Source organism: Sabethes cyaneus, chromosome 3 (genome assembly GCF_943734655.1).
Source record: "Sabethes cyaneus chromosome 3, idSabCyanKW18_F2, whole genome shotgun sequence".
NCBI classification, from domain to species: Eukaryota; Metazoa; Arthropoda; class Insecta; order Diptera; family Culicidae; genus Sabethes; species Sabethes cyaneus.
The window spans coordinates 250,821,268-250,955,425 of NC_071355.1; the positions used below are offsets into that span (position 1 = coordinate 250,821,268).

Sequence of the window (134,158 nt, forward strand, 5' to 3'; positions counted from 1 at the left end):
AAGCGAAGCTTTACCTTCGGTGCCATAAAAACAGGAAAACACGTAAACAAAATCAGCTTATAGCAAAGCTTTTGGTTTAGTTGTTAGCTTTCGTTACTGCACCACCCCGCCGCGGGCGGACGGGCTGGGTGGCTGTAAGCTTCTTCGAGGGAAACTGCATTTGCGCAATTGTATCAAACATCTATGCCGAGTGAAAGTCATTAAATATAGCAGAAGACAGAAGACACGTTCGATTTAATTGCCATTGTGAATGATGATGACTGACAGTAATAAAATCAATTATGAATAATTCTCAGTCAAATAGGCAACGCGATTTCCACTAGTTTTAATTAGTAGAAAAAGAAGATATCACAAAATCCTTCGTAAATTATGTTGAGTTATTGGTTTATTGTTAGTTTATTAATTATACCAGCGAAATTATTACAAATTAACGATTTAATTCAATCTAATCTTGGGGTCATGGTGGGGTCGAAAGTATTTTAATCAATAGTAAATTATGAACTATTCTGAATAGCAAATTGGGCGCACTTTTTTCGCACAATTTGTTTTATTGTGCATACATAAAAATGACCTCATAAAGTTAAGGCATAATATATACTACTGTCTAATAAGAAAATAGGTTAAGGAAAATTGAGTACAAAAAACGCTATCGTGGATTGTTATCACTGGAAGACTGTGATTTGAGTCAAATCATTTGACAAACATGAAAATTCGCCATGAGAAAGAATAGTTTTTCTGACTGCCTTTCGTAGTTTTTCATGGTTGCGAAAAATTTTGTTTAATTTTGATTTTTCTTTAATTTCAGGTTTCGTATTCTACTAAGACTCTCCAAAAACGTCAAAAAAATTTTGTGCTAAACATTTTCCGGATAATTTTTTTTCTGAATTACTAGGAAAATATACAGGGTATTTTTTGAAACGATGGTTCTACAATTGATGAAGGGACGGTAGGGAAAGAAATGAAAATTTTTGGTGAAGGGGGGAAGAGCGGAAAGGAAGGGGGGGGGGGGGTATTGGTAGCTATGCTTGACAAGTAGTCATTTTGACTCCTACCTTTTGTCCAATACTGGAAGGTGCATGAGTCGAACCAAGCTGTAATCCGAGATTACAACCGGATTCGAACCATCGTTTCAAAAAATATTAATATATATGTATGACCGCATTTCAAGGTCAAGACTAAAAACTTGAGATTAGTCTAATATACTGGGTGTTAGGCACCTTGGTGCTATTATTTCAAGGGGTGATAGAAGACCACGACGAAAAAAGCCTTGTACGCATATGGTCGAATCGGAATTGTTACAGAGTTATTAAACAACTTTAGTTTTCGGTTCTGTATGTACAAAAAGTATGCTAGTTGGCTCAATTCTGTTACTTTCTTTTGAAAACTGGAAAAATTTTGTACTAAAAACTGCCCTTAATCTTTCTACTACATAAAAATTAGCAACTACTCAGAAGCAAAATGCTTTGAAATAAGTGTTTCTCGGGGTGTGATAAGGTTGATTGCTTTTATCTACCAATTTGAAACTCTGGTACCATTCTACAATTCGTTCTTTAACGTGAAACGGTCTCGGTCTTTCAGTTTCATTGCAATTTAATTTTAAACGTATCGTTTTAGGTGTTGAATTAGTACCTGAAAACTGCACGAATTCATACATTACGCATAGCACACTAGATTTCCGAATGCGACCTACGCGGTTTGACACGTATGAAAAACATCAACAGCAACAATAATGTTTTTTTTTATAAATTGAGGGTACGCCACCACTTTCGCTTGCATAATCGTGCAAACCTCAAGTCGCTTAGGTTTATCCGCAGGCAGCAGCTCTTAAAACTGTAGTGAGAAAAACATGCATTTTTACCCGGTTGAAAACAACATTTCTTCTCGGAAGCAACTTTGCGTTGTCTCAAAAAGTCCTGAAGTAAATCGTTATGTAACAAAATGAACACAAGTTTACATATAGGTAGACGATGGTCGAAAAATCTAAGACCAAACTCCTGCTGGACTGTCGTTGCTACACAATTAGCAAAGCTACATCAAAGGTGAATGTCCGCGTGGTCTGCCCGAGAATACATTTTGATGCGGCAACCGTTTTCAGGCACGTCCCAGAAAGACCCAAGAAATCTGTTTCGTTGTTGTTGTCAGACAATGTCCGTTGCACGCGGTGATCTTGTATGCTATGCGTAATGTATAAATTAGTGCAGTTTTCCGAAACTAATCCAACACTCAACACGATACGTTTTACATTAACAACAAAACATGCAACAAAACTAAAAGATAAGCCTTTCACGTCGAAGAATGAATTGTAGAACGGTACCAGAGCTTCAAATTGGTAGACAAAATAATCAATTTGATCACGCTATTTTAGGAGAAATTCGATGAAAACGTTTTGAGAAACACTCATTTCAAAGCTTTTTGCTTCTTCTTATCTTATCGGATCTCACACTAACGCAGCCAATACTTGAAAGCATCCGGGAAAATGACAGTTGCTTGAATCAATCATTTTTCTTGTTAACGGCCAGGTCAATTGCGCAGCATGTACCGCAGAGAGAATTCCAAAGAATCAATTAGTAATGATACTTAATGCCACTCAATTCTTTGAAATCGAGGAGAAGAAGAAAGCGTGGACCTCCCGTACCAAACGTTTCTCTTGAGAATATTGATTAATTTACAGTTTACATTGAGTGATTCTCGCTGAAACGGGGCCACTACTGACACGAGGTCTTCAAAAATTGGAACTTTTGCGGTTAATTGGTTGAAAATGGTTAAAAAATAAGAATTGATACCTGATTTGATACCTCGAAATAGTGGATCTCTCGTTTGCCAAGGGGCCTAACAGGTTCCAAAAAAGTTGAATTTTGAGCAAACCTTGAGATCTATATCTTGTGATATTTCATAAATATCAAATCAAATGGCCCGGTTCTGTAAAGAACTAGAACAGGGCTTTCAAATGGAGTAAAAAAAATTTAGCGGCCATCTTGGATTTGGTCGCCATATTGGATTTTATAAAAAAATCGCCGTTTTCACCATGAGCCCCCAACCGATTTTCATTTTAAGACAACCAGTGGAAAGCTGAGAAAAAATGCTACAAGGAATATTCATCAAATTACATGTGTAGTGCATTAAATAAACGAAACAATTAATTATCTGTATCAAGGTTAACAACTCTCATATAATGGAATATCTTGCTACAGAAAATTAATTGTTTTATTTAGTTAATGCCATTGCACACCTAGCTTGATAAATGTTTCTTATAGCATTTTTTCTCAGCTTTCCGATGGTGGCCTTGAAATTAAAATCGGGTAGGGGGATCATGACGAAAACGGCTATTTTTTGATAAAATCCAAATCCAAGATGGCTGAATTTTTTCCACTTTGTTTATAAGCCCTATCTTTCCTCTCTACATTATCATGTCGTTTGTAGTTTGTTTCATAGCAAATTTTGGAAATACCACAATATTTATATGAAAAATGTGAACCTTGCTACAAATAACTGGTTGTTTTATTCAGTTAATGACGTTGCATACCTAATTTTATGAATGTTTCTTGTAGAATTATTTCCAATTTTTATAGCTTTCCAATGGTGGTCTTAAAATGAAAATCGGTTGGGGGGCTCATGGCGAAAACGGCGATTTTTGATAAAATCCAATATGGCGACCAAATCCAAGATGGCCGCTAAACTTTTTTTACTCCATTTGAAAGCCCTGTTCTTCTTTACAGAACCGGGCCATTTGTTGGTTGTTTCATGGCAAATTTATGAAATATCACAAGATATAAGATCATCTCATAATCATAAGATATCTCAAGGTTTGCTCAAAATTTAACTTTTTTGAACCTGTTAGAGCCCTTGGCGCACGAGGGGTCCACTATTTCGAGGTATTAAAAGTGTAATTCTTATTTTTTAACCATTTTCAACTAATTAAGCGCAAAAGTACGAATATTTGAAGACCTCATGTCAGCAGTGGCCCCGTTTCAGCGAGAATTGCTCATGGCAAATATTTTACGATCCACAATTGCCACAAACGATTAGCTGGAAAATATGAAGACTTATGCCTGTCCCGGAGTATTTCCGTTGTATTTGTTTGATACAAAAATGGATTGTGGCATTTCCCGGTAACACCATGGCAGAAATGGTCGGTGTTAAGTCAGACCGAAATCACAAAACTCTGATTTTGAGAAAAACGCGTTCAGAGTTTGCTGTTCTGTATGCTTTATACCTACCTATCAATCGTTCGAAATCATCTCATAACTCTGGCTGCGACATTTATGTAGTCTGATTAGAGTAAAATGTAGCTTAGAAAATTCTTGATCGTTTGCTGTCATTAACTCTTTTTTTTTAATTTTACGACTAGCTCCGGTCTGATTTAATACCGACCAAATGATCGCGTGTCAACGGCTCATTCGCATTTTGTTTGCCACCAACGACCAGGAATTGATGAAGTAGGTTGCTTTTGCCAAGATTGTCAAAAATCCATCATCCATCATTCGTCAATCATTCACCGTTGAGGGCTGTTAAAGTTACTTCGACAGTACGTACCAGGCACTCCCATATTCCGCCATGTGCGCCCTGGCGTCCATTCTGGGTCCAAGTGGGTCCATTCTGGAAAAAGGCGGTCAAAAGTCTCTTATCGCTTTTCCTGACGTTTTTGACCTTAGGTGTCTTCAGAGAAGTTCCTTAAAAAAGTATTCTGCATCTGTTGACATTTTCATATAATTAGTTATTAGGGGAAAACACATTTGAAAAAATTAACATTTTATAGGAACTAGATAACATGTTCATGTGTTCGGCAAAGTTGTAGATCTTTAAATTTCATTAAACTTTGCCAAAGTTACTAAGTATCTGCATCATATGGTTTGCGAGATATAATTGACTTTCTGTCGTAATCCCCTTAAAATCAGTTTAAAAAACTTTTTGTACACAAAACCTCATCTAACGGGTTTGACATGTTCTATAAACTTTTTGATACTATTAAAATACGTAACTTTCTAGAAGGTTTAAATATCGTATGTTACTTTATTTGCTTTAAAAATTGATTTGAAGCATAAATTTTACCGTTTTTACAAGGAAAAAAATCTGTAAATAGGCACCTACTGGCAGCTAAAGTTAGCATCGCTTGAACCGTCATAGAATATAGTATAAGTGTGCCAAAAATCCAAAAATGGCAGTCAGTTTAAACGAAAATTGCAAAAAAATAACGTCACCCGAAAAGTAACGTCGCGAATTTATTTTGCGCAAGCACCTGGAAAATTCTCAAGTATCTTATCGGGACATCGAAAAACAACTGTCAGTCGTATGATTAAACGTTCCTACGAAACTCTGAGCATCGAACGGAAGGAGAAATGCGGTCAGAATGGATGTTCTATTAGTGATCAGGAGCGCAAGCGTGTCGTGGAAGCGTTTAAGGAGAATCCCAATGCTTCGGTCAGGTATGTGGCCAAAAAGTTGAAATCTGTTCAAGTCCAAGGACCAAGGGCGTTCAAAGAGCCAAGGAACAGGAGGGACTGCATACGTACAAAGTGCAGAAGGCTCCAAATCGTGACGATCGGCAAAATACGGTGGGAAAGTCACGGGCCCGGAAACTGTATTCCTAGATGCTGACGAATGTGAATATCTGTGATTTTTTCCATCAGCTTGAGAAGCGTTGATGACAGACTAATTGATCTGAAAGCTTTTGCCAAGGTTTTGTCTTTTTTACCTGCCTTAGGCATGAACACCTCCCTGACTTTTCGCCAGCTTGCCGGGACATATCCCAACGTAAAGCTGGCACGAAAGAGGTCGTTTTTTGTAAGAAGATGGGAGAAACGTGTTGCTCGAGCCAAAGATGCTGAAGAAGTATGGTTAGTATGCCCTCCGGACCTGGAGACTTAATTGGTTCAAAGGCAAAAAAAGTGCCCAATTGATTGAAGCGTCCGTAAATAGTCGGCGTGCAAACAGAAACGAGTCATTTCACATATTACGTGATGACTCAACGTGCTGCTGCCCGTCGACGTCGCTCCCAGTGGCCAAGGCCACTGTCGAACCAGGAAAATGCGTGTTCATAAGAATATAGTCCCTAGTAGTAAAAATGAGATTGCCAAAGTCTCAGGCAAAGTTTGGATGCCCTCGCAAAACTTGACTCTGGCTTCCTTGACTTCCTTTTGGATTTGCGAAGCTCCGTGTTGTATTTGGTGATGCTCCATAGGCCTCCCAATTGAACGTGATCTTAAGCCCTTTAGCTCTTTAGCTGTTGAATAAACGCCTAGCCTCCCGACGAAAGGCTGTTGAGCGACTCATTCCACCAGGGCACGTAACGGCAGACTGTAGGCGTGATTAACGGATTAGGGGCAAAAGAATCAATGGTCCTACTCTGTACGTCATTGGCTGCAACATCCAGCTCAGCTGATGTCCAATATATTAATATGACAGAAATTCCGAGAGCTACCCAGATGTTCTCTGAACGAACGCCAGTTGGTTTTCTTCGGGTTTCTGTATTGTTCTCTCCTGAGAGAGTTTGCCTCAATATCAAAGACGATATGCCTATGGTCTGATAAACTAGGTTCATCAGAGACATGCCAATTTTTGACCTTCTCAGCTATAGAAGCGCTGCACACAGTGAGGTCTAAGACCTCATCTCTGATAGCATTTACCAAAGTGAGAACATTCCCTACATTGCACACATTGACATTGTTAGCAGTTAAGTATTCAAGTAGGTACTCACCCCTGTGATTTACATCCGTGCTGCCCCAAATCGTGTGGTGGGCATTGGCACCGCAGCCGATCAGTAACAGCACACGTTGATGGCCCTGCAGTACCGCACGAGTGCGGCAACCTCGTCCTTGTCACCCGGGTAGTAAGCGCGGACGCCACGACCAGGTCCTGATTTCCCGTAGTCGTTGGCACTTCCAGTTTGACAGTGACGACATCGCGTTGAATGAATTCTGTAATAGGAGAATGTTGTATTTCCTCCGTTAGCAGAATTGCGGTCCTCGGTTTGAACTGCGTGTTACAGTAAATCAACTTACCGTATAGTAGATTAACAAAATTTCATCGGTCATTCGACGTCCGTGTTTGAGTGCTGTCTAAATTGCTTCGACAGAACGCTCTAGGCGCTCCCACACTCCGCCCAAGTACAGCGCGGAAGATGGGTTGAAGTTCCTTGGCTTCTTGCACGCGTTGAGGCATCTTCACAGTCAATCTCGATTTGTTTCTTAATCTCTTTGCTGGTAAAATCCATTGCAATATCATAAATGTATACCAAAGAGTATAGGCGGTTTGGAGATCTCCTAGCAGAATTGAAATTTGAAGCTGGTTTCTTATAATATCATATAATCTTATTTTCACGTTTCTTGGCTGCTATGTCCCACTGGACACATTCCAGCGTTTCGGAACACATTGAGCAAACAGTTTTGCTATGTGCATTGGCTCCTGTTTTACTAAATTTTTGGCTATTAATTGGAAAAATACACGTTCTATTCGTCCATGATTGGAAACCACATTGTTGGTAAATAAATCTGGATTTTTCTACCAATCGATGATTTTCTTGCACGTTCTAGAGGGAATACTTCAACAGCTACTGTTTTCTCAAAAAAATCTTCAGTGCGTTGATAGTTGTCAATGGTTTTGAGCCACTTATCAACGCACTACCGAAGCAACAATGTGAGTTTTATTGTACTCTTGTGCTGGTCTTCAAGACCAATTTTGGTCTTAAATGCCATCATAAAAGTGCAATAAAACCCAAATTGTTACTAGGGTATAAAGTGCCTGCTTGTTCAATTGCTTTCCAACACGAAATCGTAGTGGACGGATCCCATGAGTAAAATAGGCTGATACAGCGGATGGTCGCAACTCTCCTCCGGCAGTTTGGTTGAAATTCGTGTTTGAATCAGCCATAAATCACGCGATCGACACAAGAAACGTGGGACTTGGCATTTAGGATCGTCAGAATCCAGGTTGTGTCATCGGTTCCATTCATCTAAGACTAAGAATTTACCCGATTCGGAAAGCAACAAATTGCTGAATTGATGATGGAAATGTATTCCGGAAAGCTTTCCGACCTAACCGCTCAAATCAACCGAGTGGATCTTGATTATGGAATTCAAAACTATTAACTTCAATAAGAATTGATAGAACAATTAGTAAGTAGGGACCTGGAATAGCGAGGAGTGTTGAGTCAGGTCATTCAGTGAGCAGTGGGATGCCCAGCCTACTGTGGGGTTGTTCTGAGTTACTCGCTCGTCTCTTCCATGACAACTGATCTAGATCAGTTGGTCTTGCTTTCTTGTACCACACGTCATCAAGTACATAATCTCAAAGGATTGGCAGAACGCAAGGAAGGAGACACCTTCCTGGATGTCGAAAGGACTCTGGAGCATAAGGTCTTATGGAGGAGGATAATCTAGAATCTAGAATTAGAGGAGGCCCTCAACGACGGTGGCTGTTCGTTAAGCGGAGCACCTCTGCGTACTGTCTAATGTTAACTTCGCCAAAAGGAATGTACAGAAGCGTTTGGACATTCTTTTCGGCGCAAGATAAGCACGTTGAGAAACCAGTTCCCGTCGGTACAAACATGAAAAACGGACATTCGTGTGAGGAACCTTTCAATATAATCCCGAATCAAGAGCGAGGAATGTGTAGGTGTATTGTCATAACGCAGGTGCTAATTTCCTTTTGAAATCGCTACATATAGAAACACGACTGCGACGGCGGATATTCTAGTAGTATTCTTTAATGATTGTTGTATTCTGTGACGCATAAATTCGTTGTTTGATCACGAATTGGCACGAAAACGAAGAGTTTTCATGAGAAACGTTGGGTGACAACTAATTCAGGTTTGGCAAAAATAAAATCTATACTGAAACAATTCAATAGAAAAATAATAACCAAATAAAAACACAACAGAGTGGGAAATATACAAACGCTTCTAGAAACGTGCAATATTCAGCGGCCGAAAGGTTTCTCGCGATGATGGTGATGGTTTTTTCGGCAATGGAACTCCCTGAACTAGCAAATATAGTGCATACTGTACATAGAATCCCGGATTTCGGGGCAGGCCGGTAACGAAACGTCTCACCCGGTAGCTATAGGTTGAGTGATAGCTTTCCTTGATCTGGGCCAAATCGGCCGCCAGTCGGACGTTCCACTCCTTCAACAGCTGGCAGTCGGTTTCATATACCTCTAGTTGACTGGAAAAATTAATAAATAAATCATTCAATTAAAATTAACAAACTAGTTAATGTTCACACCTGTTAACTTCGTCCAGCATTTTCTGGTTTCTGCCGAGACGCGCTTCGTAAGTGTGGCTACTGTTAACATGATCGGCCAGCATTTTTTCGTAATCTCGTTCGAAGTTTTTGAAATTGTCTTCTAGGTTGTCGATCTGGTGGGAATTACACGCTCTAATTAATAATCGACAATTAAATCAGATAACAATCGAAAACATAGAGTTGAAAGATGACTCATCACAAAAGCATTCCAGCATGGAATACAGTTGCTACAGGTTTGTTCGAAAGTACCGGCGTCGAGCGCAATTTTACAGTTTGATTACCAAACTAACCCTTAGTGCCCCACTCAGCAGTTCACTACACGTTTCGTGTTAAACATTCCAACACCAACTCGACTGTCTGGCGTGCCTCGAAAGTTGACATCATACTTGGCCGTGATTGGTCCGTAGGTCGTGGCGCGGTTGCAGTCTCAGGACGACGCATGCTTCGAGTTTATACTACCACAGCTTATCCTAACCACTACATTCGCCTCATTCAAGTTTAGATCCTGTCGTCCTGTCAGAGGCAACCGCGTTTGTGTTCGTTTCGTTTGCCGGAGACACATTTTTCGCTAGAGCAGAACTAGATTGATGATGTCCTTTGCGCCCGAGTACCGTTCGCACCGTTTCCAAGAATTTTACCATCTGACTAATGCAATGCCGCTTTGACGATTTGTGGCGCGAATGGCACCGATAACGCAGGATAGCTAGCAGGGTAGGATGGGGCCATAGATGATTCACGCCATTTCGGACCACCCACTCGGAAAATGCATGGACATGAATAACATTATTTGCTGCCTCTACTGGTACGATGGAGTTCAGGTTACATAAGCGTCATTTACATGCGAATGTAATTAAGCATGACTGTGAACGGTGTTTATTGCTGCTTGGAGAATCGATAAAAATTGACTGAAGTCAGAAATTCTCGACTTCTCAACTATCAAAGAACAATTCCAAACGCTAAAATGATGTAAATCATTGGTAGACGAACATTATAATAGAGAGACCATAATGCATAACACAACATGATTGATTGCTATCAAGATTGTATAATAGAGGGAGGTGTAAAGAGTACAGAGTTAAGTCAACCTAACAACCGAACGCATGCTGGTTTTTCCCGCAAATTCAAATTTCCGAGTACAATTTCGAGGTCGGAGCAGCTGAATTCGTGGAACCCGATCCATTCATTCAGGGAATTGTTTCCCTGCTCTGCAAATGCAGTTGCACTGCTGCAAGCTGACAGTTTTCCGAAATTCATAAGCCAGAACAAAAAACATTTTCCGACAGATAAACTATGTCCTGGATTCCGTGAACCGAACCGAATGTAAGGATAGAGAGTGAAGTATCGATTTTCCCGCAGACTCGTGCGGCATTGAACTTGACCGAGCTTTAGGAAATCGTTCCAACACCATCCGTCCAACCTTCCGGTTCGTACAAACTACATACAAACAGGAATGCACACGGACTCAACGCTTTGCCTGTTTCCTACTGGCAGGTAGCGACCGGATGTGCATGCGATTTTGTAATGGAGGGATAATTTATTCATGCCACTCAGTTGTAAGAGATAATTGAGCCTGTCGGAAGGCACAGGTACAGAAACAGGCGCTGGGAAATACGCTTTACCGCTTTATGTTGCAAGCATGAATGAAATTGACGAATCCATCAATAGTTTGCGATTTTTACTAATATTGTGTAATTGCATTTCTACCTTCACATTTTCGTGCAAAATTTCAAACCTTTTAAAGATTTGTTCCAAATTTGTCAATTTTTCAATTTTTCATTTCTCATTTCTCATTTCTCATTTCTCATTTTTCATTTTTCATTTTTCATTTTTCATTTTTCAATTTTTCAATTTTTCAATTTTTCAATTTTTCAATTTTTCAATTTTTCAATTTTTCAATTTTTCAATTTTTCAATTTTTCAATTTTTCAATTTTTCAATTTTCATTTTTCATTTTTCATTTTTCATTTTTCATTTTTCATTTTTCATTTTTCATTTTTCATTTTTCATTTTTCATTTTTCATTTTTCATTTTTCATTTTTCATTTTTCATTTTTCATTTTTCATTTTTCATTTTTCATTTTTCATTTTTCATTTTTCATTTTTCATTTTTCATTTTTCATTTTTCATTTTTCATTTTTCATTTTTCATTTTTCATTTTTCATTTTTCATTTTTCATTTTTCATTTTTCATTTTTCATTTTTCATTTTTCATTTTTCATTTTTCATTTTTCATTTTTCATTTTTCATTTTTCATTTTTCATTTTTCATTTTTCATTTTTCATTTTTCATTTTTCATTTTTCATTTTTCATTTTTCATTTTTCATTTTTCATTTTTCATTTTTCATTTTTCATTTTTCATTTTTCATTTTTCATTTTTCATTTTTCATTTTTCATTTTTCATTTTTCATTTTTCATTTTTCATTTTTCATTTTTCATTTTTCATTTTTCATTTTTCATTTTTCATTTTTCATTTTTCATTTTTCATTTTTCATTTTTCATTTTTCATTTTTCATTTTTCATTTTTCATTTTTCATTTTTCATTTTTCATTTTTCATTTTTCATTTTTCATTTTTCATTTTTCAATTTTTCAATTTTTCAATTTTTCAATTTTTCAATTTTTCAATTTTTCAATTTTTCAATTTTTCAATTTTTCAATTTTTCAATTTTTCAATTTTTCAATTTTTCAATTTTTCAATTTTTCAATTTTTCAATTTTTCAATTTTTCAATTTTTCAATTTTTCAATTTTTCAATTTTTCAATTTTTCAATTTTTCAATTTTTCAATTTTTCAATTTTTCAATTTTTCAATTTTTCAATTTTTCAATTTTTCAATTTTTCAATTTTTCAATTTTTCAATTTTTCAATTTTTCAATTTTTCAATTTTTCAATTTTTCAATTTTTTCATTTTTCATTTTTCATTTTTCATTTTTCATTTTTCATTTTTCATTTTTCATTTTTCATTTTTCATTTTTCATTTTTCATTTTTCATTTTTCATTTTTCATTTTTCATTTTTCATTTTTCATTTTTCATTTTTCATTTTTCATTTTTCATTTTTCATTTTTCATTTTTCATTTTTCATTTTTCATTTTTCATTTTTCATTTTTCATTTTTCATTTTTCATTTTTCATTTTTCATTTTTCATTTTTCATTTTTCATTTTTCATTTTTCATTTTTCATTTTTCATTTTTCATTTTTCATTTTTCATTTTTCATTTTTCATTTTTCATTTTTCATTTTTCATTTTTCATTTTTCATTTTTCATTTTTCATTTTTCATTTTTCATTTTTCATTTTTCATTTTTCATTTTTCATTTTTCATTTTTCATTTTTCATTTTTCATTTTTCATTTTTCATTTTTCATTTTTCATTTTTCATTTTTCATTTTTCATTTTTCATTTTTCATTTTTCATTTTTCACTTTTCATTTTTCTCTTTTCATTTTGACCGTTGCCTGAGAGCTAATATTCGCATAACTTTTCTGATGTATTTTTAGTTCATGTTCTGGTTCGTCTTCTTTCTGGCCTTCTTCTGGTACAGGATCTGGTCCTCCTTAAGCTCCACTATTCTTCTGCTCCATCTTCTTGTTTATGTTCCGCTTAAATTTCTGGTTCTTTGTTTGGTTCGTATTCTAGTCTATATTTTAGTCCATATTCTGGTCCATCTTCTGGTTCAACTTCTAATATATCTGCTGGTTCTTTTCCTGATTAATCTTCAGGTTCATATTTTCGTCCATCTTCTTCTGGTCCTATTTTTTATCCTTCTTCTAGTCTATCTCGTGGTACATTTTCTGGTTCATCTTCTGGTTCGTGTTCTGTTCTATCTTCTGGTTCACCTCCTGGTCTATGTTTTGGTTCATTTTCTGGTCCGTCTATCTAGTAGTACATGTGCTGGTGCATTTTCTGGTTTTTCTTTTGGCCCTTCTTCTGGCCCTTCTTCTTGTTTACTTTCTGGCGCATTTTTTGGTCTGTCTCTGGTTCATTTTCTAGTTAATCTTCTGGTCTACCTTATGGTCCATTTTCAAGTTCACTTTTTGGCCTTCTTTTGGTACTTCTTTAGCCCATCTTCAGGTCCACTTTCTAGCTCTTTTTCTGATCCATCTTATGCTCTTTCTGCTGGTCCGTCTTCTAATCTATCTTCTAGCATGTGTTGGTGCTTATTCTGCATCACTTACTGCTCCGACTGGTTCTGGTCCATTTTAGGTCCATTTTCTGGCTCTTCTTCTGTTCCTTCTTTTAGTCCTTATTGTGGGCCACCTTCTTGTCCATCTCCTGGTTCACGTTCTGCTCCGTCCTCTGGCCCATTTTCGGGTCTATCTTCTAGTCCACCTTATTGTCTACTCACTTTATTGTCCTCTTTATGGCTCACTTTATGGTCCTCTGATATAAGTTTTGGTCCCTCTTCAGGTCCAGTTTCTGGCTCGTCTTCTGCTCCATCTTCTGGTTTATGTTCTGGTTTACTTTGTAGTTCTTCGTCTGGTTTTTTTTTGTCCATCTTCTGGTTTATCTCTAGGTCGATCTTCTAGTTCTACATATAGTCCTTTTTCTGTCGCTTGTTCTGTGTCCTCCTTCTGGTTCTTATTCTGATCCTTCTTTAGGTTCATATTCTGGCCCTTCTTCTGACTGTTCACCTAGCTCTTTTTCTGGTTCATCTGGTGGTGCTTCTTCAGTTACTTCTTTTGGTCCTGGTTCTAAACCCTCTTCTGATGCTTCTACTGGTTCTTCTTCAGTGCCCCTTCTTCTGGACCATTTTCTGGTCCATCTTCTGGTAAAAAGCAAAGCCATAGGTGTAAACGACCCTCAGAAATGACTCAGAAAATTGTTAGAGTACAGGACGATTACGGGGCTAGTACTACGACCCTACTGAATCTACAGCAGCACCGCACTGCTGAGATTCTAACATATAACGTCTGGCTTGTTCTTGTCTATTATCTATTTCATCTTCTGATCCTTCGTCTAACCCTTCTTCTAGTTGTTTTTTGGCCCTTTTCTGATCGTTCTTCCTACCCTCTGCTGGTCTACACAACCTGGTTATGGTCCTACTGCTGGTCAATCCTCGGACGTTTTTCTATCTTTTTTTGGAACGTTCTTCTGCTTCTTCCCCATAACCACTTCTGGTTCTTCTTTTGGATCTTCTACTCCTTTTTCGTCTGCTTCCAATTCAACTTTTTCTTCTGCCCATTTTGATCCCGTTCCTCCCTGTTTTGCTGTTTCTTTTATTCTTTCTTCTATTTTTCTGCTCCTTCTTTAGCCGTTTCTTTGATTGTTACTTCTATTCTTTTTTACCTTCTCTTCTGGGTGTTCTCCTACCCTCTCCATTACTTCTTTTTGTTCGCACTCATTTTTTTTCATTTTTTCTGCTGTTTTCAATTCGTTCTACTTTTTCTTCAGTTTTATCTGCTGCATTGTTTTTATATTCTTACTTTTTTACAACCAACCCTTCCATTTTTCCTTATTTCTATTTTCTATTTTCTATTTTCTATTTTCTATTTTCTATTTTCTATTTTCTATTTTCTATTTTCTATTTTCTATTTTCTATTTTCTATTTTCTATTTTCTATTTTCTATTTTCTATTTTCTATTTTCTATTTTCTATTTTCTATTTTCTATTTTCTATTTTCTATTTTCTATTTTCTATTTTCTATTTTCTATTTTCTATTTTCTATTTTCTATTTTCTATTTTCTATTTTCTATCTTCTATTTTCTATTTTCTATTTTCTATTTTCTATTTTCTATTTTCTATTTTCTATTTTCTATTTTCTATTTTCTATTTTCTATTTTCTATTTTCTATTTTCTATTTTCTATTTTCTATTTTCTATTTTCTATTTTCTATTTTCTATTTTCTATTTTCTATTTTCTATTTTCTATTTTCTATTTTCTATTTTCTATTTTCTATTTTCTATTTTCTATTTTCTATTTTCTATTTTCTATTTTCTATTTTCTATTTTCTATTTTCTATTTTCTATTTTCTATTTTCTATTTTCTATTTTCTATTTTCTATTTTCTATTTTCTATTTTCTATTTTATATTTTCTATTTTCTATTTTCTATTTTCTATTTTCTATTTTCTATTTTCTATTTTCTATTTTCTATTTTCTATTTTCTATTTTCTATTTTCTATTTTCTATTTTCTATTTTCTATTTTCTATTTTCTATTTTCTATTTTCTATTTTCTATTTTCTATTTTCTATTTTCTATTTTCTATTTTCTATTTTCTACTTTCAACGTTCAACTTTCAATTTTCTTTACTGTTTCTTGTTCACCTTTTTCTCTTTACTCTTTACTGTTTATTCTTTACTCTTTTCTTAAATTTTTGCAATTGATTTGTAAATTTTAAGTTCGTTTGCATTACATCACGCAGTTTTATCGCTGCTGTGCCATTATAACCTGCACGTATCAAACAATTACTTGATGACTAACGTTCGCTCTGTTTCACCGGCTCCCACCCCAGTGCATGTTAAACGAAAAAGATACCTACCTGCTTCAGAAGCTCCCGCTTGTCCCCTTCTAGCTGCAGGCAGCGTTCCTCATGCAGCTTCGATGTGCACTCAAAGTTATGCCAGCAGATGATTGCTTTAGCCAGTTCATCCTCCGCGGATTTTAGCTGCGACTGCAGCTGGCCACGCTGAACGAGCAATTCCTCCAGCTCGGATACTTTTGCAAGGTGGGCGGTTTTTTCTTCCAGTAAATTAGCCTTCAAGCTTTCTACCTTCTGCTTCAGCAAACGGATGTCACTGCGGGCTTTCTCGTGGTTCCGACATTCGGTTTGATACAGCGACTGGATCGTTTCGAACTTTTGGCTAAATTTGGAAACCTGCAAAACTCCAAAATTAATGTTTTCTCAACACTTTTTTAAGCCCCCATCAAATTAAATCTTACATCATTCTCCTTTCGGCAGAGCCGCGTGTTCAACCGGTGGATTTCCCTCTTTTTATCACGATAGCACTTCAGCAGCAACTTGAATCCCGTTTGGTAAATCAATTTGTTGCTGTGGCTTACCATTCGATCTAATCGGCCGTCGCGAGGCAAAGCCGTAGTCGAACAAGCACGTCCTCCGGCTAGCGCCAGATCCTCTAGTGAGCCGTGCTGCGGTAGGGTTTGTTCCTGACGATCTTGCACTTCGCACGGTTCGCTTCGATTTGGTTTCCGCGAAGGCGAGCCCATCTCGATCATTGTCAGCGATTTTTCTAGCAGAAATTTTTTCGGAACTGGCACTTCTGTTGGCGGAACGGTCGGTATCGGGACAGGGAACGGCTGTTTCGGAACAGAGGTATCTCTGTTGGTTACGGGGAATTTATTGCGCGTCTTCGGGACGGCTAGTTTCGAACTGTGAAAATTGAAAAACACTATTAGTAAGTATTTTAGGAACGTTTAATTGTGAAGGCTCTTACAGGTTACAAACGGATCGGGTGGCTCTCGCCACCGCTGGAGGCTTCACGGGTTGTTTGCGACCGCCGGAACGGCTTGCTAGCATTGAATGATCGCTGCCGGAGCGATTTACTTTTTTCGTCTGTTGACAGTCCATTTTCACGGGATTTTTTTTCGCTTTGCGTCTGGGGACTTTAAGCGATGACTACTATGATCGTTCGTACTCATTGTTGTGTTTCGATGGAAACTTAGTTCAAAGCATAATGGTTAAAGGTACGATGCTAACTTCGACTCTTAATGAAGAATGGTACAGTAAATTATTCGTTTAAATGCTTGAAAGGAATACTTAATTTTAACTCAAGTAATAAGTTCAAATTTAAATATTCCATAACCGGATTGTCATACAAACATATAGTTTTAATACAAAAAGTAATTGTTCATATACCTTTGATCATCATAAACGTAAAGGTAGAGTTTGCATTAGCGGCTAACTTTGTTTAATATTTACTTCCTTATAAACAAAGCGAAGCTCGCCAATGACTGTAATCAATACTTAACCCAATATTATTCTATTGCGATTAAAAACATGATGGGAAACGGGAAAGCTCGTTCGCATGCAGCTTGTTTGCCCATTTCGACACTTATAACAAAATTATAGGTTTCGCAACTCACGATCGCTCTGACGTCAGCAATGTGAAGGATCATTAACCATGAGCCATATTCGGAACACTTTTACCTAGCTTCGGCATTACCTTCTTCGTGGATAATCATTATGCAAATATTTGCTCATTTTAAAATAAAGTTCTTTAAACGGTATCTGTCAAATCATAGGTTGTGGGTCGCAATGAATGTTTCCCCGGTTTGGTTCATTCAAGACTTTGATCGGCAGCTTGCAGACTCTGGAAAACCCCCATTATTTCCGACAGGAACACCGATACCTGCTGATATGGCACGATTGACAACATTCAACCACTTCACGCGATTGGCGTTCGCTCTTCCCAGTAGGCTGGTTTTCCCAGCCCTCCCATTTTACGTACCCGCGAGAACTTTGGATCGAAGCAATCCGAACCAGTGCGCAGTACCATTCAACTCGCCTCCTGTTGATATGCTGGACGATACAATGATACGTCTCGACGCTACTCTCACGCCGGTGCGCATCATCTAATCATCTCTCCATCCATCCACCTATCGAAGCAAGCGTGGAAACGAAAGTCGAAATCGATTACCAACACGTGCTGCTGCTGCCCGCCGAAAGCATACAATTAAAAACACTCGCAAACTGACCAGGTCGCGGTAAGTGTGTTCGAACTGTATCCGCACGTTAGAGCGCGGTTTTGTTAGTATGCGTTAGGTGAGCTCATAGACGTGTTTCTATTAGACACTGTGAAAAAAAAAGTTTTTATAAATTTCCAAATTTAATTAGAAACGAATGTAAAATATTAAAACTATTAAATTGAATTTCTGTTGTATGATGCGTCCCATACAGTAAAAAAATTTCGAATTAATTTAATTCAAATGAATTCATTTATACAAACAAAATTACTTCATCACGATGTTTAGATAAATATCGCTACCAACTCATTCGTTTCAGCTAACCCACACCATCGCGCAAAAGTCTGCGAAACCCGATAGACGGAAACAATCAACACAACCGCTAAGAATGCTTGAACGATTCAGCTCTGTAGGTATATGCATATGAGTATGTTTCATTACCAGCACAATTCGATAAGTACCCAAACTACATTCAAACAACAACCGCCGATAGGCAGGCCAGGCAGCCAAACCCCGAGTGCGAGAGTGCGATGTGTCATACCGTTTCTTTGCCTTACCGTGGATTGCAGCAGCAGCAGCACCAGCCACTCACTCGGTCCGATCCGGTCGTACGGTCGGTCATTCGGACAGTCAGTATTAGTAAGCCAGCTTAGCTAAACGCGTGCACGCGGGGGTAAATCGTTCAACAGCCGCCGTGAGCTCGGGCGCTTTTCGGTACGAATTTTCGTCCTCCCCATTCGCTTCGATCGGGTGGTGGTGTTAGTGCTCAGCAGCAGTAGGCCAAGTTTTCCTCGGTACGCTTTTCCAGCCCTGTGAGTGCTTTCGCGTTCGGAAAAGTGTCGCTTGCCGGTCAGACACTTTTCAGTGCTTGAAGTGAAAGCAGCTGAAACTGCTTTCCGATTGGAAAAACAATATTTGTACTTAAGTGTTATTGTAAAAGTATTTTGTAGAAATAAGTTGTTCCTAGAAAGAGATTTTTCACAAGTGTCTCAACAACAGTTCCAAGTGGTAATCATTTTGTCGTTAATCATCAATTGTTTTTATGATGTGAATCTGCCAGAGAATAATTACCAATCTAACAAAGTGCCTACAATAGTGCACGCACAAATTAAGGGATTTTTTCCTCAAGTGTCCAGGAACAATCCACCGAACTAGGATTTTTACGAAGCGTTTCCCACGTTTTGGGCCCTTCTTTGTTTCTTGGATTTGTTACGTGATCGAAGCAATCGTGAGAACTTTGAATTTCCCGGAGCAAATCACACTTCTAGCAATCCAATTTTCAAGTGCAGTTCCAAAGCATTCGAGCAAGTGATAACAGGTGTTTTTTTTCGGAACAATCGAAGTTCGATTTCGACTGCCACCTGCTATCAGTTCGATCGGGTTTTCGCTATCTACACCGCACCGGTCGGTATCGTTATACAGCCGAGTTGGCGAGAAAACCTTGACTGTGGCACAACATAGTGCCTACTGCGACCAGATTCACTTCATTGTAGACAGTGTTGTTTAGCAGTGTTTAAAACCAGTATACATACTTTGATTCTTGTCTTCTCAAGTGTTTTTGCCCACCGTTCTGTGACGTCAACCATCGTGGAATTGCGAACAAACAACCAGTTTTAGACATCACCGCTGTCTGGAACCGTGCGGTAAGTAACTGTTTTTGGTTTCGAACCTCGCAGAGGTTGTCATTCTTTGCTCAGTTGAAAACAGCGTTTATTTTATGCATGCAATGGATATGCACCTAGTTGTGATTGATTTATAATCACCCGTTCATTGCCACAATAATCATCATTGCCATCGTTTTTTTGAATAATCCAAAGAATAACGCACTCACAATCACTTACACCCGAACAAGTTCAGTAGTGTGTAGAGTGTGCAGTAGCTGTTTTCGGACCATCTCTCGTTCGCTGCACCATTTGTTGGCCCACAGAAGGCTGATCATTAAATTTGTCATCAAAGTAGACACTTGTCGCTAGCATGGAGTGAATCATCGCTAAACATGATTGCAGACCAGAATCGCTGGCGGGCACAACTAAGGGGGGGGTCGATGGTAGTGGCCACAGGTAGTGGAGTGGATCGTGATGACGCCTACTGCGCGTGGCTCCAGACAATTGGGGAGTCGCTGTGCTTGTGGCGGCTTTTTTACGCACTACGGGCGGGTGCAACGACCACCTTCTTGCGGTGAATTTTTGTTTTGGTGCTTTTGATTTTAACATTGGTGATTGTTTCGATCTTTAATGGCAATCATCCATCGATTAAATATTTTGTATTAGACATTTTAAACAGTATAGTTACTAAACTACACCTTGAAGCCTCGTGGGGTAATGGAAAATCCTTGATTTAACTGTTTCTTTTAAAAGGATTATAAAAGAATCAAGCTGAAATTCATTTACAAAGCTCAAAAGTTATAAAAGTCTTTGTCAAGCTCCTACCAACAAAACAAAACAAAGTTTGTTTCAATACGTTGTGTAATTTCTGAGAAAAAGGTACATAAAATTTGAAAATCGTGGTTTTTCAGGAGCGATGTTTTATTCTGTCGAGGTTGTTCCACGCCGCACTGGAATGCTTATGTGTATGATCGCTTTTCGGCCACTTTTCGTGGTCGGATCATTTCAAAATTAGTATGAAATAAATCAAACAGTTACACTAACTGTTAACGCATTTGCATTTGCAATAATTTATCGTTTGATCCGACCTGAGCTCAGAAAAAATTAATATAATTGAATGTCTTAATTCAAGTCTAATTTAATTGCAAATTCACAATTTCAAGTCTAATTTAATTCAAATTTGACCTCCGGCTTCCTTTCACATTTGAAATGCAATTTCGATCCTCATTGTGATCCACTTTCCAAACCTCTATTTCTATTTTCAAGTTGAATATGCCAAATTGAATTTCAATTTAAGCCTAATGTCTAATTTAATTCCAATTTGTCACCAATTTAAAATCAACTTTAAGCTTAAATTAGAGTGGAATTTCAATCCCCCCAGCAGAATTTCAATGGTTTTAAGTCTAATTTCAAGTTCAATTTGAAATTCAATTGAACTCCAGTTTCAAGTCAAATTTAATGCCTCTTGTAAGGTCAAATCTAATTTAATGTCAATATTAATCCAAATTGCAGCCCAATTTCATGTTTCATTTTAAGTCCAATTTCAAGTCTAAATTATACTAGTTTAAGTCAAGTTTGAAGTCTAATCTACCGCCGACTGATCGATGATCAATAAGGAATAATAATAATAATGGCGCTTGACCCTGTAGAATTTCTTCGTAGCTTATAAATTAACAGGGCTAAATCTGCATTTAGCCTGAGTTGTTTAATTTCTTTATTTCTTTAATTTTTTTTCTTTTACCATATATTTTTTCTTCTTTTTTTCATCACTTATATTATCATCTTTCCCTAATTCATCATAAATAATTAAATTTGACTTCTTGCTTCAGGCCGGGGTGGCTGTTGCCATATCAAGAATTCCACCTGGTGCCGCGCCGATGGGGTTCTTGAAGAGAACGGATTTCACTGCACAGTCGTCCGACATCCTCCCAACTGTACTGTGTCAAGTGTACGATAGGAATCTCTCCAAGCATCCTTTTGTCCTCCGCCAGAAATAGTCCGCAAACACTTTCGTTCAAATACGGCAAATGCACGTATGTTTTCCGTGAGCAAAGTTACTATCTCAAGTCTGTAGAGGACTACCAGTCTGATTAATATTTTTACGGTGGCGTAGGCTCTTCAATGGAAGCGTCTTACGGCCAAAAAAGTTGGCTCGAATTCCAGCTTAAACGCGTCGTTGAATCTCTTTACTCGTATTATTGTCGGTGGTGAGCAGATCCCAAATATACGAACTCATCAACCACTTCCAGTTCATCGCCGTCAATAATCACTAACCGTGGGGGACAAATGATGCTTTCTCTGGAGCCTATTTCTACCATATATTTGGTTTTCGACGCATTGATTTGTAACCCAATGCTCTTAGCCTTCGTTTTTAGTCTGGCGTAATTTACCTCTGCCGTTCCTAGGTTTCTGATAATGATATTGAGGTCGTCTGCGAAGGCTAGGAGTTGACAACATTGGTGAAGATCGTCCTTTTGTTTCGTTGTCTGCTCACCGGATCACACTTTCAATAGCGAAGTTGAATAACATACAGGACAGTCCATCCCCTTGGCGCAACGTTCTGCGCGATTCGAAGGGACTCGAGAGTGCCCCCGAAACCAAGCTATAATCTGAGATTATAACCGGATTCGAACCCACACCACCCGCCAGGGCATGCGGCTTGCTGGTACTAATGTACCTTTGAACCATAGAGGCACTGGACAAAAGGAGACTGCACACCCCCCTTTTTAAGCGTGCGACGTATCTTCAAACTCAACAATCTGGTGAGTTGGGTTATTTATAGACACAAATTGTGCCTCTTCCTCAATGTTACAATACACGCGTACGACGCAATAACGCGTACGTTAATTTACATTTTGGACGTAAAAAAGTAGACATTAATTCAAACTTTGGACGTAAAAAAGTGGATGTTAATTCAAACTTTGAACGTAAAACGATAGGACGTTAAACCAAATTTCGGAAGTAAAAAAGTGGAAGTAAAACAAAATCACGTAAAATGAATGGACTCCTCTCCACTCCACTCAGTCCTGGGCTACTCGTCGCCAATTCGTTGAGCGTCGACTTCAACCTGGCCTATCAACCATCTAGCACGTTGAGCCCTTCTGTTCTTGGTGCCGCGCCGGTGGGGTTCTTGAAGAAAACACATTTCACTGCACTGTCATCTGGCTCCTTACGACGTGATCGGTTCACCATAGTCTTTCAACATTCGCGAGATGACGATGGGAATAGTGATGTCCGGTAATCGCTCGATTAATCGAGTAATCGATTAGAGCAGGGAATAATCGAATAATTTCTAATCGAATACTGCCGGCACGAGTAATTCCATAGTCGAATAGTTCAAAGGAGATGTTCGGATAACTAAATATTTTGTAGCAGCACTTTTGGAGTGACTCAAAAATCAAATAGTCTCCTCCTTCCTTACGAATTTGTCCTTCCTAAACTTTTCCCACCGTTACTCCTTTCCTGCTTACTTTTCGAATTAATCACCGTAGTAGTCCACGTATCGTCGCAGTAGTATAATGGAGGGTTAGCAGTAGTGTTTCGATGGAGATCAATTGGGACCACCGAAATTTCCACCTTATCGCTCTTAACACTGTTTATAATTAATTTTAATAAATTTTTAGTAATTTATATAACCACGTTTGCACAATTTTCGATTGTTTACTTTTCTTCGCTACTTCTTCCACCTGACAGTTCGCTTCCGCTTTCTACATGGCCGAAATGTCACCCGTCACGGTATTCGCTGATTACGACGATTACACCGACCGCCTACAGTCAATGCCCGGTGATGTGAACATTCCCCTGCCCGTAACATCCGGTAGAGCCTCCAGCACTTCCGGATTTACCATCCTGGATCTCCATCACCGCCAGATTCGCCACAGCTCGTCGATACACCTTGCCATCTGCCGTCCTCACATCCGCTTGCCGGATTCTTCCATCTGCTCCCTTCACGATTTCCTGCACGCGTCCTCGTCTCCAGTACTTCCGGTTCTTTCCTTCCACCATGAACACCAGATCTCCGACCTCTAGGGGCTTCGTGTCCTCGAACCATTTCGGGCGATGGTTGAGAGTAGGCAAGTACTCCTGTGACCACCGTTCCCATAACTTGCTAGCCAGGCATCGCGATCGGTGATACATGTTGCGCAGGGTTTCGTGGTATTGGTCGAGGTTGTCCAACACTGCGTCTTCCTTAGTTACCGTTCCACGAATGAAGTGGTTCGGTGATATGGCTTCTTCCCCGGCGGACTCCTGTGGAATGTACGTTAATGGTCGATGATTAATCATATCCTCGGCTTCTGCCAAGGCCGTGACGAGAATCTCGTCTGTCAGCTTCCGCCCGTCGTCCAAAACCCGTAGTGCCTCTTTGACGGACCGCACCATCCACTCCCAGACACCGCCCATGTGTGGTGTACTGGGAGGGTTGAAATGCCACGCTGTGATGGACGAAGTAGCCCGTTCCGCACACTCTCGATGGACCTTCTCGATCTCCTTCATCATCACGGTGTTCGCTCCGTGGAAGCACGTAGCGTTGTCAGAGAATATATGATCCGGATCGCCTCGTTTGCTCACGAAACGTCTGATGGCCATCAGGCAGGACTGCGTACTAAGGCTGTAAACCACGTCCAGGTGCACGGCCCTCACAGCCATACATGTGAAGACTACCACCCATCTCTTCTCCGTTCTGCGACCTATGGTTACCTCGACTGGCCCTAGATAGTCGACTCCTACCGCACTGAACGGCCGTAGGTGAGTAGTGGTACGATGAACGGGTAGCGGCCCCATCATTGGAGCAGTTGGAACACATCGATGCACCTTGCACCACACGCAAGTCTCGGTCGCTCGTCGAATAGCTGTTCGAGCGTTCTGTATCCAAAACTTTTGACGAAGCTCGTTGAACACGGTCTCCCTGTAAGCATGTCCAAACTTTACATAGTAATGCAGGATCAGCTTCTGGGTTATCTCGTGTCTCCCCGATAGTATGATCCGGAATTTCTTGTCGAACGGAATCACTTCATTGGATTCCATTCTTCCTCGTAGTCGCAGTACGCCTTCAGCGTCTAGTATTGGAGAACATTTGTACAGGACGCTGGATTTCTCGATTCTCTTCGGAGGTTGTCCCGCTTCTAGCTTGAGATTTGCTGTAAGGACGTTCATCTCCTCCGGGAAACTGGCGAATTGCGACTGCTTCCAGAGAACGGTTTCTGCCTGCCGAAGCTCTTCTTGTTGAAGTGGCAGCTGAACCGTTGAATACCTTGCTTTGATTAGCGGACGATGATGCTCTGTAGCTTGTGATGTCACGATTGGCTCGCCGGCCTTTTTACGGCGACAGTTGATGATGAATCGCACCACCGTTGCGGTCACTCGTACCAGCTTCGTCCAACGAGAAATAGCGCTCACATCCACCACTTCATGAAACATCACTAGACCTCTCGCCTCCTCGATGGTGTCTTCGCTTGGTTCGATCACCGGCCACTGGTCGCGCAGTTGATACAGCATCGTCGGACCCTTCACCCATTCCGATTCATTCTGCAAAGGAGGTCCTCGTCCCCACTTGGTGAGAACATCCGCGACGTTCTGCTTGGTCGGTACCCATCGCCAGTCCCTCATGTTGGTTAGTTCCAGAATTTCACCAACTCTAAATGCGACGAATTGTTTATATTTATATTGATCTGACTGCAGCCACGACAGTACAGTTCGGGAATCGGTCCACAGAGTGGTGCGATCGATGTGCAGCGTAGTCGTTTCCAGAAAGGTTTGGCTCATTCGAGCACCGAGGACAGCAGCCATCAGCTCCAGTCTGGGAATTGACTGACGTTTTAACGGCGCTACCTTCGCGCGCGACATGACCAGACTACAGTTCACTTCTCCATCGACGACCGACCGAAGATATGTCACGCAGCCATAAGCGTGCTCGCTGGCGTCAGTAAAGATGTGCAGCTCGAGGGACTCTACCACCGTAGATTTAGCGCAACCAAGAAAACATCGTGGAATTCGTAGTGTCTCGACTTCCGGAAGCAAACCAACCCACTGCTGCCACAGGTTCCAGCAGCGTTCATCAATCTCTTGATCCCACTCACAACCACTACGCCAGAGATGTTGAACGAGTATCTTGCCATGGATTGTAAATGGCGACAGTAGCCCCAAAGGGTCGAAAAATCCCATAACACAGCTTAGGACATTTCGCTTTGTTGGCCGTGTTTCCCCGCACAGGTAGGCTTGCATTTCCGGTCGGGGTGTTGCGGAGAACGCAAAGACATCCGCTTCTTCCTCCCAGCTTACCCCAAGTACACGTTCGTTAGACTTCTGGGAACTGGACTTATCTAGATTGAAGACGACTGCTCCACCAGGTTTGGCGTCCCCCAATGCTGTCAAAACTTCTGACGAATTCGATACCCAGTTTCGAATATCAAACCCGGCTTTCTTATGAATGAACCTCACCTGTTTCGCTCGTTCAACCGCTTCCTGAACCGTGTCGGCACTGTCGAAGTAATCATCGACATAGTGCCTTTTGATGATGGCCACCGCTGCTTCCGGGAACTGTCCGGCATGCTCCTCCGCATTCCGGTTCTTGACGTACTGTGCGGATGCAGGCGAGCACGTTGACCCGAATGTGGCAACATCCATTACATACACTTTCGGCTTTTCTGCGCTATTGTTTCGGAACAGGAACCACTGGGCGGATTTGTCCTTGGCAACCATCTTCATTTGGTGGTACATCTCGCGGATATCCCCACCAAAGGCAACCCGCCGCTCCCGAAAGTTAAGAAGCACCGACACCAACGGCACCAGTAGGTCCGGCCCCTTCAGCAGCATCGAGTTGAGGGAGATTCCTTGGACCATCGCCGCAGCGTCCCAGATGAGCCTTACTTTGTCCGGCTTCTTCGGATTTAACACCACCTTCAGTGGAAGATACCACACCTTCTCGGGACTCGCATTGCGCAGCTCTGCTTCAGTGGCTTCATGGGCATATCCTTTCGCTTGATACTCATTGATCTGCTTCCGAACGTTTTGGTACAGCTCCGGCGACTTTTCCAGCTTTCTCTCCAACTGCTTGAGCCGTTTCAGCGCCATAGGGTAGCTGTCCGGGAAGCTCACGTCGTCCTTCATCCAGAGGAGACCCGTCTCGAAGTGATCCCCTACACGTTTCGTAGTCTGCTCTAGGATCGACCGAGCCCTCTTGTCTTCAGCCGATTCCCGTTGCACTCGGACTACCGATTCTTCGAGTGCGTGATGATTCTTGAGGAGATCATGAAGATCTTCGTTTGAGACTTCCTGATGGTAGCCTAGATAATGGCCTTGCGACTCAAGTGATGCTCGCCGTGGCCCATACACTGTCCAGCCGAGTTGGCACCGTACTGCGATTGGCTCGCTTATCGTGCCAATCTTCGCTTCTAACGGAGCAAAAGCGTGGATGTTGCTTAGCCCTATTAAAATTGCTGGTCGACCGTCATACGAACTGATCGGCAATCCCCGCATGTGGTCGTACTGCGCCGATAGTTCGTCAGCCTTGAGCGCTTGATGCGGTAGTCTTAACTTGTCGACTGTATACACCGACCGCAGCAAATTCTTCTCCGGATTCGCTTCATCGACCGCCGACATCCATAAATTCATTCGCCTGGAGTTCTTTTCCACTCGATAAACGTCCGCCGTCCAGTTGAGAACTAGTTTTTCCTTCACTCCGCCTAGCCCCAGGCGATCAGCCAATTCGGTCTCTATTAACGTAATGGAAGCTCCTTCGTCCAGGAACGCAAGGACAACCAGCGATTTTTCTCCGCAATGAACCATAACTGGAATCATACGGAACATCGTTGTACCACTGGGATTGATGTGTGCGTGCATGGCAACCGCCACCGTGGCCGGATGGATCAGCGAATTGTGAGATTCTCCGCAGCCATCCACGTCGCACCGAATTTTGAATCGACATTGCCCACTGTGCTCGTTCAGGCAGACCCTGCACAGTTTCCATTTGGTGACGATCTTCATTCTGTCTGCGAAGGACAGGTTTTTGAAATCCTGGCAGAATCTAAGCCGATGGTCGTCTCGCTGGCACGCTCTACACGGCTTCTGCTTCTGCCGATCGTTCCGACCGTTGGATCCACTCGCCTCAATGTGGCTGTATAGAGCTGCTTTCTCCTTCGGCTTGGCCTTGCCGCTGGTCCCCGCTGCTGCCTTTATGTCCGGCTTATATTCGTAGTTGACGTTCGCCTCGCAAGCGTCAGACACGATCTTGGAGATGAAATCCGTGAACGTTCGTAGAGTCACTTCCTTCTTCTTCCGTTTGTAGTGTAACCATTGTCGCTTTTCACCGTCGGGAAGTTTGCTGACCAAATCCTGAATCAGGATTGGATTCACAAGGTGAAGTGTGAGCTCGGCAGCTTCTAAATGCTCGCAGAGCTGTTCCACTGCATTTCCGAAAGGGATGAAACTGGCCAACCGGTCGGCTCTCGGAGAGTCCAGCTTCCGAACCCTCTCAAGATGGCTTTGCAGCAGTTGCTCAGGTCTCCCGTAAAGTTGTCGGAGCTTCGTGATTACCCTAGGAACCGATTTGGGGAGGAGGAGTTGTCCGCGAACTGACTCGAGTGCCGCACCCTTTAGGCTTTCTTGAAGTCGCACCAAGTTCTCTACGTCCGAGTAGCCGCACGCCTCATTAGATGCTTGGTAGGCCCCAAAGAAAAGAGGCCACTCTTCCGGCTTTCCTGTAAAGGTGGGAAGTTTCCTGGTAAGCCCATTCCTGGCGCTTAACTGGGCTCTACTCGGCCCGATACGCTGGGGCCCCTGCCCGTTTTGGGAGCTGATATGACTTTTATTTTCATCGTCGTCGTTATCTCCGTCGACCGTTTGTTCGTTGTCGCTGGCATCGGAATCATCATCGAAGTCACCATCGGAGCTCTCGTCTTCATCTTCTTCACCGCCGTTGTTCTTATCAAAGCGATCGAGAATCTCCTTCGTCAGCTTACCCGGTCTTCGTTCCTTCGGAGACTTTTTCGAAGTACTCGGTTGGATGTCCTGGGATCCAGACTTCTTATTATTCGACGGCTTTCGCTTGAAATCTACCTTCGCCATCTGCATTTCCAATTTAGACAGCTTCTCGCGATGCGCGGCCTCCATCAACTTCATTTCCTCGAAGTGCTCCTGTTTTTCTCGTAATTCCGTTTCGAACAGGATCCGCTTTTCCTCCATTTCCTTCTCGCGCAACTGCCTGGCGGATTCTAGCTGTTGTTCGCGTAGGTTACAGTCAAGGCGCATTTGCTTTTCCTTTAGCGCATTGTTAATTTCAATTTCCTTCTGCTTGATCATCCACTCGGCTTCCATTTCTTCCTCCTTACCTTTCCTTTCCGCGTCCATAGCTTTCAGCTTCTCGGCGACGGTTGGAGGGATGGGCGTAGGATTCTTCTTATCACGGTTCTTCTTCAGCTTTTCCTGGTATACAGCTTGACACGAATCATCCGGACAGAACCACTTCTTGTCTTTCTTTGGCATCGTAGTTATGCCCACACAGCGCGTGTGATACCATTGATCGCAGTTGTCACAGGCAATCATAGCCTCATTCTCCGTTGAAATCTGCTTACATTGCTCGCAGGGAGTGGTAGTCAGGTCCAGGGATTTGCTACTCATCGTGATTGAGGCCTCCGAAATCTCGTTATTTGATTTTTGAGATTGTTCGGATAACTAAATATTTTGTAGCAGCACTTTTGGAGTGACTCAAAAATCAAATAGTCTCCTCCTTCCTTACGAATTTGTCCTTCCTAAACTTTTCCCACCGTTACTCCTTTCCTGCTTACTTTTCGAATTAATCACCGTAGTAGTCCACGTATCGTCGCAGTAGTATAATGGAGGGTTAGCAGTAGTGTTTCGATGGAGATCAATTGGGACCACCGAAATTTCCACCTTATCGCTCTTAACACTGTTTATAATTAATTTTAATAAATTTTTAGTAATTTATATAACCACGTTTGCACAATTTTCGATTGTTTACTTTTCTTCGCTACTTCTTCCACCTGACAGTTCGCTTCCGCTTTCTACATGGCCGAAATGTCACCCGTCACGGTATTCGCTGATTACGACGATTACACCGACCGCCTACAGTCAATGCCCGGTGATGTGAACAGGAGATAAAAAAAATGCGAATAATCCCCATTAATCGTTCATAATCGTCCGATTAATCGAATTTTTTAAACGAATTATTCGAATATTTGTGGTCGAATACTACTAGCACGATTACTTAACTAATCAATTAGTGCATACAACGCTAACCGATTAATCGGTAATCGAATAATTTAAAATTTCGGACATCACTAGATGGGAATCTCTTCAAGTAGTGAATGCAGCTCGTGGTGGCAGGAACCTTGGCGACTCCCCGCTCTCCGTTTGGACTCCACCAAAAATAGTCCGCAGTACATGGAAGCGTCTTACGGAAGGAAAAGTAAGCTCAATTTTTTGAAAGCGTGGTTGAACCTCTTTACTCATATTATTGTCGGCGGTGACCAGAGATCCCAAATTTACGAACTGTAACCCAATCCTCCTATTCTCCGTGCTCAATTTGACGTAGATTGCCCCAATCGTCCAGGGTCCAGTTCCAGGGTAGCTTTGAACAGTCACGTCAGTTTGTCCGGGAAACCGTACTCGTGCATTATCTGCCATAGCTGTTCGCGTTCAACTGTGTCGTACGTTGCCTTGAAATCGACGACAATATGTTGCGTGGGGACGCTGCACTCCCAATATTGCTGGAGGAATTATTGCTAACTATTTTACTAATGATTCAGCAACCATTTATTAAGAACTGGCGTTGCCGACTCTCATATCCAAGCTCCTGGCTTGATTGGATCTTGACACAAAACACTTAACTGAAGTTTTTGGAGCGTCTTAGTAGAATACGAAACCTAAAAATAAAAAATAAGAAAACTTATCCAATTTAATTCTACTATGTGTATTTTATTCAATGACAGATACGTATTTCGCCTACGACTTGCAGGCTTCCTCAGTTCGAAAACAGACACTGAGGAAGCCTGCAAATCGTAGGCGAAATACGTATCTGTCATTGAATAAAATACACATAGTAGAATTAAATTGGATAAGTTTTCTTATTTTTTATTTTTAGACAAAACACTTAACCGACTGAAAGGTATGTGTAAACGTGATCAAAACACACACGATTGTAATCCAGCACTGGAACAAATTCGCATTAAAAATCACTCGACAAGCCCATTCTATTGTGAAGAACTTCATTATTAAAGACACTGAGTTGTTGAAGCGTCTACACTCGATCATCAATCGTCAATCCAAAGTGTCCACCTTCGTTGTTGTTGTTTCTAGGCCGTTTACAGTGCCAATGCGTATGGCGAGGCACGAAAGCTATCGATGCTAAATTGTCATACGAAACAACATTCAGTGTGTAAGACCGACCGGTTATATTGGACTAATCTGAATATTCGAATATTTTCCTGTGAAGCTAGTAATTACGACAACTTAAATCATTGTTTAGTCAAGTCATTGAAAGTCAACAGATTTCTCTATGGTACCGAAGGAAGGTGCTGTAATTAGTTCGCCGGTACGGTGTACGCAACAAGGAATTGTTCCGTGTTAAGCGAGGCCGTGTTAAGATGTCGAGTCTTTCTAGAATCCACGAGCAGTTAATCCGAGATGTCAGAACATCTGATACGAAGACAGCTCTCGACACGTCCCGACGTGTTTTACTAATCTGCAGCACTGTTCATATAGCTTGATAACCGAAGCGGATCATTCCATGGTAACCTACGGAAGGGAAAATGAATGAATGACCTCTATTACATCGATTCGATTCGGTTGACACCGTTTTGGTAATACGGGCTCTATACTGATGCGCAGTATTCGAGGTTAAAGCGAACCATCGCACAGAAGAGTGCTTTCATACAATAAATATCATTGAAGTTTTTGACAATATGCACAATGAATCCCAAGTTCCTGCGGGCATTGTCGACAATGAGCGAAACATCCAGTTGGAAAGCCGATTTAAAGTCGAGTAGTATCCCAAGATCGGCGAACACAAGCCGAGGATCTTTGAACATTAAGTTGATATTGTTGAAATAAATAGGAAAAGCCAACGGTCCGAGATGGCTACCTTGTGAGACTCCGGAAAAAACGGTGAAATCCGGTGAGATGAACCCATCAATAGATACATTAATAAGACGATTCGACAAATATGATGTAAACCACAGAAACAGCGGCCCTCCAATGCCCAGTTTGTCCAGTTTTGCGACGGCCATTTGATCACTAAGCTTGTCGAAAGCGGCGGAGAGGACCGTATAGCTGAAAACTGTCTGAGAACGGTCGTCAAAATAATCCGTTACGTACGCAGTGAGTGTTACTACGTTAAGCGGTTGGGAATGAAACAGTGTTGCCCGTTGGCTGTAAGTATTGCTGGACGTATGAGGAAACTGGTATGATCATAGCGAGCTCGAACAGTTTCGCCGGATTGGAACAACTAAGGCACCGATGCAGTTTTTTAGAAAGATTATAGGTACGCCATCCGGTCCACTGGAAGTTGAGCTTTTTAGAATCTTCAATAGTCAGGTTAGTGAGAGACTCGCCAAGATTTGGAACGCTATCTAGCGCCGTCGATACTTCTGTTTCGGACAGTCTTTTATCGACGAGGACGCTGGAGAATTTCTGCGAGACAGGTGACAAACCATATCCAATTTGGTCGCATTGTCGTTTCCAAGGAACATGGTAAAAATGGATTTCTGTCTGTCTGTCTATCTGTAGGTATGTACCTTATAGAATCGAAAACCACTGATCCGATCGGCGTGAAAATTAGCATGTAGGGGTTTTTGGGGCTGGGGAAGATTCTTATGATAGTTAGAGATCCCTTCCCCTTCTAAGAGGAGGGGCTCCCATACAAATGAAACACAAATTTCTGCATAACTAGAGAAATAATAAAGCAATTGGAATGATTTCATAGTTACGTAACTGCCAAAATGAATCATTAAAGGTTGAACTCCTCAGAAACTTGCAAAACTCGAGATTGTGACAAAGATCATCCGAGATTCATGATTTATGAACACCACAGTTTAATTTGTGGCAATAGGAAGTTTGCCGGGTCAGCTAGTTTTTTATAAAAACCATCTAGGTTTTATTTCGCTATCTACTCGTTAACATAGTAGCGTCATCTAAATTTCCAAAAAGATATACCAAAGTTCACTTAAACCATAAAACATTAGATTATACTTGACACTTTTGGGCCAAATTTTCGATAAGCCCACGCACATAAGTCTGGAAATTCCAGCGAACTTTGCAATTCAAACATTTATCCCAAGTTCCCCATGTTTGCTGATAAACCAACCGCACCGATCATCGCACCTTTCATCCCGGTCTTTCAATGACTTGCAATAAAAAACCCACCACATATCATCGGGGTTTGGTTCGGGTGTGACACAATAATCTCACCATTATCTCACTTTCCCGCAAGTTTGCATCGCACCTAATCTGTCTACGGCGGTTGAATTATTTTAAACCCCTAATCAACACCCAATAATAACAGCTCGACAGGTTCACCAGTCTGGAACTCGTTTCGGGTCAAACCACCTGCGCCGGAAAATCCCGGACGGATGGTACTTGCCGCGGTGAGCCTCCGCGTGTCATTTGCACACTATCATACTGCTAAGATCAAGCATCCCGATCAAAACAGACAGCACACGCTCCCGTGAGCGGTTCATCTATCAGCGCCAGCAATCTCACGATCCCCATCATCCCGCGCGCCCGTTTGTTGCTGCCGCACTTACTATCATTTGGGTAAAACCCACAGCGTAGGGATTTTCCCATTCACGAAAATTGTGAACGTCACTGTTCGCGCGGGCGCACCGCACGACTCAGTCAGTAGTAGTAGAGCACACATCCCAATCCCAGTAGCCGCTGGCCGTTGAAGCGCCTGCGCACACCCATTTGGCTGGTGTCTGCACTGAAAATTGTTTCCCCGTTGCTTTCGATTTTATTCCCACATTCTTAGTATACCTACTTTGATTAAGTTGTGTGCTACCATCGCCGCTTGGAACCAAACTGTGCTGTGTTTGTTTACTATTTTGCACCACTACATTCGGTTCGTTTCGTCGTCGTCGTCGTTGTGGTCGTCGGAGCGGCAGCGCAGATTACGTGATAGCATGTCGATCGATCGTATGTGGGAGGGGGTGGAAGAAGTGGAACCGCACATATACCATACCAGTCGGCGCTGTGTCTCTCCCGGACCATGCAAACCTGCGAAATCGACGGTCAGACGAATGGACGTGGCGGATTTGTTGTTATGTGTTGTTTTCCCACAACGTGAACGGAACGGGTAGGCCGGGTAGGCGACGGCAACGGTGATGGTCGCTGTTTCGTTCGTTTACATTCGCGTTTACGTGTGTATACGGACTTTCGTAATCCTACACAACCCGTCCGTGAGGCTGCCCCTTTCGGCCAGCCCAGCCCGGTTCGGCTCGGCCGGGTGTGCAAGTTAGTATCAATCGGAGTGTCGTTTTAAAGTGTCGTGAATTAAGCAGAGAACGTACGGATTAAATTCGAACGCGCACAAAATCCCACGATCGTCGTTCTGCGAGGGTCAGTTCGCGGTTTCGAGTTGTACCGAGCGTCGGGCACAGCAGCCGGATCAATCGGTCGGTTTAAGTTTTCAGACAAATTGTTGTAGAAAATCACAAGAAAGTAGAAATAAATAAATAAGTGAATTGAAAAAAAAACACACGCGCAACATAGCGAAAACAGAAAGGATTGCAGTGGCAGTGATTTTTGCGGAGTGTTTTTAATAAACCTTTAGGTGCGAAAATTTCCGAAGAAGATCGTTTACTTTTGTAGTGTAGCAAATATCTAAAATAAAAACACTAAGCTATTAACGCTTTGCTTTTATTTTTGAAATCATTCGCGCAAAACGTGATCGTTGGCTTCGACTCCAAGCAAGGCTGGACGCTCGTTCGCATCGCAGCTATTACCGATTGAATTACACATATAAAGAAACTCAGAAAGATATCTTACTGGAAGTTGCTATCGAACTCGAACCGGGTTGCCAGGGCAAATATGAAAATAAGAAAAAAAAACATCTTTCAAAGATAAACCCAACAAGCGAATATTTTATCGCCTACTTATTTATTTTCATTTAATACATTCACATTTGCTCCCCTCACTTCGGTCGCTCCGATCAACCAATTGCACACTTTTTGCACAGAACTAACTCGCTGTAGATCCTCGGCTGCTCTTCGTGTCGATCGATCTGCTTATCACCCATAAAAACCGGTCGATCTAGCCTTGTTGACCCGGCAATCACATTTCCAGGCAAACTGGAATATACACGCAGTGTCAGCAGTCGGCACCAGCACCAGCACCAGCAGCAGTGAAGCTTGTTTTGATGAAGCGCTTCGCTCGTTGCTCGACGTCACATCATCGTGTTCCCTTTTGTTGTTATTTTCATTTTTACTGGCATTTTAGAGTCTCTAATGCGACACGGAATCTCACGTCTGGCTCTGACTGGTACCTACGCCCACCTGCGGGCCCCGGTTACCTACCTCCCGTGTTCCCTGGCAACCTGAACCGAACGATACTTAACATATCATGCATGCATTAAAACCAGTTTGGTAACTCGAGGAAACCGGCACCGATCGAGCCAGATCTCGAGGTAGCGCACGATATTGGAGAATCTCAGCCAGTTCAGTACGGTAGAAGACTTTGCTTTGACGTATGTTTTTTTTTGTTTTCTTACTGTTTGTGTTGCTTGAGCTCATTCAGTACAGCTTCGCTTACCGTTCGTTTGATTAGAATACAATTATTAGTGGAGTAATCGTTTCTCTAATACCGAATAATAATTGATGTTCGTGCAACATTTCTTGCAGAATCTACGTAAAGCCTTCCGAAAAAGCAAACATGAAGAGCAACCATTTGGTGGTGGTTAACAGCAATTATCAAAACATACAAACAAATGATTAACCAAAAGCAGGCAGTCAGTGTTGGAAAGCTTTAATGCAAATTGTTAGTGAAGCTAATTGAAGCACCCGCGAAAGAGAGGAAAACCCAGAGCAATTATTCGACTCATTTTATACCAAGCGATCGTTTTGGTGGTGCGTTTAAGTGTTTTTGTTGTTGTTGTTGTTTTATTCTGGTGCTGATTGTTCGGAAGTAACAGTATTGAAACCGAGAAGAACTGCGGTAGTACCAGCAAGACTGAGAAGCGCAAACAGCAGGGCGAACCGATCAATTAATCGATCTACGTCAGAGCTTTGAATAGCTCAGGAAAAGCAGGTGGTGCAGCGGATAGAAAGATAACTAGATCGTCCGATCGACCGATCGATCGGTCTGCCGACGCATCATGGGACCCACCAGCAACGCAGTGGAAGGTACGTGAGGACTGAGTAGTGCCATACCGTGCACTCTAGTTTCTAAAACTCGCACCCGCTCTATCTTGATTTGTTTTTGGTTTTGCTTCCCCATAGAGTTTTCGCTTCCGGCAGAACAATTTGTTTCAGTGTTGGCACAGTGTCAACGTGTGTTGGTCAAATATTATAGGCACTCAGTAGGCATAGTCGGCGATGGCGCTTGCTTGCTGGAGCTGCTTCCAGCGAAGCGTGATACGTAAACAAACCTAGAGCGTGGCCTTGATCTTTGGAGCGAATCTCATATCTCGAAACCGCTGAACATGCAAGTGTCACCGGCTTCTGTACTGCTTTTTTCGTTTGTTTATTTGTACAATAACTAAAATCTCGTTCGATTTATTTCACCACTAGAAAAAAATAGTATTTCTTCTTTTTCAATAAATTAAATAAATAGATTAAAAAGTATCAGTCCGGATAAACTATTTAACAAATTCATGATAAATAACAACTGAGCGCAGATAGGTAAAATTTCCTTTCCCGAAATGGAATGCAAACGGATCAAAACCGTTAATCGCAGAGATGTGGCGTAGTGTCTTGTTTGCCATCTAAAGTTGTTTACAATTTCGTTGATTTGTGAAATTAAATCAGCGATTACCGCTGACATCCTCTGATCCTTTGTATCCTTTGTTTATTTTCTTTCCCTTTTTCGTTGTAAAGCTGACTGCTGATTGATGCAAACATTCCTAATCTTGTGTGTAAAATTCCCTAGTATGGTATAGGAAAACGTCATAATAAATGATCGACGGATCGGATCGGGTAAAGTCCGTTCCGAAGTCCGACTGTTCAACGAAAGTTGAACGTCCGACTGGAACGAAGCTTTCCGGACCGGACTGCTTTCGAAGGTTTATAAACACGAAACACAAACAAGTTGTTGATCCTTTCTGAATATTCCTGAAACACAATGAGGTGGTTTGCCACTATACAAATAGTAAACATTTCTCGTGATTTTTTAGCATCATTTGATAGTATTTACTGTGCAGCGAGGTAATGAGATCGGAATCACAACATTTGCAGTGATAGTTTTTGAAGCTGTTTGTAAATTGAAACTGTTTTGTATCACGCATCCGACTGCTGAAGACATGTTTGAATGTTTTAAAATTGTGTTAATGCCAATGCCAGCCGTTTAATGGACGTTGAACTTTCATTTTTCCAGTTTTTAAGAATGATGACAAGCGTAACATATAAAGCTGTCGCGGAATAAATTCTCTGAGTACTCTTTGAAAAGTTTTGGAAACAATTGTTTATATCTAACAACTCTTTTACCTGAATGCTACATGTCCACCTCACAACATGGATTTTTTCTCGGTTACCTTTTTGTACTTACGGACAATCGGAGAACTTTGACCACTCGGCTAGCCACTTATCTACAAGATTACAGAAGTCGTAATGAAATTAGGCTCAGCTGTATCTGTATCTCAGAGTAGAACTTTAGGACCTCTACTGTTCTCGATGATCATAAAACCGACTGCCGTCACTTACTTGGCACAAGATTTTTTTTTATACTGGCGACCCTAAATCATCTGTGTCAGAACGAAGCTGATCAACAGTTTTGCAGAGAGATGATGATTAGAATCCCAAAATGTACAGTTAGGTACATTAGCTTTTCATACAAAAAGTAAATGTTGACTTATGACTACTGTACCTGTAGTCTCATTTGCGTCATGGTAAAATTGTAACTGATCTGAGTGTTGCACTAGACGATCAATTACACAACCTTATTGTATAATGATCAGAAAATTGAATCGATAGTTACGGCTCATCGTAAAAATAAGAACAGAGTTTCAGGGCATGGGTTAATTGCAAACCCTTTTGAAAGTTGATTTTTTTTTCAATTTTAGGCTTAGTATTGGGCGTAAATTTCGGTATTATAATTTAAACACCACGAACTTGCATAGTCAGCCAATGTGAATAAACGATAAACTTTGCTTTAATTTCACTTTTTGATTTATTATAGCTTATAGTGTGACCGGTTGCTAGTGTACTCAAAGCGGATCAAACATGAGATCGATATCTTTATTGATCTATTAAGGGCGATATTATCGTCGCTCTTACCTATGCATTTTTGTCTAAGTGAATCTAATTTAAATTTCGAAAGTGATCTAAACCTAACATAGACCGGCCACCGAAATGAATACTTCATAATTACAAACCGGTACTAGAAATGCTGTAGTTTCTGTTGAAACAACTGATATCTGCTCAAACGGTTGATAGGAAGGTTGATCCAGAAGCGCCTGTGGTGATAAGCCCACCAAAAAGTGTCCTAGAGTAAGAGCTTGTACCTAAGTCGTCTGATAGAATGCGAGTTCATATACCCTTCGATTTGCACCAACACCATTTCTAGGTCCTCTTCACACAAAGTAGGTGTTTTTTTTGCCATCTTGACAGCGGCCTCCCAAAGCCCCCCAAAGTTTGGGTCTTGAAGAGGAATCATCTGCCATTGAATTCTCATCGTTGCGAGATTCGTAGCGATACTGTTCTGTTTGGATGGTTACATCGTTTGATTTTGGTAGAGTGTTAGAAGTTTGGCGTTAGCAAAATTCGTTGCCTTATCCGAAAAAAAAAATTCAGGTTAGTTCCTGAGATATGGAAATTTGAAGTAAATATATGTTTAGAAAAATCGGGTTGTATCTTGTATATTTTTTTGCCTCCCGATTTTTAAAGTCAATTTTGGAACGGGGGGGACAAAAATTTTAAAAATAACTTGCAATGGAGAAGAACAAAATATTTTAATATTTCTCAAGAATTAAAGCATTGTTTTTCATACTTTTCCGCCGTCATGGATAATTTTGTGAAAACTTCCCAATTAATATTTTTTCTAGATTAATGAGAAAATTTCCTTGCATCTTTAGAAAAAAATTTCTTTCTGCGATGCTCGGTTCAAGAGTTTTTAAAATGGGCGATGTCTGAGAAGCCTGGAAATTTTTCTGAAAGTCAATAATAAGTCTATAAACTATTCTCGTATGCAAAATTCGTAAATTTCTGAGATCCTTCGGCCCATTTTTACGATTAATTTGAAAAATCTTTTATTTTGAAGCTGAAAAATTGTACATTAGACATTGTCTAATAGATAACACGGTGTTACACGGAAAAAATACTTCTGAAATGACCTAGTGTACGTTGTTAGTAACACCTAGTACATCATAAAAACACATTTGAAATCTTCCTAACACCCCCAAAATTTCAAGTTATTGCAAAAAAACGTTTTTTGGCTAGGTGTATACATACTATCATGAATAACTCAATAATTTTCCAAGCAATTTTAAATTTTTTATACATTTTTGGAAAGCTTAGAGGATAAGCTTTCAGGATATATATACATTTACTATGATTCTACGAAATTTAGACGAGATTTTTTCAATTAAATATAAAATTTAACTAAAAAATTAAAAATTTTCTCACTTTAGGTTAAGGACCCCTAAAAAAAAGGCAAGATGAAACTGTGATAAGTCCTGATAAATTTCTAAACATATAGTACACGTGTTTATTAAGAGATAAAAAATCTTTTATTATGGAGTAACTAAACGATTTCGAAATTTCATTTAGCTCTTTAAGAGTGTATAGAAACGCTGCAGGCGTCTGTTGTTAGAATAAGTTTATTATAGGTTTTACAGTTACTACATTTATTCCGTCCGGCATATTGTCTAAATGAACAAAAATATTTCTATCTAAACATGGCCTTAGTCCGTTTCCTTAGTTGCTTTAAAGTTTCCATCCCAATCAACTCGCATCAATCGTCGATCGAAATCCATGACAAGTTTTTCAGTGTGAATCTCACGAATCTTTTTTGAATGACTTCGAATTCATTGGTTGAATTCTCTGATAACTTTGCGAATAAATCTAAGTTGACGGCGGACTTTTTCAATAATACCATCTTTCTTAACGTTAAAGCCTGGTCTAGGGTCAATCTAAGATCTCCAATAGTTTGCACTGAATGTAACTGTTCTCTATTAATTATATAGTGAAATGATAAAAAATTCTTTTTGTGATGAAAACTACTCGTGCAGCACTCGGCATTTGCATACCATTGACTTTACTGACTTTATAATGACTACGTCGTTAATAAATAGTGAAAACAGGAGTGGGCCTAAGTTGCTACCTTGTGGTACACCTAAACTATTAATAAACTAGCGCAAAATGGGTCCAATGATGCTTTCTAACTGGTTGGGAAAGTTGCTGTTCTGTGAGACAGAAACAACTGAACATCTTGTACACGATGTAAGATTAGGCGGGTGATATATGAGAAGCAACCAATTCTACAAGTCTTAAAAATGGTCTCAAATTTGCAAATATTGACCGATTTGGCTGAAATTTTGACCAAAGTCTTAGAATTGAATACAAAACAAGTGATGTTGAGCTTAGGAATGTGGGTCATTTTTAAGGTCACTTTAAGGACCCCTAAAGTGAGAAAAATTTTAATTTTTTAGTTAAATTTCATATTTAATTGAAAAGATCTCGTCTAACTTTTGTAGAACCATAGTGAATGTATATATATATCCTGAAAGCTTATCCTCTAAGCTTTCCAAAAATGTATAAAAAACTTAAAATTGCTTGAAAAATTATTGATTTATTCATGATAGTATGTGTACACCTAGCCGAAAACCGTTTTTTTGCCATAACTTGAAATTTTGGGGGTGTTAGGATGATGTCGTATGTGTTTTTATGATGTACTAGGTGTGACTAACAACGTACACTAGGTCACTTGCAAAGTATATTAAAAAAAACTTTTTTTGTCACACCGTGCAATAGACGAACTTGCAGTAAACGAGTACAGATAATATTTCAAAAAAAAAACTTATAAATCGATTCGATTTGAATTTAACTGACACAAAAAATTGGCACACGCATAGTTCACGGCTCAACCGCGTACGGTCAGATACAAGTAAAAAAGAAAAAAACATCCGGTAGTGGTAGAATCATAAAAATGCCGAAGAGACGCCCGGCAACAGACTGTCTGTTTCTATTGCCTGACCGAGTAAATAGTAAAGAGCAATCATACGAAAATAACTATTGTCGCCGAGGCGAGTGTGTGGCGCATATGTGAAATGATAGAATTGGGAGAATAAAACCAAAACAAGGCATTAGACCACCGATTGAAAGGGTGTAGCAGTAGTTTAGTCAGTAAAACATTCGAGTACCAACCAAAAGAGCGTGGGTGCGAGCCACTGTGGCAGCCCATCTGCCACTGAATGACACAATATCTGTTAGCTTTTATAACGAAAGTTTACAGTTTATCCAGTTTATATTGTAACGCATCAGACACTTCCTCATTTTCCAAAAAACACATGCACTACAATTTTAATAAACACACACACTTTTTCCTCTCTTCCTACACCGAAACTTAGGATTTCTCAGAGGTTATTTTCTAGCCCTATATTTCTCCTACATATTTCGAGATCTTCCCAAACTACTAAAACATGTCGGACCGACGGACGGTGTTGTTACGCAGATTTCACATTTTGGTTGCTCATCTTGTTTAATTAGCCATTCGTGGGTCATTCTGGTGTGCCCAATGCGTAAACGGGTAATAATTACCTGTTGCCTCCGATTTGCTTTCCAAGCCATGGTCGATGGCTTCAAATTTTGAAGTTTTAATTCCCTATCTCGGTACCGTCTCGCTTCCCAAGTTGATTGAAGAGATTTCTTACACCAGAAAATCCGGTCCCATTTCATTTCATGTTCGTTTGGCGAATTTTCCCTCTGTTTGCGAAGACATCGGTCTTATCAATTTTTCCCGAAAATACCTGTGTGTCGTAGCCGAGTAAAATTTGTTTCTTGTCCAACTCCATCTGCGCCTTTGTGATCTAAGGATGAATTGCTTGGCAGAGTGCATTGCCGAAACACAGTTTGCGGAATCAATGAATAAGACCCGCTTATCATCATTACCAACGGTCTCGTGGCCACACTAATTGCTTTTGCTGCTGCGGAGAAAATAGAGCATCCAGTGGGTAATTAAGCACATTTCTCAATCCGTCACCTCACTGCCTGTGGATCCATCCGTAAAAATCCTGTTGTAGTTCACGTATTTTAACTGTAGGTACCAGCTTGTTGAAGAGGGTTCTGGCGTTGCTCGAGGAGTCACCAACTTTAAATCTACCTTTAATAGTTGGTGCATCTGGTGCATCTGATGAGTGTCAGCTCCTTCTAGTAGGTAGTGAACATGGTTCAATCGGTGGAAGTATTAGGCCGGTAAAACTTTCGAAGGATACATTTGCCCGTCCGGTGATGAGCCATGCATCTTTAAAGTTCGCAAGCACTTTTTTCTCTTCGAGCTTTGACGATTTGGATATCTGTATAAGGTATGCCGGGAATTCAAAGGGTGGCCCTCCTGACTCGGCACACAGTGCTATCACCGGATTGGTCCGGAAGGCTTCGGAAGTTATTCGCAGGATGTACTTGTAAACTGGTTCTAATATTTTACGGACACCTTTCTCGCTTCTGCTGATAATGCTTCATCAAAGGAAGATCACCGGAAAGATAGTAACCTTGGCAATGTATATCAAAGTCTTCCTTCAAAGGAGCCAGAGATGCCAGATCTTTGAATTTACGGACCTACGGATCCTACGGAGTGCTCGTATCTATGGATTTTCTTAAACTATACGGAAACTTAAACTTCAAGATTTACGGTAATGCGGTAAGATTTGCGGTAATCAATGATCAACGTCAGTAAATTGTCAATGTATTCTTCACTGTCAAACTTTCACTCTCTGATCGTAGTAAATTCACATTAATAGTAATACTGAAATTTTCCCTGTTGAACTACGGAAAAAGAGGTAGACGTAAATACGATAAAAAGATCATGAAAAAATGGCAGAAATTTGACGGAAAAACGATGAAAATCGACAAAAATACGGTGAAAATAACATGAAAATGCAATGACATAAAAAAAAGTAACAAAAACACAATAAAAAATGTTTGGAAGGCCGACGAAGCACGTTAAGAAAAAACGTCGAATATACTAACGAAATATGACAAGAGAACAACGAAAATATAGTAAAAAGACAAAAAAGCCAGCAAAAAGTTAACGATAGGCCGACAAAAGACGATTAAATACAAAGCGAAGAAAAGGCGACACTGAAAAGATGCCAAACCAGCAACAAGAAGATGATAAAAATGACGAAAGGTCAAAATAAGGGTGACAAACGATACCAAAAACAGATGTCAAATAACGTTGAACAGACGACAATATTACGATGAAAAGATGGCAAGAGGACGAAACCACAACAAAACTATAACAGAGAGGTGACAAAAAGACGATAAATACGAAGAAAAGACAAGTAAGAGATGACAAAAAGACCGTGAATCGGCATCGAAATGACAGCAATTGGATGACGAAAAGACTGCAAAAAACGACAAAAAAATGATGAGCAGGTGGCGAAAAGACAGCGAAAAAGTTATCACAGGCAGGCGAAAAGTCAATAAAAGGAACGAAAAAAAAAGAAATACGACAAAAATGCGATAAAAAAGACGCTGAAAAAACGTCAAAAAAGCTTCAAAAATCCCAAACCAAGACAATAAAATGCGACGTAAAGAGTAAATAGATGCAGAAAAGGCCCATAACGATAAAAATTACCAAAAAGGATTATAAATGATGACAAAAACACGCCATCAAGAGCTGCTGTTTGCGCCACGACAAACAGATGACAAAAATAACTACAAATCGTCGTAAAGGGACGAAAAGAAAAGAGCAAAATACGACAAGAAAACGACCGCAAAAGGCAACAGTCGAAAAAAACGGAAAATTTAAGACAAAGACGGAAAAAACAATCAGAACCTTCATATACAGTTTAGAAGAGTACCTGAAACAAATGCAATAAACAGTGATCACACGTCTGAGTTGAATTAAATGGGGTTCATCCGTGACACTAGTATGCTAGAAAACAGTACACATTAATTAATATTAATTAACACTATTCAGTAAAACTAACAAACACTTAATACTAAGAAACCTTCAAATGAATGTTAAATGCCGGGTAAACTTTCTTATTATCCAAAATTTGCCTAAAATTTGGTTTCTCTCTTAATTTTGAAACAAAATTGTAACTCTGATAAAAACACATGATAAAACTACGGATTTATCTTCAGCAAAGTCTAACATCGATGCTGCAGCTCCGATGATAACAAGACAAACTTCAAAACTTCAACTTCAATGGTAGTTTGGTCAAACGGAATAAACTACCAGCTTTCAAGTAAATTTCCCCTTCACGTCTTGTCATGCCCAGGCTATACTGTAAAACAGCTATGTGTCATCAATTTCTTCTACTGTTTCCTTCGTATATGTTTGAAAGACTATCATTTTAAATTATTACAGTCTCTTTAAGCGTCTTAAAAATATAAAGTAGAGAAAGATGAAATTATTCCCATTGATTCCACCATCCATTTGTCATTCTGACGGACGGGCAGGCCTTGTCAGTATCGCTACAGACAACGCACAGTAGTCCAAAAGGGCGAAAAGTGGAACTTTTAACGTAGGACTACGTCTTTGTTTACTATACTGGGACTGGGTATCACTTTGTGAAAACGAAAATAGAAGTGTAACGTTTGAATGAAAGATTTCAAATGCTACTGACTACTGAACTACTGAACGAAACTGAACAATTTATATGACGTTGGATAGATAAAAAGACCAGCAATTTTATAAGGGGCGTAAGAGGAGGGGGGGGGGGGCTCCTATAGAAATGAAATACAAATTTCCTCAAAACTCGAGAACTAATTAAGCAAATGGAACCAAATTTGGCATGTGGAGATTATTGGAGGCATGAATTTATCTTATGATGGTTTGAGACCTCTCACACCTGTGGTACAAAGATAAGGACTCTCATACAAATTAAACAGAAATGTTTGCGTATGTGCCAAAGTAAACTAGTAAAATCTTCTCGGAGCAAAAGACGGTGAATCGACGCCGCTAACTTACGTGCCTGTTGCCATTCATGTCAAAAGAGAACGACGTTCGAATGGCACGTCAAATTTGCGATGAACGTGCTTTGGTTTAAATGTTATTTGTAACCAAAGGTCCTGTCAAAGGCCTCAAGCGAGTTAAAGTAAGATTTTTGAAAAATGTCAAGCTAAGCATAATCATATTTAATACAATAGTCTGTGGGCCGGTAATTCATTACCATTTCAACATTTATGATGCACACAAGTGATTTTTAAAAGAAATCTCTATGACTCAATGGTTACAGGCGTTGTACTTATGAACCCCCGTCCACGGATTTTTAAAGCCACCATTGCATTCAATGAAGAATTGAATCTGAATATTTCGCTCTTCACTTTTAAACATTGCACAATGACAGCCACAGATTCTTATAAACATACATATGCCAGAAATGCAGTTTACATTAGTCTTTGATCTAATGATCTTATATAGTCCTACGTCACCCCTTCGTACAACCCTTGTTTTCATTTTATCATTTATGGTCTTCAGCACTTTTGTTCGTATGAATATCTTCCTTAATATAAAACTGTCAAAAGTTAGTCATCGCTTACTATAATGAAAATAAAAAAATAACTTCTTTGTGTTAGGAAATATAGACATAGTTATTTCGGCAAAGTTGTAAATATTGTAAAAACAAGCAACTTTGCTGAAGAAATAAAATTTCTATCTTTATCGAGTGCTGAACTATAGGGCATATTCTTTAAAACTTCCTTCAAAGTTGGTTTTTCAGACTTAGCTTTTGTTAGTTGCATTTTACAAGAATGTAATGTTCAAAATAAATATCGAAGCTCTCAAAATACACGTTTTTGCAGAAGATCGCAAATCTCTTGGACCTTTACCTGCTGAGTTATCGCATATTCAAGCTTTAAATTTCCATAGCTTCACGAGCCCTTGGGGTAAAATGGGGCAAGCGGATTTATGATTTATGTCTATCAGTTCCGAAATTTGTTGTACGCAGCAGATCTCGTCCAAATAAACAACTTTGCCAAAGATAGCAACCTTTTATCTTTTCTCAGTCTCGAGATATTAGAGATTCTAGTATCGAGATTCTAGAATAATTTAATTTGGTCGCCATTTGCGCCATCTAGCGAATCAGTTCCCAAACTTTATTTTTCGTTTCTAGATGCGTCTTAACTAGATAAACAACTTTGTCGAAAACCGCAACCTTCTATCTCATGCCTGTCCTGAGATGTAGGTAGTATTATACGCCGTGTACTTAGTACACGACGCGACCGCTTACGTAACATTTTTTTAGCGCGACCGCTCTAGGGTTTAGCGTCTTAGAAAAATATAAAATAGAGAAAGATGAAATGATTCCCATTAATTCCACTATTTATTTGTCATTCTGACGGGCTGGCAGAGGCCTTGTCAGTATCGCTACAGACAACGCTGGCTTCACCGATCACTGTTTGCGCCGGCTTATCGTGATTTGACCATGACTATTTTACTCAAATACAACTAGTCAGCAAAAGGGGTCGATTTTGTTGCGATTCGCAGAAGCAAATTTGGTAGGACATCGAACGTTCTGTTTATCCGTAGGGTTTCAAACTCTACAGAGGATTGGCAATAGAAAATTATGTAAAGACTCTTTTAAGTTTAGTTATCTAGTTAGACTATTATTTTATTCTTGGATATTTACCAACGGCTCCAACATAATAATTATGTCCTCACAATCTAATGTAGGAAATTCTGGATTTGTTTGAAAATCCAGAAGCTACGGAATAGTACTCAATCTATAGTTTAAAGATTTTAGTGCGAGTCGTTCGCACTGTTAAAGTGGTTTTGACCCACACTTTATGAGTAATAAAGAAGTATCATTTTAGACAAGCGAACATAAATCATACTATGTAATTAAGAGCATTGGATAAAAAAAATAATACGAATGTTTCACTGACCGCTGGAAACCCCTTACGAGTGAGTTAAATGAAGCAATTATATGAATAATAATAATTCTATCCGAGAATGCATCCTCGAACCAGCTCGGAAATCGACTGTCGTCCATGAGTGAGTAGTGGAATCATGCGCGAACGAAACCTACCGACAGCACATCACATTATCATTTTACAATTCACTCTTTCTTGTATATTGCCGTGCTGTCGAGTCGAGTCGAGCGAGCGGTAGGTAATTGCGGATGGCGCAGTATGAATATTAATCACGCGACACCAGCCAGCAGCACCTGGGACCTGGGGATTAAGCGTACGAGTAGCGGAGGAAAGCCGGTGAATTCCCGCGAAACCGAAATTTACCCGATTAACCGGAACGGGGTTCACCCAGGACTAGCTCAATTACAGTCCTTGTGATCGAAAGCAAAAACCACACCCTCAGCAGACTCAGAGGGTGCTCTGTTACATTCCAAACCGGTGTGCTCCGGTGACCTTGAGATAAAAACTACAACGTGCAATCAAAGCAGACAAAAGGCCCATCTTCCCCGGACCCGCTCTGGCCTTTAGTACCCCGTCCCCCCCGGTCGGTACTGGGGCCGGTAGCAGTGGCACCGGCACCGGCTTCGACTCCGGCCATTGTTTTCTCCCGGTTGCTGCTCGTGTTCGCGGCCAGGTCAGTGCGATGATGGCGAGCACGCGATTAATTTCTAACTGATTGAGCCCCCCCGGCCTGATGGATAGTGATGAGTATTTCCATTCTGATCTCGCCAGGGTGGTTTTGATTTGTTCGACAATTTCAGTCAAATTCTAGTCTAATATTTTTTTTGAGTGTAGTTTAGACTGTCACGTTGGTCGCATGATGCCGGGTAATTTGCCGTTTTCAAACAAAATGATTGCTTATTAAATATTTCAGTACAACCCTCGCTTTCGGTAGTGAACCGAATGAAGGGTTGGTTGCACACTGGAAGCATCCATCGGGTTGCAAGTGTTGATGTAGCGATTAGTGAATTTACCGCTGTGTCCCACACCCTGGAGCACCTCGAACGTGTACCTACCTAAGGTAATCATTTTTATTTTAAATTTCAACAATGACCGTACATTTACGATAGCCAGGTCAGTACGGAACTAGAATTGACCGCGCGAACACCGAGTGGAATTGAACCGGCTTAGGCAGCCCATCGGAAATGGGAACCACCAGTAGTAGTTCAGTAGTTCAGTTATTGACAGTTCTAGTTTTGCTGCTTTGCAGCCGAGTCCGGGCGGAAAACGTACTGGCTGAAGATGAGGAAGTGGTCAACGCGACTCAGGTGATAATTGAGAACATTGCTGCGGCGCAAATCGCTTTGGAACCGCTGAAATGCGAGCTGCCTTCTACTGATTATTTGAAACTAGGAACGGAAGGTTTAATAGAGTATGTATCGAATTTAACCGAAAAATTCACCCCAGTTTTTGAAGATTTCGAAGAGAAAGACCTTGAAGCGATTCAGAAAAGCTTGATTGAAGCGATTCGCTATCTGAACGGTTACGAGGTTGTAAATAGCATTGCTCTGCTGCAAAACATCGACTATAATCTCTTCAATCACAACCAGTTCCGGTCAATCAATAGCGATCTGCGAGTAGCGTCGATTGGTCTGTCGGAAGCCCTGTTCGATCAACGTGACGTCATTCCTTCACTCGACGATATGCTAGCTTGCACCGATAAGCTGGTGGAAAATGTCGGACGGATTTCCGACAACATTCAGAAGGGGGAAGCATGGACGCTGGAAACGGCGGCTCGGGCGATGGCGGCCCAGCGAAGTTTCAACGAGTCGATCGATAACTATCTCAACGTTTCCGCCACCCAAATTGAGGACATCTCCGAGTCGCTCGGCAGTCTGCGCACTTTTGAGGAGGATCTTTATAAGAAAATGAAGGAAAAGATTCCCTACTTCCCGAAATCAACCAGCAACTATTTTGTAGCATTGAAAAAAGTACTGGAAAACCTGATCCAGAAAGTGAACATTAACTTTGAAAACATGCGCCTGTACAAACATCGGGACATCGAGCAGTGGAAAGTTCGCTCGTCGATGTCCGCTCCGATTGGCTACATGACGCAGATCGCGGTGCAGGTTTCCTTGGATCCGATGCTGGCAAACGATTGCACCGAGGCGTACATCGAGACACTGCTGGCTTTCCCTAACTTCACGATGAGTCACGCCCACAACTGCCTGGCGGAGCAGACTGCGAACGAGCAGAAAACGTTCGACATCGTTACGAACGTGATCGACGAGTATGCGGTCAACGCGATCAACGCTTCCTACGCGGCGTTCGACATCTGCTTCCGGTACTCGCCGAAGAAGCTCAGCTACTGTTTGGATTTGGTAAGAGTTTTGTCTTGAACTATTAAATCGTGAATTGAAAGGTTTAAAACTTACAGAATGGCTACGAGAACACGTGGGCTAATGCTCGGCTGTTGACGGCGTCCCGTGAGATCGAAGCGTTCATCAACAGCGAAATTCAGAACAACTTCAACACGTGCATCGCTCAAATCGGATACTTCCTTAACTATCACAACCTGCAGGAGATGTGTTTCTACAATAAGAAGCGCAATCGACCGCGTGGTCGATGGTAGAAATATCCTACAGCACTTGTTTTGATTTATTCTGTTACTCTGTTATCATTGTTTCGTTGTTAAATAAAATACATATAAAATATCGGTAGATTAGGGGTTGACTTGTTGACAATTTGCTCGAATTCCAACGTTGCGAATGTAGCTCAGCAGTCTAGAATTGCAGTTGATCAGTTCGGATTGAACCTGTTCAAACAAGTAGAACGTCACCGTATCCAGCAGGAAGAACTTTCCACTGAAGTCGATCGTGTCCACAATCTAGAAAATAATTTTGTTTCTCAGAACAGAATCCTCACTTCTGAAAGGTTTCAACATACCTGATCCAAACACTCGCTCATAGTCCGGTACGGATGACTGAAGCAGATCTCCAAACTAGTGTACACGGCCGTGGCGTACGATCGCAGGAAATTGTTCGCAATAGACACTACCTGATTAGCTCCCTGGCGCTCCAAGCTGAGTTGACTGTCGAAGCACCGGCTCATCAGCGTCTGCAGCGCAGCTGGCAGAGCGTAGAACTGATTGCGGAAATTGGCACTGCAGGCATCCGGCTGGATCACGTTCGTCAGCGTTCGCGTTAGCAGTTCCGATTCTTCCTCCAGGTAGGCCAGCGGTTCATTCCGAACTCTGAAGACTTCCGCCGTAAAGGCATAGTGACTCTCGACCACAACCCGTCGGAAGTGCAGATTAGCGATCAAACTTTCGATCGAACGATTCAACTGATCGAGCTTCAGCTCGACGCGATCACTCAGCAGCAGCGGCCAGCGGAAGACGAACGAGTCGTTCAGCGTTTTCAGATGGTTGAATAGGTTGTCCGTCGATGTGAGGATCGAATTGAATGAAGAGTTGGAACCGGAAACGTAACTGTTCACTGCGTTGTTCATGGAATTGCGACTCGTCTGAAGTCGGGAGTTGGCAGTCAGGCGAAAACTGTTGGCGTTGTTGATGGCTGACACGAGCCGTGCCACCATGTCAGCATATTCGTTGGAAGCCACTGCAGCATTTTGCACCGAATCGACCAAATTTTGGAGCAAACCATCAACCGAAAGGGCAGCAATAAATTGCTGGGTATTCAACGACTGGCCAGCAACGGATTCGATCACCCGAGAAACGTTCCTTAAAATCGCACTCAAATTGTCAATGTTGATCTTCATGAGCCGGTTACGATCGGCGAAGTAACTGGAGGTGCTATTATCTCCTTCGTAGTCGAAGTTAGTTGCCAGCAATTCAACGTACGCCGAAGAATTCTGTAGCAGCGGCTGCAGGAAGTTCAACTCGGTGTTGATTTTGGAGAACACCACAGCCGGAGGCGTTGTACGATCGGTAGCCGCTCGTGCCAACTCGGAGTACACGCTCCCGACTAGCCGGGTAACGTTCCCAACATATTCGGCGAGAACGCGGGCACCCTGATTCAAACTTACCGACGAAGTCGGTGGAGACCGCAGATAGGAGGATACCGAATTCCGTGCTGCATTCAAATTGGACACCACACTATTTGCCGAACGGGCCAACTCCGTGCTTTGCGGTAGAATATAATTGTTTCCGAAAAATGGATCGCTCCGGCTGAGGCAAATCACCGTCAGCAGCACCGACAGAATCCGGAACGTTGCCATTGTGATGATTGTGACCGTGACAGTGGTAGAAGTGAACTTGAGAAATGCAGCCCCACAGGAGTGGGTTTTTATTCTGGCCTTATCAGCAACATCCGCTCGGTTGGTTGCATTCTTATCTTGGCCGAGCTTTACGATAGTTGGTAAGTAACGCATCTCGCATCAGTTGATTGCCAGGAGGCGATTAGATCTGTTTGTCTAGTGAAAGATAAACAAAAACATGAAAATACTCCCGTAGTACAAGAGCAGGGTACACAAACTGGTCGATTTCTCGGGAAACCACCGTTCAGGGTAAGTCCACAGGGTAAACACGGTCGTTGGATTTGTTTCTCGGAAATAAAGGGCAATAAATGCAGAGCAAACGTCGAGTTTGTGAATGATTGCAGGATACGGTATATTATTTTTACTTTGACGATTAATGAATGAGCATTTCCAGACAGGAACTGACCTGGAAATTGTGCAGATTTGATTTGGAATTTTGCTATTTCTACATTGTATGGTTGGTAAAAAACGAAAGTCTGAGCTTGCAAGTGACATCAAACAGCAATCAGAATGGGACAAATCCTTCTAAATACTATATCTCTCTAAGTCCAGAATAACTTGATGGTTGAAAGAGTTAAACAGAAAACAAAAATTGATAAACAAAATTAAAAGGACAAATAAAAAAACATAAAACCGTAACAATTGACAGAAAACATTAAATACAAAAATAGGTAGGAGCTGGAGAACAAGAAAATTCAAAAAAAATTTATTGTTCAAATGAATCAAAACATTAAAATTGGAACATCATAACTGAAAATATAAATGGACAGAAAAATGGTAAATAAAGAATACGGCAAACTGTTACACAGAGAATTAGAAAATAGAAACAGTAAACAAAGACAAATTAAAAATAATTATTTTTTCATCAAAATAAGCACGAAAAAGAAAGGAAACTGAAGAAAAAATTTTAAATGCATTGAAACGTGACAATTAAAACAAAAATAGAAAAAGAAAAACAGGAAAGACAGCGGCTTCAGCCAGAAACAGAAATAATTCGAAAACAGAAAAATGCATTCACATTTTTATTAAAATTTCTGGTTCTGGATTAACAAATCTATTTATCGAGTGCACATATCCTTAGCCGACACAGCACGTACTTCTAATGTCAAGGCCTACTCGGTCGGACGTTACCGTCAAATTCCCGAAACAAACCGTTTTGGTTTGTGATTTGCGGCGATGGTTCTCCGGTCCGAACCGATGCTGGCATTCCAAACTCGCCGTAGGAATGTATCAACAACGTAACAAATGACAACTCGGCTCAGTGCCCAACACAAAGCATGTCAAATTGCATTTAGCTTCGGGTGCGATCATCCATCCACAGACCCGGTGATGTGCGCTGGAGTGCAATAGCAGTTTAAAGCGCATTCATTCTCAGCAACGCTAGTTGCGAGAAGATCAGTTGTAGGAGATCTATTTTAATTACCATTGCGGAATGCACCCTGGAAACTGCAAACGATTTGAAGTGAAAATAAGTTAAATCTTGGGCGTATGTTTACCCAAGCGTTGCTTCAAAGTGCTTTTTCTTCCCGATGTCAACCAAGATTGACACTTTGGCCGGTTGTGTAACAGGCAAAACATTCGGAAAGTGTTCTAAGCGTTTCGCTCCAATTAAGGAACATTTCTTTGCTGCCACTAATTTAGCACGTTTCACCACGAGAGTGATTTATTCCACCCTGAGCCGAACTGTTCCGCAAGGCATCATTTATCACAGAGTAGAATCCTGTCTGCCTTGAAGATCGGTCGATCCACTCCGGGTGATCAAACGAAGAAATAAATCTGACGACCATCCATTGCACAGGGAAATAAATCGAAATTGCTCTTAAGGATGTGACATACGCCGACAAAGCCGGCATTACTAGTTCTCTGTTGTTTTTCTTTTTGGGGCGAGTGCCGTCGACGGTTCAATGCCACACCACCGCACAGTTGTACTTGCAACCAATTCACCATGATAGTCCATTGCATTTCACTAATTCAAGCAGGCGCTAGTTACAAAGCGGAGCAATGACAGATTACGTTGCAAACGTCACGGTTTATTGTGTAGATAGACAAAGAAAATTCAAATCGAGTAGGCGGAGAAAATGCGTCGCCTTTGCGATTAATAAAACCATATAGTTGTTGCAAGTGTTTATCAAATATTCAACCCTTTTCAATTTATTACCTTCACCGAGGAAAACTCGTAACTCAACAGTCGCAGTCCATTATTCATCCGTTAATGGATTGCGTATTTGCTTCCTTGAGAGAGAACACCCGGTGTTGACAAACATGATCGTTAATTCGATGCGGCACATGGCCACATGAGGAATCATAAAATCCTAAACGAAGATTTTGCTAAACTGAGGGGTATAAACCCCAACCTTGATACCTCGCTTTTGGTCACCTGTCTTCAAAGATCGATCAAAAATAAGTCCGCCCAGATGAATCATCCTCCGGCCCGACACGTGCAGTTTACGCTCCGTTGACATGCGTTTGCCGTTCCAGAACATTGCCATCGAAAACCACTAATCAAAGCAGGCAAAGACAACAAACACCGCTTGCTTACGGGACAAAATAAGTAGACCTAAAAATTAAAGCAATATTTATGCGTCCATCACTCAAGTCCGCTCCCCGCTTTTCCGTACCTCCTCCGTACCTTCACCAAACCGAACCGGGAATGAAATATTACGATGTTATTATTATTGAGTTTTTATATCTGCAAAAAAAACCTTTGTTTACTCACAACGCGATCGTCGTCCCGTCGAGCGGATTGGCTGCAGTGCACTCGCTAGAACATGCAAAATGCATCCAACTGTGCCAAGTGACGATGACGATGGCGACGAGGACGACGATGGTGTTGGATTGGAAAAAAAGTGTCAGTGTCAGATGTAAAAATTCGCTTTCGCGATCACGATCAAGTTCAGTAAATGAACCCTCTCTGCATGGCACTAAGAAATATCACATAGGGTCAACGCACCGCACGGTGGCAAACCTGATCGGCAGTTGTGAGCGACAGCTGGAAACTGACCCGACAGTGGCCTTACCCCTATCTTGTACAGCAAGTGCGAATGACGCTTCCTTCTTGTCCGTTGCTGCTTGTAAAGAAGAAGAAAAAATGCAATCAACTGTCAACAAAAGCCGATCGTAATGGTTGCTTTGTCACCGTAACACGGAGCGGGCATGTTTATTTTAGAAACACTTCCTTACAGCAGCACCGGGGCGGTGCGACCGCAGTAGCAGTGATACTTGATTTTTGTTCTATGTTTTTGTCCTGTCTCCCCCGCCGAGCGAGAGCAGATCGTTATTAATCCAAGAATCTGACAGTGGAACACCGGCTCGGAACGGCAGTTCAGGACAATTGCAATACATGTAACGCGCGGCAACGCAAATGAATTAGATGAAACGAAAGCACATCTGCCCGTTTTTCATGCGAATCACTGGTGAGTGAAATAATACTAAACGTTTGCACGGTAAATCAACGCATTTGATCGTTTCCTCATATTCAGCCAGGAAGGCCGACCGGAGTTCGAGAACGGACGATTTACTTTCTTCTTCAGCGATCGACCGATTAACGTTATTGGTCGTTCCATTTTCTTTGAAGGCCTTGCAATCGAGCACATCGAAATTGACAATAAACGTTGAACGTTTTGATTGATCACAATACTGTTAATTTAACTAAGTATTTACCGAAAATTTGTTCCGAAAAGCAACAAACTTGCCACACTGGCTTTAAAAAACATGGCCAGTTCTGTACTTTTCAAGGTCGTACTGTGGAACTAATTAGCAAGTTGTTTCTAAATCCAACTGCGAAAGCTGGTTATTGGTTGTTTACCTACTTAACATTGTTGAATTTTATAATTAACTAAATTCCACTATGAATAATGTGTTTATGATTGTAGCTGGCGATAATGCTAGTCAACGGGAATGAAATAAACCTTCGCACGCTACGAGAAATTCATGTGTCAATTCTTTACTTAGGATGAGGGATCATGCAATACCATATCTCAGACTTAGATAATAGAGATGCAACCTTCACCAGCTGAAATAGTCGATCCCACTGCTAATTATACTTTACAGCAGACGTTTTATGCTTTTTTTCTTGAAACAGTTTTTCTTGTTAAGTCTTAAGTGACATTTAAAATTTGAATATTGCAAAACAGTCAATTTACCATCAGTTTTCTTGTATTTATTGGATTAAAACCAAATTTGTAGAGCAGTTTTATACATGTATTAGGTCCCAGATAGGGTTGGGATACCGGGAGCACCGGTACTACCGGTAACACCGGTACTACCGACTGATTTTCCGGTACCGAAATACCGGTACTAGCATGCGAGAATACCGGTATTTTCGGTTCCACGCGCTGATGCTGAAATACATATCCGTTGCAGCAGAAATAAAACTGATAATCATCCCTGATAACTTTGTAATATACAACGCAAATCCTCGGCGTAAATGCTAACCACTACATATATATTGCCTTCTATAAAGTTTACTGACCGACTACACAACAAAAGTATCAGCCCAGTAGTTTGGTTTATCAAGGAAATTCCATTTCATAATGTTCATTGACATTGATTTAAGATAATCAACAGAAACCATTCATTAGTAAAGAGACGAAGAGTGATTACTTACTTACTTTAGTGGCAACGGTCCGTTACCGATCCTGCGCCGAACGAATTATGGTCCTCCAGTACCGTCGGTCCTGGGCTGCCGTTCTCCAATCCCCACGAACACCAGCTGAACGTGCATCGTCTTCGACAGCACACACCCACCGGGTGCGGGGTCTGCCTCGGAGTCTACGGCCTCTTCCTGGTTCTCTACTGAAAATAGTTTTTAGCTACTCTTTCGTCGGGCATTCTGGCCACGTGTCCAGCCCACCGCAGCCTACCACATTGCACTACCTTCACTATATCAGCATATTTGTATACTTGGAACAGCTCGTGATTCATGCGTCTGCGCCACACTCCATTTTCCATTTTGCCACCAAGTATAGATCGCAGAATTTTACGCTCAAAAACCCCAAGCACTCGCCGATCAGCTTCCTTTAGCGTCCATGATTCGTGTCCGTAAAGGGCCACCTGGAGGATTAGTGTTCTGTAGAGCACCAGTTTTGTGCGAATTTGCAAACTGCGGGACTTCAGCTGGCTACGTAATCCGTAGAAAGCCCGATTCGCGGCTGCAACTCGTCGTTTCACTTCGCGGCTTACATCGTTGTCACATGTCACGAGTGTACCAAGGTATATAAATTCCTCCACTACTTCATATCGTTCCCCACCTAACTCCACCTCGGCACCAACACCACTTGGGCTCCCACGTTCCCTACCAGCAACCATGTGTTCGTTTTGGCGGTATTAATGGTAAATCCCAATCTCGCAGCTTCCCTTTTAAAGGGCCTGAAGGCCTCTTCCACTGCTCTACGGTTGATTCCGATGATATCGACGTCATCCGCAAAACCAAGAAGCATGTGAGATTTCGTGATGATAGTTCCATTCCTTTCCGCGTTTGCCCTTCGTAATGCAGCTTCCAAGGCAATGTTGAATAGCAGGTTAGAGAGTGCATCCCCTTGCTTCAGTCCATCCAACGTCACGAAAGCAGCTGAGTTCTCACCCGCTATTCTAACGCATGATTTGGATCCGTCCAGCGTCGCACGAATCAGCGTAACTAGTTTCGTCGGAAAACCATGTTCTAGCATTATCTGCCACAGCTCATTTCGTTTAACTGAATCGTACACCGCTTTAAAGTCCACAAACAGATGGTGTGTCTGCAAGTTGTACTCCTGGAACTTGTCTAGCAACTGGCGCAGGGTAAACATCTGATCCGTCATGGAGCGACCCTCACGAAAACCAGTTTGGTACTCGCCGACGAAGGACTCCGCTAACGGTGTCAGTCTGCAGAACAGGATACGAGAAAGCACCTTGTAGGCAGAATTGATTTTTGAAAATTGGGCAAATGAGGCCATCCAACCACTCCTCCGGCATTTGTTCTTCCTCCCAGATCCTGACAATGATCCGGATTCGGATTGCTTCGTATAGCCGCTCGCTCCCCGCTTTTTGAAGTTCAGCCGGGATACCGTCCTTCCCAGCAGCCTTACCGTTTTTCAGATCACTGATTGCCTTCTTAACCTCCTCCTGTGTTGGTGGCTCCACAGCTTGACCATCGCTTACAATTTCTATCCTGTCCCTGCTGATCTCCGCAGTTACCTCTCTATTCAATAGTGTGATCACGAAGAGTGATAAATAGATTAAATTCAGTACTTCAAGGCAGTTCCAGCTTCAACGAATTCGATTACGCCAAGATACCATAGAAATCTTTGAAATAAATCGGTTTCCTTCATTCTGCCCCTGACAGGCAAAGCTTTGGTTATGTTTTTCGATGCCTTGAGTATCTTTCACGTGATTGTGAGGAACGTGCTGCTCGAGCCAAAGATGCTGATACCTGATACCTGATCTTTCACGTGAAGTCGGTAGATTCCAAGAGGGCCTGGCAATTATAATACTAAGATTCGTTTTGGCATTGAATGTCCTGTTCATCCTTCTCCTTCTCATCTAGCGGGTTCTCATCTAGCCAGGGTTGCTCATTGCCAAGCAAGAATTTGTCTGAAAGTGGCATTTAATAGAATTGATCGCAATTTGTTCTTGAACTAATTTTCTAAGCTCGGAGCCAGCTACAATCTTTTGGCATTGGACTACGTCTTACGGCAAGTTTTGAGATAGGGTGTCATTCCAAAAAATCGAAAAATGCGAGCGTCTCGAAAAATGATAGGATTTGAGCGCTTATAACTCAGTGGTTTTCCAATCGATTTTCAATATTTTTGCACCAATCGATCGAAAAATCTTCTACGCGTCCACACCAATAAAGAAAACCATTGATTTTTAAGAGCGCACTATTGAAAAATTTGATATATTGGAGCATTGTCTACCTAGAAATCCTCGCTTCGTGATTGGTTGTTGGCAATGACGTCATCAAAGTGGCAACGGGTTTTTACGCTTCGGTTTATAATTCAGTCAATTTTCAATAGATTTTCAAGATATTTACACCAATTGATCGGAAAATCCATTTGGAAAATATTGAAAATATAGAAAACAATGCGTGTCATTGAAAAATTGAATTATTTTCATATTTTTGCCTTCCCACGTCAGTGCTTCCCTAGCATGGATGACAGAAATATATATGGGTTAAGCTTCCTTATGATTGTATTAACGTAGGACTACGTCTTCGTTTACTATACTGGGACTGGGTAGCACTTTCTGAAAACGAAAATAGAAGTGTAACGTTTGAATGAAAGATTTCGAATGCTAATAACCTGAGAGAGATTCGCGAAGAGGAAAAATTCTAACGTCAAATGCAGCCAGTACGATCTGTCAAATGCAGCCAGTCGTTATCGTTGTCCCAAAATGGAAAAGTATTGTTAATTCTCATAAGTTTTCTGCCGGTGTTTTTGTGAAAAACACATTCGGAATTGAATTAGTCTTGTTTGTCTCAATTGTAAATTAACATTTTTGCAAAAACTGAAATTCCCGTGTGACAATTAACACCAAAATATGTTATTATAAAATGCACACTTCACATGTCCAATGAGATGTTCACGCACAAGTTTCATTTATTTGCCCGAAAATGAAAGCAAACGTAATAGGAAGAAGAAGAACAGCCAAAGCATAAGAAAAAGAAGACCGTCTCCGCGACTCTCTCTCAGCTAATAACTACTAAACTATTGAACGAAACTGAACAATTTATATGTCGTTGGATAGATAAAATGATCAGCAATTTTATGGAGGGGTAAAAGACCAATTTTATGGAGGGCGTAAGAGGGGGGGTGGGGGGTCTATCTGGCCTATACAAATGAAATACAAATTTCTTCAAAACTCGAAAACTAATCAAGCAAATAGAGCCAAATTTGACATGTGGGGGTTTCAGAAGGCAGGAATTTTTTCTATGGTGTACTGAAACCCATCCGTCTTTTAACAGGACGGGCTCCTATACAAATAAAATAAAATTTTCTCATAACTCGAGAAATAATTAAGCAAATAAAACAAAATTTCGTATGTGGAGTTTTTTGGAGGCATGAATTTATGGTTTGGTTTATGATCCTCACTGCTGTGGTACGAAGAAATAGAAATTCGCGAATGTGCCGTATTTTCTGCTATGTAACAAACGGTAAGCTGTGAAAGTAAACTGGTAAAACTTTTTCGGAGCAAAAAACACTTAATCTACGCCGCTAACTTACGTGCCTGTTGCCATTTAAGTCAAAAGTGAAGGACATTCGGATGAGTGCTTTGGCTCTAATGTTATTTGTAACCAATGACCCTTTTAAAGGCCATAAGCAAGTTAAAGTAAGATTATTGAAACTTGTCAAGCTACGCATAATCATATTTAATAAAATAATCTGTGGGCTGGTCCTTCATTACTATTTCAACCTTTATGATGCGCACAAGTGATTTTTAAAAGAAATCTTTATGTCTCACTGATTGCAGGCGTTGTACTTAGGAACCCCCGTCCACGGATTTTCAAAGCCACCATTGCATTCAATGAAGAATTTAATCTGAATATTTCGCTCTTTTCTTTAAAACATTCATTTAAACAATGGCAGAGATTCTTATAAACATACATATGCCAGAAATGCAGTTTACATTAGTCTTTGATCTAGTGATCTGATACAGTCCTACGTCATCCTTTCGTACAACCCTTAGGGCTGTATACCTTGTAGCTTTTTGTTTGATCGAACGCTTCTAGTTAGACTTGGAAATGTTGAGTCTCGGGCCATGACGAACTCATCGGGGGTCCCGCAAGGTAGTAATCTTGGTCCCTTGATATTTTTATTATACGTAAACGATGTTTGTTTTCCGTTACCCGATGGATGCTGACGACCTGAAAAATTTTCTCGTACAAACACTGAAAATTACTTTGAGCTCCAGAAAATTCTGAATCTTTTCGTAACAGTGATGCAAGTGGCACCATATCATCATAAGCGTAGGGAAATGCTGCGTTAAACCTATCATAACAAAAATTTAATACTTCACGACTATTATATCGGAGGAAGACAGACAGGCAAGTCAGACAGATAGACGGGACAGATAAACGGGACAGACAGACAGACAGACAAGACAGACAGACAAACGGAACAGCCAGATGTTACAGGATATTATTGATTACACGAAAGCCGATTTCAGCTTGACCTTCGCTTGAAGATTCATATCCTTCAACAGGATCCCCGTCTGACCCGAATACCTCAGCTAGGCCGCTGACTTCAACACATCATAAGACCTCTCCGCCGTAGACCGAATCCTTTTGAAAATACGTTCTCTATAGATATCCTTTTTGTGACAAGCTACATTTAATTTTAAGGAAAAATACAATCTAAAATCAGTACAATCACGAAATATTCATAATGAGCCACCTGATTGGCGAATGTTCGTTGGTTTGATACTCCATGGAAATATTTATGCTATGTGACACCTCTTAGAAAAAGATCGAATGTTTTTGGTATACTTTCGTTAGCTTTGTAATTGACCAAACGATGCTAAGAGTTATAATATAGTAACAAATTGCATTACTTCAACACAATGGACAATGAACGTCTTTGAGTACTTAGGCATCATTCCAACATGAAATGATCAAAATATGCGCCCTGGTAATTCTCGGTATGTATGTTTTCGTCAACGCATGCCTCAGAAGATGAAAATAAAATGAAAGTTTTGAGCTTAAAAATAGGCAATTATCAATGGGTTTTTCTAATATGTATAATTATTTTGTATAAAAAAATAATTTGTCCGAATTGACATAATCTTTACTTAGCCCCCCCCCCCCTCGTGGACAAGCGTGGAGGTTTCCATACCTCCCCTGTCCACGTGGTTTAAGGGTAGTCTCTAATTTTTGGTTTTGCGACACAATTTAATACACAAAATAATTAAATATACAATTTAATACATAATACAATGGAGACGTATTGTGTTTTACTTTTACAAAACACTATGCGTTTCCACTGCATTATCGTCAAATTTAAAAAGTATTTTTCAAAACCCGAAATTATTTGAATGATAAAACGAATATTTTTGAAGTTTTTGCATAAAATTGCCGAGCCTTCAAACTTGTTGGTTCGTGTTAAACCAAGTTGGATGGAAAATGGTCGAACACTTTGTGAAGAAGGAGCATCTACTTACTATTCAAAACTTCTACTACCTCAACCGAGGAGCTCCTGTTTACCAAACCGGCGAAAACAAAATATCGATTGCACAATCTCATTTAAATAGTGCCGACTCACGCCATTATTCTGCTGATGTGCCCGAACGAAACCACACAGGTGAAAGCAGCAAAAGAATCAAGCTATAGCCGGAATTCACCACCCACATTCCGATGTACCCCATCCCATCCTGATTCCGTTGCTGGCCAAAGAAAGGTGTAACTCAAATATTCCACTCCTACCAACCCACTGACTGAGTTATGCATTCTTGATTAGCCACTGTCAGACTGCTTGGATTGATACAGTGTGATACAGTTTTGTTCGCAGGAGCTTTAATAGTCCGCCTACTGATTATCTTCGGTACTTACACAACATCGTAATTCCTACAGTTAAGTTGTATCTTTTGTCTTTTTTAATTACACTAATCATGTTTTGGATGTGCACTTAACTAACCAAATGTTCTATTCTTCGAATTCCAGATGATAGCAGCCTTCCGGATCTGCCGAATGATATTCTAGAAGCGAATGACCTGTTGGATCTTATAAGTAAGTTAGTAGATTAAGTTTGACACGTGTAGTCTGCTGCGGTGGTGAAATTAAATTCACCGTTTTATTATTGCTTAAGGCATGATACTCCGTGACCAAGTAGGTACTGTCTCGGACAGGTTGATGAATGCGATTCGACTAGACAGACCGTCCGTCCGTGTGCCTGGCCAGAGGGATTTTTTCAAGTTCAAGTACTACCCTTAGGACGACGCGACGAAAGGGCGGACACTGTGTGACATTCCCGATTGGTACTCTTGCGAAGCGATGTTGTTTAACTTGGTGTGAAACTGTGTGCCTCGGTAGGTTATCGAAATACGGCTAGACACTACGGATCATTAAAATCGGCGCGGAATTTTTAAACTAATATCGCAATTCGAAACAGATGAAATGATCGTAATTCACTGTGCACCGGTCTAGGCGTTACAATGTTGCATCCAATTGCTAACTATTTAGCGAAAATAAGTTTAATTTAATTTAAAAAATAAAGTCCAGTCACTGGCCGATTTTGTTCAAGAAAGTTCACTCCAAATCTCAGTAGCCTCAAAGTCGAAAATCCCATTAAACCGAAAACCTGCAGCCGGCTCAGTGACGTAAGATGTCAGAATAATGTTTATAAATAAAGCTGAACGCATCGCACACTATCGGTCCAATGGTTTTGGGAAGAAAAACCAACGCGCCGCGCACCGTTGATGAGCATGAACCGGCGACGTGCAAAATTTTCGTGAATTAACGACCTAACCTATTATAACCCCCACAAAAAAAAACGGCTGCGGGAAAAAGGAAACGAGACTCGGTCTTTCGCAAAAAACGTGATCCTCAGGCAGCGCCTAACCCACGCCAAAGGGGCCAAGCGTGATCGTATAGAAGCGAAAATAAGTCCGTGAGTGAGTTCGGCGGACAGGCTGGTGCTAAAAGTGATCTTCAAATCAGCGCCTACTCTGCTTCTATTGCAGGCCACCCTAAGCTGATGTGACAACAGTTTTTTTTCGCACGCACACTCATTCAGTGCGATCGTCTGTGACGATCATTGTTTTGGCTTTCCATCGTCTCACTTCTGATCGTCCTGAGCTGACAGGTGAAGGCAAAATGAAAAACTGTCGCAAATGGTTGTATCTAGCTAGTATTTTTTTTCGACGGTTTCGTTCAGTTCATTACAATGACGTAACTGGTCCTGGGAGTTAATCTAGTGAAAGACGACCACGGCTGTGGGAGCCGAAGTCGCCGCCAAAACTGTCGTCGCGACGACGGTCTGACTGACGGCCGGTCATTTAGCGTTTTCCACGAATTTTGCGAAAAAACTGATACTCTCGTAGTGCAAGCCAGCTGTTGAGTCACGTATTAATTAAGTGATGAGTAGATCGAGTTCGGCTGCGGTGTCTGTTTTTGTACTGCATCACAGCAGTTTCGATCGGTAAAACTTTTTGCATTGACATTAAGTTCTATCGGGTTTGTTGACTCATCCCGGCTAGGCTAGGTCGGAAGCTGGAAAGTGGTTATTAGATGACAAATGAAATTCTAGATTATCGAACTGCATAACCGCAATTGGGGATTTTATTATTTTATTTTTCTAGCCATTCATAGATATTTACATTCATCCGAGTAACCTGTGGAATTTGAATTATTTTAGTCCTACATAATTTGCATACATTTTTCCCTTAACCAATTGAAAGTTGCAAAAATTTCATGGTCCCGTGTCAAAAAACTAGTAACTTTATCCTAACAAAATTGATGTAATTTTAAAACGGAAATTGATCTGTGGAAAAAATGGAAGAAAGTACTCAAAAAAAGTCTAACAATCAACCTTTAAAGCGGTTTCTGTAATACAAAAATAAATAAGCATGCAATCAGGCCTTTGAGATCATCATTTCTTTGTTGTTTTTCACATTTTCTACTGTTTCAATCGAAAGGAAAACATATTTAAATCACCTTCCAACGATGCCGTCAGCAGCGCAGCGACATCAAACTCGGGAAACTGTTTTACCCGTAATTTGTACGTAAACGAGAAAATTTCATTTTCACCCATCGAAACGCACAACTGACCGAAAAACCTACAACCACCACTCAGTAGGCCTATAGTGTGATACGGTGGAAAGCGGTCCGAATTTCACGTACGAATACACGTACGGAATACAACCGACGGTGACCAGTGATCACTAGATTGTCAGCTAACGAGTTCGCCTTGTATTCGTTCTTGACCGCCAGCTTCTACAGTGCTGCACCGATTTTATCCCTGAGCTTCTAGTTATCTCCAATTATTGCACTTGAAAAACAAGAATAATTAGTGACAAATAAAAATCAACAAAACATTCAAAGCAGGCAGTCAAAAAATCTTCCACCTCCTGTAGGTTTACATTTCCCGAGAGGAGCACATTTTTGCGCACGAGAGTAAGCAAGATTCGCAGCAAATACAGTAGGAGATTTTCCTACCATAAGCTACGGGAGCGTTAATTTTCCGCTTAGTTCAGGACTTCTAACCCGCATAATACAGTCGCTTCCGTGAATTCGCTTTGCATTCTTGTACTATCGCTATCAATAGTTTGCACTATAAAGTTATCAGAAGAATCGTCTACATAAGTGAGCTGCCGAAAAAAATACCAACCAGTGCAAGGGGAAAAGCATTTCGACTAGGAAAATTTATGGTACGAATCGTTTCAATTTTTCATCGCCTTATTCCGCACCCCCTCCGGGGGACATTTGGTTAAAACCAGAACTCTGTGATAAGTGACTAAATCAGATCGCTCAAATTGATTACGTGATTGATCCTCGTACAAATCTTATCGCAAAACCCGACCAGAAGACCTTTTTCAGTGCAACAATTGATCATGCAAAGTGAAAATTTTCTTCTTTAGCCGAAACGGAACGGCGCACCTCACGGCCTGCTTGATTCGGTGGTAACGCATGCAGCCACACGAACACATGCACGCGCATACACTCATACGCTCATACGGGATGATCGACCATTTATTTCACAGTTAGGTACCTATAGCGGAAAGGAGAGTTCAAAAATTGTTTAAAAATAGATTTCTCCATCCTACCGGTCGGTGTGCCGTCCCATCATCCGTGGTGAATTCGCGGAAAAACTCTCCTTTGCTCGCTGATGCAAAGGCAACCAATGCTACGTTGCGGTTGTGGTGGATTTCGGTTCTGCCTACCCGATTGCCACAGATCAACCAGTAACCGATTCAAGGCGGTCAGGAAAAGTGCGTTTATTCGGCCGTGCCGTGGTTGTTTTCATCGATCGTGTGTGTCCAAAAATCGCGAAATCGATCGCTCGTAATTCATTCGCTTTCGGTGCGGTGTTTTCTCTTCCCTCGACAAACCTCCCGCTTTTTGACGACGCAGAAAGAGAAAGAGAACAAGTGGGTTGCAAGGAGGTAGTGTGGCCAGCAGGTGTGGGAGGCTGATCATAAACAATGTCTTCGACAGTGTCCATGTCTGCAGCAGGAAACAAGTGGAAAACATATGATTTAACGATCGCGATCTTTCAATCGAACGGACGGAATTGAGCTGAAATAAACTGTTTTGATGGATCTATTTTTATCGTGCGGGTGGAAAAATCTCCATTCGTACCGATTTCCCTGTAGCGTTGAGAATCAGCGCTATACTGACTGCAATCGACTGCTTCGTTTATTGGCACACAGTAGTCGCTGGTTGCCGAAACGCGTTCACAGGGCACTGCTGGTTCTACGTACTGGCGGTATTAATGTTTCGAGTGACCTTCAGACAACCTAGCTCCACGAGAAAAGCACTTAAGCGGTCGCAGTTGGCCTAGATTAAGACGGCGTGATACGACTACTGGCATCTAGGTTCCTGAGTGATGATTCTATCAATATTTTCGCTGTTAATCGGCCGAGAATTGCTTTCGTTTTGGACGAACTCCTTCGTGCTGCGATGGAATATTTTAAATTTCTGAAATAGTGTAGCATAAACAGAAGGTTGTGACGTAATGACGTGTGCTAATTTGAGAAAATTATTTTAAGTGACTCACAAATTGCATTTAGTATTGTAAGGGGTTGTGTATTTTTTTCTTACCTGTTTTATTCACCTGTTAAAATCGAGTACAAATTTTTAATACACAGAAAGCTCAACATACTACCATAGTATGAGTGAATAACTCGTACGATGTCGTATATTAAATTATGCTTTTCAGATGAGCCAATGAAAGCAAGAATCTTGAATGACAGAGTAATATGACAAGAGAATCCACAGAAACTGACGCAAATATTTCTCCACGTCTCAAACGGGACGAGAATGAGTCATTTTCTACTTTTCTAAGCATTTTTAAGTATGGTGAGTGGAGAGTGTTGCCTAGAGTTTTTCTACTCATCTCTTTTCGAAACATTTTCTGATATATTTCGCGCTGGCGATTACATCTTCAGAGTTTGCAATCACGTTATTGAAAGGTGATCGAACTGCTCCTTCTATGTTGAAGGTATCGTTAAATCTCCAATTAACTTTCAAACCCCTATGGAACAGTTCAAAGAATGGCCGTTATGGATGCCAGGATTGGCAAGATCTGTTATCATCTTGCTCCGAACCATCAACCGAAATTGTGCAATAGTACAAGATTGGTCGTGAACCAACTCAGGTCTAATAGCATACAAGCAACGATATTGAAATGCTAATAATAAATAATAAATTAACATGACAATTCATAAGCCACAACGCCAACCTTTAGATGTCCTCTTCTCTAACAGTTAGACGCGTCACGGCTCGTACTGTATCCAGAACTTACCACCACTCTGTCCTTGACCTACTCCTGGCACATTCGTTGATCGTCTCGACACTCACAAATTAGCTAGTCAAGCCTCTAGTCCTGTGCCGGTTGAAAAAGAACAGATGGGAATCGCTCCAAATTGTGCCTACAGCTCGTGCTTCATACTCCGCCACTCTCCGCTTTCTGCTTTGTCTTGTGGAGAAAAAAGTAGGCCCGACTTCCAACTTGAATGAGTTCTGGATTTTCTTTACTTGTGCTATCGTTGGCGGTAACTGGAAATCCCAAATATATGAACTCCTCAACTAGCACACTTGTTATAAAACAGTTGAGGTAACTGTTATATGACTAACTCGAGTTATTAATAAGCTGATATAACCAAAACTATCGTAAAAGTGCTACTTGGGTCATCAATCGCTTCAAGTTAATCGCCGTTAATAGTTACTGTTCGTGCGGGGAAACGTGGTTTTCTCTGGAGCCTCTTTCGGCGAATTGATTATTAGCCCAATCCTCCGCCATTCCAAAAGTTTCTAGTAATGAACACAGTCATCTGCTAAGGCTCGGAGTTTACTACTTCCACTACAGATCCTGTCTCCTGTTTCGATGGTCGCACGGCGCAGCACACCTTCAGTTGTAATGTTAAACAATATACAGGACAGTCCATTGTCTTTCCGCATCGCTTTGCGCGATACTGAAAGGAATTTTGATCAGCCGCCTCAGTTTGTCTGTGGCGGCTCCTGTGCATTATCTGTCAGAGTGCTTCACGCTGGACTGTATCGTATGCTGTCTAGAAATCAACGAGAATATGATGCGTGGGCACGCTGCACTCCTGATATTTTAAAAGGATTTTTCGAGGTGGGATAATTTGATCCACAGTAACACGGGTATAAAACCCGACTTGTACTGCTAGACGAAATCTCTTACTATTATGCATAAACGGCGTAACAAGATCTGGGAGAACTCTTTGCAGGTAGCATGTAACGTCACCGTCAGGGCTGCTAACACTAAATGAAAACCAAAAGTTCAGAAAAATCGTTGTATAACTGCTTCGTCGGCGTCGGCGTCGGCGACAATAGCCAAATCTTATTTCCAAAAACCTGCCATTTTTTGCCCATAAATACAATTAAATTATGAGCTGACGTTTAGAATATGTATACCAAAAATGTTTGAAATTTTGTTGTAGTTTTAGCAGTTGAACTTAGTACTTTGTGTTATCATACCCGAATTCTTATATTTCCTTAAATGTGACTCTATTCTGTTTCGTAGAAAGCTTGGGATGGCATTGTTGTTGATTTGAGCCAGGATCGCGGGGCAATCTAACTCGCCGACAAAAACCTTTCTTATGAAGAGAACCCTGTTAAATTTTTGTCATCTTGTCAAAGTGTCCATATGCAAACGACAGAGATCTTGATTATATGTGTTTTTCCATGGAAGATATTTAAGTGTGTATCGAATGAATTTACAGTGATGGCTTCCAATCATTTACAGCTGGCTTCCAATCTAGATAATTAAATACCAGTATAAGGGCTCCACCCCACAGCTACGTATTCCATTACGGATCCCCAAGAGAGAAGTAAAGAGTGCGCAGGCAATATAGATCCTGAAATTCCTTGGTGACTCGAAAGATAAATCCCAATTTTTCATTGGTCTTCTTTATCATGTCCGAGTCATGCTGACGGAACGAGAGCTTCTCGTCCAGGTGTACAGGTACAGCGAGGTCTATCCAGTGACTCGCCATCGATAGTGTAGTTCCATTAAATTGGACTTTTTGAATTGTTTTTTTTTGCGGTTGAAAGAGATGACCACGCACACTGATAATGAGCTCGTTCGTTTTGCACCAATCGACGAAGTTATTGAGAAGCCTTTAAAGCTCGTGACAATCTTCAATAGACTTTATCACAGAGGAAGATCTTCAAATCAACCGCATAGTAGAAGTCTGCATCCTCGAGGTAACACAGTGAAGTGAAAACTGCAATGATCCAAGATTGCTCCCTTGTGAGACACCAGATCGATTGCAAAATTGATTCGAACGGGCATTGCCCAGTCTCACAGAAAAACGCAGGTTTACCAGATATGATCTCAGCCAGTCTGCAAAGGTCGGCACCCATCCGTTTTACTTTGGCCAAAAGCAAATCACGGTCCACACCAGTGTCGGCCAAACCCCAGCCCTTCGAGATGATTTGTGCGGCCTGCGGACTGACTTGAGGACTGGTGGACTTATGAATAAATTTCTGGTCACAAGCAGGGCTTGAAAAGGGATCGCAAGTTGAATGTGACTGCCGTGAATGCGAACTTTCCGCATTCAAACTCCCCTTTTTGAACGTTCATTTGACTGTTTTTTGAATCCAGTCAAGCTGCCGCTTGCGCTGCTGCCGTCTTACAATTCATGCGGCATCTCAGCAAAAGCAAACAGTCGATCTCCCGTTTTGCTTTGCGCTTTGAGAATACCTATAAACTACAAACTGACTGGAAGCATACGGTGACGTATTTTTTCGTTTCTCTTTTTGTCTCCAAAACGGCTGCTCACAGTAATAGTTTGTCACCCGGATGCACAGTGGGGCGACTCCATACAAATGCTGGCCAAGCAAAAAAATCTCTTTAAATCAAGGATAATATGTGGTTCTTAAGTAATTTGGGGGTGCTGAGCCCGAATTTCAGGTTTATTTTGCATTAGAAGGTATATTTTTTGTGTTAGGGAGAATTTTCAACTATTTTTCAAGTATTTTTAAGTATAATGACGTATAAGAAATGAGGGTCATTTGGAAAACTATTGCAGATGGATTTTTATAGGATAAAACATTATATAAAATAATACAAAGCAAGTATGAGCTTTAATAATCAACACAAAACCCATATAAGTTAATATTAATCAAAAATCAAAACTTTTCCCCTTATTAGTTTTCTTAATCTTCTTTATCTCCATCTTCTTTTTCTTCTTCTTTTTCTTCTTCTTCTTCTTCTTATTCGTCTTCTTCTTCTCCTCCTGCAGAATCACTCGTTTCACGTTTCGTCTTCAATAGTAATATAGCGTTCTCGGAAAGATTTTTCTAATTACATTTTTCCGTTTCGAAGAAGCTATAAGCTTTATCCGGAGAAATAAGAAGACGAATAATTCTATCACGATTTGTATTTTCACACTCATATTTGCATGTAAAATATTGTCTTGTATTTTTATCACTATTTTTAGCTTAAAGCAATAACCTTATTTTCATGAGGGTCAATTCCGGTGTAGTGGACCGTGGTTCAATTCCCAACCCCGCAGAAGTCACGAATGACCCGAGTTGTTAAAGTGACTATAATTAAACAAAAAAAACTTATTTTTGTGCTTCTTCTGTCATTCATCCTATCAGCAATATTGTTGTCTAGATTCATTTATGACCGCGAATTCAAATTCTTTGCATTGCAGAGGACGTATTCTACGAGGACTATACCCTGACATAAAGGTTTTTGGTATACAAACAATAAGTTTCGAATTTTTCTGAAATAATGTGTTCAAGAACTTGGTATAAGGAAATTTCTCAACCTTTTAATTAATTTCATATCTATACCCGTGATTTCAGAACTAATACCAGGATTGGAATAAGATCTTCAAGCTGTATTTCCGTCATTACTATGGCTGTATCCTCCAGATTTCCTCCAACCTCTAAAATCTAGTCAATATGCAATATGGACCATACATTCGAAGCAGGTTATCCAACCATGTAAAGGAGATATCCCATAATAAAGATATCCTACGTTTACTTTGAGTGTTTGCATTTTGTCTATATTGTTGAATTCTGATATAGTAGCCTTACAAGCGTAACATCTGTGCTCTGCGCTACTCTGCGCTAAATGAGACTATATTCAATTGAAAGCTCATATTTTACGCTAACTTTTACCGGTAGTGTCAATAGTGGCGAACCTTGGCTTCAAAACTTTTAAGCGTGTTTTACGCGAAAATATGGCACTTTTTTAATGAAAATTAAAATTGTGGCATACTATGATAAAATTACTGCAAACTCAATTAATGAACGTTATTCAGCACTATTTTTTGAAGAACTTTTCCTTAGACACTGTTGAAATCCGAGCTACCATTAGACCTCTAGCATTTTTTGAAATATTGGGTTATTTTTCAAAAAAACGCTAAAACATGCTGAGATTGCCTACTTTCAACATTTATAGAAAATTCAAATTTTGTCATATTGATCTAAAATTTTGGATTTGAACACTTCAATAGTATAGAATCACAGCAAAAATACAACGGAGAGTCGAAATGAACTTTCATTTTTTGGCTGCTGGCCAGCGATTCCCCACTGTGGGATGTCGGTCCGATGCAAGCAAAATATTCGTTTGTATTGGACGGAGTCCGACCGACTTCTTCCATGCACATGTAGTGGTTAACCTAAAAATAAAACTTCAGTCATGTAGTGGTTGTTTTTTTGTAGTATTGAATCATACAATTGTGCGGTTGCTTTTCGTTAGCGTGGTGATTGCCAGTCATTTGACTGTTTTGCAGTCATTCGCTGCTCCAAACGGTAATGGCAACTTGATCGAAACGAAAATGTCAAAAAGCTTTAGAACGCGTTCGTACTGCTGCCTGCAATCGTTCGTATTCCACCTTTAAACGGACGGTGTGAACTTGAATGCGCGTTGGTGTCACTGCGGTAGAAAAAAAGGATCGTTCGAAGCCCTGGTCACAGGAGATATGGCACTTTACTTTTTGAAACAGAAGCTATAGTTTTATTATCAATGTTGGTCATCAATTTTATAACCAATGTGGTCCTGTAAATCATCGTATGAATGTAATAAAACTCGCTTTGTTATTTGGGAAGGACAATCTTTGGAAGTGTGTAGGAATATTTTGAGTTCTACAGAAACAGAATTCAAATTCACATTCTGTACGGCGAAATCACGTACCTACTAGTGAGGATAATCGCTTAAGGTTTATTTTTCCTTAACTTCACGAACAAAAAGCGATAACTTTGTAAGGAAAGGTCCTAGAGATTTGCAATGTTCTAAAAAACGTGTATTTTGAGTCCTTCAATAATCGCTTAGAACCATATGTTCTTGTAAAATGCAACCAACATAAGCTAAGTATGAAAAACTTATTTTTAAAGAATTTCTAAAGAAAATGCTCTATAGCTCTGCACTCGACAGAGATAGAAACGTGATTTCTTTAACAAAGTTGTTTGCCTTTATATTTTCTACAACTTTGCCGAAAAAATCATATGTCTATCTACTACCACAAAAGAATGGACGTGTATTGAGGCTTTAGCGAACGCGAAACACATAAAACGTATGCTTGCCGTACTCTCATTTGGGTGGTTGGAGACAAGCGAAACCCATACAAGTTTATAGTACTCGACTTAAGCTTTAAGATGAAGCGCTGATTTCATGAATCCGCTTGTCCCATTTTACCTCATGGGCTCGTGAAACAATGGAAATTTAAAATTCGAATATGCGATAACTTAGCAAGTAAAGGTCCAACAGGTTTACTGTCTTCTACAAAAACGTGTATTTTGAGTGCTTCGATAATTGCCTAGAACATTGTATTTTTGTAAAATGCAACTAAGAAAAGCTAAGTATGAAAAACCAATTTTTAAAGAAGTTTTGAAGAATATGCCCTCTAGTTCAGCACTCGATAAAGATACAAATTTTATTTCTTCAGCAAAGTGGCTTGTTTTTATAATATTTACAACTTTCCTGAAGAAACTATGTCTATATTTCCTAACACAACAAAGTTATTTTTTTACTTTCATTATAGTAAGCGATGACTAACTTTTGACAATTTTATATTAAGGGAGATATTCATACGAACAAAAGTGCTCAAGACCATAAATGATAAAATGAAAGCAAAAGACACTAGGAAAAAAGTTCCGCTTTTCACCCTTTTGGACCATTGTGCGCACGGGTTTGCCGGCCTAAACGCCGGCTCTGATTTACCAGTTTCGTAGGTAAACCTAGTAACAAGGAGCGCCTTTTTGCTCACTACTAATAGGTTTGGTTATCAATTTTATAACCAATGTGATCCCGTACCACCGTATGAATGTAATCAAACAGACAGACTGTGTTTTGTGGCGATTGATGCTGCGGAAGTATAATTTGATGTTCCTCAAGGCTCAATACTCGGCCCTCTACTATTCTGCTACCATTTCAATGATCTGGTATCTGGGACGTTGTACACGTGTTACAGATTGATCACAATGGAATAAACTCTTTGTGAATCCTGCTAAGAGCAAAGCACTGTTCATCGCAAGCAAACGTCGCAGAGCTGGAAGCATAATTCCACATGGTCATGCATGTACATGGTCGGGATGGTCAAAGTATCGACTGGTCAGAAAGTGCCAGCCAACCTGGAATTTATTTTCCAATGCGATCTGCAGTGGGATGGTTTTATAGCACAACAATGTGGGAATATCTATGCTAGCCTCCGAACGCTCTACTGTTGTACCTCCTTTGCATTAACCGTCATTTAGCTGATGCTATTTAAATCCTTGATTCAGCCTTGATTCTGCCTTGAAGCTCCTTCGATCGGTTACGCGTCACACTATAAACTGCTGTATGAGATACGTGTATGAACTGGGCCGCTACGATCACGGGAGTCACCTATCACAGATCCTCATCGGATGTCCGATAAAAAACTTTTACGCTCATTGATCGTATGCTTTTCGGAGGAATCCGAATTGGTCCCAAGTAACTGCCTTGCGGTACTCCAGACTTATTTATGAACGGAGATAATACATTTGAACCGTATGAGCAAGCCGTTTGACAAACTGTTGCGAACCTCTAATTGAATTGATCGAAGGCAGCATCAATGTACGGTATTAAGTGTTTTATCGAATCATAGCACTAACCCCGCAATTGTCCTTTACAGGCTAAGAGCTGGCTACGAAGTCTGTCAAATCAAAACAAGAGGACAAGTTTCAAAAAAGGGAATAGTACTTAGACTTTTCTTTTCTTTGTTATTCAGTGTTTGAGTGTAGTTTCTGCAAATAAGCGACCGTGGCTCTGTTTGGTCAACGCGACACGCTTCCCTGCTTACTTACTTACTTTCTACAGTGACGACGGTCCACCAGTACTGTCGGTATTATGCTCCTCCACTCTTTAAGAACGCACAGCCAGTTAATGAACAGGAGGTTCTTTGCATAAAAATTGGGCTACTCTTTCATCGGGCATTCTGGCCCCGTGCTAAGACCGCCGCAGCCTATTATTATTAGCGTTCTGTAGAGTGTAGTTTTGTGCGAATTTTCAAACTAAAGGACTGGCTACGTAACCCGTAGAAAACTCGATTTGCGACTACAATTCGCTGCTTACTTCCTTGTCACACGTTACGAGTATACCATTGGAGATTGCCCGATAACTATCTAGCCTTTTCAAATTTTCCTCGAAGGAAGTCATCTAGGCCCGCTATTCTGACGCATGATTTTGACCCCATTTAGCGTTGCACGAATCAGCTTGATTAGTTTCGTCGGAAACCCATGTTCTAGTACTATCTGGCATAGCTCACTTCGTTTGACTAAATCGTACGTCGCCTTAAAGTTCGAAAACAAATGATATGTCTGCAAGTTGTACTCCCGGAATGCGTATAGTAACTGACGCAGGGTAAACATCTGATCTGTCGTGGAGCGACCCTCACGAAACCCAGCTTGGTACTCACCAATGCAGGACTTCGCCAGCGATCTCACTCTACAAATCAGGATACGGGAGAGCACCTATAATGCCTTGATAATTTCTACACTCGAGTCGATATCGTTTTTTAAAAGTAGAACAAATGAGGCCAACCAACAAGTGGAACAACAGAGATCTTGAGAAATATGCCTCAAAAAATGCCTAAATTCTGTCATAATTTCAGTCTCAAGAGCTCGAGGAACCAATAGAGATGGGCAAGATGTTCCATAGTATCCAGACTAAGCAAATAGCAACGATTGGAATGCGGAGGGAAACCATATGGGTGACGCCAAGACACATTGCGCAGAGCTATCTTCCTATTTTTGCAATGAATCCCAACTGGCGAGTCGGTTTGGATATAAACGTTGCGTAGCGAAGCTTCTTGTGGATTCTACGGTGGGGCGTTATCACCTCGAATTTTTTTCAGTAAAAGACTGAACCACTTCGCGTTGAGTAATGATGATAGTTAAATTGTTCGATTTACACCAAGCAACAAACGTATCGAAAAAAGCCTGGAGACGACGACAATCCCCGATACAACGAAACCGCATGTACCAATCTGTATCCAGTTTCAACAGTAAAGGCAACATCGTTGAAACAAACAGCATTGGACCCAAGTTACTGCCTTGAGGTACACCAGATTTATCTATGAACAGAGTGATACATTTGAACCGAAGACATGTAAAACTATCACACAAGTATGAGCAAGCACAAGTATGAGCAAGCAGTGTGACAAACTGTTGCGAACGAATTTAATGTGGTCGAAGCATTTATGTATGGTATTCATTCAATGTTGTCGGATCACAGCTTTTCTTGCTATTCAGTGTTTAACTATGCTTTCTGCAAATTAGCGACCGTGGTTCCGTTTGGTCAGCGCCACACGCTTCCTTACTTACTAACTTACTTACTATAGTGGCGACGGTCCGTTATCGATCCTGCGCCGTACGAATTATATTCCTCCAGTAGCACCTCCAGTCTTCAAGAACGCACATCCAGTGAATGAACTGGAGGTTCTTTGGTAAATAAAATTTTGGCTACTCTTTCCTCGGGCATTCTGGCCACGTGCTTAAACCGCCGCAGCCCATTACTAGAGTTCTGTAGAGCGTAGTTTTGTGCGAATTTGCAAACTACAGGACTTCAGCTGACTTCCTTGTCACTTGTCATGTACCATTGGAGATTGTCGCACCGATAGCTTTCTAGCCACTTCAGGTATTCCTCAAGGAAGCCAGCTAGGCCCTCTGATTTTCCTGCTTTACTTCAACGATGTTAATTTAGTCATCAAATGCCCTCTCGACTCTCGTATACAGATGATCTTGAAATGGTCTCTTCCAGATCCGCTCGACCTTTGAGAGAGAGGAGCCGGCTGGGATTGTTTTTGTACATCAAACTGTCAGTGGAAACCGGATAAGAACGGTCACTGTGAACCGGGCTAGTTCGATTGAACAAAACAGAAGAAATATTTATTTGTGATGCAATTTCGAACCTCTCGTAAACCCGAGCTTGCAGTCTTGATTTAAATGGTGCAATTTGAATTTTCAGCATCAAATATAAGAAGAAGAAGAAAACGAAAACAATCTATCTGTCACTGAGCTGGCTTCTCTCTCTTAATTTCTTCAAAATCAGTTCGATTAATTTTTTCCAAATTAGTTCGAAACCTTTGCCACTTGGAGCGATGTGGAGCGCATGTTAAGTTAACCCGGAAAACTGCTCTATATTCACATTTTACATGAAAAAAGGCCCGATCCTGCTTTGTTATGAGCTCGATTGCACACCGATTGAATGTGTTTCGCATATTATCATCATTACGACTTTATTTTCCGAGGCATGTTGAATAGTAGGTTAGAGAGTGCATCGTCTTGTTTTAGTCCATCCAACGTCACGAAGGCAAATGAAGTCTCACCTGCTATTCTAACGCGTGATTTTGAGCCATCCAGCGTAGCACGAATCAGCTTAAACAGTTTCATCGGAAAACTATATTCTAGCAATGTCTGCCACAGCTCATTTTGTTTGACTGAATCGTACGTCGCCTTAAAGGCAACAAACAGATGATGTGTCTGCAAGTTGTACTCCCGGACTTCGCTAGTAGCCGTAGTCTACAGATCAAGATACGGGAGGTCAGCTTTTGGGCAAAATTGTGCAATGTAATGGCTTGATACTTTTACACTTGAGTCGATGTTCTTGTTTAAAAATAGAGCATATCTTAAAAACATTTGTCATACCCGCAAGTCTCATGGACTTACGAGATCAGTAGAGATTGCCAGGAACGTGACAATATCATCTGAGCAATCAGCGGATGATTTTTGACCACGCGATTTGGAAATATCGGAACTATCAGATAGAGACTGCTGTCCAGTTAGATTCGAGGTATGATACTGGTCTAACAAGCCAGTCGTCGTATGTTCGAATCTCGGCTAGGCGGTGCTGCTAGATAGAGTCAGAAGGATTTTTGCAGTAGTCCCGTAACTGTCCTGTACTCTAACAGCCGGCTGCGAAGTCTTCTGATAAAGAAGGGCCAAATCTTAGAAAGACGTTAAGCCCAAGGCTTTCCTTTTTTTGCAAATAGACACTTCAGAAGCGGTCATAACTCATAAGTGCATTTAAAAATAAAACAAAAGAATTTGACCACATCTGTCATGTTGAGAGCAGACGATTTTTCCAAGTAACAGTGTGAGTTTTATTGGACTCTTAACGTGGTTTTCATGACCGGTTTTGGTCATAAAGACGACCATAAATATTTAATAAAACCTGGATTGCTACTTGAGATAGGAAGTTTCCTACTATCCTAGTGACGGCACCAAAAATAATTGTGCAAAGACTAACGGGACTGTGATAAACGAAGCAACAAAACGATCGATTGTTGAACAAACCGCCAGTGTCAGTGGATCCAGCAGTATTTTATTCAGTAGCTACGATTGGACCATACTTGCGTAGCTTTTCGTTGGTTCTACACTAGGGAAGATTGCAAACTACATACAAAACAGTTCCCTTGATAAAGTATTTATCGATGCTTGGGAGGGACACCAGAATAGACGTGGCTTGTTCCCGTGAGTTCCAAGACCAAGCTTAACTCTCTTTTTTGTTATTGTAGGAAAACTTTATTAATCTTGTTTAACACTTATGTTTGGCACATTTGTGGTGAATAATTATTAAGCACGGTTACCGTTCACGTCAGCATACTTTTTCTTATATTCCTGTAGCAGTAGTTTTTTTCCTTTCAGTAAACTAAAATAAAATTTCACGAAAACTATCGAAGCACCATATTCAAGCACCCTGTTGGAATCACAACACAATGTCCTTTCCGACGCGCTCATCTACCGGCTTCTCGGGTAGCGTTTACCGAAGACCACTGCGGAAGAAGCAGAACTCGTCTGAATCGTCCTCATCGTCGACATCCTCCTCCGATTACGAGCACCTAAACTTGTTCCATAAACTCGATCCCCTGAAGCAGTCTCCCTTGGCCGGAATGTACAATCTTATCGTACACCATAAACCCATGGTACAACCTCCTCTCAGTACTACTCCCCCACCTAGTATCAGTGTCACTGAAGCCCCCATCTCAGCCGATCCTCAGCCTACTTTGCAAAAAGGTAGTCATCTCAAATCGTTCTCTTATCACTTGTTCCCCTTGCGTTATTGGTCACTAAACCACATTCCTTTTCTTCGTTTTTCCTTTGCAGCTGATATAATCGTCGAAGAAATGCCACCCACAGCACCGGAGAAGCCGTTCGTCGTCATAACCGAGCAGCCCCAGTCGAAGGCGCTTCGGTTTCGGTACGAATGCGAGGGCCGTTCGGCCGGTTCGATACCGGGCGTAAACAGTACGCCCGAACAGAAAACGTTCCCCAGCATCGAGGTGCGCGGTTACAAGGGCCGAGCCGTGGTGGTCGTGTCCTGCGTCACCAAGGACCCGCCCTACCGACCGCATCCGCACAATCTCGTTGGCAAGGAGGGCTGCAAGAAGGGTGTCTGCACCGTGGAGATCAACAGCAGCAGTATGACGTACACCTTCAGCAATCTGGGCATCCAGTGCGTGAAGAAGAAGGACATCGAGGATGCGTTGCGACTGCGGGAGGACATTCGTGTGGATCCGTTTAAGAGTGAGTTTGTTTGTTTTCTAATGGGTCTGAGTTTGGGTGATTAAATTGCGTTTTGTCTCTTTGGCAGCTGGATACAGTCACGCCAAGCAACCGGCAACCATCGATCTGAATGCCGTCCGATTGTGCTTCCAGGTGTTTCTGGAGGGCCAACAAAGGGGTCGATTCACAGAACCCCTCCAACCGGTCGTATCCGACATCATATACGATAAGAAGGCGATGTCGGATCTGGTCATTTGTAAACTCAGTGATATAACCGCTTCGGTAGCTGGTGGTAAAGAGATTATTTTGCTGTGTGAGAAGGTCGCCAAGGAGGACATTTCGGTACGGTTCTACGAGGAGCAGCACGGAAAGATCCTCTGGGAGGACATTGGCGAGTTTCAGCATACGAACGTACACAAACAGGTGGCCATCTGCTTCCGAACGCCGCGATACCGAACGATCGAGGTGGAGCATTCTGTGATGGTGAGTGTAATGCAGCGTTCAATTTGAGGCAGATTCTTATGCGTTTTGTTTTACAGGTGAACATCCAACTTAGGAGGCCGTCGGATGGTGCTACAAGTGAACCGCTGCCCTTCGAGCTCATCCCGCTGGACTCAGGTAGGCGTAGATTCTGGTCACTACAGTGTGACATAATGAAAAATGATTCTCCGGAGAATGAAGTGTTTAAAAAGATTCTACTGGAGGGTAATACGGTTCCGGTGGAGCAGAAACTTGCTCCTGCTGCCGTCAGTGAGCCCGATGAGGTTATCGTGTTGGATACGCCGGTAGTGGAGAACAAACCGATCGTAACGGAGCAGATCCCCAGCGAACAGAAAACGACCGAATGGATCGAGCGAAACGAATTCAGCGATGCTAACAACAATAGCGTCGACAATCAGCTGATGATGGTGGAGGATAATCTGTTCGCCAACGGGTCCGTAGAGCAGCAAGTTCCGAAGGAGGATGAAGACAAGACTTTGAATGAACTGCTGGAACAAGTCGCCGAATTGGATGAGATCTACACCGATCATCAGTTGAGGCGCGAAAATATGATAATTGAGAATGAGTTAAAAAATTTGGAAAAAACCGTCCCGACCGGTCTGGTAGGAAACGGAGAAAAAATGGACATTGATGATGTGTTCGATGATGCCGCCACCTACACTAGCTTGCAACGTGCCTTCAAAAATCCGGTTCCACTTGCGTTAGGTCCTCCGGTTCCACCTCGTCCGCATAATGCACTTGATCTGTTAGATCCAGGAGTCTACGATGCCGTAGAACCTGCAATCATTAGTCCGCCAGTAATTGAAATCACCTCTTTGAAACGAGATAGTAGGGACGAGGAAAAGCTTCCTCCCCTGCCTCCGAAACGTGCAAAACCAAACAGCCAGAATAAGGAAAATTACGATGGGGACGAAGTCATTCTCCATAGCATAATTCGCAAAGGTTCCATGCGTAGTTTAACCCCTCGTCCGCAGTCTGATCAGATCATTATCATGAAGTCTCCCGACAGTCCACCAAACAAAAAACTTCCACCCACACCTCCGGCGTCGCCTACTAAGAGCGATTATGGAACTTTGCCGAAGAGCAAAAAACCTGGCTTCTTCTCAAAATTGTTCTCCCGAAAGAAGAGCAAATCCGATCTTTCCGGTAGTATGAATACGCTCACGAACAAAAGCACCCCGGGAGGTTCCAAGGAACCAAGTGTAGTCAATTTCGAACCCAATGATTCCGTCCGGAGTAAGACTTCCGTCGGGGAAAGATTGGAGAAACGTAAAGTTGGCAAGCCGGTTGCCCGGAGTGCTAGCAGCGTTTCCTACAAACGACCGACTACCGAGTCGAATCCGGACGTAATCTATATCCCGCTGAAGGGTGACGGTCCCACATCGCTAGCTTCCCGTGCCGGCAATGGCGGCAGTGGAACTCACCTTTCACTGCCTGGCAATGATAATTACGAGCGAGCCAGTACGGCTTCACTTCCACCCTTGGATCGGAAAGCGGTCAGTGCCTTGCAGCTGGACGTGCCGATACAGGATGGAAACCTGGAACTTGTCGCCATTGCCGACGCGAGAAGCATTAAAAATCTGGTCGAGGGAGACTACGGTATCAAGCTCGATCCCAGCGTTGATCTTACCGAAGCGGAACACTTTGCTCTGTACACCTCGATAGCTCCGAATGCAGCCCTTAGCGAATTCGATGAAACCTCCTGCTATTACTCCCCGGTTGAACCTGGTCCGCTCATATTCCACCAACAGCAGCCCCATCTGCAGCAGCAGCTGCCGCCGCGTATCAACAGCACAGCTTACAGTGCCGACGTTTAGATAGAACAAGAGGAAAACACATCCACGCATTTTAATCTTCATTTTTATTTTATTTTAGCAAACTATATCATATCGTTACTCGCACAAAACAATAGCAATTTACTGACAGCTTGTACCTTTTTCTGTGTCTGTGTTTATAGCCAATCTGAGTCAGAAGCGCAAACGGCGCAACTGGGAGGTCCCAGAGCATACGCCGGAAGTAGCCCGTAAGTGTCCTCCGGCCCTATTACTTCTTCTCCATTCGCTCTTATTCTCTGTCGCTCGAGAAACTGCGCACACACCCATACATACACAATTCTCATCATCACTGTTCGTTCATCACGTGTCGCCATGTTTATTCCATTCATCCATTTCGTTCATTTGTAAATCACTCTGCTCCGTTCATCAGTGTCACTGTTTGCCATTCATTCATTCAAACACACATTTTGCTCGTCGGGTTCTGTCGGTTCAGGTCATCATTCGGTTGTGGGGAATTCAATCAGGGCTGGCAGCCCTGTTTTTCACTGCTCTCACACGGTGGTGCGGAAATCCGATTGTAACCTACAATACAATATAGTACAATTTGAATTTGGAAAAAAAACGAAACGAAAACATTCAAAACTAACATTGTTTTTTGGGTCAATCATATAAACAGAAGCGAATAAAAATAAACACTAAAAGTTTAGTAGCCGATACAAGTGACTAACCCCCCGGTTTTTTGTCTGAGAGGTGATGGTGGTTGCTAGGTTTTCAATCAATTGGAATGGAAATCATAATCGGTGTAAAAGTAAAAACAATAAAACAACACAACATAAGTGCACTAGACTGTGGAACGAACAACAATGCTGGCCAAGCAATAGGTTTTTCCTTTCATTCGTTGTCGATAGCTCGCAATTTGTGAATGGCCAGCCAGGTTGAATGTCGCGCACTTACTTCTTAAATGTATTTGTAATTTTGGGGGTTTTTGAACCCCACCAATGATCGCGGCGATGATCGCGCGTAACTTTGCCTGCATTTTGTGATTTGTAAGAAACAAAAACCAAAGCATTAAACAATCAAGCTAGTCATCTGTTAGGGTTTAGAAGAGAAGGCAACTGAAATGCTAGTCTAACCGAAATCGGGAAAAAACAAAGTTCTGTGCTTGGATTGGCAACACTCAATTTGAAAACTGTACTGTCAGTGTGTTGATCAACAACAACAATCAACCGAAAGCAATCTGGTATTGTTTGTACAGGAAACTAGGGAAAAAAATCCATTGAAAGCCAAGTCATTAATCCAGGGTTTTTAGCGATAAATTACGATACTTTTTTGTGCAGTAAACTATGTACTCGGAGAGTTGTTTTAGACGTAATCTCGTTTTTTTTATTATGAAGAATCTCTTGAACTAAGAAACTTCTATACTATACAACTTTGTACGTTTAATGTTGGAAATAATTGGTAGCCAGTAAATATGAAAAAAAAAAATAAAGCAAATCCTATTCCTAGCTTTAGCTCAATTGAGATGAAACCAAATGTTTTGTATAATCAGGTTACTTCGTGACAGGACAAGTTTTATAATTAAATACTATATCTATTTTACAAAACTGAGAAGAAACAAAAAAAAAACGCAAATAACTATTGGTGCAATTACTATAGAGATTATAAAATAAATCTTAGAGTTGATTCGACTTTCCGTTGACTTTCACTCACTGTCAAATTGTTCGTTCGTTTCCAATTTAGCAGGTGGTGAAAGGTTTCCCTCTTCCTTCATCAATAGTTTTGTAAATGTAAGTTTTGAAGCTACTTTTCACTGTATCGTTTGTGAGTTAGTTTATTTACTGTTGCATCTTTCTCTAGCATGACAGCGTGCGTGTGCGAGTGTTTAAGTTTCATCCATTCACTTACATTGAATTCATCCATTTATTTAACAGAATTTCATCCTTTTTTCTGCATGTCAACTCAGTGTCTAACAACTTGTTTGATCGTAGTAAGCCACTAACAGTTGCAAGGTCAATTGTGTAACCAAATTCCAACCCAATTTCAGGCGGCGCCTACTATGGTCACATGCTGAACGTGCCAGGAGACGCTATCAAAACGGAACCGAGAGGTGAGTGCATGGCAGACCACGCCTCGATAGAACCCTTTCAAAACGAAGTTGTAATCCTTCCAGATTCGCCTACACACCAATTTCTTGGATTCCAGGGCACCTACCGGAACCCGAACGAATCGCCGTCCCCAGTGGAACGATCGCCGGTGGCGCACCACGGCAGCACGACTCCCGTTGGCCCGACCTCCCCGTACACCGTTGGTGGTGCGAATAGTCTTACACCCACCCCCGGGGGAAGTGGCGGAGGAGGTGGCGCCGGCGGCGCCGGCTACCAGACCAGTCCAGTCAACGATTTCTTTCTCGGCGCTCAACAACAACAACAGCAGCCACAATTTCCGAACCAGTACAATTTCGTCTCAACTTCCCCTGCCAACGGTCTGTCGATGTACCAGCAGCAGCAAGCCCAGAATCATCAGTTCCAAATCCCCGGCAATATTAGCAATGCACAGCAGTTCAATCTGGGTAATCTCGTAAACGGTGGCCTACCCGTCACTCTGACGCAGCCCAGCACCAGCGGAATGGCGGCGGCGGGCGGTTCCTGCCAGCAGCAAGTTGCTGGCAGCACAACCGAATATAACCTCAGCAGCCTGCTCGACATGGACCTCGGCAAAGAGTTCACCATGAACTCGTCGGAAATAAAATCCATCATCGGGCATTTCTCCAACTCCGATATCAAACAGGAGATGCAAAACAACAACAACAACAACCAGCAGCAGCAGCATCAACACCCGCGACGAATGCAACAGGACGAGGAAAACCTTTCGAACAGTTTCACAAGACTGACAACCGGCACGATGAACGATTTGGACAAGTAGGCCTTGACTGCCGCGACAGACTGTCGCGGTGACAGGAGACGAAAAGTGAAATTTGTTTTGTGAGTTTACGAACAATTTGTAAAATTTACGAGAAGTAAAGTGTTGAATTTTACTACACACAGAATGATTCTATCCGATGAAGACAAACAACAACAAAAACAGTGATTTATTTTATGTTTTAAAAGAGTAACTTTTTACTGATGTGAAAATTCCAATACCGTAGGGCGGGTGAAACCAAGAGTGCGGTAGTTCTTAAAATTCTCGGTGCCACTAATGTGTATCACACATAAAGGTGAATAACAACGTTTGTATACTTCGAAATGTAAGTGTACCTTATTAAATTCTTTACATAATTATTAAGCCGATGGTCTCGCAAAAAGTGCTCTGCAATTCAAACGATATAATAAGATTTTAGACGGTAATCTGACAGGACATTAAAGGATCTTTAGGGATTTCCGGCTTAACTCCGATGTTACTTAGTGGTTAAATCAAGCCGCTATGTTTGGGAGCCTGGAGGGCCAAGCTTGTGTCCAGCTTCTATTGTGTTCTCTATCGATGGGTCGAATATGGGTGAAAATACTGGAGCTGAGGTATTTGGCCCTGTAGTCAAGCCCTGTAATGGATCACAGTCCAACAGTATTGCGAATGTCTGTTTAAATAGGATGTACAGATTTGCAAAGATCTGCATATTTTCAGATAGCCTAGCAGTTCTCAATGCTCCTAAAGCTTTCACATGTAATGGCCAAACGAAAATGCCGACAGAGAAGGTTCTGCATCAAATTTTATTGATCCGGAACCATCTCGGAGTGTGCTTTGAGGACCGAAATAAGAACATGGGAAATATCCATGGTAGAATCAAATTGGAACGCCACGGATACATCCAGTCAAGCAAAAATATTCATAACACCAAGAGCAACAGAAGCTCGAATTTGATTAAATCTTAGTAATAAAAGTAATCTTCGGGTAATTACTAGTCTATTGGCCCGAGCAGATATCATCTAAATAAAATTGGGAAAAATAATACTGCTCAATGTCGTTTTTGCCATTTTGAAATAGACACTGCTGAACATATACTCTGCAACTGTGGAGCATTAATAAATCAAAGGATGTCAATATTTCGAAAGGGATTATTAGAGCCCCATAGAATTTGGCGAAATGATCCTGGTAGGGTATCAGGCTTTATCAAAGAGTCGAGCCTAACCGGGATTACCGATCAACCATTGTCCATCACATCTCAATTGTGAGAGGAATATTTCTGTCTTGTTTGTTGATTTCCAATCGTTAAATGACAAAATTTTCACGATAACATTTTTTGTTGTTCCTGAATGGCTGAAAAACTCGGTTTTCTTGAATATTTGTCTTTCATTTACAATTTACATCTCATGAACCAAACAACGTAGAACAAACAAACGGTTTCTTATAAAAATTCAAGTAAATTTTCAAAGCATCATACTGGCAGATTGATTACTAATGGATCCAGAGGTAGTCCGTCTACTGCTGCTCTTGGAAAACTGAAAAAAATCACAAAGAAAATTGGATAAAAGCTGCATAACCTGAGAGAGAGAGAGAGTAGAGATAGAGAGAGAATAAAAACTGGCGTCACAAAAAGAAAAACGAACGAATAAAACGAGACCGAGTGGGAGGGATAACGAAAAATAACCACAGAACAAAAGCGGGAAAGAAAAAAAACGTGAGAGAAAAAGAGGAAAAATGAGGTGACTTGCTGAAAAAAATAGAATCGGAAAAGGAACGAAGAAAATAAGAGAAAATAAAGACAAACCATAGAGGAAACAAAAAAAATGAGGACAAACTGGAAAGAAAATGAGGAAAAACGGGACACAAAAGGAGTAGAAATAGAAGCAAGAAAATGGAGAAACGCGAGTAGAAATAGGAGAAAAACGAGACAGAAAAAGAAACAAAAATGGAAATAAAAACGAAAAACAAGAACCGACCGTGATGAAAATGGAGGAAAAGCAGGATTTAAAAAGACGAAAACGAACTAGAAAACGAGTCAAAAACAAAACAAGACGAAAACCGGGACACAAAAAAAAGAAAAATTTCTAAACAGGACAAAAGACGGCTAAAACCATAGGAAAACCAACACTACGGCGAAAAATGGTACAAGTAAACAAGAGAAAAAATCAGAGGGGTTGTGTACAAGACCCGACCGCATATATATGTGACGCAGGACTACGTAAGTGTCTTTGTAGTGATAGTAGCATGTATTCATGCTTGTAATCATTCGATTCTTCATGTATACATGCTACATGCAACATATATACATGCTACATGCGTTGTATGTAACATTTATCAAAGTAGTAACATTCCATACGTTCAAATCTCAAAAGATTGTACATTTGAAAACAATTTAACAAAATCAAGAACACAAACTATTGCTTTCCTGCTACCTTACTGAAATTAAAGATTGTTTTTATTACCCATAGTTCCCCACGTTGAAGGGATTTTACCAATTCAATCCTATTTTATCAACAGCACATCTTTTCACTACACTTCTAATGAAACGGCAAGCATGCGTATTCATACAGAGTCGTATTATAACCGAACACTATAGCTGTAGTACATTTTTCCAACACAGATATCAAATTCGCCGAGGTTTAATCGTCTCTCAGTAAAGAATTTGCGATCTGTTGGGACAACGAACTTGTGTCATTTTTTCTGGCACACTTCCCTAACACAGACATCAAACTGAACTAGGTTTAATCGCGTTCGTAAGAAATCTGTTGGTACGGGGGGGGCTTTGTCACTCTTTCTGGCATACTTCCCAAGCAAGGACATCAAAATGGTCTAGGTTCAACCGCGGTGTCAAGAAATCTTGTTGAAATGAGGAAACTTTGTCACTTGTTTTGGCTTACTTTCCAAGCACAGATATCAAATTGGCATAGGTTTAGATCATCGTAAAGAATCTTCCAACCAATCACGAAGCGAGAATTTTAGCAAAATTAGGTTCATTATTTTCAATTTTTCAATAGTACAACATCAAGAATCCATACTTTTCTTCATTGGGTCAATTCTTAGAAGATTTTTCAAACGATTGGTGTAAGAATATTGAAAATCTATCGGAAAACCGCTGAGCTATTAGCGCTCAAAACCTTTCATTTTTCGTGACGGTCGCATTTTTCGATTTTTCGGAATGACACCCTATCTCAAAACTTGCCGTAAGACGTAGTCCTACGTCAAAAGAAAACAGCGGATACCAAAATGTCAAAACGTGAGAGAGAGAGAGAGAGAGAAACGAGGCAAGAGAGAATACGAAACAGGAAAAAAGAGAAAAGGGAAAAGAAGAATAGCTAGTGAGAAACAAGAAAACCGCTTGAAAAAACGAAGGAAGGGGGAAAAAGAGGTTGAAAGAAGTAAAGAAGGTAGATACAAAAGAAAAACCGAAGAGGAAAGGGAAAGCAGGAACCCAAAAACAGAATAAACATGACAGACAAGACGAAAAAACAAGACGGCAATAAGAGAAAAACCGAAATAGACGAAGATAAAAATTTAAAAAAAGAAAGAAGCAAAATGTTCGTTGTAGCAGAATAAAATGGAAAACTTGTCTTTAACTCGTATTCGAGATTCTGCTAAGATGCTCAACTTAATATCTTTTCAAAATGAAAGAAGATAAAAATAGTTACGTAAACTGGATACAAAAAACAAGAGAAAAGGCGAAAAATGGGAAATATAAATAAAAAATAAACTGGAAACGAAGAAAAATAGAGAAATATAACAGCAAACATAACAAAGGAAAACGAGAGAAGAAGAGGAAAATTGTAGAACAACGGGAAAAAAGGAGCAATAATGGGAACCGGTAAATGGAAAAAAACGAACAGTACTAGAGGAAATACGGAAAAGAGAAACAAAAAATGGAGAGGAATAAAACGGAAAACAAAAGGGAGAAAACAAAAAAAAATAACGAAGAGTAACCAGAAAGAAGGTAAAGCCGAAGGCAGAATGGAATAGACGAAAACGATAAACGGAGATGAAAACGAGTAAGTAAACGAAAAAAGTGTAAACCCGGCACCAATAAAAGAAAACGGGACAGAAAAGAACAAAAACCAAAGAAAAATTAGGACTTGGGAAATGGGGGAAAATAGTACAGGAAAAGAAGTGAAGAAAACAGAGAAAGATGAAATAGTGGACACATAAAAGGAAAAACGAGAGAGAAAACGAAACAACAAAGGGGATACGGAATCGTAAACTAGAGCAAAAGGAAAAGAAGAATAGCTGGAGAGAAACAAGAAAACCAATTGAAAAAACGAAGAAACGTAATAGCTGTTAAAAAGGAAAGAAGATAGAAAGAATTACGTAAACTGGATACAAAAAACAAGAGGAAAATGAGAAGAGAAAAGGCGAAAAATAGGAAATAAAAATAAAAAATAAAATAGGAAAAAATGGAACTGGAAACGAAAATAAAATAGAAAAATAAAACAACAAACATAACAAAGGTAAACGAGAGTATAAGAGGGAAAATGGAAGAAAAATGAGAGAAAAGCAAGAAAAAACAAAAAATTAGGGTGAACTGGACTGGAGAAAGATCGGGACAAATCAGGAGCAATAATGGGAACAGGCAAATGGAGAAACACGAACAGTAATAGAAAAAACGAAGGAAATGGGAAGAAAAGAAAACAAAATAAAAATGGAAATGAAAAAGGCGAAAAACGATGGATCCAAAAAGTGAAAAAAGGGAGCAAAAAACAGAATAAACTTAACAGAAAAGATGAAAAACTGGAACATCAAAAAGTAAAAGACCAGAACATACGACGAAGAAAGATGAAAAGACAAATGAGAAATAATATAACAAAAAACTTATCATAAACAAGAGGAAAAACAGGGCCGAAAATAAGTAAAAATGGACAGGAAACAAAAAAAAATAGAACAATGAAACAGAAAACAAAAAAAGGTAACGAGAGAATAACGAAAAACCGGAAGAAAAGTGAGAGTAAAATCCAAGAAAATGGTAGGCAAAAAGAAAAAATTGAACAAAAAGTGAAAAACGTGGCTAAAAAAGAGAAAAAACGGAACAGAAAGAAGGTGAAACGAGTAAAACAGAATAAGACAACGATCTTCGTTTCTAATTTTGTGCCCATGTCCGGCTTGAAGTAAAACTACAAGTTTAAAATAATCCAAATTCAAGTCTAATTTATTGTCTAATGTCAAGTTTCAATTGCATGTGCGATTTTAAGCCCAATTTCAGGTCTAATTTAATTCCTAATTTAAACTATTTCAGGAGAATTTATAATTTTATGCTCGATTTTAATTTGAACTCTAATTTCAAGTACAATTTAAATTCCAATTTCCTAGTTTCAATTCTAATTTCAAATTGTGTTTTTATCGACTGAATGCAGTCTTTAGTGAAAGTTATCAAGACTGAGGTTTGATGTTTTGCCGACATTTCGACACTTTGTTGATGTATTTTTCAAGGGGTACTGCGGTAAAATATATTTTTAATTTTTGTTTTAAGTAGCTTACATTCATTTTCGTTACTTACATATCATTAATATCCTTTGATCTATTTTGAGGAATATACAAGAACAGATCCCTTCCACGAAAACAAACTAGTATCTGCTACGATGCTTGCTGCTTCCTTGTAGAATTTGACCCCCGGGATTTAGTTGGCTCCTAAGTTTCATCGTTCATCAGTTACACCTCACGGGACCGAATTCTGTTTTTTTATTTGATGGTCCGGTTGGATTCTCTACTTGCAGACTTTGTAGTCACAGACGTACGATCGTACGTTTACATACGATCAGCCTTGACTGCCCGAATGACCTTTAACCGCAGTTGATGATCAAGGGTTTCACTCTAACGCTTGGTTTACACTTTCCAACAATCTTGAAAGTTGCCGTGCCACGGTACCACCAATAACGATGCTATATCCAAAATGAAGTGCAATTTCTTAATGATCTACGCTCGATGTGTAACTTCTAATGATGATTACTTTAAAAAGTGTTGTATTGCGGATATTCGGCTTTCCAGTCAGTTTTATATTGAAAACGGCTTTTTTATACTGCCTGAAGTTTCGGCCTTTGGGTTTGGCCTTTTTCAGAGGTAACTGCAATAGTTTATTTATTTTAATAACAGGATAAAACTTTAAGACATTGAACATAGAAACATATTTTGACTTCTACTCACTATGGTTACGTTTTCTTGTCTAGTCGTTGATTGCCGTTGCAGTTACGTACAAACACCACACTGTTTCTTTCCTTTCTTCTATTGTTCCCTTCATCTATTGACAAATCTACCGTTATTAAAAATTAATTAATGGCCGACCTCATTATAAAGGTCAAGACAACAAACATGAGGTTGGTCTATTCCAAAGGAACACTGATTTAGGGAACGGTAGGGCACTAAATCAGACACTTGCCAAGGGCGCCACGAGGTCATTGTCCACTCTCGCGCAAGTGAGTATGAGAAGCACAGCATTCAGCGTTTATGCCGCACATGCAAGCGTAAAACAAATAACCACCACTGCTGTGTGCAGACATTCTGCTACCTACACACTCGCGCACGCACGCACACCCTAATATCGTCTTCCTCGTGAGTCAAATTACTCCTGAGCAAACAGCTGCCCGTGAGGCATAGTGACGCACTGGGATACAGGTTTTGCATTACATTTGCCCCCGATTCTACTGACGGGTGGGAGTGCGAGCCCTTGCGTATAATCGGCGTCAGCAGCTCGGGTTGCAATGAAGAACGAGAGTGACGACCGTAGCTGTTAGCTAAAGACACACTCGCTAAAGCTCGTCGCAATGCATTAATAAGTTACGTAAAGGAACGCTTATGCCGGCGCATTCTTTAGGATGAGTACTCGTGTGTGAGAAAATTAGATCACACGAGCTCGTCCTCGCTGATTTTTTCTTCCTCTGGTACCTTCTTCAGTGACAGAATACTCGTATGGGATGGCGATGTTCTGCCTCCAGTTGTGAGACAATCCAAACTGATGCCCCAGTGCGTTTGCTTTTTTACTAGGAATGATCGGACGGAGGTTCACGGTGCCTACATTTATAACTAAAATTCATTTTAAAATAAATAGGCATATTGGGCATAAAGGAGTTTTTCAAATACAATATTTATTTTCAGTTTCTTTATTTCAGACTTTCCGTTCGCACTTTACCTTCAATTTTGAACTCGTTTTAGGAGAGTAAAATACGAGTAGGATGCGTTCATCAACGATTGAAACAACTCCAATGTCATCGGATAAACATTACCCAGCTTTATCTGAAAATAGCAATTTAATAAGCAGCAATCTTATGGTTCCATTTTCAATTTACCTCCAGTGGCCGCTGTGCCCGAAGAACAATTAGCAAAAGTTTTTTCTTAACCGAAACATCCATCTCGATCCACGGAGCACTGTATGCAGCCTTGGCGATTCCCATGCTTTCTTCGCGTACCTCATTGGCTTGCCAGTAGAAAACGAAAGATTGCGTAATTATCATTAAAATGTACACCATAATGATTACGATTTGAGCTCGGTTTTCACACTGAAATACGTGCAACAATGTGATTATTGTACTTCGCCGAAATATGAATAGTACATACTATGCTTAGAAAAAACAGCAAAGCAGACATTAAAATTCCACTCATAAGAAACTCGGCTAAACAGATGTTGGAAAATAGTAAATTAACATCCTGGACATAGTTGATAATATGCAAGTGATCCTCAATCAAATTATTCACTATTAAATTAAGATTACGAGCATCTTTCCCTTTCGAAGTGTCGCCAAGAGTTGTTAACTGATACTGCAATGTCTTGATCTGAATTAGTCCGAATAATGTAATCGATGAGAAGAAACTGGGAAACGGTATGTACATACAGCTGCCAGGAAATAGCAGCAAAACCTGTATCACATATAAAATTTCATACTGTGGCGAATCGAATTCATTTATTGTAGGAATGTACACGCCGTAAAGCAATTTACGGCCACCGGCAAACAGTGGATACACTGCGAAGCACGTACATATGATGCCTCCTAGGCACAGGTTGCCAAAGGATAGCATTCTAGCTTGTCGAGTAAAGTTCGACACAGTCCACCGTATAAAATAATCATCAGTTGTCTGAAATTACCAAAAACATTGTACTTAACGGTTCATATAATGTATGTTCAATTTCTCTAACCTCAATCTTCTTGTATTCGACGGCTATTCTCTCTAGAAAGTGTTCAAATTTGCCACGGTTGAATATCAAAACCAGCCCTCTGAGCTATAGTTATTGTTATAAAATATGAATGGTAAGACTAAAATCCAGGTAAAAATTTCACTCGTAAAACTTACCACCGCATCAAACCACAGCACAACGAAATACGCATTGATGATCATATTGTCATAGTTATTCCATGATCGACACAAATCGAAGAGCATAAACACATTCATCACGGTTATCGGAATGATGCCGAGATACCGCATGGCATCGTGTTTGTAGAAAAACGACCAAAATCGCCAAATACGCACGTTAACCGAAACGATTGGACAATCCAGACTGCTCATTGTTTCCGTCGTTTTGCACTGTCAGCTCGTCCTGAATGGTGGTTCCGAATGGTGGACGTGCGAATTAAATACTCGGGGGGACAGGAGCGTTCAACACGGCATTCGCCACCTGAACGGGAGACAGTTTTTCACAGGCTTCAATTATCGTTTCACACTTCTGCATCAAACGGATACGAATTGTGACATTATAGCTGGGTTTATTTGCCTATCAATGTGACCAATGCATTTTTTATTCTATTTATATTTATCGTGTCGAAACTAGGTGATAAAACGAAGGAAAAGTTACGATGTGGCAAATGTGAAATTAAACTAATGTCATTGTATTTGATCAGCAGAACAAAGAGTTGGTGGTGAAAGTTTTAGTACAGTGTCATACTGATTTTATCACATTCTTTAACCATCTGCTTGCATAGGGTATTAATAAATAAAACAATAACGGTTAATTATTCTAAAATATTCACCAAACGTGTAAGGCAGTCCCCAGGGAAAAAAACCCCACAGGCCCGAAATAAAAAATTAAATGAATAAATAAAATAAATACCCTACTAGCACAGTTGTTATAAAGCAGTAGTGTCAACTGATTTAGAACCAATTTCAGTCGTAAATAAGTTTCTTCGACTAAAAGTGCCAAAAGTGTGCTGCTTGGGTAATGACTTTAGACTGACATTTGCGACGAGCTCCCCTAGTAAAGTCGTGTGACTCCGTCTCGTAAAATCTGGCAAGCTTTCAAGTACGTTCCAAAATCCATCGACCGGCGACCACCGGGCGGGAGTAGGTTCAGATGCATATTCCTGATTTACGCCGATCTGGCTCTGGTGCTGGTGCAGTTGCCCATAAGGCGCTACCCCAAACCTCGCATGCTTCTCCCTGTTTTAATAGATAGCCGTGGGATTATTAAGCCGACTACTTCAAATGGGTTTGGATAGCGGCTTAAAGGGGGATCCTTTAGAAACAAAATGAGTCTTTTAAACAAATTTACAGCAAGTGCAGATACAGCGGGGCAGTAACGAGCAGACGCCTGGAAGATGGCCACTTCCTGGACAGATGGAAGCGACAGAACCTGATCCTATTGCCAAAGCCGGGAAAACCTCCGGGGGTCCCCTCGTCATATAGGCCGATCTGTCCGTTATCCTTAAGGTGAAAATCGTCAGAGTCCAGTTGGTTTTTTACTGAATTCAGTACTTGTTGCCACTATCGTTTTGTTGAGAATAGAGTTGCTAGTAGTAGGTAACAATCTGTTATGAACAATTGTGAAACGTAGAATCGCGTATCAATTTTTGCTGTTGAACTAGATCCGACAGTAATTCTATCACATAAAATTTCTACGGTGAATTTTATTATCAGTGAATTTTATAAGTGTATTATCGACACTCTACGGCCTTTAATTTATTAGCGAAAATAATTGGTCAATTTCATGCTCAAATGTTTACGTTGGCATCCCTCCATACAAACGTCCGTTCCCTTGGCAACGTACAACAACGACGGTCGCGGATTCGGAATTGCAATCGAAACGAAGTGAAGTTTTTCCTATCAATTCAAGTGAACAATTTGAGCAAAATGATTATAATATCTCTCTAAATAACTGTTCGGGTGGTAAACTAAAGTTTTTTGTGCCTCAAGTTAAGTTTCGCGATTGATTTGACGACTGAAACGGCTGAAAAAATTAATGAAAAACCGACGGCGAAAAAGTGAAAATATAGTGATGAACATTAATTGGTCACTAATCTCAGTATTTAGTGTAATTAATGACCGAAAAAGTAATAGAACTTATAGAATGCAATGTTTAGTGCTTCGAGTTGCAAAATCTTATTACGGCTAGCAGGTTAGTTGAACTAATTTTATATTTTTGTGATGGTTTCCCGAGTCTATGGGAGCATGTTGGTACACTGAAGAAGGGAAGGGAAGGCTGATATTCGGTGCCATGCTGACTGCCATAAATCTGACTGCCATAAATCTGACGATCTTGTCGTTAACAGACTCGTACAGTACACTGAGGGTACAAACGGTGTGTCAAGGAACCAATCCGGCTTCCGAAAAGGCAAATCTACGGCGGATGCCACCTTGTCTGTCACTAAGACAGCCGCTATCCGCTATTGCGCAATTGTCACGCTCGACGTGAGAAATGCGTTCAATAGCGCTAGTTCGGACTCCATAGCCAACTCCCTTCAGAACGTCCAAGGGCCGGTGTCGCTGTACAGAATACTAGAAAATTATTTCCAGAATCGTGTGCTATGCTACAACACGGAGGAGGATCAGAGGTGCGTTCCAATCACCGCAGGGGTTCCGCAAGGTTCCATACTGGGCCCGGTGCTGTGGAACGTCATCTAGGTGTTGAACCTAAAGATTGTCGGCTTTGCGGACGAGGTCTACGGTGAATCTATCAGAGAGGTTGAGACTCCTCAAAAATAATCGGCGCTGGAAGATTCAACAGAACGTCAAACGCAGAACGGTCTGCGTTGACAGTGATCACGAGTGGTGCAGCTTGGTAAGACAAGACCAAATCAAGAAATCCTGTTTTTCTATTGGCAGCTATCAGAACACCCCCACCACGGGTTCTCCTATTGTTCGAGGGGCCACGATCGACATTGCTGAACAGTTACGCACTATATAAACATTCATCAAGCTTATCTTGGTCAACACAACAATATCGCAATCGCATTTGCTTGCAACCAGAAAAAATGGATCTAACTTTGTTCGTAATCCTCGCACGTTTCGGTAGTAAAAGCGCATGGGATGGATCCTTCACTAGTTACTAGTTAAATTTTGAAGCTGAGGTTCTCGGTGGATGCTGCAGCATGAGAGAGCGAGCGGTAGGATCGGAGGCTTGACCACGAGGCATATTGCTACAGAGACAAATGCTACGGATAGAAAACACAAAACCAATCAAATACGAATCGGCAAGGAAGCGACACTCTTTTGAACATTTGTTGTAGCCGATTTATCTGGTGTTGGACGCTTGGGGACGCCGGAAAGTATTTAAAATAATATCTCCACGAAAAGGAAATAGTTTAAAGTACCATTAGTCGCTTTAGAAGCAGCACTAGGTGTTGTTTCGCACTTTTGGGTTGCACACGATATTATTATATTCAGCGATGCTATGAAGCGTGAATGTATGTGGATAGGCGAATAGGCTTCTCTGTTTTCTCATTATAAAATCGTTCGCCGGTGCTCGGCGTATATAATAATTTTGCGAGTTTACCAACCTCTGGTCATCAGGCTTGAAATAAATTTCCACATAAAACAAGAAATGATCTAGAAGTTTACTATATTTCTCTATAGAACACAGCACGCAGTAGTATATAATATATATCGCCTAATGTTAACCAATTTCAGTGGTCATTGCTTTTTGCTCGGTCTACGATGAAACCGTCTATATAGAAACATCATAAATATCACTCGCACTCCAATCATCAAACAAAACACATCAACAGCTTTGCTATCTAGCATCGATCACCGTCCCCTGATGCTAATAAATCCATCGATTTCCACTTCGTCTCCATATCTTTATTTTGCCGTGGCGGTAACCCTTCACAACTTTTAACGGTCAGAAAGCTAGGCTGGCCGCAATCACCTAGTCGGATTGGTCGATCAGCCGGACGCACCCGGTGTGGAAAACGTGGTGATCCCTTAATGCGCTCCCGTAACGTTAGCGGTTCCACTGTCGTCGATGCCCGACGGCGGCCAACGATCTCTTCTGGTAGCACAAAATTTACCCGCGGCTCGGAACCCGTCAGACGGTGCAGCGCCTCAGCCGGTGCTTGCTGTACCGTAAAGATCTCCGTTCTATCACGATCGTTCAGCGGAGAAAGCTCGTCCTCAGCGTCCACTTCGGCGAAAATCGTTAACGTGGAAGGACGCATACCCATCGCGGCAGCGGCGATTCCACCTAACGCCGAGACCGAAGAAGTTTTGTGAATTTTTGATCCAAACAAACATCTTATCCGACCGATAATTCCGTTCGCATTTTCTGCATCATTTTCAACTTCTATTCGTGGTTGTGAGCTGAACGCCACGTCCCGTTTCAAGGGAGATGGAATCAGCCCAACAGTTGGCCAACTAGCTCTTGGTATGACCGGTGGCAATACGGACAGTAGCAACAGTGGAAGACCGCTAGAAGTCGCACTAAATGCGTCAAATTCGTCCAACGGTTTCACATTGGTGTCAGACGATTGTGATGACGATCCTGATGAGTGAGCAAGTAATTTTTCCAACCGACTGATTTCAGCATCCAGAACTTCGATCTCCTTTTTGTACACTCGGTTTTGAACTTCAACGCGAAACTGAAGTTCTCGTCGATCATCCACAACAAACCTACGCGTGTTGCATTGCATTTTCAAACCCATGCTATGAATCACTGGATCGTAGACTTCTCCTTTGTCGAGAATGTCCTTTACTTTGGGAAGGAACAGCAAACAGAGTGTGGCAGTCGTTGAGACCAATATAAAACCAGAAGTGATCACAAAGGCCAATGTAACTCTTTCGTACAGCAGATTCGTCAGTACGGCCACACTCGCACTTGTAATCACCACACTGTAGACCGATACTCCAATATACTGGGAATCATTTAAAGCTGGTATTTTCACATTTCTCGTCTGCCACGCCATATAGACTCCCACAATCAACAGCATTCCCTTGTAGACGTACAGCGTTCCAAGCCAACTTTCGTAATGACGTGACCGGCAGAGCTCAACCTGAGGCAAATACACCAAACTTCGATCCGTGGCGCTATTTTCCAACGTCAAATTATGCAAGTATCGTTCCATCGGATCAGCCGTCATCCAGAAGGATACCACGCAAGCATCCAGCAGCAGCAGTACCCCAATGAGCGATATCAGCTGAGTATCCCTCAGAATCTTATCCCTACACAAACCTCCGGCACTCAGCGTAAACAGCCGGTAAACTCGAAATGTTTTGGCAAACATTGCTCCGAAGGCGAGCGAAAATCCAGCCGATAGGAAATAAATCCTTGCCATGCAGATTGTGGAAAACGTCACCGACGGCCACGGTAGCGTTGAATGATCCAGTCCAAGTAAAATAGTTGCCACGTACACCACAATGCATCCGCAAACGGTGATCGTGCTCAGCTTCGGGCTGGATAGTTTGATCGTCCTGCAGTTGAAACAAAAATGAATAAGAAATCATTGTCATCATTGAAATTAACCCTCTTGCACTTACTTCAACTTCCGAAAATGCAAATTCAAACCCAGAAACAACACGGAAATTGCTATCCCTGCCGTTGCCAGGATCACCACGGTGTAAAACGCTAGCGGCGAAATTGCATCAACCCGAAGTCGCAGGATACGCTTAGCAATCGGTACCTGACCGGACTCCCACTGGACCGGCTCGCACCCGGGACACCCAAAGTCCAGCGTATGATTCTTCCGGTAGTAGAAAGCGATCAACCGTAGTGAACCGGCCTGAATCTGGTGGAACGAAGTCGTACCCACGCGATCGGCACCATCGAACGAAACCGGCCCGGAAATGCCGTTGAACTGTAGGCTGTCGAATTGCCGCAGCAGCTCGCGAGCGATATCGAACCGGGTGTAGTCGTAGTGGGCGAGCCGCGTTCGGTTCGGGTGTGCCACTTGGGTCCAGGTTCGTTCGGCACCACGGAGTGCCAGTGCCATCGCCCACACGGCGTCGTACGTTTGCGGTGCGAACTGTGACACCGGATCCGTTACGTTCATTTCCAACAGCTTTCGGAGGAAGATTTCGTTTGTCTGAAATGACATGGATGGGAAGTTAGGTAGACTGTCAAGTAACGGAAGACTTACCAAACCGCTAAGGGCGTTTCCCATTCCAACGATGCTATTGTAGCTGGACACCAGCAGCACGTTCTCGACTGCTCGCAGCAGGTTCGACAAAGGACAAGTTGCAGAGTGCATCAACCACCAGAGGGAGATCTGCGAGTCTTGTAAAATCCACGCGTAGTCTGCGCCGAACATACCCAGATAGTAGGCCTGAAGAATAAAAATAAATTCATTTCCGATTTTCTCCAAAACGCTTTTCTTAGGAAACAGTAAATGCTGAATGCGAAAAGTTAAACATAGAGCCTTCGACAACTGAATCTTTGCGGAGCGTGCAGCCGCTTCCCAAAGTACGCCGAAATGAGGTGAAGCAGGAGAATCAAAGTACCAGTAGTTGCTCTCTGCTGAGGTCTTCTTTACGATGCGCTATTATGCGCATTATTTGTTCCTTAACTTCTGTCGCAGCAGGGCTTTTGTTTTGTTTCCGAAAATAAATTCTCCCAAATTCTTCTTGCACAACCTTAAACATGAACGGGGTCTCATCCATGGCTATGGCTAGCTGTCGTAATGTCCTGATAGTGATGTTATATTTACGGGGTAATCCGTAGTTCAACGGATTTAGAAATATTCTATTAATTGTATTCGCTGCGGTCAGCATTTTGATCTATTGTGATATCATGCAGGTGTATTTTTCTATATTCCGCACTTCGTTTTTTTGCAGAATCGCTATAGAGTTAGTGAAATGCATATTATCCATGCTTACGTGTCAATGTTACTACTTTTCAATTAATCTCGTTTTCTAAAGCCAGGAAGTGCGGAGAGTTATAACTTGCCCTGAAACTAGAGGCACCATTCACTTGTCGAGCCGGTACCACACTTATAACTTGCCCTGACAAGAAGCTTCATTGTTGGTAAATGCAGAATTTAGTATAAAGTAAAGACAACGAGAATATGATGGAGAGATGCCTATATAAAAATAAAGAAAAGACGACAAAATTACGATGAAAAGCAAAAGACACAGCACAGCACAGACGAAAATAACGTCAAGAAACCGCTGGGAAACGACGAAAAAGACCTAAAACAGACATAGAAAAGACGAACAGACGATGAAAAGATGTAAAAAAAATAAAGAAAAAAATATTACAGAGATATGACATAAAGATAAAGAAATTGCCACAGGATGGCGAAAAGGCAGCGATAAGCGATGACGGAAAGGTAATGAAAGTACGAAGAAAAGACAGCAAATAGATAAAAAAAAAGATGACGAAAGTATGGAGAACAAACAGCGAAAAGACGACAAAATTCGCTTTCGCTAAAAAGCGGAAAATTCCAAAAGGATGATAAAAACGGAAAAGGATGATAAAAGGAACAAAAACAATTAGAAATAGATGCAAAAATCGATGAGGAGACTCTAGAAAGGTTTCAAACCAATAACAAAGGCTAAAAAGAATACAAATGACAGCAAAAAGTCGCCATCAAACGAAAAACTCCACAGCAGACGACAAATGATAAAAAATGACAGCAAATTGCTGAACGAGACAAAAAAGACGATGTAAAGATTTTTTTCTGTTTTTCTGTTTTGATGTAAAGATGCCAGAAAGCAGGACGTTAAAAAGAATGAATAACAACTAAATGACAATGAAAAGACAGCAAAAATGTATATTGTATATGTAAATTGTATATGACTTTATACGTCTATACGACTCTATGGCACAAAAAATGATAAACTGGATGAACTGGAAAATCTATTGATATAAGAGGCTTTTGTCTGTACCGAAAACCAGGACTCTGACAGGACGTCATAAGAGGCTTATCGGTAACTAAAAACAGGCCCCTGACAGGACGTCATGCTTTCGTAGCAATGGGTTGTATTCTCAGTCACCTATAGTCACTGGTTGATTGCTGGACTGCTCGATTTGTCCACTTGATGCATTTATTCGATTTACTACTCGACCCGACTGCTCGACTTAACTACTCGATTCGTCTACTTGACGCATTTGTTCGATTTACTACTCGACCCAACTGCTCGACTGAATTGCACGATTGAACTGCTCGACTGAATTGTTCGATTCGACTGCTCGACTGAACTGTTCGATTCGACTGCTCGACTGGACCGCTTGACTGGACAGCTTGATTCAACTACTCGACTAGACTGCTCGACTCCACTGCTTGGCTTAACTGTTCGATTCGACGCTCGACTCAACTGCTCGAATCAACTGCTTGCTTCCACTGCTCGACTGAACTACTCGACTTAACTGCTCGACTTAACTGCTCAACTTGACTGCTCGACTCAACCGCTTGATTTCTATTTGATTCGACAACTCGACTTAACTGCTCTACTCAACTGCTCGACTGGACTACTCGACTCAACCGCTCGACCCGACCGCTCGACTAGACTGCTTGACTAAATTGTTCGATACGAGTGCTCGACTTAACTGCTCGACTTGAGTGCTCAGCTGGTCTACTCGACCCAACTGCTCGACTGGACTGCTCGATTCAACTGCTCGACTGGACTGCTTGATTGAACAGCTTGATTTAACTGCTCGATTTGACTGCTCGACTCAACTGCTCGACCCAACTGCTTGACTCGATTGCTTGATTTAACTGATCGATTCGCTTGTTCAACTCGATTGCTTGGCGCGATATCATATGGTCGGTGTTAAATCAGACCGGACCAAGTCGCAAAATTTTAAAAAATGAATTAAAAACAGCAGGGATGGTTTGATCACTTTGACTCAATTTTGATTCATTTGACAGTAGCGTCCTAACCGAGCAAAATTTGACAAATTGATGTATAGGACATTTGTAGATAAGATCTAGATCTACAATTTTGCTGGATAAAGTGTTGCTGTATCTTTTGTAGTTACGGTGCTACAAGACTAGTACCACATTAGTAACTAAATGAACGTTCATTTAGTTACTAAAGAGGCACTAGCCTTGTAGCGCCGTAACTGCAAAAGTTGCAGCAACACTTTATTCTGCAAAATTGTAAATAATAACGAGTTCTACGAATGTCTCATACATAACTTTGTGAAATTTTGCTCAGCTGAGACGGTAGTGTCAAATGAATCAAAATTGAGTCAAAGTGATCGAACCATCCCTGAATGACAGCAAACGATTAATAATTTTCTAAGCAACATTTTACTCCAATCAAGCTACTGAAATGTTGCAAACAGCCAAAATTATAAGATGCTTTCAAATGCAGTAAACTTTGAATGCGTTTTTCTCAAAGAGCATAGAAACTATTTGTTTCAGTTTCCGGCTGACTCTTTTATGTACAACATCTTAGAGCTACATTATGCAATATAAGAACTCAAAGAACTAATACAAAGATTAATCATCTTCGCAACCACTGGCCAATGGAATGTATCCGCAGTTTTCTGAATTCTGAACAGAAATTTATATTTTCCGGATCGTAAGATTCGGGCTCAACTAGTTTCAATATATAGGTCAAAAATATATTGGGTTGTTCAATGGCACAACAAAGAGTAACCATACAAACAACAATTATCGTGGTTGAGGCGAATGAGTGATGCGTGGAGTGATAGAACTGGGAAAATAAAACAAAATTAGATATCAGACTATAGGGGAGCGGCAGTAGTTTACTTAGTAAAATATTCGGGTGCCAACCGAAAGAGTGTGGGTGCGAGTCCCACCTGCCATTGAACGACCCAATATATTTTTGGTCTATATTTCGAGGTTTTCCAGTTCACCCAGTTTATCATTTTCCGCATCAGACACTTCGTCACTCCCACAAAAGAAATGATGAAAGGTCAACTCCAAAAGTTGAGGTTTTAATAATTGGTTGCTAATATCAATCACGAACAATTCATATAGAACAAATTATCACAACACATCAAAATAATGGTCGCAGTGGTTCTAATCTTGACTGAAAAAAAAGAATAGGATAAAGAATGATCACACGTCTAGGCGGAAGAAAGCGGTGTTCATCTTTATAAAAAGAAATTCTAGTATATTAGACAGGTCGGTCACTCGGCACAGCCGTTTTTGTGTTAGGCGACTTGAAACGAACCGAGCTGTGCCGATACTGTACCGAAAGTGCCGAACTGCAAGATTTGTTAAATTCGTTAAAATCTGGTAGATCTGGCAACCGTGCGAGATGATTTTGACAACTGGCAGTGCTCCCATTTCATATGTAAAATTGAACCGGAGGTGTGTAAAGCCCTATAAATGTTATTTTTATAAGGCTTTAGAGGTGTGCCGTTTGATATCTCTGCAGTGCCAGGGCACTATGTGCTGAGTGTCCGACCCCTTGAGTAACACCGTTTTGGTAAAAGTGGCGCTTTTTGACGAAAGAAGGGGAATTCCCCTTACTTGCTACTTCGAGGGACACCCATGTTGCTATTTGATATTTGGGAATGTCGATCATAGATGGTGCTAGTGGTCAGGTTAAATGTGAGATACGATAATTTTTGCTGATTTTTCTTCCAAGAGTTATGTCTGTTTGCCTGTGCGTAAACCTTACAGAACGTTTTTTTGTTGACACCCCGTTAGACATACGGTCGCGAGGCGTATTAGGTAAGGCATAATGTATATTATGACCGAATGGTCATAATGCCGTGTGTACGAGAGGCCGAACAGAAATAAGGCTGAATTGCCTCTTGGCCTCCCAGTTGACTTCGAGGTATGACGCTGGCCTAATAAGCCAGTCGTCGTATGTGTTACAGGGACAGGGTGTTAGAGTCAATAGGACCGTAGCAACTGGTCCTGCAATTGTCCTGCACTCTAGCAGCTGGCTGCGAAGTCTGTCGTATAAAAACAGATGGTCAAGTTTCGATAATGGAATGAAGCACCTAGAAGGCTTGCTTTTGCCTCTATGCATTGGAAAGTCAACAAGAAGTGGATGTGTCGCTTTAAATTTGAGTACTGAGAAGTGAAAAGTGAGAAAAGAGAAGTGAAAAGCGAGAATAAAGAAGTGAGGCGAAAAGTGAGTAGTGAAAAGTGAAAAGTGAAAAGTGAAAAGAAAAAATAAAAAGCGAGAAGTAAAAGTGAGAAGTAAGAAGTAAGAACTGAGATGTGAAAAGTGACCAGTAAAAAGTGAGAAGTGAGAAATAAGAAGTGAGAAGCGAGAAGCGAGAAGTGAGAATTAAGAAGTGAAGTGAAAAGTGAGAAATGTAAAAAGAGAAGTGAGAGGAAAGAATTGAGAAGTGAGTAGGGAGATGTAAGAATTGAGAAACGAGTAGAGAGGTCAGAAGTCAGTTTTCCAAAATATCATGATCCCAGGGATTGAGCATTTTCGGACAAACTACAATCAATGGATCAACGTATAATTTTAAGAACAAAGCCGATCCCACAACGGTGTAATTCGCAATCACTCCATTTCCTCAGCCGTTCTTGATTAGTATAAATAGGCTCAGATCATTATGATGTAGATCATATGTCCGATCTTACTCGGAGCCCCTTTGTCTCGCAGTAGCTTGTACGAAATTAGAAATTCCCATGATGTATAAAACAAACATTCTTTTCCTCATTTGTCTGTTCCTCCGTCAATTTCCCGTTTTTTGTTAATTATAAAGAAAGAAAGAGAAACAACGCCTTTTCTCCTTATTTGAACCATCTCCCTTGTCACTCCTTTTCCTAAGACCTCTTTCTTATCTCTATTTGTATGCCAAGTTTAATGTCCAGGCGTTCTGAAGTTATGGCGGTGTATACAAATTTAAGTACAAACATATATTCACTTTCATATATTTAGAAGATCTGGCCCTCCTCTCTTATATCAGGTATCGGCATTTTCGGCTCGAGTAGCCCTCTTCGAGGCAAACCCTATACCCGTTGAATGAGCGTTGATGATTCTCGTCATGCTAGAGGAGCGGGTATTAGGGCCGTCTGGGTTGTGTCAGCCCACCACCGGGAAACGTGGAGGCGACTACTAAATTCGACCCAGATTCGAAAAGCGGATTGTCGCCGAAAAAGTACGTAAGTGAGCCCTCTTGTAAGTGGCATCTCCCCTTTTGTCTTTCAGTTGTTTTTTTGTTTGTTTTGCAAACATAAAGCATAATGCTAGAAACACTTTATTTTTGACTGAAGTTTTTTTGAGCGACTTGGTGGAATACGAAAATTGACATTAAAGAAAACTTTTTCACAATTGAATTCCACTATTAATTTTATTCACGACAGATACCTACAATGTGAAAAAGTTTTCTTTAATTTCAACCTTTTTTTTCTTATGTGGATTTCTCTTGAGCTCTCCCTTTTGTCCAACATCCACTTATACATTTGTTTTCTCTCCAAAAATACCTATACCACAGCCCATTTGCTTATTTTGTTGCCCCCTTGATAGCGGTCACACTTGTTGTCAAGTCCTCTATAACCCCCCAATGCCAAGAAACTTGTATGTCGGGTTTGATAGAAACCGATCTTGGCGTTCCGGAGTTATGACAAAATATATCTCGTCAACATGTCAAAAGGTTCAATGTACAAATGAGAGGTTCTCTTTTTGTCTTCTTTCTTACACTTATACACATGCGCTTGAGTGCATCTGTTTAGCATGAAACGACTGCTGGCGTTAACGACTAGTTAATCGTTGCTCGTGATATATAGACCGGACACACAACTCCACCTTTTGTTCCGCAGCCACTAAAGCAACTATTTTCTCTGTGAAAATCCCTGCATCGGAAGAGAAACAGTTCTTTTCAGTCCCCCGGTCTTCCCAAGTAACACTGATGGTTTTATTGCACTCTTATGATGGTTTAATGACCAAAATGGGCCTTACATGCCATCATAAGAATGCAATAATACTGAAATTGTTACTTGGGTTGTCTCCCAGTAACTTGTACAACTCCTCTCGGTTCAAATACAACAGAAACGCAGAAACCATTTTACTTTTCTGAATCCCCCCTAACCAGAGACCCTCTTCTAGTCAACCCCCTAAAGCCAATTCCATTATCAAGGAACATGTGTGCCAAGTTTGCTAGATAACATTCCGGAGGCGTTCCGGAGTTAACATGCATTCTTACTCTCATTCACTTTCATATATTAGAAGAAGAAGATATTTGGTTCAAAGGAAATCTATGTAAACGTTAGGTAAACTTTGAATCACCAGAAAAAAGGAGTAAATAAGTATTAATCATATACAGTACCTACCTCACAAAACACCTTAGCAGCGATTTCATGTGAGAAACTACCAATGATCACGCGAATGTCTTTATCCTGGAAAATAAATATCCTCAATTAGAATCATCTAGCCGGTCTATCTCTTATCCAGTGCTCAAGGAAAAAAATGACACTTATTCAAAGTTGCACACAGTGAACATGGGAAGCAAGCATTTAATAGTACGTGACCATCGAACAACATCTTACCTAAATTGAACAGAGGACAGCACCTGCATTCAGGGATCAACGGAAACAACGAGCTACTACAACTCTACTGGAGAAAAACTGGGTTGCTTAGAGAAGGGGGTAGGTGTGACGGGGAAGAGGCACTAAGTGTGTGTACTGTTCCGACTCTGTGATCGGTAGCTGTAGGTGGGGACATTCTATGGGAACAAAATACCCGCAGTAGCTTTAGCTGTTCCTTGAAGTCCGTTTCGGCAAAGGAAATCGTCGCTGCGCACGTAATGTTGGCTCGTTCCAGCTCGGTAACCAGATCGTTGATCGCCAACGAATGACCTTCTTCATTCTCGGCGAAGGTGGCGACCGTATCCCAGCCGAAATATCGGATAAATGCAATACGTGCCGAATGATGGGACGAATCTGGTGCTACCGTTCTGTAGAACAGTGGAAACTCTCGCCGATCACTGAGAGCCGGTGAGGTGGAACCAAAAGAAACCTGTTTCATTTAGGTACACAATTATATTGTGCTGAAAATTTTGGTTGGATCTAATAAATAACAATACCTGCACGATATTCCAGTATGGAACAACCTTTGCCAAGCTTTCGGTAACTTCCGAACAAGCGGATCCCAACACCATAATTATTCGCTTATCTAGGTGGGTGTACAGAGCATGGAAAAAACGATCGATGCCGATCCCGGGATCACACTGAAATTATACGAAATATTAAAGTACCATGCGCCCGCCAATGCCATTGTTCCTATGGAGGCGCATTGCTATTCACATCCAATTCCCCAAACAATTGACGTATTATCATGTACGACATAAAATTGCACTTCCACAATCTAAAAAATGCACACAAACCTTGGTATCGTTGGTCAGCAGCTTCAGCGTGTACCCAAGCAGCAAACCTCGCCGGTTGATATGTTGCACTGCCAGTTGAGCGGCCGCCAGTTCGCTGTATCCTTCCTTTCGCACCCCCTGACGGGTGCTCAGTTCGAACAGTCCCAGAATGGACACCTCTCGTGAACGTTTTTTCCCACTGGCAGCAGCCAATCTCGTTCGCTCGAATGCCGTATTGATGGAATTTCTATTCAGCACGTTAGTTTCATTCACTAATAAAACGGATTTCGCCACACCCCGCAGCACTCGGCTCTTCCTCGTAAAGCCCGGCTCGTTGGTGATGTTTTCAAAATTTTCCCACGATGAAAATGCAGAAGAAAGGGACACTAACGAGCTTGGAGGCGCGCCTCCCAGCAGCTCACCGAACCACAAGAGGATAACACCGAACGACAACAGCATTGTTCACTTTAAATTGTTCTTCTTTTGTTCTTAATTCCGTTTGCCACTTCACTGGAACGCTTTGTACGATTCGTCTACACACACATACATGCGCGACTGTTGCTTGATGGAAACAGCAGCGGCGTGATTAAAGTCTGGCGCCAGCCTACTATATTAGTACTAGTAGGCCACATTTCGAGAGCAAAAAATAAACAAACCATTCTCTCTCCCGATAAGTGTCATCGGACAGAAACAGAGAAAAAGGTGCGAGAGTGAAACTGCGAAAGCACGTGCTTGCTCACAGGAGATACAGACCGTACAACGACCTGATAACGAATGTCCCCCTATCAGCCTCCCCTTCAACGTCCTACCCGTTTCCAGTGGAAAACACGCTTCGAGATTCCGCCGGGCTGCTGTGGAATGATTGCTAACGAGATGACCTTCCCGTGAATGATCCTTGCAAAGCACAGACAATAAAAGGACGACGGAGGGCTCTCAGACTACTCCATCCCCGCGGTCCCGGTGCCCCCATATGATGATGATACGTGACCGCCACAATGCGATCCGAAGCGCTAGGCAATGTATGCCAAACCCCGTTAAATAGCACAGTTTTACATAGGAGAAGCTTAGTAGAGCAAAGCCTCGAACGACGACGTGAGTCCGTCATTAACTGGACACCGTTTCAATGTTGCTTGTTGCTGCACTTCCCGATGAACGCCAAGGTCGGGTAGATTTTCAAAAGCCTCCAGGGAGAACCGGTTCTCTAATGATGGTTCTCATTTGCATAGCAGAAGGTTGCAAATTTTTGTCCGTTGTGATTTTTCTCGTGTTCAGGCTTTTCCTTTTTTTTTCGTGCTGAAAAGCTGGGGACGCACTCTACGGCTCAGCCGTTAGATTATTGGTTGGTAACCTTGTTTGCTTTGCTTTTTTTTTGCTCCATAATATACTTTACCTTGACGATGACACTTTGGTTAGATTATTATACGGTGAATGAGGGTTCAATTCCATCGGTTTTTTTTTTCGAAGAAAGGAATCCAGTCCAGCAGTAACAATGCATCTCGTTCGTTTTCCGAAGGAATGTTGAAGGGGTTAAAGTGGATTAAAAAAAAAGAAACAAAGCAAGCACAGACAGGCAAGCTTGCGTCGAACAATGTCGGTTTTGTTAGAACCCGTGAGTGCTTTGTGTTAAGCACGGGTACTTCTATTGTTTCGCGAGTTTTTGCAATAATTGCAAATGCGGGGGACGTTTTTCCGATGCTTCGAGGGAAATCTAGGACAGACAGCCGTCTCACGTTGACGGGCTGAAAAGTATGAGTGAAGGGTATTAGGAAGATTAAAATGCGAGAAATATGTTTATTATATTAGGCTCGGTCGGTTGAGCATCGTTCTTATCTTCTTGAGAGCTTTGTCATTCCAATAAAAATGAAATTGTATTGGAATTCCATGTACTTGTCCTTTGGATAAGAACAAGCTCAGACTGTGTAGACATAACTAGATAACAGAAAGACAACATAAAAAAGTATTAAAAGAATTTTCGAGTACGAGGAGTGTTTCTATATTATCACTTTTGCTCCACTCATAAGAATTAGTCGAACAAACGTAAGCATAAGGTATATAATTCAAGTTCAAATTTTCCGGAATGTGGTTAAGCATTTTTCAGCCGTGAATCAGATTTCAAGAATCCGGTTCAACAAGCTATGTGTTTCCGTTCCGACCTGCTTCATGCCTGGTTAACGATTCTAGTCTGATCGTCAAGGACTTTCTGAATTTTGGACCAATTGCAAGTATCTACACTGCCTAATCATTTGTATGTGTTTCATCTATCTTTGCGTTGTTTTGTACCTTAGTTGTAGGCAGTTGGGTCATACGGTCACCCACTACTGTTTCAAAAAGTCACGGAACTATAATTACGTTAATAATTCGGCGTGAAAAGTGTCTTTACAGTTGGAAGACTTCCATTAGCTTTCTAAGTACCCCGCGTATTAATTATGCACTGATAAAAATAATAATCGATCAGATAAAATTCGTTCTTTTAGAGATTCCCCGAATGTTCATGAAGTATTGTTATTTGATATGTCAAAAATTGCTAAGCGGAATAAACAAACGAAACGGAATGAAGTAAACTCCAGAATTGATCTGAGGAGCTTTCCTTGGAAACTCTTTTCCTAACAGTTTTAGTTTACTAACTTTACTTTTTCGGTGCTTATCGAATCTGGGCCGAATTTAAGTGTCGTCTCCGCGCTTCTCGGTCTTAGGCCACTCTCCCATCGCCCCTAATACCAGCTATTTTAGCAACCTCGTCAACAGCGCTCATCCAACGGGTGCGGTGTCTGCCTCGAAGTCGACGGTCTCTGTCGGGTTCTCTGCTGAATATTGTTTTCACTGGCTTCTCATCCGGCATCCTTCCTACATGGCCAGCCCACTGTAGCCTGCCATGTTTCATCCGCATCTTTTTATTCTTGGTAAATATCGTGGTTCATGCGCCTGCATCTCACTGTGGGATGAAACCCAAATCTAGGTGGACAAAAGTAATTACGCTAAAACCGTTAGTCCTAGGTATATAGTATGTTCGGAGTAAATTCGTTATTTTAATTTTCGCATTTTTTAGTGTATATGACATTAGGATGACCATCATAGTAAGCGAGTGCAATATAAACTTTTTTATGACTTAAGTTAGCTTAAAAAAATGTTGAGCAAAGTTAAAGAACATTAAATTTTAAGTAACTTTGCTAAAGAAATAAAAGTTCTATCTCTTATGCTTGATGGGCTGGAGCAATTTAAAGTTTTTTGGTCGGGGTGGACTTAAAAAATCAGTTTTTTCTTAATATCTTCTTTCGTGTTTATTTCTCACAAATCATGCCTTCTGAGCACTTTCACACGCATGCAAAACGCACGTTTTGTTTGAAGGAATCAAGTTGCTATCTCGTTTGGTTCCTAAGCTACAGGCTTTTTTCTAAAAAAATATGGTTTTTTTCAAATGCCAATAACGTAAAAACTGCTCAAAAGCAGCAAATAATATTTTGTATAGATAATTTGTTAAGTAATATATTGGCCTCCGAAATTAATTGAGATCACATCGGCCTCTGTTTATGAAACAGGATGCGGGAGAAGATTTTATATGCAGAATTGAGGAGAGTAAGAGAGTTCTCAGTATCAGTATTACGAATCCAGCTAGCAGCAAGTCGTACATCAATGCAGGGATGGTTCGATCACTTTGACTCAATTTTGATTCATTTGACAGTAGCGTCGTAACCAAGCAAAATTTGGCAAATTGATATATGGGACATTTGTAGATAATAACTAGATCTACAATTTTTCTTAATAAAGTGTTGCTGTATCTTTTGTAGTTACGGTGCTACAATGCTAGTACCGCATTAGTAACTAAATGAACGTTCATTTAGTTACTAAAGAGGTACTAGCATTGTAGCGCCGTAACTATAAAAGTTACAGCAACACTTTATTCAGCAAAATTATAAATAATAACGAGTTCTACAAATGTCTCATACATAACTTTGTCAAATTTTGCTCGGTTGAGATGGTAGTGTCAAATGAATCAAAATTGAGTCAAAGTGATCGAACCATCCCTGCATCAATGTACGAGAATTATCGTAAACATCTCTTAACAAATTCGAAATCGTAATTAAAGTTTAATAAAGTCCGCACAAGTTAATTTTCAATCGTATATAATGGTGATAACTGACACACATACGATTTTCAGTACAGTATTATAGAGTAGTACGGAGGGAGTCACGCTCAATCGATATATGATATATATGAGGAAATACGTATAATGATTCCTAATCACGTATATCACCTTGAAAATAGTACGTATATGCCTATTTGGCGCATCAAATACGATTTAGCAGCATATATATATATATATATATATATATATATATATATATATATATATATATATATATATATATATATATATATAGTGTTTTGCAAAATAAATTCTTCTTTATATATATATATACTCGCTGACCCGACAAACTTCGTATTGCCACAAATTAACCTGTGTTGTACATAAATCATGAATCTCGGATGATCTTTGTCACTATCTCGAGTTTTGCAAGCCCCCCAGTGGGCGGCGCTTCCGACGGCGGGTCACCGGCAACACTCGCGACCGGCTCGTCCTGAATGATCTAGTGTTACTATAGATAGTTTTTGTGGTCTTGTTATTGATTAATGTTTTATGGAAGAGTCTCGAATTTCTCGAGTTGGATTAGTTTTTGAGTTTCGCAAAAATTTCTGTTTTATTTGTATGAGAGTCCATATCCCCCTACCACAGGGGTGAGAGGTCTCTAACTATTATAAAATAAATTCAAGACTCAAAAATCTCCTACATGCTAAATTTGGTTCCATTTGCTTGATTAGTACTCAAATTATAAGGAAATTTGTATTTCATTTGTATGGGAGCCCACCCTCTTAAAAGGGAAAGGGGTCGTAATACACCACAGAAAAAAAATTCTGCCATCTAAAACTCTCACATGCCAAATTTGGTTCCATTTGCTTGATTAGTTCTAAAGTTATGAGCAAATTTGTATTTCGTTTGAATGGGAGCCCCCCCCCCTCCTAAAAAGGTAAGAAGTCCTAATTCATAATGGGAAAAATGGTTGCCTCCAAAAACACCCACATGCCAAATATGGTTCCATTTGCTTGATTAGTTCTCGAATTATGAGGAAATTTGTATTTCATTTGTGTAGAAGCCCCCCCTCTTGAAGTGTGGAAGGATCCTAATTCACCGTAGAAAATATTTTTGCCTCCAAAAACCTCCACATGCCGAATTTGGTTCTATTTGCTTGATTAGTTCTCGAGTTATGGGGAAATTTGTATTTCATTTGTATTGGAGCCCCCCCTCCTAATGTGGGAAGAGGTCCTAATTCATCACAGAAAAAATTCTTGCCTTCAAAAACACCTACACGCCAAATTTGGTTCCATTTGCTTGATTAGTTCTCGAATTATGAGGAAATTTGTATTTCATTTGTGTAGAAGCCCCCCCTCTTGAAGTGTGGAAGGATCCTAATTCACCGTAGAAAATATTTTTGCCTCCAAAAACCTCCACATGCCGAATTTGGTTCTATTTGCTTGATTAGTTCTCGAGTTATGGGGAAATTTGTATTTTATTTGTATTGGAGCCCCCCCTCCTAATGTGGGAAGAGGTCCTAATTCATCACAGAAAAAATTCTTGCCTTCAAAAACACCTACACGCCAAATTTGGTTCCATTTGCTGGATTAGTTCTCGAGTTATGAGGAAATTTGTATTTCGTTTGTATAGGACCCCCCCTCCTAAAGTGGGGAGGGGTCCTAATTCATCATTGAAAAAAAAAATTGTCTCCAAAAACACACATATGCCAAATTTGGTTCAATTCGCTTGATTAGTTCTCGAATTATGAGGAAATTTGTATTTCATTTGTACAGGAGCCCCTCCTCTTAAAGTGGGAGGGGTCCTAATTCACCATAGAAAATTTTCTTGCTCTCGAAAACCTTCACATGCCAAATTTGGTTGCATTTGCTTGATTAGTTCTCGAGTTATGATGAAATTTGTATGGAAGCCCCCCCCCCTCTTAAAGGGGAGAGGAGTTATAATTCCTCTTATAAAGAGGGGAGGGGTCTCAATTCACCATAGAATAAATTCTTGTCACCAAAAAAAACACCCACATGCCAAATGTTGTTCTATTTGCTTGATTAGTTCTCGAGTTAGGAGGAAATTTGTATTTCATTTGTACAGGAGCCCCCCCTCTTAGAGTGGGGAGGGGTCCTAATTCACCGTAGAAAATTTTCCAGCCCTCGAAAACCTTCACATGCCAAATTTGGTTCCATTTGCTTGATTAGTTCTCGAGTTATGAGGAAATTTGTATGGAAGCCCCCCCTCTTAAAGGGGAGAAGAGTTACAATTCCCCTTATAAAGAGGGAGGGGTCTCAATTTACCATAGAATAAATTCTTGTCACCGAAAACACCCACATGCCAAATTTGGTTCTATTTGCTTGATTAGTTCTCGAGTTATGAGGAAATTTGTATTTCATTTGTATAGGAGCCCCCCCCTCCTAAAGTGGGGAGAGGTTCTTATTCATCATAGAAAAAATTCTTGCCTCCAAAAACACCTACATGCCAAATTTGGTTCCACTTAAAGTGGGGAGGGGTCCCAATTCATCATAGAAAAAATTTTGTCTCCAAAAACACACACATGCCAAATTTGGTTCCATTTGCTTGATTAGTTCTCGAGTTATGAGGAAATTGGTATTTCATTTGTACAGGAGCCCCCCCTCTTAAAGTGGGGAGGGGTCCTAATTCAACATAGAAAATTTTCTTGCCCTCGAAAACTTTCACATGCCAAATTTGGTTCCATTTGCTTGATTAGTTCTCGAGTTATGAGGAAATCTCCCCTCTTAAAGGGGAGAGGAGTTATAATTCCCCTTATAAAGAGGGGAGGGGTCTCAAATTACCCTAGAATAAATTCTTGTCACCGAAAACACCCACATGCCAAATTTGGTTCTATTTGCTTGATTAGTTCTCGAGTTATGCAGAAATTTGTGCAAAGCAATGCATGCAGTCACTCTTTTTGTCTAGAACATGACTAAAACTAATTATTCTTCCTAATTATGCTGGGTAATTTGATCATTGCAAAGAATTTCGATCATAAATTTATAATTTTCTAGAAGGACAATCTTAGCGTTGGTGCTAACGACGATGTTTTCTGGGATATAAAATACTTTCAGTTTCACGTTAAATTATTTCGCACTCAAATATTATTTAAAAAAAATTTATAAAAACATTTATAAATTTATAAAAATTTACATTTATAAAATTTATAACATTTATAAAAAAAATAACGCAATAGTCATAGTTATGCACAATGTTAAAAAATACTTATATAAAGAAAAATGCGCAGAATTAGGAGCGGTCACGGTACATATAAAAACGGTAGCTGGAAACTAGACTAGCTGAAAGCAGACTAAATTGTGCATTAAGTACGACTCACTCAAGAATTTGAGGGCAGTGCATTTTTCCTCGCAGGGTGTCGGCGAGTAGCTAGAGCTTTAGACGTATCGCTCTGTGTGTGAAAAGAGTATCCAGGTGGATCAGCAGACATTTCAGCCGTTTTTCTCGTTAAAGATAAACCTCGCTCTGGACAGTGAATATTGTTCTAAGAAGAAGAACTGAAGCGTAAGAATGAAGAGCTAAGTCACACGCAAGAGAAGCTTGCTGAATCATTGCGAGTATCACATCAATCTGTGCGATCGACATCCATGGGCCATTGGGTGCTCTTTGAACTAAAGCCTGAACGAATCTGCAGTGGATAAGTGATTATTTTAGGGCCCGATTGTCCAATATCGTTTCCGGTTTGATCTGGTGTGACCCAGGGGAACCATCTTGTACCTTTTTCTTTTCATAACGATCATGTATGAGCTTCCGGAACGTCTTCCTGGTGTTTTCGTCTTAATTTATACCGACGATGGGAAGATTTTTCTCTCAGTGAAAAGCTTGAAGGTTTTTCGCATGCTCCAGAACAGCACCCGTGCACCTCATGAACACTTCTTACACCCATGCACCTCATGAACACTCGTTCATCCGGGGCAGGATTAACTGTGGACCAGAAAAACAAATTGATATTACAAACGTTACAATATTCGTCAATCAAAATTTACTGTATCCGAAGGAAGAACGAGAGTAAGGGAAAAATTCTACCCGGACTGCGCTGATAAAAAGGGCATGCGTAATTTCGACACCATTCAGTCTTTTTTCTGATTTCATGTAATACGTTTGATTAAATTTATATGTACAAGTGTTAAGTTAAATTCAGTGTTAATAAATATTTAAAATGTTTAAACTTTATGTTCCGTGCAACATCCACCGCCTCCGTGTTAGATACAGTCCGCTTCTTTTGTGACGCTGCTGCGGTTGGGGTGGTTTTCCTGAAGGCTCAGCCGTGCGAAGGCGCGATCACGGCTGTGTACTACCAGCCATGTCCTACCCGCAAGCCGATTTTTATTTCGGCTTGAACAGTATATATTCAACATTTGACCAGGTAGAAGGCCGTGAATACTTTATACGAGTTGTGGCAATTGTGTTTGGGCCATTTGTGGTTCGACCTTTCATTTTTCGGCCATTAGATCTACTATGCCATTTGTTATTTCATCCATTTGAGTTTCGGTCATTTGTGATTCGGCCATTCGTATGTAATCCAACTCACCCTACGTATATCGTATATACAATGCTATTTTGAACTGAGTTGATTGGACCTCTTGCAAGCTAACGGCGGATTACCCAACATCCATTATGCCTGCCATACATTACGCCTTTCGCCCAATATGCCTAACGTCCATTAAGCTTATCGTCCATTATGTCTACCGTCCATTATGCCTATCGTCCGTTATACCTATCGTTCACTATGCCTAACGTCCCTTATGCCTAAGGTCCATTGTGCTTAATGTCCGTATGACTAACATGCGGATGCCCATCGTCCGTGTGTCTAATGGGGTATGTTTGTCCTTCTTCGATAATGTCACTGATCACAGCTCGGTGTCACAATGTGACGCGAACTTTGTATAATGCGCATACTATATTAATTAATTAAACGCCGACTACATAACCCTGAACGACACGATCACGATCGAAGTTTTATTGGTACTGAACGTATAAGACACATTCCAGCGTGTCCCGTTACGACGAGGACTAAGTTAATTAAGACGAAGTTATTAAACAAGTTTTAAATTATGGCTGTGAAATGTACTTTCTAACGTAGTATATACTTTTTGATTTAGATTGTTATTTAGGTGCGTATAACAAGTTACATTTCGTAACGGGCCAATACTGAAATACCGGTGCTGGCATGAGAGAATATCGGTATTCTACTGATTTGTTTAGTTTGAATGATAAAACTAAGCCCGTGTAGCCCCGCATCACATTTCTAAACGTACCCGGAAGTAGCTGTGAAAACATTTGCAGTTTTGGTCAAGAGATATGTGGCCACCAGCTAATCCTGACCTCAATTCGCTGGATTACTTGGTGTGGCGCGCATGCCAGCAATAAGAAACAAGAAAAGCAATAGGTCCAGATTGCTGCCTTGTGGTACGGGGAAGAAAGCCATGAATTGAGCTGTACGCATAGTGTTCGACCACAAAACATGAATATAAACAGATTCTCGTGGCATAAATCCGTGTTGATCGAAGAAAATGTAGCGAATACGTTTGGGCAAAAACAACAGAGCTTACAGTTGTATCAAACAGCTTACGCGATGCAGGGAGGTTAGTAAGCCACAATAATTTTTATAATTTCTCATATTTTGCCGTTTTTGACATTAATGGAACTACTCAGTAATAGTTCAAGTAGTTTCTATGACAGGTCTATGCCGAGGAGACGAACAAAGCTACCTCACTTTTTTCTGGAAATTCAAAAAAGATCCGAATACGAATTAGAATAAAATGTGGTAAAAAATTGAAATGTTAGACATGCTTGTAACAGAGAATACCTTCTAAGGTCAAATGCTCAACATTTTACGCTCGGCAAATGCTCGTTTGCTGCCTGTTGAACTTGAACTTATATTAGAGAATAAATATAAACTAGTTTCATATGCCTTCGTAGTATCCGCCAACATAAGAGGAAATTAAAAAAACGTTGCATTTTGGGAAAAAATAAAAAAAAAGTAGATAGTCTCCTTTCAATATTGAATTAAATCGCATAACGTTTCATTTATTGTAGCAGAATCAAATGGAACATTTTCCTCATTTACTCAAAAATAAACCGGAGCCTTTGCGTGGGTTAGACCCATACCGACCGAAAGGTAATCGGATATGGTATGTTCCGGTAATTGCAATTCTAGTCGGTAGAATGAAGCACCTTCGAAGCTCGTATTGTTTCAGGACAGGCAGAAACACGGAATATAGTATTCTCAGCGGCAGAAGCCTAATTAAAGTGGGAAATAAAGCAGAGCAAATTAAGCAAAGCGTAGCGCTGTACCGAGATGTGGATGCCAATAATTGGGTCGCGGACCAGTGACTCCACTGAAACATTTCCTGACAAGCTGAAAATAATCATCGATGAGCTCGTCATTTTTTTTACATTTTTATTTTACAATCAATTTATTTGACGTATTTTTTTTGCAATTTTCAACATTCCTGCACACAGCCCACAGCACCACCGATACGTTTGTTGTGGCTGGTTGACCATCAGACCAGATGTAATGGGCTACGAGATCACGATGCGGTGAACTTTCGTATCCTTCTCGTATCTCACTCTCACAGCAGCACCAAAGCGGGAGGACCTCCCACACACACAGTAGCCTCGCACCCGACCGTCGCGTCGCTTTTTGCTTTCAAATTGTCATTCCAGCATGTTTTCATGTGCATTGGCGGAGCCGCCATCCTCCCCCCTTACTTGGACCGGAACTGGATGCTTGCGTTTCAGCTGACCCACACGCGCGGAGGTAAACAGGTGGATGGACGTAAAACTTAGCTGAAGATGAAATGGATAAGCTATTAACGTTAAAAATTTTACACATTTATTGTGCAAAAAGTTTCTGGAAATGGGAATAAATTGTGGGTGTAAAACAGGTAACAAGCGAATTCAGATGAAACTTTTGTTTCAAGGCAAGCTGTTTGTGGGGTATTCGGAAGTAACAAAACGACGACGACGACGGCTTGACTATGCAACCGTACGGAGAAGAGTGCTCACCATCAGGCATCGGGCATGAAGTGAAAGCCTAACGAGCAGATAATTCTACCGGGAGTGGAAAGACATGTTAGGCAACAAGTGGAAAAAACGGGAGGTGGTCGTAGTTACGGTGTGCTCTTTTGAAAATTATTGCACTGAGCTTGCAGCCTCTTGCAAAACTGTGCGGTGATTATTAAGGTGAAACGGAAGTACAGCACAGATTTCACGTCCTGAGTCATGCTCTGCTTCCGAGTGCTTCGCAAATAGATGAAAGAGAATCAAACGACCACCGTCGTCCGCCTCCCTGCCGGGCGCATTCCGATGATGAAGCGGGAAGTAATCGATTTTGCTCTTCAGTTTCTGTCTGATTCTTCATAATCGAATTTTAATAAATTGCATTTAGCACGAGTGCTCTCCAATGCAGCTCGTTAAACTCGTCCAACGCCTCATACCAAAGCCACCGGAATTAGAATCTGTTCATTGCCAAACCACCCTTTACTAGCGTAATTCACATATTGCCCCCCTTACACTAGTGTCACAATCACTATTACGGGTTTCCATTAAAGCCTGCATCCGAACCGAAGATTTGATTTATTTATAGCCTTTAATGCTTCCATCTTCAATCTGTCAGTCTTCGTGTTCTACACCGTGACATCCACTGCGAGTAGCGAATAGAATTCCCCTCAGTGGTTTAGCTTTCGATTCCAATCAATGTGAAGATTTTTTCACTTTGCCCAATTTTCCACTAAAATCCACACATCCGTCGTTTGCGATTTCCACACACACAAAAAAAACTTTCGAACGCGCATTAAATTGAAACTTTAAAGTAGAACCACTTGTCCACTCTTACGCGAACTTTTTTAAGAGGAGGCCTTTTTCCACACGGCACTTGAAACCACCAGCCCGCACTTGCTTTCCCCTTTCCACCCGTCACCCGTTTCGATCACCGTTTTACGCATTCAACATTCCACTCAGCGCGAACCGTATGTTAAACCGATCCTGTCACAAGCTTCAATGCAACTACGAGGGCCAGCCCAAAATCCGAGGCTTATCCCGTGTTATCCTTTGTCGTTCTCAGCAGCAGCACAAGCAGCAGCTGAGCGAGCAACTCACCCCGAGAATGCATTTTCTTTTCGAGAACTTTGTGTGTACGTTTGGCTGCCATCATCGTCGCCATCGGCATCATCGTCAGCAGAATCATCATCATCATCATCATCAGCCGCAGCATCCCATGCTAATGTTTTCATTTCTCTCAGCTTCTCAGTACAGTAGAGGTCATGCCACCACGCTCCTAAAAGATCCAAGCAGTGGCAAAATCAGCTGGAGGTCGCGTCGTTTTCTTTCAGTGAATGTTCGACGCCTGCGTAGTACAGTTCCGGGTGGGGAGGAGAAACATCTTTTACCACGTGCTGGCTGGCTACTTGTGGCGGGCTTCGTCCGTCGGATGAACCAATTTGTTTATAAACACATTCCACCGGTCGGTGGTGGCATAGAGTGCCATCAAGCGGGATAGGATAGTTGTTTTTCGGAGGACCGATTGTCGGATAGTTGTTGGAGTGTGATTCAGCACTACTCTCAGTGGTTTTCGTTTCTGTTTACTGCATGATGGTTTAATTTTGAGTGTATCAGTATATTTTGCATTTGGAGTGCCTGAAGTTTTTGGAGCGTCTTAGTAGAATACGAAACCGGAAATTAAATAAAAAGAAAACTATTCCAATTAAATTCGACTATCTATTAGTACAATTTAGTAGGAATAGTTTTCTTTTTATTTAATTTCAGATTTGAAGTGCATTTAATTGACTTCCGAGTATGTGACATCTAGAAAACATAGCGAATACTTGGTAATGCAGCAAACCTAAAGGACCGGCACCCACAAAGAACAAAAAACAAAGTAGATAATTATGCGAGTGAAAGAACTTTTCAACGAAAACTAAGAACAAACCGGGAAAGTCAATGCGAAGGTCTACATTGCTTTATTTCATCAGTCAAAGTCTACTCAGGAGTGGTTTCAGGCGAATTTACCAGTTTTCATATCTTCCAGCTGATTTTATATCCTGCTGCTTCTCCGATTCGGTAGCGAAATTATTGAAGTAGATCCTCTGTTTGCGGTTGGCCCAAAAAATTATTATCGGTCGCAGCTGGGGGACATTGTGAGGGTTGGCTGTGTTTAGTACAACATTTAGCTTTAGTTGGTCCATCTCCTACGAAGATCTCTGACATAATAGGTTAACATCAGGTACTGCCAAAAGACCACAACCTACTTCGCGTGACACTACTTGATGAAGGTGGCAACTTCCGGTGGACACCTCGAACTGCACATATCTCCGTTCACCGCAAGCCTCGCAAGAAAAAACTGCGGCTTGGACATTCCCTTTTCACTAATCGTCAGCTACAAAAGGACCTTCTTTAGGAACATCGCTTCCAATGTCAAGTAGGTCTCGCTGTCCATTATGACCAGGACATTGCGCTTCGCCGGAAAGATGATTTTCACCAGCACCTTCCGTCACTCATTCTGGGTGATTGCCAGCTGCTCACATACGGCCGACCTCGACTGTCGCATCTGCATAAAAAATATCATTTTGGTTAGGTACTTCTTCATCGTTTGAACGGTTTCCCTGACCTCCGTGCCCAAGGCACGGAACGATAAGGCCACCTTGGTCTCGGTCTTCCTCTTCAACCTCCACCACCACATTATGAGCCAGAAATTAAAATTTCGGGACAAAAATATTTGCGGTTAAACAGCTTGTCTCAGCTCAATGTGGTCTTCGGCAACTTTTTGAATAAAAAATTGATGCATATTTTGAAGGGCTCGTCCAATATTTTAGCGTTACTTAAACAACAATTTAACTAATAACTTTTTGAGTAAACTTTCTTTCACTTTTTTGGTTTCAAAATATTAAAGATAAACCAATTTCAAGTAATTTTTCTGAAGATATGAAACTTCTACCTTCTACCCATTTTCAGCAATAGACCATTGTTTATAAACGACTCCTCAAATCACATTTCTTCTTGTAACATGTTTATTTTAACAGACAGCTCAATGTGATGTTTTAGACAACACATAAAGACATTTATACATAAAGGGGAATATTTTTGCTGAAGACCGTTTTGCTTTTTCTGCTTTTTATGACCATCCTATTCTCCCTTTCAGAAATCCCTTCTAGTCGCCCAGCCACTTGTACAACTGCCATCGTTCCAAATGTAAAACAAACATACCCCTTTACTCATTCGAACCTCATCCCCCTTTTAAGAAACCGTCTCGCTCTTTTGTCAACCCTTCTGCACTGATTCTTTTATGTCAAAAAACATGTGTGTCAAATTTGATGAAGAACCGTCCAGACGTTCCAAAGTTACAGCGAATCATTCATAGTCACGTTCCTCGTCCCACCTTACTGGCTCCTTCCCACTCAACTCTCCCTTCTGTCACGTAGTCAACTATGCTTCCGTTTTTCTCTCTGAAAATCCCGAAAATCCCGAAAATCCCTGGAAGTAAAACAAAACTTTTTTTCTATATATTCCTCCTCGGTGGATGCCCCTTTATAACTCCCCCCCGTTCACCCTTATAGTCCTCCCAGTACCCTGCACAACTGCAATCGAACAGGTGGCAAGGGAAACGCAACCCCTTTTACCTATTTGAACTACGCTCCTCCCCTTGTTAGGGACCACCCCCTCCCTCTTGGTCTACTTCCCTCACTGATCCATCCAGACGTATTGGAGTTGTGGCGGAACATACATATATTCACATTCACGTTTCTCGTGCACCCCTCCTTGTTGGCTCCCTTCCAGTCGACTGTCCCTTCTGTCGCGTAGGCCACTGTTTGCTCTGTAAAAATCCCTACAAAGGAAGAAAACTAAAGCCTTAATGCCTTTTTTCACATGTCCACTGTTAACCCCTGCTTTCCGTGTTTATGTCTCCAAGTCACCTGTGGCATCTACAATCGGTCTACGCTTCCTACTCCATTTTTTTTCATTTCGGTTCTTTTTTCCTTGTACTTTTCACCTGTTTTTTTTTGTTATCTTCATTCCTGTTTACAGTCGTTGCTGCTCTCTTTTTTCGTTCCAAGTTTTTGTACTTTTGTAATTTTTTTTTCTCGTTTTTTGTCTTCGGCTGTTCACCCGTTTCTTTTTACCGTTTCATGTTTTTATTTTCTTCCTTTACTGTCCTATTTTTCTGTTTTTGTTACATATTTCTTCTTTCATATTTCGTTTCCTCTATCGGTTTTCTTTTTTCTCTCCTTATTCTTCTTTTTTCTTTTGGTTGCTGTTGTTTTCTGTTCTGTATTCCTTCTCTTGTTCCGTTATCTCTGTCTTCCCGAGCAGGAGCGAAGGGCAAAATAATATATAAACAATATCAAACTGTGTTATAATGCTATATTTTATTACTGAATAGATATGGAGATACATTGATAACACATTTTGTTATTGAGTAGATATTTGAAACAGTTTAATAGTTTAAAGTTTAATAACTGATTTTGTTATCTTATCTTATTATGACCTTAAAATGACATTCGATGTATCTCAAAAAAAAATTGATTGATTAAAGAGGTTTCAGTTCATAAATATTTTATAGAATGATTTTTTAATATCTCATATGCTACTGCATTTGTTATTCAATACCTTAATAATACTAAAATATGATTTTCTAAACTCTGAATACAATCATGTTATTGCTTTGTTATTCAAATAACACAAGTAGTTATTCTTTTGGCCTTAATCTCTAATCTAATCTCACACTAACGCAGCCAATTCTGGAAGGCATCCTGGAAAATGACGATAACTTGAATCAATCATTTTTCTTGTCAACGGCCAGGCCAACTGCGCAGCATGTACCGCAGAGAGAATTCCAAGGAATCAAGTGGAACTAGAAAAAATACCTAATTCCATCAAACTCCTTGAAATCAAGGGAAGGAAGAAAGCGTGGACCTCCCGTACCAAACGCTTCCCATATACATAGATAATGATTTATTTACAGTCGTTGGGAGTATCTTTGCTAATAAGGGTTAAGTGATACTCGGGACCCTCAGGGATGAACTAATGGCATTTAGACCAGAAGCCAGGCTGCAATTGGCCAAGGATATAGCGCCTTATTTCGCTCTCTGAAAATAGATTAGTTTACCAAAAAATTAGTATAAATCATATAATACTTGAAATTAAAGTCGTGTGGTTTAATGGTTGCCTAAAACTACATTTGTAAGGTTAGGAACTGAAAACCGCACGACCCCGCACCTCCTAGCTTGGCTACTCAATTATACAAATTGAAGTATTTCCAGGTATGGCCACGTGGAGGCGCTAGGTAGGGGCTTGGGATGGCTAGAGCTATGTTGGGCGCTTCTTCCTAGTTGCCTTCCCCATTTCATACCCCAAGTAGTTATTCTTTTGGCCTTAAAGGAGCAAAATTTTGATATTATTTTTTGTTATTTTACCAACTATGTCAGCCAAAACAAGACCAAATTTTGATACGAGTTATTCGATTTACAACAACACATAGTGATATCATTTTGCTTTCCGCTTCTGCTCGGGTTCCTCGCTCACTTTTCCTTTTTTCTGTTCACTGTCATCTCTTTCTCTGTTCCTCTTGTTTTATTCTGCTACTTTTCACCCTTTTCAGCAGTCCTGAATTTTTCGATCCCAATTTTATAAAATAGACATTTTGGCCTTCCAATACTTTTTCTATTCCGAATTTCATTTGTCTGTTTCGGTCTTTCTCTCAATATGTCCTGCTGTTCGACTTTTTCGGTCACGTTCTGGTTTTCCTTTTCGTTTAATTCCTTTTGGGTTCTGCTTTTAGTTTTTTCTCTATTTTATTTTTTTTGTGTCCCATCCCATTACTCTTTTTCTGGTCTCATTTATTTATTCTCTCGCTTACGGGTTTTTCTCATTTTTCTCCCATTTTTTTCTCCTTTCTTGTCCAGTTTAGGTTACTTTTGTTCTCATTTTCCGTTCATCTTTTTCGGTTCAGTATTCTCGTTTTCCCTCTTTATCTCTCCTATTTGCTTCTTTTTCATTTATTTTTATTTCATTTATTTTCTGACATATTTTACCTCTTTTCTGTCCTGCATTTTCTCTTTTCGAGTCCTGTTTTCCCATTTCTTGTTTTTTCTCCTTTACTGTTCCGTTTTATTGGTTTTCGTTTCTACTTTCTATCTGTTTGCTTTTTTTCTCTAGGTATCCTTTTCCATGTCCCATTTTCCTGTTTCATTGTTTCGTTTTTCTTCGTTTGCTGCTCCATTTTTTCTCATTTTCGGTCCTGTTTTCCCTTGTATAACTCGTTTTTTTGTTATATTCTTTCTCGTTTGCAGTCTTTTTTCTTCTCTTTTTTCAATTTTTTGTTTCTGGTTTTTGTCATTTTCTAGCTTTTTATCCTTTTTTCTCGGTTTATGTCTTCTTCGGTTTCGTTTTTCACTTTTTGATGCCCCGTTTTTCGTCTTATCTGCTTTTTATTCTGTTTTGGACATCATTTTTTCCTCTTTTGTAATTGTGAATGGAGTGTTTGGTGAGAAAAATGATAAACTGAATGAAACTGGGAAATTACGATATCAAACCAATAATATTTTGGGTACCCAAGTGTTTTTGCAATAAAACTACCGGCGCACCCGTATATTAGACAGTCTCATATCTAATTTTGTCCAGTTTTAACCATTCCATACAGGTACACATACGCTCCCCTACCATCAAGAAGATAGACGGTATCAACTGTACAGTGGTAGTCGACTAAGCAGTTGGGTGCCGGTCATCGAAACGGCACGTTCAGTGTTATACCACACCGGATACTGTCTCGCTTTTCGCTCTTTTCCTGAGTCCTGAAATTTTCAGTCACGGTTTCTGTGTTTTTTGACCTTTTAACTCTTTTTCAATTCCGATTTTCGTTCGTTCGTATTTGGTTTTGTCTTCTATTCCAGTCTTCCTCCTAGTATGTCTTACTTTTCCACTTTTCCTGTCATGTTCTGGTTTTGTTTTACGTTTTATCCCTTTTGTTTTTTGTTTTCATTTTTTCTCTATTTAATTTTTTTCTGACGCGTTTCTTCCCTGGAATTAATGCGAGTGTCCTGTCTGTTTGTCTGTGCTTGGCACTTATGTTCCTTAACATAAGGGAATCAAAACTGAAGGGGTTGACAAGAGAGGGGGAGGAGTTCTTAACAGGGGGGAGGCCCTAACTCCAAGACGCCTGGATGGTTCTTTATCGAACTTGGCACGCATATTCGTTGACCTAAGAAAATCAGAACCGAAGGGATTGACGAAAGGGAGAGGGATTCATAACAGGGGGAGGCCCAAACTCCGAAGCGCCTGGACGGCTCTTCCTCAAACTTGGCACACATGTTCCTTGACAGAAGAGAGTCAGAAGGGGTTGACAAAAGGGGGGGGGGGGTTCATAACAGGAGGAGCCCCTAGCTCCGAAATGCCTGGACGGTTCTTCATCAAAATTGGCACACATGTTCCTTGACATAAGTGAATCAAAACTTAAGTTATGGCAAGTGGCTGGATTTCTGAAAGATGGAATACGGTGGCCATTAACAACGGGAATGTTATAAAACATAAAAAAGACTATTTGTCGATTTATACGGATTACCGAGAAGAAGACAGGTTTACAAGTGGCTGGCGGACAACATGAAGGAAACTGACAAAGGAAGTAGACAAGAAAAGCGTTTTGTTTCTTGCATTATGACAATTTTCGTTACAACACAGACAAACAGACGATACACTCGCGTTAATTCCTTCGACCAATCAAAAATCACTCATTTTTCAAAAATGCATGTTTAGCAACATGGCCACACCACGGCGCGCGGGTGTTGCTTCGAGTTTTCAGTATAAACCCATACAAATGTAAAAACCCTACAGAATAAAACCCTGCAAATGCAAGCTACTTCGCAACATGCATAACAGAGGGTGCTAGTGTGCAAGCAAAATGTGTAGGACGATGGTTTTTAAAGGATTTTCTTCTATGTGTCCTGTCAATTCGTCAGTGGTTACAATAACAGATGTACAAGTAACTGAGAGACAAAGGGGCCCCGAGTAAGATCGAGCAATCAACCAGTCAGATATAAAAAATTCGAGTCACGCTGTTTGACTAAAGGTAGAGGTATAGAGGTAAAGTCTTCAAGTAAAATAACAAAAACTCACTTAGTTTTTGAGGAAAACATCTAGAATTTAGATGATAACAATCGATAAACAAAACAAAGCCTTGAATATAAATTCCTTTGAGACTGGATCCTTGTTTACCGACAGACTTCACAGCAAGTTATTAGCACTGACGAACTGACATGACACATAGAAGAAAATTCTTCAAAAACCATCGTCCTACACATTTTGCTTGCACACTAGCGCCTTCTGCTATGCATGTTGCGGTTTAGCTTGCATTTACAGGGTTTCATACTGTAGGTTTTTTACATTTGTATGGTTTTATACTGGAAACTCGAAACAACACTCGAGCGCCGCGGTGTGACCATGTTGCGAAATATGCTTTTTTGAAAAAATGAGTGGTTTTTGATTGGACGATGGAATTAACGCGAGTGTCTCGTCTGTTTGGCTGTGTTATTAGCGTACAGGGCAATTACGAGGTTAATACAACAATCCTAGTGACTCTCGATTGACCGCCCAGCCGAGAGTTGAACATATGATGACTGGTATATTAGGCCAGTATATACATTTAAAGGGTTTCATGTTTGACCTGTAGGAATAATTCATTAATAAACTTTGGTAAATCTAAGCGAAATCTGCTGATATGGTAATGCTGCTTTTCTGGTGTCATCGGATTGATTGTGTGTTCACTTTCCGTTTTGCGTCCGTTTTTAAATTTAGTACAAAACGGATCAAATGGATAACCAGCCGTAAACTCCAACGCTACCATAAAGTATTAATTGTGCGCAGCCCTTAACTCTTTTATTTATACGGCCTAATGTAACTTTTTCAAACATTTTAATCGTAATTTTTTTCCCGCACCCGCAATCGGAAATGTTTGTGGCACTTTGGTTTTTGAATTATTGATTCACTACGTACTTCATTCTGGAGTCTAGTAAGGAAAATGCAATAGTTGTTCGCAGTAAATTGAAGTTTAAAAATATGGCTAACTGATGAATTATAGATACATATTCAGATACTAAGAAATAATAGAAAATGATCTAGTAAAAAGGCCAGGTCACGCCGCTAGATGGATCAATTCGGGTTTTAAGAGTATATGTAGCTGTTGTCTACAGATTGATGTGAAGAAAAAATCGACACATTTCGTAACAAAATTCGAAACAGTCTTCTTTCGAGTATTAATTACTAATTTCTCATGTTCGATTGTTCTTAAACCAGTACCCGTAGCAGAACGAAAATACAAAATACGCTTTTATTCATTGACAGTTTGTCTTCAACTGCAAACGTTACGTATAAAACCTCATAATTACCCATTCAAGTTAATGGTGCTAATTTTATTTTTATCTTATCTGAACTAATCGTTGATATTTGTACCCCTTACGATAAAGCTTTTGAAACAGTCGAAATGGTATTCGAAACTTTTTGCGAAAGAGTTAACTTTAGTGCAATGTATTGTGATGTCATTAGTTATTAAACGCTCGCAAATAAAATGCTGGTAATCAGAAGACTGTCGCCAGATTGGGGATGGACTAAATCGGATGAAGTTCGGAATGGTCTGTTTTTTTTTGTATAAAATCTTAAAGTACAATAATTTAAAACTATATTTGTACGAATCTTTGAAATAACATCAATCATAGTGCAAGCTAGCAGCATGCCACCGGTCTTGCCATTATCCTTGCCAGCTGACAGACGTTCATTTACTTCCACGACGCTAACATACATAGTAACAAGTAAAATCTATGGGAACCTTTCTTTAACAAACAAAAGAAGAACGATTAGCTACGGCGATTTCCTTTCAGTTAAACTGGAAACGTAGCGTTCTGAATTTCCTTAACCTCTCTGAACAGTAGCTTTCTCCACTCATCCATGGATAACATCTTATCATCGAGACTGTGATCGTACGGAAACTCTGCCTGGTTTGCTAACTCATCATCCCGTATCCATTCCTTTAGGTAGGGATGAGCCAGTGCTTCGTCTACCGTTATTCGTTCGAGCGGGTCGATAGTTAGCATCCGCTTTAGCAAATCGCGAGCATTGTCATTAGTCAGTACTTTAAAGCGAGGGACTCCTTTATGAAAAGCATCATCCGGAAAAAGCTTTGCAAAGTCAGCTGGAGGGTAAAAGGACAATCCGCTCATGTACTTTTGTGTTGACTTACTGGTTCGAGCAAGGAAACTGTCCGAGGGAGTTCCAATGGTCTTGATTATTCGATTCCACTGGTCCACATAGTCGGTTCCTGGCAAGAAAACTTCTCCAGTGATGAGCCCCGCAAACATACATCCGACGGCCCACATATCCACACCGGTATCGTAGTCCAAATTCAGCAGGACTTCGGGTGCTCGGTAGTGTCGCGTAACCACGTACTGGGTCATCATAAAGTTAGTCTCAAAACTTCGAGCTAAGCCAAAGTCAAGAATTCTCAGTGTGCAATCCTGTCGCACGACGATGTTGGTCGGTTTCAGGTCACGATGAATAATGCCGAGCCTGTGAAGGTGCCTGATGGCACTCACCAGCTGGTAGACCAGAAAGGATACTCGTTCGTGATCGGCCGTAGAAGTTCTCACATTGTTCAGGGTGCTGTCCATCAGCTCGGTAAACAGGTAGATATCGCGGAATGATTCGACCGAATTTTGTGGCGAAAAAGCGTGCAGCAGCTTAATGATCTGTAATGATAGCTCTAATTAGTCCGGTTTACAGCAGAAACCATTGCAACATCTTGAATCGGATACTCACGAATGGATGCTCAACCAATCGCATCAGTCTCATTTCCCGGTAGGCTCGCTTAGCATTGACTGGATCTTGGAATGTTCGGAGTAGTTTTTTGATTGCTACATGCTGTCCCGTTACGGTGTCATACGCAGCACTGAAAATAGTTGGGTTTACGTTTCATGGTTTTTGAATTGCTACCGAAGAAACTTACCACACAGCACCTTGAGCACCGAGTGCGAGTGGCGTCAGATGCTGGAATCTGTTGGGGACTGTGAATTCGGTGTTCACACCCATGGGATATCTGTTGCTGGGCCCTGCCCCGTGCGCCGGTGCTCGGTCCATCTAGAACAAAACCAAACAAAAAAAAATTAATATTACTATTTATAGAACGGATACTTTTGATTACTATTAGAAAAATCACATTTTTAAATACATATCAAAAATACACCACCCAAAAAAAAAGCTTACGAGTAACGTTCCGTGTCAATTTATCCAACTGATTATGTTATCGTAGCACAATAAATACTTTTCGCTACTGCGTAACGAGCTTAACAATTCACCGGCTGTAAAAAAAAGAAAACAACTACAGCGGGTACAGAGGTACATGATGCTATTTGCGGACACCTTATTCATCCACGCTCTGAGTCAGCGCACTAAACACGCTTCTCTGTTTACAATCGCGCACGTGATTTCGCAGAAACCCACGCGATAACGAACGATTCTCTCGAGCGCGGCACCACCGCTTGCAGGTGTTACACACCGCGGACGAACGAGATTCTCTAGGGAAGTTTCGTTTCTCTCTTCGATAATGCATATAATGCATATTAGTTAGAGGAGAGTCGTCATAAATCGAGTCAGCCACTTGACGGACGTCATCAACATGATCGTGACGTGTGATCGCGTTCGGGTTTTCCAAACGTTGCTCGATGCACACGCCTTCTTTATGGTCACGAACAGGCCTTTCTGAGCAAAGCGATTCATCATCTTCGACGACGCCGACCGTCGACGACGAACACGACGCCGGCGGTGATGACTGATGTTTCGAAGGGTTTCACGTCATCAATGCGGACTGGACTGGTTAAAATGAAATCATTTTTTTTTTTCAGCAATTGGCCCAGCACAGGAGGAGATGCGATGGGTGTGATCTCATCGAGCATGGAAGGGCACCGCTAGGCGAGCACCGGAAATGGAAGGTCACGGGTGGCATATCTGGCGCGAAATTGGTTCGATGGTCTGCGATTGTCAACGCTCGCTCTCGAGCAGGTTTGCGGTGTGCGTGCGATAGCATTCGCACCCGCTGCGATGAGTAAGCAATTCACAAATGATAAGTGTAAATGGAGTGTGACCGGAGTAGCCAACGGACTTTGGGTTGTCTGGAAAGTTTAGATTCCCTTAATTTATTATGTTTTCATCAATATTTACACTTAAATAGTAATCTGTTGCATATAGTAATACTTAAAGATCAATACTGCAAATTTATGTCTCTTTCGAGCATACCTTGAAAGTTGGTTTAATTTATAAAATTGCTGGTCTATTTTTTACCTAGCGGATTTGTCCTTATGTAGACCCCCTAGTGATGTTTCCTACTAGTGTACGATTATAAATTACCTTTTTACCATACTCGAAATATAGTTCCCAAAAAAATTAATCACAGCTTCAGGTTCTACATCGAATTGGTGTTATTGAAAAATATACAGTTACCCATATTATTAGTCACCTGCTAGTGAACTATAGCTGCAAATGAAACTTCAGTACTAAAAATAATAAGATAATTAAATAATCAGATAAACTGTTAAAGGATTTAAAGGATTAAAATCAAAACACAAAAAGCGCACACCCAGTCATTGCAGTCATTATCGATGATATCTTAGATTACAAGAAATAGATCCACCCGATAAACAAAAAAAGTTATCGATATTATCGTTCGTCTTTTATATAACTAATTCAGACCAACCTTGTGTTTTGCCTTGAACTTTGATGAGATCAGGCATTTAATTAATTTTTTATAACGGTACTGTTTACAATCGACGGAGGGAATGGTAGAAGAAAGCAATGAAACAAAGGTTTTTATAATATCTAAACAGAATGGGACAAGACGTGAAGGGGAAAAAGTGGATAGTTATGTAAGGGAGGGTCATTGAAGCAACGCTTATTAAGAAGTGTACCGTTCCTCTTTAGCCAAGTTGGGGAATCAAAGTTGCGGATGTGTTTTGTATTCCGGAGCTTGCTATGAACTTGACGTCCGTTCGTCGTTTCACTTCGTTGTCACATCATGTGACTGACATGTCACCAGCGTACTAAGGTATATCAACTCCTCCACTACTTTATATCGTTCCTCATCAAACTTCATCGCGGTACCAAAACTATTTGGACTCACACGTTCCCTGCCAGCAACCATGTACTTCATTTTGGAAGTGTTAATGATAAGTCCCACACTCGCTGCTTCCCGTTTAAAAAGCCTAAAGGCCTCTTTCACTGCTCACTGCAGTTCCAATGATATCGATGTCATCCGCAAAACCAAGAAGCATGTGAGATTAACGTGATGATAGTCCCGTTCCTTTTCACTTTTCCTCTTCGAATTGCATCTTCAGAGGCACTCCAGTTCATTCAACGTCACGAAAGCGGCTGAGGTCCCACCCGCTATTCTGACGCATGATTATGACCCATCAGGCATGGCACGAATCAGCGTAATTAGTTTCGTCGAAAAACCATGTTCTGGCATTATCTGCCACAGCTCATCGCGTTTGACTAAATCGTACGCCGCGTTAAAATCCACAGATAGATGGTGTGTCTGCAAGTTGGACTCCCGGAAATTGTCTAAACTGACGCAGGGTAAACATCTGATCCGTCGTGGAGCGACCCTCACGAAAACTAGCTTGGTACACGCCGGCGAAGGACATCGCTAACGGTTTCAAAGCTTCTTACAGGCAGAATTGAGTAATGTAATGCTTCGATAGTTTTTTCACTCGAGTAGATCTCCTGTTTTCTAAATGTGGCCAGAGGCTATGCTGGCGGAAATGAAATCCTTGTATGACAAGGAAACCTGGGAGCTAATGGACCTGCTCCCAGGAAGGAAAGCACTCAAGTTAAAATGGGTCTATAAGATTAAAACGAAGACAGACGGATAGCTGGAGGGATACAAAGCCCGACTTATCATCTAGGGTTATTAGGAAATGAAAGGAGTAGACTACCAGGAAACTTACGCGCCTGTGGTGAGGTATGCGACGGTCCGTTATCTAATGGTGTTGGTGTTGGTCAAGTTGGATTTGGAAGAGTGTTGTTGGATGCAGTTACTACGTTTCTTGAAGGAGATCTGGCTGATGAAGAAATCCATACGGAGCAACCCGAAAATTTTGCTGCAGACGATGGCATAGTTGGCCTATTTCTTGCACAAAGAACTAGGCCAAATATATCGTAGATAACCCAGGAGAAGCTCACTGAACAGCTACCAAACGTATTCTTCGATACCTCAAAGGAACAAAGGATCAAAAGTTCATGTACGGCCAAAGATAGCTCTTCGAAATTCAGAGGCTTTAGTGATGCAGGCTGGGGAAATGATGCTGAAACCAGAAAGTCTGTAACAGAATACGTATTTATACAAGCTGGAGGAGCAGGCGGATAGCGTCGAATTGTAGGTGACAAACAACTGTTGCCTTATCAACATTCAAAGCTGTAGCTCTTTCGGCTGCAACGCAAGTAGCTTTTGTGGTGGAGATCGTTCAAAGCTGAGCTTTTCGGAACCAATTTGCCGCTACCACCGTATCGCAATAACAGGAGTGCCATTTCCTAGCGGAAAAAAGGCGTTGGATACTCTGCAACAACGAAGCACATACATTTGCGTCATCATTTCGTCAAGGAAAAAGTTGAGAAGAAATCCAACGAGCCACGTTGAAACTGAATTGCAAGCTGCAGATGTGTTGACGAAAGCAGTTCGAACTAGTTCCCTATCCAAAACTACAAGAAGCAAGACGGCTACTAGAAGTCAAGAAAATTCATGGTTGTGGGACAATGTTAAAGTCAATAAACTTGTTATCATTCGTTCTACCGTTGCTATCGGAAGTCTCTGCAATATCATATTATTTTTTAATTCTTTCACAGGAAATATCATATGCTAAAGATGCCACTGTCCAGTCCCTTGGCGAATGTGGGCAGCGAGAGTGTCAATGACAGTATCTCTAGATTGAAATAACTAACTCTGGTTGGTTGACACTATTTTTCGTCAGACCAACAAGGGTTCATGGCAGGCCGTTCCGTGACAACGAATCTCCTAGACTTCACCTCGTTCCAACCTCGCATCACTGAGTTGGATTGGAACGTAAAATATGATATACAACGATTTCAAAGCAGCGTTTGAGCGCATCTATCACCGCATACTGCTCGGCAAAACGTTACATATAGGCGCCACGCAACAGTGTGTCACATAGCTACGCCTGAATTTGTCCGATAGGGCTCTGCAAGTGCAAGTCGGGTCAAAACTTTCGTCCCCATTCACAGATAAATCTGGTGTACCCCAAGGCAGTAACTTAGGACCACTTTGATTTATTTTATTCTTTGACGAAGATGCCTCTGCTTTTGACACTTGTTCCAGACTGGTTCCATATGATGATATTAAGATATATCATCATATTAATATATATTTAGATATAATATATGGACCAGTCAGTCATTGCAAGTTGAAAAATAACCATTAGCCAAGCCGTGTTTTCCATTAAAATGGATGGAGGCGCTTTGTTCAGTATTATTGCGGTGGTCTTTCGCACAATGAAATTCGTTAAGGTTGACTCTCCGAAACTATTGGCGCTATTGAATTTCCGTGCGTCACAAAGAACCAACCGCTTTCATCGCATTGAGTCTGGGCGTAATAAACCTATCGCATCCTGTGATAGGACATTTAGCCTCGTTGAGCAATCTTTTGAGTTTGGCGAACCTTCCAAAAGTCTAGGCAAATGGTGATAGGATCCAGTGTATTATAGAATAAGTTCTTCAATCAAAGTCTGATGGAATGTTGATAGAATCAAGAAATAATAAAAAAACAAAACTTTTCTGAAGGTTTTAACCTCTACCGGAAAATTTTTGAGGCTTAATTGGGTTAATCATTTTCAACTAATCAAGTATAAAAGTATCAATATTCGTAAATATATTTACATAAACTGTTATACCCTTATCACGACATGGTATTTTGTTCCGATTTCGAAATAGAGTGATTCCCCAATTTTATATCTATACCTATAAAAAAGGATTTCTGTCTGTCTGTCTGACTGTCCCTATGTTCCTCTTAGAATCAAAAACTACTGAACCGATCGGCGTGAAAATTTGCATGTAGGGGTTTTTGGGGCTACGGAAGGTTGTCTCGATGGCAAAAGACCCCTCTCCCCACTAAGAGGGGGGGGGGGGGCTCCCATACAAATTTATACCTATAAAAATGGATTTCTGTCTGTCTGCCCGAATGTTCCTTATAGAATCGAAAACTACTGAACCGATCGGCGTGAAAATTTTCATATAGGGGTTTTCGGGGCCAGGGTAGGTTGTTATGATGGTTAGAGACCCCTCCTCCCACTAAGAGGGTGGCTCCCATACAAATGAAATACAAATTTACTCATAACTCGAAAACTAATTAATCAAGTGGAACCATATTTGGCATGTGGTGGGTTTTGGAGGCAGGAATTTTTTTTAATGATGGTTTGAGACCCCTCACCCCTGTGGTAGGGGGATAGGGACTATCATACAAATAAAACAGAAATGTTTGCGTAACTCAAAAACTAATCAAACTCGAGAAATTTTAGACTCTTTCATAAAACATTAATCAATAACAAGACCACCAAAAACTATCAATAGTAACATTAGATAATTCTGCGCGAGACGGCCACAGGCCGCGAGTCGGGTAGATCCGTCGGAAGCGCCGTCCACTGCGGGGGCAGCCCCCGTAGAGATAACCTCTATCTAGGTTTATTTATTTTTCTAGATCTACCGATCTCTATTACTTTCCTTCAGTTGGGCACCCCTGCGAAAGGATACTTTCTACGAAAAGATTTTCCGTGAAATGGTACATCCCGCGTAAGGTTTTGCGCGAAATGGTATTCTGCTAAATTCTATATTCCACGTTATGGTCAACCAAGAATTGGTGTTCCGCAAAATGGTATTCGGCGAAATGGTTTATAATGATGGGGAATATTTAAATGCTTTCCGCTTTATTTTATCAGGCTAAGTAATGGGGGGGTTGTTTTCTACTTTACTGTGAGGAAAATCTGTATATTAAAACACCCATGAACTCCCCAGAAACTTGCAAAACTCAAGATTGTGACAAAGGTCATCCGAGATTCACGATTTATGTACAACACAGTTTAATTTGTGGCAATACGAAGTTTGTCGGGTCAGCTAGTGCAAAATAAAGAGCAAAATTATGTCTTCTTGAAACGCTAAGCTACCACGCAATACCACGATTGACAATACTCGTGTATCACTTTATAATGTGCCTACATGCAGCTCCAAAAAAAATAATACTTATCCTCAGAACATCTTCTACGGCAGTCCAAATTCTGATTTTGGTCAAAACTTTTAGACCAAACAGAAAAGTATAACGCTTAGTCTGTTTTAGTCTCAATTATGAAGAGCAAGACAGTTGTTTTATAATTTCGGTGGAGTGGCA

General features: G+C 40.9%; 5 protein-coding genes across 7 annotated transcripts in view; 1 reads left to right on the forward strand and 4 right to left on the reverse strand.

The window, feature by feature from the left end:
* The first annotated feature begins 19,396 nt into the window (after window positions 1-19,396).
* LOC128744149 (embryonic polarity protein dorsal) lies at window positions 19,397-83,416 on the forward strand. Of its 3 annotated transcripts, none has more exons than XM_053840950.1 (9): window positions 33,957-34,254; window positions 35,321-35,821; window positions 61,560-61,625; window positions 77,664-78,083; window positions 78,151-78,545; window positions 78,602-78,680; window positions 80,521-80,586; window positions 82,383-82,445; window positions 82,509-83,416. In XM_053840950.1, exons 2-9 carry the CDS (start codon window positions 35,794-35,796, stop codon window positions 83,258-83,260), a joined length of 1,869 nt encoding a protein of 622 aa, XP_053696925.1. In that variant the 5' UTR covers window positions 33,957-34,254; window positions 35,321-35,793; the 3' UTR covers window positions 83,261-83,416. The 3 variants fall into 3 exon arrangements, with proteins under 3 accessions (XP_053696927.1, XP_053696925.1, XP_053696926.1); XM_053840951.1 differs by having other exon boundaries at window positions 33,957-34,096; XM_053840952.1 differs by lacking the exons at window positions 33,957-34,254; window positions 35,321-35,821 and adding an exon at window positions 19,397-19,511.
* On the reverse strand, window positions 23,247-29,087 carry LOC128741073 (uncharacterized). The gene has a single exon (XM_053836649.1). It carries the CDS (start codon window positions 29,085-29,087, stop codon window positions 23,247-23,249), a length of 5,841 nt encoding a protein of 1,946 aa, XP_053692624.1.
* Window positions 83,417-90,382: 6,966 nt separating the features above from the next.
* LOC128741332 (odorant receptor Or2-like) lies at window positions 90,383-91,750 on the reverse strand. The gene is made up of 5 exons (XM_053837081.1): window positions 91,538-91,750; window positions 91,383-91,466; window positions 90,806-91,321; window positions 90,538-90,747; window positions 90,383-90,484 (listed from the first exon to the last, which is right to left on the reverse strand). The coding sequence occupies exons 1-5, from the start codon at window positions 91,748-91,750 to the stop codon at window positions 90,383-90,385; spliced, it is 1,125 nt and encodes a 374-aa protein (XP_053693056.1).
* A 3,440-nt stretch (window positions 91,751-95,190) lies between these two features.
* Window positions 95,191-106,091, reverse strand: LOC128741074 (gamma-aminobutyric acid type B receptor subunit 2). Its single transcript, XM_053836650.1, has 7 exons — window positions 105,654-106,091; window positions 105,354-105,497; window positions 105,011-105,286; window positions 104,602-104,667; window positions 97,525-97,710; window positions 96,926-97,470; window positions 95,191-96,859 (listed from the first exon to the last, which is right to left on the reverse strand). Exons 1-7 carry the CDS (start codon window positions 106,089-106,091, stop codon window positions 95,191-95,193), a joined length of 3,324 nt encoding a protein of 1,107 aa, XP_053692625.1.
* Window positions 106,092-126,423: 20,332 nt separating this feature from the next.
* Window positions 126,424-134,158, reverse strand: part of LOC128743648 (stress-activated protein kinase JNK-like) — a 14,108-nt gene continuing 6,373 nt past the window's right edge. The window contains exons 2-4 of the mRNA XM_053840265.1: window positions 127,724-127,854; window positions 127,537-127,666; window positions 126,424-127,466 (exon numbers count right to left, since the gene is read on the reverse strand). Of these exons, the coding sequence (XP_053696240.1) occupies window positions 126,603-127,466; window positions 127,537-127,666; window positions 127,724-127,854 (1,125 nt within the window). The 3' untranslated portion in view covers window positions 126,424-126,602. The remainder of the gene's footprint in view (window positions 127,467-127,536; window positions 127,667-127,723; window positions 127,855-134,158) is intronic.

Bases quoted from the DNA above. Each gene is read 5' to 3' on its own strand.
- LOC128741073 (XM_053836649.1), bottom strand. From the start codon at position 29,087: ATGAGTAGCAAATCCCTGGACCTGACTACCACTCCCTGCGAGCAATGT.
- LOC128744149 (XM_053840950.1), top strand. From the start codon at position 35,794: ATGGGACCCACCAGCAACGCAGTGGAAG. The intron at 61,626-77,663 runs GTAAGTTAGTAG...TTTCCTTTGCAG, and splicing joins TGACCTGTTGGATCTTATAA to CTGATATAATCGTCGAAGAA. The intron at 78,681-80,520 runs GTAGGCGTAGAT...CTGTGTTTATAG, and splicing joins GCTCATCCCGCTGGACTCAG to CCAATCTGAGTCAGAAGCGC.
- LOC128741332 (XM_053837081.1), bottom strand. From the start codon at position 91,750: ATGAGCAGTCTGGATTGTCCAATCGTTTCGGTTAACGTGCGTATTTGG. The intron at 91,467-91,537 runs GTAAGTTTTACG...CAATAACTATAG, and splicing joins TGCTGTGGTTTGATGCGGTG to CTCAGAGGGCTGGTTTTGAT. The intron at 90,748-90,805 runs GTATGTACTATT...CACGTATTTCAG, and splicing joins TGCTGTTTTTTCTAAGCATA to TGTGAAAACCGAGCTCAAAT.
- LOC128741074 (XM_053836650.1), bottom strand. From the start codon at position 106,091: ATGCTGTTGTCGTTCGGTGTTATCCTCTTGTGGTTCGGTGAGCTGCTG. The intron at 104,668-105,010 runs GTATTTTGTTCC...TTTATTTTCCAG, and splicing joins AACAGCTAAAGCTACTGCGG to GATAAAGACATTCGCGTGAT. The intron at 97,471-97,524 runs GTAAGTCTTCCG...ATGTCATTTCAG, and splicing joins GAAACGCCCTTAGCGGTTTG to ACAAACGAAATCTTCCTCCG.